General features: G+C 45.2%; 4 long non-coding RNA genes across 5 annotated transcripts, besides 12 other annotated features; 2 read left to right on the top strand and 2 right to left on the bottom strand.

Annotated features, from left to right (window-relative positions):
- Positions 1-6,574: 6,574 nt before the first annotated feature.
- On the bottom strand, positions 6,575-11,947 carry LOC124902208 (uncharacterized). Its single transcript, XR_007061660.1, has 2 exons — positions 11,853-11,947; positions 6,575-11,591 (listed from the first exon to the last, which is right to left on the bottom strand). It is a non-coding gene; the product is annotated as an uncharacterized LOC124902208 (long non-coding RNA).
- Positions 9,008-9,302: an enhancer, noted in NCBI's record as "tiled region #9930; HepG2 Activating DNase matched - State 2:TssF, and K562 Activating non-DNase unmatched - State 6:EnhF". NCBI's record gives its function as "activates a minimal TATA promoter and a strong SV40 promoter by Sharpr-MPRA in HepG2 and K562 cells {active_cell/tissue: HepG2 | K562}" and the evidence as "EXISTENCE:reporter gene assay evidence [ECO:0000049][PMID:27701403]".
- Positions 10,259-11,126: an enhancer, noted in NCBI's record as "H3K27ac-H3K4me1 hESC enhancer chr9:93956125-93956992 (GRCh37/hg19 assembly coordinates)". NCBI's record gives its function as "activates a minimal SCP1, AML or CMV promoter by ChIP-STARR-seq in naive and primed H9 embryonic stem cells {active_cell/tissue: H9 hESC(naive and primed)}" and the evidence as "EXISTENCE:reporter gene assay evidence [ECO:0000049][PMID:30033119]".
- Positions 10,259-11,289: a biological region, named in NCBI's record as "H3K27ac-H3K4me1 hESC enhancer GRCh37_chr9:93956125-93956992".
- Positions 11,030-11,289: an enhancer, noted in NCBI's record as "active region_28585". NCBI's record gives its function as "activates an Ori minimal core promoter by ATAC-STARR-seq in GM12878 lymphoblastoid cells {active_cell/tissue: GM12878}" and the evidence as "EXISTENCE:reporter gene assay evidence [ECO:0000049][PMID:35858748]".
- Positions 11,708-12,002: an enhancer, noted in NCBI's record as "tiled region #6399; K562 Activating DNase unmatched - State 5:Enh, and HepG2 Activating DNase unmatched - State 1:Tss". NCBI's record gives its function as "activates a minimal TATA promoter and a strong SV40 promoter by Sharpr-MPRA in K562 cells, with weak activation in HepG2 cells {active_cell/tissue: HepG2 | K562}" and the evidence as "EXISTENCE:reporter gene assay evidence [ECO:0000049][PMID:27701403]".
- Positions 12,969-13,138: an enhancer, noted in NCBI's record as "experimental_109154 CRE fragment used in MPRA reporter constructs". NCBI's record gives its function as "activates a minimal promoter by MPRAs in K562 erythroleukemia cells, with activity observed for the introgressed 9:93954198 variant allele {active_cell/tissue: K562}" and the evidence as "EXISTENCE:reporter gene assay evidence [ECO:0000049][PMID:34662402]".
- Positions 16,435-16,604: an enhancer, noted in NCBI's record as "experimental_109153 CRE fragment used in MPRA reporter constructs". NCBI's record gives its function as "activates a minimal promoter by MPRAs in K562 erythroleukemia cells, with activity observed for both the introgressed and non-introgressed 9:93950732 variant alleles {active_cell/tissue: K562}" and the evidence as "EXISTENCE:reporter gene assay evidence [ECO:0000049][PMID:34662402]".
- LINC00484 (long intergenic non-protein coding RNA 484) lies at positions 22,207-85,907 on the bottom strand. The gene is made up of 3 exons (NR_135306.1): positions 85,883-85,907; positions 85,607-85,741; positions 22,207-22,500 (listed from the first exon to the last, which is right to left on the bottom strand). It is a non-coding gene; the product is annotated as a long intergenic non-protein coding RNA 484 (long non-coding RNA).
- Positions 39,988-40,282: an enhancer, noted in NCBI's record as "tiled region #1412; K562 Activating DNase unmatched - State 5:Enh". NCBI's record gives its function as "activates a minimal TATA promoter and a strong SV40 promoter by Sharpr-MPRA in K562 cells {active_cell/tissue: K562}" and the evidence as "EXISTENCE:reporter gene assay evidence [ECO:0000049][PMID:27701403]".
- Positions 41,680-41,729: an enhancer, noted in NCBI's record as "active region_28584". NCBI's record gives its function as "activates an Ori minimal core promoter by ATAC-STARR-seq in GM12878 lymphoblastoid cells {active_cell/tissue: GM12878}" and the evidence as "EXISTENCE:reporter gene assay evidence [ECO:0000049][PMID:35858748]".
- LINC02937 (long intergenic non-protein coding RNA 2937) lies at positions 41,689-127,868 on the top strand. Of its 2 annotated transcripts, NR_184105.1 has the most exons (6): positions 41,689-41,964; positions 98,298-98,504; positions 99,587-100,272; positions 102,303-103,300; positions 106,421-106,547; positions 126,405-127,868. It is a non-coding gene; the product is annotated as a long intergenic non-protein coding RNA 2937 (long non-coding RNA). The 2 variants fall into 2 exon arrangements; NR_184106.1 differs by lacking the exons at positions 98,298-98,504; positions 99,587-100,272; positions 102,303-103,300; positions 106,421-106,547; positions 126,405-127,868 and adding an exon at positions 85,409-85,831.
- Positions 57,114-57,233: an enhancer, noted in NCBI's record as "active region_28583". NCBI's record gives its function as "activates an Ori minimal core promoter by ATAC-STARR-seq in GM12878 lymphoblastoid cells {active_cell/tissue: GM12878}" and the evidence as "EXISTENCE:reporter gene assay evidence [ECO:0000049][PMID:35858748]".
- Positions 57,641-58,208: an enhancer, noted in NCBI's record as "NANOG-H3K4me1 hESC enhancer chr9:93909043-93909610 (GRCh37/hg19 assembly coordinates)". NCBI's record gives its function as "activates a minimal SCP1, AML or CMV promoter by ChIP-STARR-seq in primed H9 embryonic stem cells {active_cell/tissue: H9 hESC(primed)}" and the evidence as "EXISTENCE:reporter gene assay evidence [ECO:0000049][PMID:30033119]".
- Positions 127,869-129,836: 1,968 nt separating the features above from the next.
- LOC100129316 (uncharacterized) lies at positions 129,837-141,675 on the top strand. The gene is made up of 4 exons (NR_033912.1): positions 129,837-131,443; positions 135,342-135,512; positions 138,093-138,240; positions 138,353-141,675. It is a non-coding gene; the product is annotated as an uncharacterized LOC100129316 (long non-coding RNA).
- Positions 133,167-134,072: an enhancer, noted in NCBI's record as "H3K4me1 hESC enhancer chr9:93833179-93834084 (GRCh37/hg19 assembly coordinates)". NCBI's record gives its function as "activates a minimal SCP1, AML or CMV promoter by ChIP-STARR-seq in primed H9 embryonic stem cells {active_cell/tissue: H9 hESC(primed)}" and the evidence as "EXISTENCE:reporter gene assay evidence [ECO:0000049][PMID:30033119]".
- Positions 141,676-142,389: the final 714 nt, after the last annotated feature.

Raw genomic sequence — 142,389 nt, 5'->3', positions numbered from 1 at the left:
ACCCTGCAACAGGCCCCAGTGTGTGATGTTCCCCTTCCTGTGTCCCTGTGTTCTCATTGTTCAATTCCCACCTATGAGTGAGAACATGCGGTGTTTGGTTTTTTGTCCTTGCGATAGTTTGCTGAGAATGATGGTTTCCAGCTTCATCCATGTCCCTATGGGATTGTTTTCTTGATTTTATTTTTGGATTGTTCATTGCTAGTTCATAGAATTACAACAGATTTTTATATCTTGATGTCTGGCAGAAGCACAGTTATTTACTCTGAACTGATTTTTTAGTTCTAATCTTCTTTTAGTGGTTTCCTTAGGAGTTTCTATAGGATCCTGTCATTTGCAAAGAGATAGTTTTACTTGTTCCTTTCCAATCTGGACGCCTTTATATTTTTTTCTTGTGTTATTTCCCTGGCTAAAACCTCCAGTGTAATGTTGAATAGAAATGGCAAGAGCAGACATCTTGTCTTATCCCTGACCTTATTCCTGACTATTACTTATAATGTGAACAGTGGATTTTTTTTTTATGGAGGCCCTTCATCAGGTTGAGAAAATTCCTTTCTATTTGTACTTTCTTGAGTGTTTGTTTTTTTTTTTAAATCAAGAATGGGTGTTATGGGTGTTGGATTTTGTAAAAATGCCTTTTCTGCATCTATTGAAAGGAGCATGTTGTGGTGGATTTGTCTTCTATTGATAATTGTTACCACACTGATTAACTTTCAGATATTGCACCAACTTGCATTTCTTGGATAAATCTCTTGGTCATGGTGTATACTCTTTTTTTTATGTTGCTGGATGTGGCTTGCTGGCATTTGGTTCAGAATTTTGGGGTCTGTCTTCATAAAAATATTAGTCTGCAGTTCCCTTGTGATGTCTTTCACTGGTTTGGGTCTCTGGGTAATACTGATTTCATAGAATGATTTAGGAAGCATTTCCTTCTCTATTTTTAGAAGCGTTTGTGTAGGATTGGTGCTAATTCTAATGTAAACAGTTGATAGAGGCCGGGTACAATGGCTCACGCCTGTAATCCTAGTACTTTGGGAGGCCGAGGTGGGCGGATCACGAGGTCAGGAGATCAAGCTCATCCTGGCCAACATGGTGAAACCCCGCCTCTACTAAAAATACAAAACTTAGCTGGGCATGGTGGCAGGCACCTGTAGTCCCAGCTACTTGGGAGGCTGAGTCAGGAGAATCGCTTGAACCAGGGAGGCAGAGGTTGCAATGAGCTGAGATTGCACCACTGCACTCCAGCCTGGTGACAGAGTAAGACTCCGTCTCAAAAAAACAAAAAAATATATATTGGTAGAATTCACCAGCAAAATCATGTGGATCATATCTTTTCTTTGTTGGAAGTGCTTTGATTGCTAACTCAGTCTCTTTATTTGTTACAGCTTTCTACTTATTTTTTATTTCTTTTTGAAGAACTTTCACTAGTTTGTACCTTTTTAAGAATTTTTCTATTTGATCTAGGTTATCTAATTTGTTCACATATACTTGTTTGTAGTATTCCGTTATAATTCTTTTTTATTTCTATAAAGTCAATAATAATCCCCCCCACTCCCACTCCCAACTTTTCATTCCTGGTTTTAATATTTCTATCTTTGTTTCTTGGTCAGTCTAGCTAGGTTTATCAGTTTTACTGATCTTTTCAAAAAACCAACTTTTCATGTCATTGATTTTTCTTGATGGTTTTTCTTATTCCATAATTCATTTATTTCCATTCTAAACTTTATTATATCCTTCCTTCTGCTTGCTTTAGGTTTAGTTTGCTTTTATTTTTCTAATTTCTTAACATAGGACATTAAGTTATTGATTTGAGATCTTTATTCCTTTTAATATAGACATTTGCAGCTATGCATTTCCCTCTAAGCACTGCTTTAGCAGCATCCTGTAAGTTTTGGTATGTTGTTTGTAGAAAAGAGTTAACATAGCAGACCTGAATGGCTATCACTGGGAAGGATTGATTGCAGGGCTGGTCCTTGGCTGGCTTTTGGGAGCTTATCAGCATTCCCAGACCTTATAAGAGTTATATCTAAACTGTACAAACCATATGGTTTATACTAAACACATGCTTTCTTTTTAGGAAGATGGAATTTGGGTATTTGCCAGGTGGAATATGCCTACATGGCTAGCCCCCAGCAAAAACTCTGGGCTTTCAGTCTCTAATGAGATGTTGGCAACATTTCACAACATTTCATGTGTTGTTACATTAATAATTTGTTGCTGGGGAATTAAATACATCCTAGGGACTCCACTAGGAGAGGACCCGTGGAAGCTTGCAACTGGTCTCCCCCATCTCTACCCTGCATTTTTTCCCTTTGCTGTTTTTACTTTGTATCCTTTTGCTATAATAAATAATAGCTATGAGTATGACTGAGTCCTTTAAGTCTAACTAGTGATTTACTGAACTTCTGACACGTGGTTTTGTTTTCATTCATCTCAAAGTATTTTTAAATTTCTCTTGTGATATTTTTTCTTTGACTCCCCTTTTTTTAGGATTGTGTTCTTTAATCCACATACTGGTGAATTTCCAAATTTCCTTTTTTTACTGATTTCAAATTTCATTCCATTATAGTTGGCAAACATACTTTGTATAAACTTCAGTCTTTTTCATTTTATTGAGACTTGTTTTATGGCATACCATATGGTCTATCCTGGAGAAGGTTCCATGTGCACTTGGGAAGAATGCATATTCTGCTATTGTTGGAGTGTTCAATAGATGTCTGTTAGGTCTTCTTGGTTTTGTTGTTTCATTCTTTTATTCCTTGTTGATCTTTTGTCTAGTTGTTCTATCCATTTTTTAAAGTGAGATACTGAAGTAGGCATATTATTGTTGACTTGTTTATTATTCAACCATAATAGTTTATTATTATTCCTGTAATTCTATTAGTATTTACTTCATGTATTTTGGGGCTTTGCTGTTAGATGCATATATGATTATAATTATGTCTTCTTGATGGATTAACCCTTTTATCATGATAAAATATGCTTTTTCTCTAGTAACCATTTTATCCATTTTAACCATTTTATCCTTAAGTCTATTTTGTCTAATATTAGTATAGACACTTCAGCTCTCTTTTGGTCACTTTTTGCATAGTATATTTTACCCCGTTTTTACTTTCAGCCTATTTGAGTCTTGGAATCTAAAGTGATCTCCTGTAGACAGCATAATGTCAAGTCATGTTTTTAAATGTAAAGGCTCATTCTGCCTTTTAATTATAGTGTTTAACCATTTACATTTAATATAATTATTGATGAGGTAGGGTTTATATCTGGCATTTTGCTATTTGTTTTCTACATGCCATGCCTTTTTGTTTCTTTCTCCATTACTACCTTCTTTGTGCTTAATGGATATTTTCCTGTGTACTCAACTACCATTTTAATTCCTTTGTCATTTCTTTTGCTATATGTTTTTGACTTGTTAATAGCTTTTCTGGAAATTACAATTACCATCTTGACTTACACAATCTTATGGAGTAATACCAACTTAATTTCAACAGTATACAAATTCTTTGCTCCTATGTAGCATTGTATCTTCCCCCATCCTCTGTGCTTTTATTGTCATACACATTAAATCTTTATGCACTGTAAGTTCATCAGAACAGTTTATAATTATTGCTTTATGAAGTTGTCTTTTAATTGGAGAAAAAGAAGTTACAAATGAAATGAAAGTTACAAATGAAAAATATACTTACACTGTCTCTTATATACATAGTTACCTTTACCAACACTCTTTTTTTTAAAAACTGTGGATTTGAGTAACTTTCTAGTATCTTTTCATTTCAATCTGAAGCACTCCCTTTAGTATTTCCTGTTGGGCAGGTCCGCTAGGGACAAATTCTCAATTTTTATTTATCTTGGAATGTCTCAATTTTTCTTTCATTTTTGAAGGATGATTTTGTTAGTCATAGGGTTCTTGATTGAAGCCTTTTTCCTTCAGCACTTTCAATATGTCATCCCACTGCCTTTTGGCCTGCATGGTTTCTGATGAAAAGCTATCTTAATTTTATTGTGAATCTCTTGTGCATGATGGGTCACCTCTCTTGATGCTTTCAAGATTCTCTTTTTGTCTTTGTCTTTTGACAATTTGAGCATAATATGTCTCAGTGCGGATCTCTTTGAGTTGACTCTGTTTTGTTGGGCTCTTGGTTGTGTAGACTCATGTCTTTGTCACATTTGGGAACCTTTTGGCCATTATCTTCTCAAATACTTTTTCTACCCCTTTCTCTCTTTCCTTTCTCTCTGGAACTCCCATTATGCATATGTTGGTATACTTGATGGCATCCCATAGGTCTCTTGACCTTTGAACAAGACCTTTGATTATTTTCCTTTAATCTTATTTCTCTCTACTCTTCAGATTTAGTAATTTCTATTGATAAGCCTTTGGGTTTACTCCTTCTTTCCTCTGCCATCTCAAATCTGCTTTTGAGACCATCTAGTGGGTTTTGCATTACAGTTATTGTCATTTCAATTTTAGAATTATTCTTTGGTCCTCTTTAAAATGTTTTGTCTTTATTGATATTCCAAGTTGGTGAGGCATCATTCTCATACTTTTCATTAGTTCTTTGAATATATTTAAAATAGCTGATTTAAAATATTTTCTAATACATTTAACATCTGAGCTTTCTCAGGAACAGTTTCCATTGAATGTTTCAGTTCCTTGTATGAGTCATACTTTATTTCTTTAGATTTCTTACAATGTTTTATTGAGTAATGAACATTTTAAATAATATAACATGGCAACTCTAGAAATCAGATGATCCTCTGTCCCATCCTAGGTTCACAGTTGTTTGTTATTGTTGCTATTTGTGTATGGACTTTCCTGAACTAATTCTGTGTGTTTTGTTGTGTGTGGTTCCTGAAGTCTCTGCTTGGTTATTTTAGTGTTCAGCTCTTGACTGGACTCAGATTTCCTTAAATGCCTTGAACCAGTAAATCTCCAGCTCTTGCTGAAGGGCTCTCTATGTTGGGGCATGCCTTCAATACACTGACAGGCAATTGGCAACTCGGCCTTAGCCTTCACTTCCTCCTTGTGCAGAGCCTTAAGGTCAGCCAGAGGTGAGAGCTAGGGCCTTCTCAAGTCTTCCCTGAGCTTGCATACAGCCCTCACATGCACATGGCCTTCTAGATTTCTAGGAATATGTCAGAGCTTTTCATAGCCCTCTATGGACATCTCATTCCCCAGTTTCTGTTTTTATGTTTTTTGGTCAGCTTCTTATTTGCCCCAACTCAGGCAGCTTTGATGCTAAACAATCATCACTGATTTTTTTCCTTAAACACCCTGCAGGAAAAAGCTCTCTACAATGAATGAGGTCCTAAGTTAGGTCAAATAAAGACAAGCCGTGTGAATGGGGGTTTTCCCCATTATTAAAACACCAGAGAACTGCTGGACATATCAGATAATGACAAGTTTCTGGGAATAGGGCTTTGGGGATGCCACAAAGACATTCATTCTCCTATGGTGGCTGCTGGTTTTCATGGCTGCCGTAAGTGTGAGACTATTAGTTTTCAAGGTGTGTGTGGCTCTGGGAAGAGGGAGTGGAATAGGGCAAGTTAAAATTCCACAAAGTGGCTCGGTGTGGTGGCTTAGGCCTATAATCCCAGTACTTTGGGATGCCGAGGCAGGCGGATCACCTGAGGTCAGGAGTTTGAGACCAGCCTGGCCAACATGGTGAAACCCCATTTCTACTAAAAATACCAGAAATTAGCTGGGTGTAGTGGTGGGCGCCTGTAATCACAGCTACTCAGGAGGCTGAGACAGGAGAATTGCTTGAACCCAGGAGGCGGAGGTTGCAGTGAGCCGAGATCATGCCATTGCACTCCAGCCTGGGCAACAAAAATGAAACTCCACCTCAAAAAACAACAACAATAACAAAACAAATAAAATGCCACAAAGCTTGTTCTTACTGAGATTCAGCCACTTTTCGTGAATGAATGCTTCTCAGGTTGTTGCAAGCTTTTGGCTAATTTCTGGGGTTCTGAAAAAGTTTTGACAATTTTTTTTTTACAATCTTTGGCGATGTTCTCATTGTTTATATGGAGGAGCAGATTTTCTGGAGGTTCTCACTGCACTATTCCCACTGACATCCCTTCCCCCTCCCCAGCTGATTCTAATGCAACCAGGTATACCATGGGCTGTTACTGGCAAGGTGTACAAGGTAGCTTTCTGACTTCTGGTACATCAAAACTGATATTTATTGAATTATTATTACAGCCCAAACTATTGACTATACCTCACTTCCCAAATGTCAGGTTTAGTTGTAGTCAAGGTAGGAGAGGATTTACTGCTGTATTGTCTTTTAAATGTCTGCTCTGAGTCTAGACCCAGGAAACAGAAATAGGCTGCTCCAGCTGAGGCTCCCCTTGCCTGGTCATGAGGTTGGATGATCTGTGAGGGATCTGTTCATTCAGCCCTTAGTTGCTAAACTAACAGCCATAAACCAAAGCAAAGCAATGCATAAATGCAGCATTCAAGTAGTAAAAATAAAAAGTATTGAAATCCCAGCACATATAGATGTCTTATGTTTTAGGACAACTTTTCTTCCACACTGTTAAATTCATGTTCCACTGTTAGACATTTAGATTATGATGACAAAATCATTTATTAATTTGAGCTTTCAGACCTTGAACAGGATTTCATGTACAGTAAGAGTTTGCTAGTAATCAAATCGAAGAGTCCTTTCCTTAAAAAAAAAAAGTAAAATGAAGATGAAATTTAATTTCCAATATATGTTAGGGAACCAGATATATTCTAGTTGGTACTAGAATGTATAATTAGCCCTTGGTGAAATTTCAGAAGACTTTCTAGGTTAAGATATTATTGAAAACAGTCCCTCTACACCAAGGCTACTTTGAGGGTAGAAGATAACGCGTGAGTCATCTCACCTCCGGCAGCACTGTTACCTCTCAGAGCTTCTCAAACACAGTGGCCATTGTTGTTACCACGGCTAATTATTAGCCTGCTCCAACAGAATTTGTGTTGATGTTACAAAAACAGTTTATGCTACACAAGCTCTTTATTCATGTAATAATTACAGCATGTTTGTCTTAAGTATTTCGCAAGTGTTCTCTTTGGATAATACTAGCAAGATTAAGTAATAGTTTCTCGCTAACAGTATTGCTCAAGAACATCAAACGTGATGGATTGGGATTTGATATATGTATGTCTTTGGCTTCTAGCGTCTTTGACTTTTTGCGTTGCTTACATATAAAATACTCTTCTTGTGGGGGTATGTCTATTGTTTCTAATGCAAATGCCAGGAACCACTTGAGCAAAATATTTGATATCAGTTTTAATGGAGAGTTTTTATAATGATCAAGAGTAATATAACCAAGCCAGCAACAACACTGTGCCAGAAGCCAGGGACTTCAAAGAGTCTTCCTTTTAGAACTCCAAAAAAAAAAAAGAAAGAAAGAAATTTATGTTTCTCCATATCATCCAACTTAATCATTGGCAATAAGTGACTTGGCAAGAAGCATGCATCACATGGTTCGAGTTCTGCATTGGAAAAGGTCAGCAGGAGGCACAGACACTGGCCTGCATTATGCAGCTGTGTACTCTGATCCCATGACACGTGCTTTGGAGCACGTTATGCAATGTTACACTGCTGATTAATGGCCGCTTGCACAAGAAGTTTTTCATTACCCCTACTGCAAGCATCCTGGGAATGATTAACTTTGTGACATAACTTTCATCATACAAATATGGAAGATTTAAACAGAATTTCAAAATAATGTGCTTCAGAAATAACAATGAGTTTTGGCTTCTTAATGCATACATGATTAAGAACTATTTTAAAGCCACTGGGTGAAATCAAGACACCTATTTGGGAGTTGCCTTTTTTTTAGGACTAGGGTTTCATGTGAGATTGGATCATGCATGAACACTCTTCTACCCTATTTTAATTTTACCTTTATTCTAGTTTGATGTTGAAGATGTCAGACGTATTTTACAGTGCTTAGCTCTTATGAGCTAAATATTGAATATACTAGTTGCTTTTTTAAACATTTTTGGAGCCACAAAGATATGACTCTTATATTGTCACACACAGTGGAAAGTTATGGTGATGCTTGTTTTTGAGTCCATGTAACTAAAAAGGTAAACAACTAAAATTCTGCATTTTGTTGAAGTTTGAATCTTAGCAGTTGAGTGCAGTCTGAAATACTGGGTGCACGAAGACTGTATTGTGATGGCAGAAAGTCAACCAAAGTAGCTTAGACGAAAGGAAACTTCATTGGCTCTCAGCCCCAAACTGTGGAAAGACAGGGGAGCCGGAGTCACAGGGCTGCCAGGACACTCCACTCCCCACCATGTGTTTGTAGTCTCTGGTATGTGGCTCCATCCTTTGGGCCTGTCCCTGTAGACCAGCTCCACCTGATGACAGCTCCCAACTGCATGGCCCCCCAGCAGGAAAGAGGGGTCATGCTCTTCACTCACTTTGAACTCAGAAACTCCCAGGAAAGGCCTCTGATAGGCCTAGCTCAGATCATATGGCCTCCCTGTGGCCAGGGTGGTGGGGTACTATGATTGGAGGAGGGAGATCTCTTCAGGAGAAGAGAGGGCTGCTGTCATGGACCCAAAAACAAAGCAGCCACCCAGGCCAACCTTGACTCAGTCAGCCGTCCTTTCCCCCAGATGACCCCTACATGCCTTAAGGCCTCTCATAGACACAGTCACAAACCTGGGCATCCTGCTCAGTAAGCATCACCCCAGGGTTCTGCCCAGCTCTGAGTCCAGATCTCTAGGTCACATCCATTCCTCTAGAGGCCAGGCGTGGCTCTGCAGAACAAAGCGGCCTATGGCCTCAGTGCCCAGTGAGGGAGGCAACCGCCTACTGGGGGCAAAGCATACAAGGGCTCCAGCCCACACCGCATTTCACATCACGGGAAGGGACTAGAGAGTTGATTGATCCCTTGGCCAATCTCGTGACCAATGTTCTTGCTGCTAGGACTCTTTCCTAGAGGAATATTGGAGAAAATTTTTCCGCTGGGGTCTTATCACCTCATTGGTCCATGCACTACTTCATTTTTGTTCGTGCAGTCTTAGAGAGTCCTGGAGGTTGTCAGGGGCTGAGAACAGACCTCTTAAACCTTATTTGGCCTTTCATAGATTTCATGTGGGGAGGGAGTCCATAGTCCACCCTCTCTCCAGATGTCAGCCACATGGCATCTAAGAACCACAGGAAGTAGGGCTTCCAAGAAGGGACTTCTGGTCTACCCTAGCACGTGGCGTCCCCCAGCAAGGGCCTGGACCAGCCCAGATCAGGGGAGGAGCTCAAGGCACTGTCAGGGAAGTGGGTCAACCATGGAGACAGGGCATTGAGAAGGTGCCAACACCTGTATCAAAACTCTTCTGGAGGCAAGTAACAGACCCAGCTTGAACTGAACGAGTCAGGAAAAGGGACTCCCTGTGCCCAGCCAGGGAGCCACTGGACTGCTGTCTCAGGACTCTGGGAACTCAGTCTTTCTTCTCCCATCTCCCCATCTCCTCTGCTATCCAGCTTCCCCTGTGGTAGGAGGATATGGCCCCTGGCAGCTCCCAGGCTCCCAGCCACAGAGCAGGGTGCTCTTAATTGCCACTCTGCTCAGAGATGTTTGGGGAGGATGAGGGCCCTAGGCCAGGGGGGAGGTGTGGTAATTGGTAGTTGGTAGCCCTCATTAGGACGTCGTGATTGGGGTGGGGTAGAAGCCCACCATACCTGGCTTTCAATTCTAGCAGACGGCTACATGGGTATTACTGGGCTTGTTCTTGTCCCTGTGTCTCTAGGTTATTAGTGCATTTCTTTGTTCACCTTTGGACATGCAGGATGGCCAGACACCCGATGTGTGGCTTGTGGACCCCAGCAAACCACAATGCAAGATTCTCCAAACCCCTATTGCCACCAACTGAGTAAATACGCTTGGCACAAAATGGGCTACTGTCTTCCTGGTGCTGTAAGAGTTGTGTTTAATGAAATACCAAGTCATCATTTGATTCATGTTGGTTGTTTGTCATTTTGTTTTCTCAGAGGAAGACAATTGTCCAGTTACTCTCATGTTGGGCTCCTCAAACTATTTTGAAGTTCATATTCAGAAAAATGGGAGCCCGGCTGGGCACAGTGGCTCACACCTGTAATCCCAGCACTTTGGGAGGCCGAGGCAGGCGGATCACGCAGTTAGGAGATCGAGACCATCCTGGCCAACATAGTGAAACCCCATCTCTACTAACATACAAAAAATTAGCTGGGCGTGGTGGTGCGCACCTGTAGTCCCAGCTACTCGGGAGGCTAAGGCAGGGGAATCGCTTGAACCCGGGAGGCGGAGGTTGCAGTGAGCTGAGATCGTGCTACTGCACTGCAGCTGGGCGACAGAGCAAGCCTCCATCAGAAAGAAAGAAAGAGAGAGAGAGGAAGGAGGGAGGGAGGGAAGGAGAGAGAGAGAAAGAAAAAGAAAAGAAAGAAAGATGGAAATGGGAGCCCCTACTTTTTGTTGCTTGAGGAGCAGTTCTAAGATTTTCTGCTGCAAGTGATCAGGCAACACAAGTGAACTTGTCCTAAACAACAGAGCCTGTTTCTAAATACAACTTCTACAGAAGAGAATACTTGTTTTTCTTTCTTCTGAACAGTTGACACGGCCCCGAAGTTATGTAAGATGAGTTAACCTGCAGCGCTGCCACATGTTCTTGTGAGAAGTTAAACAAGGAGAGGAAAACAGGAGGGAGGAAGCGGTAACTTACCAACTTCCTCCCGTCCGAAGTCCTTGATTCCAACTCTTTCCTTCGAAGAACAGACTTTGTGATAACCTTTACTCTTGATTGCTACGTGACAGCAGTGGCGGGGTGGGGGGTTGTAAATGGCACAGCGGCGGGTGCGGCGAAATTCGGGGTGCGGCCCTAAGCCACACGACTTTCCGCTGCATCGAGAGGGTTGTGCATGTGCTCAGCTGAGCCTCGGTGCTTGGAGCAAGCGTGTGCAACCCCAAGGCCCCCGACCGCGACTCGCTGCTAACATTCTGGCTTCACCGAAAGCCAGTGAGTGGTTAAACACTGACTTCTGACCCCTGCTCCTCCGGCGATCTGTCTTGCCCCTCGCATTCCTGCGGGTCCCGGGCTGGGGGACGCTGCCTACGTGCGGCGGCTGCCCTTGCGCGGCCGAAACGCCGGCTGCTTCCTGGAACGCGGTGCAGATAAGAAGCCGCTGCCGGGCTCGGGTTTCAGAAGCGCGCCACCGCGGGTTACAAAACCCTGTGTCATAATTTCACTTCGGATTTTTTTTTTTTTCTTTCCTAGTGCTGGCTTCCCGCAGAAGGACGTTTTGTGTGTTAGGTCCATGTGTGCGTGTGTATTTCCTTTTGGTAATTATTTTGGAAAACGTTCAGAGGCTAAAAATAGAGAAGCCAGAAGCCTCCTTGCTGCGCGACTCGCGGCCCCAAGCTCTCCAGCGCACAGGGTCCTGCTGAGACACAGCGACGACCACCGTGTGTCCCCGAGTGCCCGAGCCCCGTGCCGGGCCTGGCCGCTGAGGACGCGCTCCCCGCCACCGGCTCATTTTCTCGGTTCTAAAACCTTCAATGCCCGTCGCTAGCAACTTAATCTGCGCTCTAACTCGCAGAATTCTTTTGACCTGTTGGAGAAAAATAGCATTTTAAGATGTGGGTTATTCAAGAGGGTGGAGTCGGCTAAGTTTAGTGGACGCTAAAAATAGCCCAGCGGTGCGGGCGGGTCAGGCCTGGGGGCGCCAGGACCTCCGCCCTCACCCTGCCCCCTACGGGCCTACGAGCCGCAGCCCTCCCAGGGCCTGTGCGTAATTCTAGCCAAGGCCCAGTGTCATTTCCAAGAGGTGCCTCTCGGCCGGGTTACTCATATGTCAGATTCCCATTCTCACGTTGTGTTTCACGCAGCAACTGCATTTCCAAAGAAAAGCGTGAGTCACTACCAAGTGGCTGCAGAGGGAGGGGAGGGCCACCATACACCGGAAGAAAGGGGGGGGGGGAAGGGGCCTTTTTATAGCGTTCTGAGCTGGCTTTCTTTTCCATAGGTTAATTTTTATCTTAACTACCAAACTTAGGCTGGATCGCCTTTTTATAAGAAATCTATTTAAATACAAGGGATTATTTGAACTTCTTTTTAAAAAGCCAAGGGCATTTTTTGTGTGGTTCTCAGCTTATAAATAAAATATATTAATAGTTGTTTAATGGGCATTTAAAATGCCAACTGCCTGTGACTGTTTTTAGTGCATTCTTCAAACACCACTTGGAGACCTGAAACTGCCCCCTCGGTTCAGTCCACAAGGGGACTGCCACCTTGCCATGGGCCAGGTATACCCAGCCCAGCGAGGCCAAGCTCATTGCTCTGAACAGATGGTGATTTTCAAACTGAATGCTATTCTGGTGTACTTATTTAGGAACAAGATCTAAAAATAGACTTGAATGAGCATAACCTGCAAAAATAAGTTGTCAGCTTCTTTTTACTCCTGGAGGGTTGAAAACAAAGCTGTCAGCAATTTCTGCGAGCTGAGGAATCTGTATACTTTCTTATTTTAGAGAGAGCTTTTTCAGTGGGACTGTAATTGAGTCCCCTTAAATCTTTGTGTCAACAAATTACCATCTGTTGTTCTAGAGACTCTCAAATTGGTGAGACTCGCTGCTGCTTACTGCCGGGGTGGAGGGGGATGCTATCGTTTGCCCTTGTGGACATGAGCTTTGGAGAGGGAATGGGTGCCGCTGGTATCCGACGTCATTGCAGGAATGAGTCCAGGCTCTGCCAGCCCCCATTACCCAGACCCTGGGGTCTTGTAGAGGTAGTGATTGAGAGATGCCTGGGAGTATGGGCTTGGAGACAGGGGTGGCACTGAGGTGGAGAGGAAACCCCAGCCAGTTTTGGCGGGGCCTCAGGGGAGTCTCAACACCTGTTGGTGGCTGGGGTCATAGTAGCCCAGAGCGCTGGGTTTTGAGTAAATCCATGAAGCGCTCAGCCCTTCTTTATAAGGTACTTGGTGTAGCCTTTGTGGCAGGAAACCACAGGTAATGGGGACAACAGAGGGCCTTTGTCCCCAGTCTGGCACATCCACACCATTTTTCTGTGAAGTGACCGCACGTGCTGACCTAGAGAGAAGTCAGAAATGGAACTGAGCCCTTGTTTCTTCTTGGAGAGGAGTTCCCCTGAATATGGGAAACCGAATGAGGATGGAAATGGCCCCTCTCTCTGGATGGAGGATGGTGTGCAGAGTGGTCCCCAGACTCCGTACCCTTTGGAGGTCAAAAGTCTAGGCCCCAGCAAGCCCTAGACTTGGGATGGCTGGCCCTGGGGCTGCCCATCCCGTCCAGAGAGCTTGCCTGGCTCCCAGCAAGGTTCTGTGCCTTCAAGCAGGGGAAACGGGCTCTGGCCAACAGAAAGTGAAATGAGTGGCATTAAACTCAGCAAAATCAAGTCCTGCAGATCCGCCCCCAGAAAGCCTTTCTCACCCTGGTGTGTTTAATTTTGCAGGTGCGCCTCAACTCCAAACAGCTCTTTTAAAACAATTTGCCCACCAATAGGATTTGCGATTCTGGGGATTAGAAACTTTCTCCATTCAGCATTTACTGTATTTTAACCTCCATGGGAATGCTGTCTCAAAAGAATGGAAACAAATCCTGGTTCCTACTTCCTATGCTCCCAGGAAGCACAGATGTGCACGCATGCGCGCGTACACACACACACACACACACACACACACACACACACACACACAATGTGGAGAAGAGTGATTTCTCCTGGGTTGGGGATGGTGACATATCTGAGGACAGAAAGGAGGAAGAGAGCTGCCCAGGGGCTGGGAGGGGCTCCAGAGCCAGGCAGTGTCTCAGAGGGTTACCTCCACCTTGGGCTCTAGGAACCACCAACTCTCTGCAGTCATCAAAAAGGACAAGGCCGAGGTGCCTGCGAGGTCTGGGCAGATGTCACTGGGGCACTGAGGGGCCTAGAGAAAGTGTTGGCAGCTCCTGCCTTTTCAGTCCCATGGGAAACTGCCCGGCCATCAAATGGTCTTGTGTTAGCTGGTAAATTAACTTAATGTGACCTGTTTGTAAAAGGGGCTGGGGGGTGGGGGGAATTATGTTCATTACGTTTCTCAAGGGCTGAGTTGGGACTGAAGCCCCCACCCCTGCCCCGCAACCTATGCCCATGCATATTCTTTTTAAAGGCAGACATCACTAGATATTGCCAAGAAAAGCCCCAGGTTCCCGAGGAAGCTGCAGTGTGGTCTGGACACCCTTGCTTCCAGCGGGTGACACTGAGGAAGACAGTGGGGAAATGCCATGTGTCTTTCTGACCTAGCAGGATGAATCTCACAGCCCCTTCTTCAGACCAAAAGCACATCAGTGAATCAAAGATTTTTGAATATTTCAAAATAATTTTAAAAGATGCCATCAATAAGTCCAGTTCCTAAATGCATCATCTTTAGAGAAAATGAAATTTTTAAAAGGAATAAAAAGCACATACACAGTGACTGGGCATGGTGGCTCATGCCTGCAGTCCTAGCTACTTGGGAGGTTGAGGCGGGAGGATCATTTGAACCCAGGAGGTTGAGACTTCAGTGAGATATGATGGCACCATTGCCTTCCAGTCTGGGTGACACAGCGAGACCTTGTCTCAAAAAAGAAAAAAGGGGGAAAAAGGGACATAATGCTTCACAAATTAAATGGAACAGGCCAATGAAGCTTTGATGGTCTTTGAACTCTTAAAATAATGACTGTCTTGGCATGGACGGGGCAGGCTGATCCTTGGGCTGCTTGCTGTGGTCCAGAGAGCTTACCACCTGTGCTGGGACTGGGGACTGCTACCTGCCTCAGTGATGTGGTTCTGGAGAGAAAGTGCCTGGCAATGGAGAGAGGCGTGGGAAAAGAACCTGCCTCAGAAGATACAATCATGCTGAGATCCGTACAAAGAAATGAATGGGGATGATAATGATGGTGCGTCAGGGAGGATCCCAGGCTGCAGCCCCTGGTCCTATGCAGGAAGGGTTATGTGTCAATTCTGCTATATGTCAAGCGCCATACATTACAAGAAAGTATCTAGGTTTTGACAAAACAATTTAAATTCTAGGAATTTGCCATAACCCAGTATGTACACAGAGAATGTTAATCTTGGAGTTAGGGGAAGCCTTCGTCAATGGGAAAGATGGGATAAATGCATTAAAGTTCATGCACTCTATGCAGCAATTGAGAATCATGTTGTAGGGGTGTCCATATAATTATCATAGGAAAAAGTTTACTATGTGCTGTTATATTGAAAAAGCAGGTTACAGTTCAGTAAGCACAATATAATCATATTTTCATGTAATAAATATAGTACATGCACCTATTCTAATTTTTCTACAATTGTATTCATTTTCTATTGCTGCTGTAACAAATTACTACAAACTTAGTGATTTCAAACAACACAGATGCATGTATCATTGAGAGTTCTGTAGTTTAGAAGTAAGTGGTTCTCACTGATGAATGTGACGGTGTTGGCAGGGCTGTGTTCCTTGCAGAGGCTGTAGGAGAATTCTCCCCTCATCTCTCTGGCTGCCTTCGGCCACCCTGTCTCGTGGTCCTCACCTCCAGCTCAAAGTAGCAGCAGGAGGTCGAGTTCTTCCCACACCACACCAGACACCCCTGCCTCCTCATCCACAGCTGAGGACCCTGTGGTTACACTGAACACACCTGGGTGATCCAGGATTCTCTCCCCACTTCAGGGTCAGCTGATTAGCAACCAGAATTCCATCGGCCACCTTGACTCCCCCGTGCCACGCAACCTAACATTCACAGGGTCCAGGGATTAGGGCATTGCTATGGTGCTGATGTGTGTCCCCTCCACATCCATGTTGAAATGTGATTCCCAAGGTTGGAGGTAGGGCCTCGTGGGAGGTGTTTGGGTCATGGGGGCAGACTCCTCTCAAGGGACTTGGTGCCCTCCCCACAGTAAGAAGTGAGTTCTCGCTCTGTTAGTTCAGGTGAGATGGAGTTGTTTGAAAGAGTCTGGGACATCCCTGCTCTCTCTCTTGTTCTCTCTCTTGCCATATGACACACCCGCCTCCCCTTTGCCTTCCACCATGATTGTAAGCTTCCTGAGGCCTCACCAGAAGTTGAGCAGATGCTGGTGCCATGCTTCCGGTACAGCCTGCAGAACTATGAGCCAAATAACCCTGTTTTCTTTATAAATTACCCAGCCTCAGGTATTTCTTTATAGCAAGCAAAACAGACTAATACAAGCATGGATATATTTGGGGGCCAGTGTTCTGCTTACCACAACAATATACATGTATTCATTTTAATTAGACAAGAAGAGCTAGGAAAGCCAGAAAGCTCTTGTCATTTTGTATCAATTTTCATTTCAGCATTAACATTCCCCTTCATTTCTGTAACCGTAATTCCCATAATTCTCAGTGTTCTAAATTTACATTAATCCAATCTCATTCACTTCATATCATAGCTTTTCCATTTCTATGTTCTTGATTAATTAGGCAATTTTATTTTACTTTTGTTTTCCTAAAATGTTCTGTATTTCTTGAATCCTGGCAATTTTGAAAATACGTGTCTATTGCCTTTGACTAGAGTAATTAATGACTTACCTGGGTGTCAGATTCTTGGGCACGATTTTTTCCTCTCTGATGATCCTGAGGATCTTTTCTCCTGGCATTAAATATTGCTGGTAAGAAGTCTAGGGATAATTGAGCCCTCTCCCCACAACAGTTCTGTGAAGAATTGTTCATTTGAAGCCACTAAGACTGTTGCAGTAGAAAACTAATATGGTCATGCTGCTGAGGACCCTTTCTGGGATTCCTTAAGCCCAACCATATTCCAGACTGGGTTGAGGTTGTCCAGTCATGCTGTCTCAGCGTGAGATGCAGGCCTCTGCCCCAGACCTGCCCAGCCCTGGGTGGATGCCCAGCTTTGTCTACTGCTCCCACTTCCTTCACAGCTTAGGGAGGGAAAGGACAAAACTATATGGATTTTAGCCCAGAAATGGCTCATCTGTGGGAGAAGGGACCCTTAACACAAGACGCTTAGTGTGGCCTTCTTCCTGGGCTGCCCAGGGTTCTGGCATTGCTTTCTTTCCCCTGTGGTAAATTTCTCTGTGCTCAACATAATGAGCTCAGGGTGGCCAACTCCAGCCATGCTTGCCACCAAAGACAGTCAAGCGGGGGTCCTGACGGTTGTTCTGCCCCTGGGGAGAAGGGGCCTTCCACTCTCAGTGGGAGTTGGAGTCTCTCCCTACGTGGCCTCTGTTCCTGGTGGGCAGGGTGTGTCCACCTCCCTGAGGTGCGTGGCCTTCAGGGAGGAGCCCTGGGATCTTCTCACCAGCTGTCTCTAACTTTATGGTGTGGGGCTGATCCTCTTTCTCACTGTGAGTGCAGCTGGCATTTTATTTTTCTGTTGTTGCTCTTCTGTGGATATGTACTTTGTAAGGTTTGGGGCGGAAGGTTTCGTCAGCGCCCATCTTTCCTGGAGGACGACCTGAGTTTGGAAGATCTGGAAAGCTCAGTGCCCTGCACCTCCCCCGGGGGCTTCATTCCTCCCTTCCTGCACCTTCCTAGGGACTCCATCTCTCCAGCCCCCCCGAGAGGCTGTGTTCACTTTTTATCCCTCCCATTTCACCTAGTGAGAGACGACATGCATTTCTAATCCATTGAAAGGAAGATTTTACAACTATTTTCTGACTCCTCTAACTTTTAGAAATGAACTTTACCTCAAATATCTACAACTCTATTCCCCAGTTGACAGCTAAGAAGAGCACATAATCTCTTTACAATCAAATAAGCACCATATAACATGGACTGTGCAGTCGGGCAGGTGGGAATTCAACCTGCCTCTCCCATTTGCCAGTTGATAACTTAGTCTCTTGCCTCTCTGGATTTTGATTTCTTTGTTAAAAATTTAAAAAGGTGGTAATAGAATGACTCATGGCTGCAGTGCATGGGAACTGCCTCACATCCTCCTGGCAGGGTGGGGAGCAGGAGAGGAAGCTGAGGTGCAGTCACAACAGTGGCCTTAGCTGACCCCACAGGGAACACCAAGCTGGATGGCCCTGCAGAGGGTTCCTGAGCTTGGTCAAGGGGCTTTAGGTCCACATGAACTAGTCGCTGGAGGCAAAGGGCCCCCAGGAAGGGCTGAGTCATGGGACAGTTGCCTCTCTCAGTGGAGGCCAACAACCTCCCCACCCTGGGGAAGAAATTCTTTGTCCCCAATGGAGAACCTGGGTGGCTCCCAGTGCCCATGAGTAAGTAGGAAGCTGTTATTCCTTCTGAGAACTCCCCTGCTACCCCAAGTCTTCTGCTGATCCCCTCAGTGACCTGGCTGGAGCCAGAGGGCACGGGACTCCAGGTGATCAGCTTATGGTGGCAGGACAGAAAATGGGTCTGGGCTCAGGGCAGGCAGAAAACAGCACACCCAGCATTGAGGGCCACCTGGCTTCTCCCCCGGGCCCGTGCCTGGTCTTCAGGCTGCTCACCTGGAGCAGATACTGCTGCCTCCCTCGTGGACACATCACTGGAGGCAGCCGAAGGGCTTGTCATCTAAAGGGCTTCATGAAATGAAGCTCAGAGTTTGGCTCTACCGAGTGCCTCTGTGGGAGCTGGGACATTGACAGTGTGCCCGGGTCATCTTTGCAGCCAAAGCCATGTCCTCCCATTTCTCACTTCATTAGCAGAACACTATTCCCAAATGTTTGATTTCCCCGGGAGCAGGGTTGCAAGACTGCTCCTAAACTCATTTCCAACTCTTAATAATAGAAAGCCATCTCTCTACAGGGAAGAAATGACTTTTCTTGGAGATACTCTGGGCTTTGCAAACATTAAACAACTATTAATAAATATGAAGTTGGCCTTCGGTGGCTCACGCCTGAAATCCCAGGACTTTGGGAGGCCGAGGCTGGTGGATTGCCTGAGCTCAGGAGTTCGCGACCAGCCTAGGGTACACGGTGAAACCCCGTCTCCACTAAAATACAAAAAATTAGCCGGGCATTGTGGCATGCACCTGTAGTCCCAGCTACTTGGGAGGCTGAGGCAGAAGAATGGCATGAACCTGGCAGGTGGAGGTTGCAGTGAGCTGAGATCACGCCACTGCGCTCCAGCCTGGGTGACAGAGTAAGACTCTGTCTCAATAAATACGTACATACATACATACATACATACATACATACATACATACATAAAATGAAGTTGCTGGACCAGATGAGGGCTTTAGGCAAAGAAGCAGGAAGGCTTTTTCTATCTGGCTTGCTGGGCATGTGGCCATTTCTCTCAGTTGTGGAGAAGCCCAAACCTGTGTTTGCTCTGTGAGGGGCCTGAGGGGCCTCATCTCTGGGCCATCACTTTGTTCTTGGTAGAAGGCTTTTGCCGGCATCTGTGACCTGAACCTTCAGCACTTGCATGATGCAGGTAATAAGCAAAGTGGCTTCTAGGGCATCTATGATGTCTGGCAGAAGAGCTAGGGAGCTGTGGGCTTTGGCAAGTGTGAGGACTCCTGAGACTGAGGAACCAGCCACTCGTCAGGCACAGGGGCTTGCATATAACCAAGGCTGCTCTGTGTAGCAGTGAAGAGAGCAGGTGATTTTTTTTTTTTTTTTGAGACAAAGTCTTGCACTGTCGCCCGGGCTAGAGTGGCGCAATCTTGGCTCACTGTAACCTTTGCCTCCCGGGTTCACGCGATTCTCCTGCCTCAGCCTCTGAAGTAGCTGGGATTACAGGTGCACACCACCACACCTGGCTAATTTTTTGTATTTTTAGTAGAGATGGAGTTTCACTATGTTGGCCAGACTGGTCTTGAACTCCTGACCTTGTGATCCGCCCACCTCGGCCTCCCAAAATGCTGGGATTACAGGTGTGAGCCACCACACTCGGCCAGTGTTTGTGTTTTTAAAGTGGCTTTGTGAATCGTTTTTTGGGGTTTGCTTTTTGTTGAGGAACTTTTGAAATGGTATCTCTAACATTCTGGATTATCTAAATATCTCTGGATTTTTCTCTTTCTACTGAGTTTGAGTTGAACAGAATTGTTTTTGAGCTTCAATGTCCTATTAAGAGGTAGGATTTGTTTTCTGTAATTTAGTCTTGAAGATAAGCAGCCGGCCCCTCTGGAAGTTGTCCCTCAACTGCCATCTTCATGCCCTCATCCCGAGCTCTCTGGGGTATCACCAGGAGCACCTCATTGGTGATGTGAGTGTGCTGTTGTTATCAGAGTGGAAGCCCCTGGAAACACTCCGTTAGGGAAATGTGTGTCTGTTTCTCTGGGTGCCCGGGGTCAGCAGAGCACCTATAGGCACAGGGGAAACAGAGGAACCTTATGGCATTTCAGTTACTGCTGTGTAACACAACATCCCCAAATATCATGTGTCAAGCAATACAACCTTTTCTTTTTTTTTTTTTTGAGATGGAGTCTTACCCAGGCTGGGGTGCAGTGGTGCGATCTGGGCTCGCTGCATCCCCACCTCCTGGGTTCAAGCGATTCTCCTGCCTCAGCCTCCCGAGTAGCTGGGACTACAGGCGCACACCACCATGCCCAGCTAATTTTTGTATTTTTGGTAGAGATGGGGTTTTGCCATGTTGGCCAGGCTGGTCTCGAACTCCTGACCTCAGGTGATTCACCCATCTTGGCCTCCCAAAGTGCTGGGATTACGGGCATGAGCCACCGCACCCAGCCCACAGCTTTTTCTTTCTCGTAATTCTGTGGATGGGAATTTGGACAGGGCTTAGCTGGGCAACTCTTCCACCCTACTTGGTGTGGGCTGTGGCTGATCCTATGGCTGCATTCAGCTGGGAGCTTGAACTGGCTGGGACATCCAAGCTGGCCTCCATCCTCCAGGGCCTCCTCCAGATGGCCTTGGCTTGTCCATGGATCTAGCTTGGCTTCCTTGCAGCATGGTGGTCAGGCTCTAATCGGGAGAACATAGAGCTCAAAGCATCTGAAGAATTGGACTTGAAAGGCCCAGAAGTTCACATTCTATTGGCCAAAGAGGAAAGGAAGGAGAGTCTCGGCCTCACAGACCAGAATAGGGATTAAATGAGTTGTTGTGTGGATGTGTCTGGCATTAGTAAATATCCTGTACACCATAGCTGTTTGCATTGTTATGCCCCTTTAGTCATTAAGTCATTAGATAATACTCATGGTGCAGGGGTGGAGGAAACAGCCTGTCAGAGGCAGTTTCGAGGGTCAGGAGGTTTGCTCAAGGAACTCCATGTGCAGAAGGACTCAACCCTGATTGCATATTACAATCACCTGAAAATCGCCCGGCCAGAGCCCCACCCAGGTGACTTCAACCAGTCCTGGGGTAGGATCCAGGTGTGGGTATTTTTTAAACTCCCCAAGTTAAGTTATTGTCATGATACAGCTATTGACCATGACTGGTAAGAGTTGTTGATTCAGTGAATGAAAGTGTGTTTAATTTTTTTTTTTTTCTGAGACGGAGTTTTGCTCTTGTTGCCCAGGCTGGAGTGCAATGGTGTGATCTCGGCTCACCGCAATCTCCGCCTCCCGAGTTCAAGCGATTCTTGTGCCTCAGCCTCCCAAGTAGCTGGAATCACAGGCATGCACCACTATGCCCGGTTAATTTTGTACTTTTAGTAGAGATGGGGGTTTCTCCATATTGGTCAGGTTGGTCTCGAATTCCCTACCTCAGGTGATCCGCCTGCCTTGGCCTCCCAAAGTGCTGGGATTACAGGCGTGAGCCACGGCGCCCAGCCTTAAATTGTAATCAAATAGCACTTTTCAAAAAGCTAACTATAGACAAGAAGGTGCTGGGTCCCAGAATGTGAAAGTACAGGAGGCTTAAGTTAAACATCGACGGCCCCTGAGCCCTGCCTTTCCACCAACAAACCAGCCAGGCTCCCAAGAAAAAAAGATGCCCCTTTGTTACATGAGATGAACATCTTAGACTGATCTATTAATGAAATAAATGTACAATTTGAGACTAAACAGCTGGACAGGAAGATGGGATGGGTCTGACTTCAGACACTATTGGCTGGTGCAGGAGCAGGAGGGAGGCAGAGTGGCGGTCTGTGCCCACTCGTGCGTTCATTTGTGACTATTATACAAGTAGTAGCACTCCAACATTTATAGTGTAGCCTCGGAATTATGCAGAATATATTTGCAATCTATTTTTGGTGGCAGAACTGGAAATAGAAATTTAAAAACCTGAGAGAGAGAGAGAGAAGAAAAGGAGGTGGGAAGAGCAGGAGCTTCATATTCCAGGTGGAAAGTTGAAGTCATGAAACCAGACAAATCTCTCTTTCTTTCCTCTAATTAATTAAAGGTTGTAAAGTCAGGGTGTGGGCTGGGTGTATTCCCTTTATTTTTTAAAACCATGTTTGACAGCTCCAGGCTCCCAGGATTTCATCAGGATCTCAGGTGCGCTGCAATTCATGTGTCATGCACCGGGTTGCGTAACTGCATTGTTACACGGGCAGCGTTTCTCTATGGAGTCCATTTGCATCATCTCATCAGGAGAGAGGAAAGCCCACAGCACCATCTTGCCCTTAAGGAAAAGGTGCAATTTCTTTCATGTTTTAAAGTAATCGCCTGAAAGATAAAAATACAAAAAGAAAAAAGTAAAAAACACCCATAGTGCCCACCAGTTAACAATGTTTAACAGCACGCTTCACCTTGCCTTTCCTATTTTGAGCATGGCGGCAAAACAGAAAGATTCTGGTCATGGACTTTGGACACAAGTTGCCTGACTTCAGAATTCAACTTAGGTTGGTCGCTTGCCTCAGTTTCCTGATCTGTGAATTGGAGATAACAGTGGTAACCCAGTTGAGGATTAAGTGCATGACTACAGTATCTGAAAGGTGCCGTGTCTGGCCCTGATAGGACACAGTACTGCTATCCTCACTACCATGACGACTCCTGACTTCTTCCTGTACTTACAAAAGACACATGCACACACACACATGCATAGACACAAACAGGAACACACGCACCATGCACCCACATTCCAACAAGTCAATGCTTGTGCTCATTTGCACACACACACAAACATGTACATACCTGTGAACACACACATACTTTTTTCCACAAACAATAACGTACTTACTCTACGTAGAGGTCTGCAGCTGCACACACATCACAACATGTCATGGATATTTCTTCCAGTCAGCAACCATACACTTTCCAGCAAGGGTGCCATTCTTATTAGCTGTTCCTCCCTGGATGGTTGGGGTTGTCCTGAGCCTTCACTGTGACCCAGACTTACCGCTGCAGGGCTTGCTGTGTGTTGGGGATGCAGAGTTTTAACTTTCTCAGATACTGTCAAATCGCTGTCCCAAATCCACGCCACTTTGCACACCTCCTGGAGGGCCTCTCTCTACGTCCTGGTCAGGAGTGCACGTGGATGCTGGACTCTACCAATCGGATCATTGAGAAATGCTCTCTCATTAATTTGGATTTCTGTAATTATTATTTATGCAAAGACTTCTAATACATCTTGCGCAGCCTGTAAGCACCATCGTGAACAATGTCAATCTATTCTTGGCCTGCACAGTTTGTTTTATAGCTTTGCTACAAACAAAAACTGTACAGACAACCCACAGCTCACTCAGACCAGTAATGTGCCAAATTAGCTCATGAGGCGAAGAGGAGTTCTAAACGTGGAACACTGTTTCCAGTTGCAATATGTTGGAAATGCCCATCCTCATCCTACCAAGCAAATAATTCAGCATCTAGTCATTCATTCAAAAATTGTTTCCTGAGCACCTGTCTGTGTCAGGCTTATACTGATTATAGGCTTTTGAGTGGCATCAGTAAACACAAATTTTTAAAAATCCCTGTCCTTGTGGAATTTATGGTCTATCCCAAATCTTATCTGAATGTGGGCACCTGAGATGAGGACCCCACAGCATATGGTGGCCGCTGCGTGTGGGAGTCCATAATGGCTATGGACCCACTTGGTGTCCCACTGCAGCTGTGACCAAGGCCACTCAGGGTGGGTGGGCAGACAGTGCCCCTAGGACCATGGGACAGGATCAGCAGAGAGTGTCTCATGGCCCTAGAGCAGTTCCTTACACAGATGGGAAAAAGGAAGCCCAAGGGTGCCTGCCTGCCCACGGCTCCTGGGAAGCCCACCTTCCTGCCTTCCTCCACGGGAAGGTCTGAGGAGCCCTGTCAGGCCCCCACTGTTCCCCGGCACCCATGCACTGAGGTCCCGCTCTGGGGCTGGTCTCCAGGCCGGTCCCTGCTGAGCCCGGGCTGGGGCAGAGCAGCGAGCAGAGGTGCAGGAAGGGCCCAGGCAGTGGGACCCACTCTGTGCCGGCTGGTGTCTGCCTCTTACTCAAGTTAATGGGACTGGCCCTTGGTTCCCAGTTCCTATTTGAAATATACCAGGAAAGGACTGTGATGCCTTGTCCTTGGCCGAGACTCTTGCCTCTGGACCAAGCAGCCGGCCAAGGGGGGTGGCAGCAGTCACTGGGCCAGCGTGTTTGGGGGGGCTCAGCCTGGACAGGTCACCAGTGGGGTCGCTGAATAGCGTGGCTGAGGGAGGAAAGCATTCCCCAAGTCCTCAGGGGCTTTTCCCTGAAATGGAACCAAGCCATGGATGTCCACAGCACCAGCATGCAGTGGCCATTTGCAGGCCTGTGGCGAGGGCTGACTGAGTGATGGAGCCACTCACAGTGGCACCCCAGCCTCATGGAGCTGGCACCAGGCCTGTGCAGCTAGGGAGTTTCAGACACAGGCCCAACACGGGTGCAGGGCTGTCCTGGAGAGAGGGCTGCTCATTCGGACAGCCAGGCGCACTTCCCCAGGGTGCTGATGGGTGATGTTTGAGTAACAAGTGACCACTGACTCGGTGGCTTAGAACAGCACAGCTTTGTTCTCTTACTGTTCTGGATGCTAGAAGTCTAAAACCAATCTGACTGGGTTAAAGTCAAAGGTGGGCAGGGCTGGTTCTTTCTGGAGGCTCTAGGGGAGAATCCATTTCTTTGCTGTCTTTCTGCTTCTGGGGGCCACCTGCATTCCTTGGCTCTTGTCTCCTTCCTCTGTCTTCAAAGCGCATCGCTGCAGTCTGTGTTCATCAGTGAGTCACCTCCTGCTCTCTTCTGCTCGGACTGTCTCAGGAGGACCCTTGTGACTACATTGCCCTCCTCCCCCAAATAATTCTGGTCTTCATCACATCTGCAGAGTCCTGTTTGCCATGTAAGGTCACACCCACGGGTTCTGGGGATTAGGATATGAACATATTTGGGGGCCGCTGTCATCCTGGTACGTGGAGAGACACAGAATGTTTCTCTGGGCAGGGGTGTAAAAGATAGGATTTGCAGGCAGAGAGAGCAGTGCCCAGCACCTGTGGCCCACTCTGGGCCAGTGAGTCAGCCCCGACCTGTTTCCAGCCTGGCCCGGCTCTGCACTGGGCAGGTCCGAGTGTGGCTACTCTCTCCAGGAAGTGTGGGTCCCTGTGGGGAATTGCAAACCCACCAGGTTGGCAGGAGCCAGGGACACAGGGCAGGCAGCAATGGTGGGATGGGAAGGCCGACCTTGTGCGTTGCAAGGGTGTCCCCACCTAACCGTGCAGAGCTTGGGCACACAGCATGGGGGTGCTGTGGGGCACTGGCGGCATAGAAGGTAAGGGAGGATGCCCTGATGGGATGCACATGATCTCGGTGGAAGTAGAATGAACAGACCGGGGCGAATGGAGCCGATGTTGGGATCGTAAGAGCCACCAGCCTAAGCCTGGATCCCTCGGAAACGTGTGTGTTGGCTCCTCAGCCAGCTGCGGGTTCAGCTCACGCCTTCCGGTCCTCTTTCTTGCCTGCTCATTGTATGGTCATCTGCAGGGAAGTCTTTCCCTTCTCGGCTCCATGAGGCCCACATCTGCACAAGTGCACCTCTTTGTCCACCCTGATGACTCCCTGCAGCCCCACAGCCCTCTCCTCTGAAGGCCTGTGACACCTCCAGGTGGCAGACAAAGGGGCTGGCTGCTCTGAGGCAGGGGAGGCGGGGTCTCCCCACTGCAGGTGAATACACTTGTTTCCAGATGGCACCAGGTGGTATGAGATGCCCGGGAACCACAGAGTGACCTCCTGTCCTCCACTCTGCGGCTTACTCCATGCTGTGCAACTTGACAAACCTCAGTAACTTTACCTACAAGATGTTGGTTTCAGGGCAACTCTGACACAACCCTACCTTGCTCTCCGTAGGCCTTGGGCTGTGCCCAACAATTCGTCTTCTGTCATAAATGAGGTATCCTCTGTCACAGATGAGGTCCCCTGGGACTGGCCCCTGGGAGCAGCAGGAACTCACCTGCCTCTCCTAAAATGTCCCCAGAGCGGGACTGAGCCCCAGACAGGAGTCCCAGCAAGGCCTGCTGGGGATGAGGGAGGCTCACGGGCAAGTCCTGGTGTCAGGCGGGGCATGTCCACACGTGGGGCCCCACCAACACAGGCCCACATAGGCAGGCTGCCTGTGCGCCTCTGCTCACTCCACACCCTGGACAGCCCAGCCATTTCCATCCTGGGGGTGTTTAGCCCACAGCTGAGAAGGATGGGGGGGTTCTGTGGGCAGGGCCAGGCAGCAGGGCTTGGCACTGTGGGCCGTGTGGGTGGTGTCCGAAGTTTCCAGCCACACCCCAGTGCTGCCCACACCCCTGCTGGCTGCTGAGTTCTGGCGCTGGGGCGTTGTCTCTCTGAGCTGTGCAATACCTGGGACCCCTCCTCTGTTTTCCTGTTCATCCAGACTTCTCATGGCCTGAGCTATGTTTCCCCTGGTTCCCAAATCCATCCAGCTCAGAGTTTCCCTTGCCAAACCACAGAAATAATACACAGCTTGTTTCCTGGCAAACACACCTTCCAGAGCCAGACTCAACTTGCCACAAGATGGGCTTATCATGAAATCAAATCTTAACACTGCCGTTCTCTGGGTTTTTGATCGTCCTCACAAAGGTGGGGAAACTGGAGTTGGCGTGTTTCAGAGCAATGGAAGCAGGCCACAGTCTGTTAACTCTGTAAAATAAAACCTTCTGGGAAACAGAAAATTTACCTGACCACCAGTGGGTGTGTGACCACAGGACTCTGGCTGGGGCTCCTGCCTGCTCACCGTAGAGATTGCAAGGGAACAAACAGTGCATCGTTTCCAGTTTGCATCTGTAGGTAACCACGTTTGAGTGAAGCTGGGAGCTGTCTCAGAAAAACGAAGCTTCTGAGCCAAGCGCGATGAATCCCTGTGCCCTCAGCAGGCCTGCCAGGCACAGCCACGGTGCCCGGCCAGCACCGCCACCACATTCACCGCTGCAAGGAGCTTCCTGGCTCTGCAGCAAGATCACACCCAGGCCTGTGGGCCGTGGCAGCCCTGTTTCCTCATTGCCGTCCCTGGGAGTCCTCTCTCCACCTTTTCATTGTCCCAGCAGGTCAGGCTACCCAGGGATGCCCTGGATTTTGGATCTCCTGGCACACTGACCGAAAACCCTTCTTTTTCCCTCAGAAAACACATTGGAAATGAGAGGGTATGAATCAGATAAGCTTAGGGACATCTCTGAAGTCATTAACATCTATTTTAAGCATCAACTGTGGGGTCTGAGACCCTAAGTATCATCTGTGGCTAATTGTCTGCAGCTTCCCCCAGAAATGACCGCCAAGCCACACTCCAGAGCTGCTGTCCTGGAACAGCCTGTAGGGAAGGAGCAATTTTTTGTAGTTTTTCCCCAATCTGTCTTGGGCCAGTGCTTTTGTAAAACACAGAGGACATGGATTACTGAAACACAGGCACACACTTTGATGCCACAGTCCTGTCAAATTGCCGTGAGAGTTCTGAACACGTACACTTCCTTGCACTCTGTTATCTCATCATGGGGCAGAAACCAGCAGCTCACAAGTGACCTGGTCCACGGACTCTACTGGGAGAGAGCTGGCAGCCCCATACCCTAGATTCTCTGTGTGTTCCTATTTCAGCCATAAACAACCTTCTTATTGTTCTTTTTGTTTGACAGACAGAGTCTCCCCTCTGTCGCCCAGGCTGGAGTGCAGTGATGGAATCTTGGCTCACTGCAACCTCCACCTCCCAGGTTCAAGCAATTCTCCTGCCTCAGCCTCCCAAGTACCTGGGATTACAGGTGTGCGCCACCACGCCTGGCTGATTTTTGTATTTTTGTAGAGACGGGGTTTCACTATGTTGGCCAGGCTGGTCTCGAACTCCTGACCTCAGGTGATCCATCTGCCTCGGCCTCCCAAAGTGCTGGGATTACAGGTGTGAGGCACCACACCCGGCTGTTATTATTATTATTTTTTTAAATAAACCACAGGTGCTGTCAAACTGCCAGCCAGAAAGTCCTTTGTCAGACCATGCAGCCTGATCTTCAGCCAGAACACTGTCATGGTGGCTCTTCTACAGCCCCTGTGAGCCAGCCTTTTAGGGGCTCCTGATGCAGTTCTTCTGTCCACCGCTCCGCAGTCTTGACTCTTGGGCGTCACGTGAGCTTGCCGATGTTCAGGTGGTCAGAGTCTTTCTTGGGCCTGACTTTTATACACCATGTAACATGCTGATTCCTAATCACTAAATATGTCCTAATCCAACTGTCACAGATATTCTGAGCAGGATGGCCACTTAGCTACAGGGTGGAAACAAAAATGAGGACGTCCGCCAACACAGAAACTGCAGTGCCTTCTTCAAAGATTTCACCTGGACATGCTTGTCAAATTCTGTACAACATGCCACCGAAAATGGCAGAAGCCCATTTTCCTTCTTGTATTTTTCTTTTCTTTTTTTGAGACAAAGCCTCAGTCTGTTGCCCATGCTGGAGTGCAGTGGTGCGATCTTGCCTCACTGCAGCCTCTGCCTCCTGGCTCACTGCAACCTCCACCTCCCGAATTCAAGCGATTCTTATGCCTCAGCCTCCCGAGTAGCTGGGATTACAGGCATGAGTCACCACACCTGGCTAATTTTTGTATTTTTAGTAGAGACAAGAGTTTCACCATGTTGGCCAGGCTGGTCTCAAACTCCCAACCTCAAGTGATCCTCCCGCTTTAGCCTCCCAAAGTGCTGGAATTGCAGGTGTGAGCCACATCACCAGGCTCTTCTTGAATTTTTCTACATCCTTCTTCACCTACAAATCCCTTCCCAACATACATGGTTTTCCCAGGGTCCTAGTTAATATATTTGAATATCTTCCAAACCGATAATTTGGTTTTCTGTGTTTCTTTGTCTAGATTTAGCTTTTCTTTCCTTTTAAAAATTAATTTATTACCAAATTTGGCAAGCTCTTAAAAATACATCGTGGAATGGAGTTTAACATTATTAAGTTGGGAGCTGATTTTGGTTCTCATTGGCTTAAATGAGCCATTTCTTCCACAATGGAGCCTGCATACACTTTGCAACTCTCATAAAAGTATTAATTTGTTAACTTTAGTGTTGTAAAAAAGTTCTTTTTAGTGGAGTGGAGGGGGTTAATGTTTTGTTATCTTTTGATGCGAGGTTATGCTGGTCCCATGAAACATGGATGTGTTCCCTCTTCCTCTATTTCCTGGAAGAGTCTGTGTACATTTGGTGCTATTATGTCTTTGAACGTTTGATGGAATTCACTTGTGAAACAATCTGGGCTGGTTTCCTTGGTGGGAAGGTTAATGATGACAAATTCAATTTCTTTCATGGATACAGGATTATTCATATTTTCCCTTTCATCTTGTGTAAATTTTGGTAGATCGTACTTCTCAGGAAATTTGTTCAGTTCATTAAGTTGCCAAATTGATTGCTATAAAGTTGTTCACAAAATCAGCTTATTATTCTTTTAATATCTGAAGTGGTAACCAGTGTTTCATTTCTGATATTTGTCATTTGTGCTCTATTAATAATTTTTTCTTATTAACTAGTTATGACTTTATTTTGTTGCTTTTAAAGAACTACGATTTAGCTTTGTAATCTTTTTCTTTTTTAAAAAAGATTTTTTTTTTCACTTTGTTTCTTTACAATCCCTTGTGTTGAGGGCGATTTTCAGTAGATCACAGCGAGGGAAGCTGTGTAATCTTTTTCTAACATTTGTTTTCTCTCTTGTTGACTTCTGCTCCTTCCGTCTTCTTTGGGTTTACTTTGCTCTTCTTTTTTTAGCTTTTTGAGGTGAACTGTTCCGTCTCTGAGGTCACATGTTTCCTCTTTTCTGACATAAGCCTTTAAAAGTGTAAATTTTCCTCCTCACACTGCTTTAACGCATCCCATACATTTTGATATATTTATTGTATTTTTACATATCTGTCAATTAGAAATATTTTTAAAATTCTTTGGGATTTTTTTTTGAAATGTGCATTGTTTAGAAGTGTGCAGGTTAATTTCCAAATATTGGGGTATTTCCTTGATCTGTTATTATTTCTAATTTAATTCTGCTGTAGTCAGTGAACCTACTTTGTGCTATTTCAAATATTTTTAAATTTTGGGGACTTGTATTATGGCCCAGCATATAGTTTGTCTTAGTGAACTTTCTATGTGTACTTGAAAAGAATGTGTAGTGATACAGAAATAGCAATTAGGTAAAGGTAACTGATGATAATGTTCACTTCCTCCAAATGTTTACTGATATTTTTGTAACTGATCAATAAGCTGATGAAAGAGAAGTGTTAAATCTCTTAATATGAGTGTGGAATTGTTTCTTTCTCCAACAAACTAAGCAGAGAAAGGGACTTCTTCCACCTGATAAAGGGCATCTGTGAAAAACCTGGAGCTAACCCAATACAATACTTATTGTTGAAATATTGAATACTTTCTCTCTAGGATCAGAAGGATAAGGAAGTAAGTGCATGCATTCTCTCTCTCTCTCTCTCTCTCTCTCTCTCTCTCTTCTTCTGGTTAATTGTACTGAGAACCTAGCTATGGCAATGAAGCAAGAAAAACATGTAAAGGCATAAATATTGGTGGGAAAGAAGTAAAATTGTCTCTATTTGAACATAACATGATTGTTTACATAGAAAACCTCAAGGAAACTACAGAACCACTAGTATAAGTCTGCAGGATACAAAAATCAATAGCATACATACATATATACTAGCAGCAAACAATTGGAAAATGAAATTTTAAAAAATTTATTTACAACAGTACCAAATAAAATATTTTTAAATATTTAACAAAAGATGCAGAAGTCCTTTTCACAGAAAACTGCAGAATATTATTAAGGGAGACATTTTAAAAGACCTGTACAGGCCGGGCATGCTGGTTCACGCCTGTAATCCTAGCACTTTGGGAGGCCAAGGCAGGCGGATCACCTGAGGTCAGGAGTTCGAGACCAGCTTGGCCAACATGATGAAACTCCATCTCTACTAAAAATACAAAAATTAGCGGGGCATGGTGGCACACACCTGTAATGCCAAATACTCGGGAGGCTGAGGCAGGAGAATCTCTTGAACCTGCGAGACAGAGGTTGCAGTGAACTGAGATCGCACCACTGCACTCCAGCCTAGGTTACAGAGTAAAACTTTGTCAAAAAAAACCAAAACAAAAAAAAAACCTGAATACATGGAGAGGCATTGTTCCAAATCTCAATTGGATAAGAAGACTCAATAGTGCTATCAGTTCTCCTTATTACTACCTTTTGTATAAATTTATGGGGTGCAAGTGTAATTTTGTTACAGGCATAGATTGTGTAGTGGTGAAATCAAGGCTTCTAGGATATCTGTCACCTAAATAACATACATTATACCCATTAAATAATTTTTTGGCATCCATCCCCTCACACATCCTCACCCTTCCAAGTGTTTGTTGTCTATCATTCCACATTCTGTGTCCATGTGTACACATTATTTAGCTTCCACTTATAAGTGTGAACATGTGATACTTGTCTGTGTCTGACTTATTTAATTTAAGGTAATGGCCTCTAGCTCCATCCATGTTGGTGGAAAAGATATGATTTCATTATTTTATGGCTGAATAGTATTCAATTATATATATGTGTGTGTGTGTGTGTGTGTGTGTGTGCATATATATATATATATATATATATATATATATATATATATGACATTTTCTTTATCCAGTCATCTACTGATGGATACTTAGGTTGATTCCACATCTTTGCTATTGTGAATAGTGCTGAGAGAAACAAGAGTGCAGGTGTCTTTTTGATACAATGATTTATTGTCCTTTGAGTAGATCCCAGTAGTGAGATTACTGAATTGAATGGTAGTTCTATTTTCAGTTCTTTGAGAAATCTCCATGCTGTTTTCCATAGAGCACTTACTAATTTACATTCCCACCAATAGTATATAAGTTCCCTTTTCTCTGCATCCTTGCTAACATCTGTTATTTTTTGTCTTTTTAATAATAGCCATTCTGTCTGGTGTAAGATGATATTTCATTGTGTTTTTAATTTGCGTTTCTCTGATGATTAATGATTTTGAGCATTCTTTCTTATGTTTGTTGGCCATTTGTATGTCTTCTTTTGAAAAATGTCTATTCATGTTCTTTGCCCACTTTTTAATGGGATTATTTGAGGTTTTTTTGTTGAGTTGTTTGAGTTTCTTATAAATTCTGACTGTCAGTCCCTGTCAAAATGCATAGTTTGCAAATATTTTCTCCCATTTCACTAGTTGTTTGTTCACTCAGCTGATTATTTCCTTTGCTGTGCAGAAGCTTTTTAGTTTAATTAAATCCCATTTGTCTGTTTTTGTTTCTGTTGCCTGTGCTTTTGAGGTCTTGGTGATGAATTTTTTGCCTAGACCAATGTTGAGAAGTTTTCCCTAGGTTTTCTTTTAGTACTTTTATAGTTTCAGATCTTACATTTAATTCATCTTGAGTTGACTTTTTTTATCTGGTGAGAGAATACGATCCACTTTCATTCTTCTGCAAATGACAATCCAGTTTTTCTAGCACAATTTACTAAAAAGAGTGTCCTTCCCCCAGTATATGTTCTTGTTGACTTTATCAAAGATCAGTTGGCTATAAATATGTGATTTTATTCCTGTGTTATCTACTCTGCTCCATTGATTTGTGTGTTTATACCAGTTCCATGCTGTTTTGGTTACTGTAGCCTGGTGGTATAATTTGAAATCAGATAATATGATGGCTCCAGCTTTGTTCTTTTTGCTTGGGATTGCTTTGGCTATTTGGGCTCTTTTTCAGTTCCATATGAATTTTAGGACTATTTTTTTCTAAATCTGTGAAAAATGATGTTGGTATTTTGGTAGGGATTGCATTAAATTTGTAGATTGTTTTTGACAGTATGGACACTTTAATAATATTAACTCTGATCAATTAGCATGGGATGTTTTTCCATTTGGGTTATCTACAATTTCTTTCATCAGTGTTTTGTAGCTTTCTTGGTAGAGGTCTTTCATCTTCCTGGTTAAAAATATTCCTAGATGTTTTAATTTTTTGGTAGGTATTGCAGATGGAATTGCCTTCTTGATTTGGTTCTCAACTAGATCATTATTGATATGTAGAAATGCTACTAATTTTAGTAGATTGATTTTGTATCCTAAAATTTTCCTGAATTTATTTATTGAATTGAAGAGTTTTTGATGGAATGTTTAGGGTTTTCTAGATGTAAGAATGCATCATCAGTGAACAGGGATAATTTGACTTACTTTTTTCCAGTTTGGATGCCTTTTATTTCTTTCACTTGATTGCTCTAGCTAGGACTTCCAGTACTATGTTGAATATGGGTGGTGAAAGTGGGCATCCTTGCCTTGTTCCAGTTCTTGGAGGGAATGCTTTAGACTTTTCCCCATTTAGTATGGTGCTGGCTGTGGGTTTGATGTATATGGGCTTTATTATTTTGAGGTATTTTCCTTCTGTGCCTAGTTTGTTGAGGTTATCAATTTATCATGTAAGGGATGCTGAATTTTATAAAATGCTTTTTCTGCATCTGTTGAGATGATCATATAGTTTTTGTTCTCAATTCTGTTAAGTGATGTTTCACATCTATTGCTTTATGTATGTTGAACCATCCTTGCATTCCTCATGTAAAATCCACTTGATCAGTTCTCAAATTGATCCATGGATTCAATGCAATCCTAATCAAAATTTTAGCAAAGAATTTTTTGTAGAAGTTGAGAAACTGATTCTAAAATTTACTTGAAAATATAAAGGACCTACATTAGTCAAAGACATTTTTAAGAAGTTGGAGGGCTGACACCACTTGATTTTAAGACTTCCTACAAAACTACAGTAACCAAGTAGTATGGTAATACTGAAATGTTAGATACATAGAGCCCTTGAACATAAGAGGGATAGTCATAGACAGGCAAAGATAGCCATAGATAATCAATTTTTAACAAAGATACCCACTCAAATTAATGAAGAAAGAAATGTTTTTTTCAACAACTGAGTATATGCATAAGGAAAAAATGAACATCAACTCTTACCTTGCTCTGTATACAAAATTCACTTGAAATGACCATACACATAAAAATCCTAGAAGAAAACATAGGAGACAATCCTTGCAACCTTGAGTGGCATATGTTTTTTACATAGGATACATAAAGCACAATCCATAAAAAATTGATAAACTGGACTTATCAAAATTTACAGCTTTTGCTTTTCAAAGGCACTACTAAGAAATGAAGGCAAGTCACAGAATAGGAGGAAATATTAGCAATACCTATATCTGATGATAACTTGTAATCACAAAACATAAATTGTGCTTAAATCTTAATATTATGGCTGGGTATAGTGGCTCACATCTGTAATCCCAGTGTTCTGGGAAGCCAGAGTGGGAAAATAGCTTGAGCCCAGGGGTTTGAGACCAACCCAGGCAACATAGTGAGACCCCATCTCTACAAAAAAATTAAAGATATAGTCAGGAGTGGTGGTGCATGCCTGTAGTCTCAGCTACTCAGGAGGCTAAGGTAGGAGGATCACTGAAGCCCAGGAGCTCAAGGCTGCAGTGAGCTATGATCATGCCATTGTATTCCAGCTTGGGCAACAGAGTGAGACCATGTCTCCAGAAAAGAAAAAGAAAAAAACCTCAAAATAGTAAAAGGACAGGCTTTTTTTGCAGATGCTGCCACCACCCAGGGCCCCCTGCCACCAACCATGATGGACATCACCGATAATGGTGAGCCCTTGGGTTGTGTCTCCTTCTAGCTGTTTGCAGACCAAGTTCCAAAGACAGCAAGAAACTTTTGCACTCTGAGCATTAGAGAGAAAATATTTGGTTATAAGGATTCCTGCTTTCACAGAATTATTCCAGGGTTTATGTGTCAGGATGGCGACTTCACAGGCCATAATGGCACTGGTGGAAAGTCCATTCATGGAGAGAAATTTGATGAAAACTTCATCCCAAAGCATACAGGTCCTGTCATCTTTCCATGGCAAATGCTAGACCCAACACAAACGGTTTCCAGTTTTTCATCTGCTCTGCCAAGACTGAGTGGTTAGAAGGCAAACATGTGGTCTTTGGGAAGGTGAAAGAAGGCATGAATATCTCAGAGGCCATGGAGCACTTTGGGTTCAGGAATAAGAAGACCAGCAAGAAGATCACCATTGCTGACTCTGGACAGTCTAATACATTTGACTCGTCCTTTATCTTAACCACCAGACTACTTTTTCTGTAACCTGGAGACCACCCCTCCACCCCATTTGCTCACAGTAGCCTATCATCTTTTGCTATCGATGCATTTTTTTTTTTTTTTGAGATGGAGTCCCCTCTATTGCCCAGGCTGGAGTGCAGTGGCACGATCTCAGCTCACGGCAACCTCTGCCTCCTGGGTTCAAGCGATTCTCCTGCCTCAGCCTCCTGAGTAGCTGGGACTACAGGCAAGCGCCACCATGCCCAGCTAGTATTTGTATTTTTAGCAGAGACAGTGTTTCATCATGTTGGCCAGGCTGGTCTCCAACTCCTGACCTCATGATTTGCCCGCCTCAGCCTCCCAAAGTGCTGAGATTACAGGCCTGAGCCACCGCGCCCAGCTGATGCATTCTTTAGGTTCCATATTTTCCTTATTCCCCTCCAGTTCTAGCTGGATTGCAGAGTTAAGTTTAAGATTATAAAATAAATATTAAATAACAACAAAAATAGTAAAAGGACAAAGAATACAATGTATACATGGGCAAATTATTTGAACAGACACTTCACCAAAGAAGATATAGAAATGACCAACAAATATAACATATATAAATGGCCAAAAAAACCATGAAAAGATGTTCAACATCATCAGTTGTCTGTGAATTGCAAACAAAACTGCAATGAGAGATCACTACACGTCCACTAGGATGGCTAAAATTACAGACCGACAATACCAAATCAGTCTTGGTGGGAGTGTAAATGATGCAAACACTTTAGCAAACTATTGGGCAATTTCTTAAAGTTAAGCATATACTTTTCATATGACCTAGTTTTGCCACTTTTGGGTATTTTCCCAGAATAAATAAAACATATGTTCACACAAATACCTGTGGGTGAATGCTCATACCAGCTTTATTCACAGTAGCCCCAAACTGGAAAAACCCCACACGTCTATTAACAGGTGAATGGAGAATCACTGTTGTATATCCATACAATGGAATACTATTCAGCAATGAAAGAGAATGAACTCTTTATACTCCCCACAGCATCAAGGAATCTCCAGATCACTATGCCGGGTGAGAGAGGCTAGCCAGAAAAGAGTATATCCTTCATGATTTCTCTTACACACAAATTAAACAACTCAAACTAATCTATAGTGATTTAAAAAACAGATGTGTGGTGTCCTGGTGTCCAGGGTGGTGGGAGATGAGGCAAAGGTGACCAAGGTGTGTCCCTTGTGGGTGATGAAGGTGTGTTGCCTCCTGATTGTGACCTTGGTTTGTGACCTGAGTGTGCACATAGTCAAACTCACTGGACTGGAAGCTTGAAGTGGACACAATTTACTGGACAGAAATCATACCCTCAATAAAGTTTCTAAAACGCTGCCTTGCCTCTGGTTGGGGGTAATTATAGACTGGGATGGATAGCAAGGAAATCTGGGGAAGCTGAGTGGTGCTCACGTGAACGTATACATGAGCAGATTCAGTGAGTGGCACACTTCAGATCAGTCATTTCACCCACTGTGCTACTATGCGTGTACATTTCAAACCTCAATTAATAGAAACTGTATACAACTCACTGTTTTAGGCTGAGAATAATTCCTAGAAATTTTACAAAACGATTTACTCTTTTTTTTTTTGAGACGGAGTCTCGCTCTGTTGCCCAGGCTGGAGTGCAGTGGCGTGATCTCCGCTCACTGCAAGCTCCACCTCCCGGGTTCACGCCATTCTCCTGCCTCAGCCTCCCGAGTAGCTGGGACTACAGGCACCCACCACCATGCCTGGCTAATTTTTTTTAGTATTTTTAGTAGAGACGGGGTTTCACCGTGTTAGCCACGGCGGTCTTGATCTCCTGACCTCGTGATCCACCCGCCTCGGCCTCCCAAAGTGCTGGGATTACAGGCGTGAGCCACCGCTCCCAGCCAAAAAGGTTTACACTTTTGGTAAAGTAAAAACTCATTTTCTTTTGAATTAGAGTTTTATGCATCAAATTTGCTCTAAATGGCACAAAACAATTAATAAGGGAAGGAGAGGAAATCCACATCTCTTCATGTTCTCACTGGGTGCATCAGGGAATGTTGGCATTAAGCCCCTTCTAGCTTTGCAGGTAAACTTTTCCCTCTAGGAAATTGGTGTGAGAGATGCCCTCCAGGAAACTGGCATGAGAGAAAGAAAATAATGCTAAATATAAACAGTTCGTTTTCTAAGAAACATCACCTGTTTGTTTATGAAATTTTGCCTTGGAGGTGCAAAATACTAAATAATTGAAGTTGCTGCCGCGATGAAGTGTTTTCAGTGAACATAAAATAAATGTTTCTAAAGGTTTTTGTTTGTTTGTTGTTATTTTGCTTGACCCAGTGTGTTCTAGGAATCTCCCGGCCGAGCCCGGGCAGTCTAATGATAGAGACACCTGGGCCACCCCAGGCATTCTAATGGGAGAGACTCCCGGCTGACCCCAAGCATTCTAAAGAATGCAAATTAGACTTGGCTTTTAGTTCAGTTTGCTAAATCGAGGCCTTACTTTTTGTTGGCCTCTCTCCATAAATCCTGTTGAGTGAGAAACTGATCTCAGGTTCTTTTCTGATTATGTCATTGAAGATCACCCACTTTAGTTGTGTAATGGTTGTTGCATTCTTATCGGGCAGTTTTTGCCTAAGGCACCCATTTCCCACTTATGGAGGGCAGAAATCTAAGGTGGCCCTGGAACCAGAACCAAGCCCCCTGGCGTTATTCGCATGATTATGTTATCTTGTATGGCAAAAGACTCTTTCAGATATAATTAAGGTCACTAATTGTCTGATCTAAAAATTGGAAGATTATCTGGGGTGGGGCCTAATATGAGTTCTTATTTATTTATTTATTTATTTTTGAGACAGAGTCTCGCTCTATCGCCCAGGCTGGGCAATGGGGCAATCTCGGCTCACTGCAACCTCTGCCTCCAGGTTGAAGCTATTCTCCTGCCTCAGCTTCCTGAGTAGTTGGGATTACAGGCACCTGCCACTGTGCCTGGCTAATTTTTGTATTTTTTAGTAGAGACGGGGTTTCATCATGTTGGCCGGGCTGGTCTCAAAGTGCTGACCTCAGGTGATCCGCCTGCCTCTGCCTCCCAAAGTGCTGGGATTACAGGTGTGAGCCACGGCACCCGGCCAAGTTCTTTAAAAGCAGAGTTTTCTCTGGCTGGTAACAGAGCCGGAGTTAGATTTGACACCAGGGTGGAGTCTCTGTTGCTGGCTTTGAGATGGAGGAGGCCCTGGGAGGTCCCTGTTACCGAGAGCAACCCCTGGCTGACAGCCAGCAAGAAAATGAGGATTTCAGGGGACTGCAAGGAAGTGAATTTGCCCAACAACCAGATTAAACTTGGAGGTAGATTTTTTTCCCCAAACCTCCAGATAGGAGACCTTGACATTGGCCTTGTGAGACTCCAAGCAGAAAACCCCATTAAACCCGCCTGGACTTCTGACCTGCAGAATTATGAGACCATAAATGGGTGTTGTTTTAAGCTATTAAGTCTGTTATACAGTAATAGGAATTTATTATTTGTTACACAGTTATAGAAAATGAATATACAGGTGGGTGGGGTGGGGGGGTATAGCTCACACCTGTAATCCCAGCACTTTGAAAGCCTGAGGTGGGCGAATCACTTGAGCCCAGGAGTTTGAGACCAGCCTGGGCAACATGGCAAGACCTCATCTCTACTAAAAGTACAAAAAATTAGCTGGATGTGGTGGTGCATGCCTGTAGTCCCAGCTACTCGGGAGGCTGAGGTGGGAGGATCACCTGAGCCCGAAAACTCGAGGCTGCAGTGAGCAGTGACCATGCCACTGCACTCCAGCCTGGGTGACAGAGTGAGACCCTGTCTCAAAAAAGGAAAAAAGAAAGAAAGAAAAAAAAATTAATATATAGCTCTGATAATACAATCTCAGTAATAAACCATTTGATTTATTTCCAATGTTATTGCTGTTTCCTGGAACAATGAGTGTGGTTCGATTTTATTTTTATTTTTTAGTTGTGGACAAGGTCTCCATTGTCTAAGCCACTGTGAGAATTCAGGTAAATCATGGCCCATCCTGGGACAGTTCCTCCACATTCTTGCTACTCAAAGTGTGCTTCATGGACTAGTGGCTTCAGCCTCACCCAGGAACGTGTTAGAAACACAGAATCGTGTCACCGCCCCAGACCTCCTGATGCAGAATCTTCATTTTAGTAAGCGACCCACTGCCCCCGCGCCCCCTGATGATTTGGGTGCTCATTAAAGTTTGAGAAGCACTGTTGGAGCTTGCCCTGAAGTTGTAGTGCGCTCTTACGGATTTCAAACCAAAAAGCATTACCTCTGTGAAGCCAGTCTGGAGCCTGGCTAGACCTTCTCCACCACCTCGGGGGCTTCTTATGTTCCAGAGTCTAACACTCTGGCCAGATACCAGGGACCTTTCACCCTCAGAACCTGTGCTCACATGTGGCAGTGAGCAGTGCCTGCACCTCAAGGCACCGCATCTTCCCAGCTACAGTGGGCCTGGCTGCTCCAGCTGCGCCCAACATGTGTTAGTAGGGGAATTAAATACCCCTCTCACTCCCAGTTTTGTGTATTTAAAAAATCCTCGGAAGAGAGTGGTATATGAGGTTTGAGGCTTATCAGCAGCTGCAGCAGCACAGGCCACGTCGTAGCTGTGAGTCATAGACAAGCATGCACACTGTGGCTGCCTGAGGCCTCTGAGCTGCCTTCCTCAGTCCTTCCCTCTGCAGGGCTTGGGCGTGGCGAGGCGGCTTCTTCAGCAAGTGCTGCGGTCAGCGTAGCGGGATTCAGAGTGCAGCTTGTCTGAGTGTCCTCTGCTTCAAGTTCACCTCGGCTGTCATCCCCCAGCAGACCACACATGCCCAGGGGAATGACCCTTTCTTACCACTGCGTCTTCAGACTGGGGTTGCTTTCTCTCCATCTCACCTTCTCCTGTACCACCTGAGGTACTAAATCTTCCAGGAAACCTTCCTTGAATGTCTTCTGACATCCCAGTGAGGGGCTCCTGATATTCACTTCCATAGTGCTTTGGTCACCTACTGCAGCATAAAACCACTCCAAATTGAATTGCTTTGCTCACAATTGCACAGGCCAGGGATTTGGGCAGGGCTTGGCTAGGCGCTTTTCACAAGGTGGGTCTCCTTTGTGGATGCTGTTTGATGCTGTCCTCTGAAGCCTCCACTGGAGGCTGGAGCTGCCTGTCCAAGCTGGTGGCCTGACACTGCTGCGGGGAGGCACAGGTGGCACTTTGATGAAAGCACCTACACGTAGCCTGTCTCTGTGGCTGGGGCTCTCTCACGGCGTGGTGCCTGGGCTCTGAGAGAGGGGGTCCTGAGAGCAAGTGCTCCAGGAGACACAGCCGAAGCCACGGAGCTCGCTGTGGCCTGGTCTGGAACTTTCACACACCACAAATGCTGCATTTCTGTTGGGTCAAATGTGTCACATAAGTCTGCACAGACTCGGAAGGAGGAGACTTACAGCACCATGCTGTGGCAGGGACAGCAAAGACTGTGTGGCCACGCTTCCTCTATCATGCGTGGCCAGGGTCTTCCCCACCACGACTCCTCCCCTAGGCTGTGCCATCTCACAGGGCTGCCTCCAAGCACATGCCTTCCCCAGCACCACACTCAGTGCTGGCCCTGTGAACACATCTGTGGGACTGATGGAGTAGAAACCTGCTTCAGCAAAAGTCGGGGAGTGGCAAACCTGGGAATGTAGAGAAGCACTCTGTGTGCAACACGTATTTCTTACGTACGCAATGATGGCTGAAGTCCATGCGGAGTTTATCACTACTGGTCAGTTTCAGAGTGTAGGTCAGAACCCGTGAGCCTTCCTTGCCAGAACAGTTTGGAGTGTCACACGAGGACTTCAGCCTGGACACCAGAACCAGGTGGGCAGTGGGGCCCATCACGTGCCACTGTAGTGTGAAGGGACAGGGTCTGCCTGCTGGTCTGCCCAGGGAGAAGATACTCCTAGCTCTTCAGGCTCCTACTCAATCCCCTGACAGCACCCCTTAGCGAAAAGGCACCACCCTCGGCGTCAAGCGCATCTCTGAATGAGGGTCATGGTGAGCTTGTGTTAGGAAAATAGCTCTCTTGCCAATACGCAGGCAAAGTAAGCTTCTGCAATTCTCAAAGTCCCGAGTTTGCAGAATTTTATTTACAGCAAAATGTTGGTTTACCCACAAACATCCTGCTTGGCTAAATATATCTCCTGCTCCTAGAACAGGACCTGTGGTTTTCAAGCATGGGTTTTGGCCTCCCTTCAGCATGCTGGCATGCATGTGCCCTGCTCTTTCTCCTGTGATCATCGGCATGATAGGAGGCGAGTGAGGAACTCAGTGTCTTCTGACACAGGCATCTCACAACACCAGTGCAGCCGGACCGTTGTCTGGTAGGTCTCTGTGCACCCAGGAGGACCTGGGCCTGCGAGAAGTCTGGGGCCCACTGCTGGGTATGCTCGTTTCTTGAGCATCCGAGTCACCTTTACAGTCTGCGATGATTGACGAGGTCAAACAGGACTCACTTGCATTGCCGGGTCTCTGTGGCGACAGGGAGGACTTGGAGGTAGGTGTTCAGGTCAGAAGGGACAGTCCTGACTTCCTCCACCGCTGTCTGCAGAAGCAGAGGCTGAAGCCACAGGCTGCGGGGGTGGGGAGCATGCTCCAGGAAGTGGCTCTCGGTGCTCCTGTCCACAGCCTCTGCAAGGAGAGGCACAGGCCCAGGCAAAGAACACAGTATGGCAAGTGAGGAGAAGGGGAAAAAATCAAATTACACGCTGTTTCTCCTTTGATAGTAGGAAGGCAGGAGGGAAGGGAGCTATGTAGACACAGGAGACGCTCCCAGTTCTGCTGGAGCTTAGGCTGGCCCTGGAGCTAAGCTTTAGCAATCTCCAAGGGAAAAGGATTGTTTAACAGAAAAATGGGGCCGAGGAAATACTGGACTTCAAATGAGAAGAAACTTTTTCAGAATCTTCGTGGCCTTGGGGCTGGTTGTCCTTCCCAGAACCATACTTTGTGGCAGTGGGGAAGTCATCTCTGATCTGAATCCTCCCCGGCCAGGATGTCAAATGGTCATTTACAGAGAATTAGTAACTGACAGGGAGAGGAGAGAACACCCTTCTTTGCCTGTGAGTGATGGCTGAGTCACACGCAGTGTGCGGTGATGGGCAACCATTATTTTTTGTTTGCTGAAATAATTTCATGGTGCAGATTGGTAGGGAGAGTTCATTTTTGAGAAAAGTCAGTTTCCTGTATTTGAGCAAAGAAACCACAAATCATTCTTTAACATTAGTAAATTTCTGTAAAGCACGAGTTGTCCTAAGTGAGGTGCGAGTGACACGAATCTTTTCCTCAGGCACAGAACTGTCATTCCTGCACTCTTGCGAGCCAAGGGTTAAATATTCAGGAATGTTCTGCCACCTGTTCTCAGGCAGCAATTTGAGCCTGGGAGGCCGCCCAGACAAGGACATGACAGCCCCCTCATGCCCCTTGCAGTTCTGAATGCCTCTCATCAATCCCGGGGTCTTGGGGGAATGGCAGAAGGATCCCCATCACAGTGGGGTCTCCCTTTTCACTTATAAATGCGGCGGGGCTGTGCTGTGCCTTCCGAGTGAGGAAGGGCTCTCTTCAGCCCACTTCACAGAAGCCTCCCTGGCAATCCAAGACCCCTAGTCCAGCTGCAGATGGCAAAGGAGACCCAAAGCACAGGAAAAAAACGCTATGGATAACCCTCAACAGCACTGCAGTGGTCTGAGGCTACTTGAGGCTAAGGGTGCAGAAGACCAGCCCAGGCACAGGTGTCAGGGAAGGCCCTGTCCTCAAGCGTTGGGAAGGAGGTGCTCTTCCAATCAGCCTCTGTCCCCCAACTGAGGGAAAGAGTCCGGCCAGGGGCCACCTGGGACCACCCAAGCCCACTGCATCTTCTCCTCCTTTTCCATCTGGTGACAGCTGCATTTCCGTGGGTGGCCAGGAGGAGAGTTTTTGATTCCCTTGCTGCCATGAAGACATGTGTGAAGAAAAGAAGCTGAGCTCACTCTGAGCCAGGTGTTAGAGGGCTATGGAATGAGGGGCTTTGGTGCTGGTGCTGCCTGGGGATGTTGAGTGTGTGATGGCTCCTAGGATCTGAGCAGGGCCAGGAGGACGCACAGGAGGGCCGGGGCGCCACCAAAGGCAGGGAGAAGCCCACGTGGACGTCATCAGATCCCCTCTTTGTTATTTAACTGAGACTCTAGTCCAAGAAGGACACCGTGTTGCGGGCCTTGAGAGACCCCTGGCATTGGCGCTCCAGCCAGGCCCCTCTGTCCTGTTGCTGTGTCTGCACTGCCCTGGCTTCCGTATGTTTTTGCTGTATGGCCAGGACCTGTGGCTCCCGTGGCCTGCCCTTGAGCTGCCCTTGAGCTGCCCTTGGACTCATGGAGCTGTTTTGCTGGCAGGCGCAGAGGCAGGAAGGACCCAGGGGTTTTGATCCTCATCGCCGTCCTCCCGGCCTCATGCCTTTGGCCAAGAGGACCAGAGTGGGAGTAAGAAGCCCGGGCAGACGGGCAGACTTGAGGGTGTCATTAGGATCCGAGTTCCCCTAGGGGTTGGGCTCCACCCACCCTGCCCCGGAACTGGCCCGAAATTGTGCCCTGCCTGCTGCTCCCCTCTGGGCCCTGCTCTGACTCGCCCTCCCCAGTATCCCCTGGAGCCCCCTTCGTCACTCCCTGGGTGCTCATCTCACGGCGTGCTCCTGAGGAACCAACAGCCCCTGCCCAGACAGCAGGGAAGCCTCAGCAGAGCCCTGGGGGCAGTTTGGGTGGTGGGGGGGAAGGGGAGGAAGGATGGAAGCCCACAGAGGGGATGTGCAGTGCGGGGGCGGGGGCTGAGCTGGGTAGAGCCGAGGCGCCTCTGCTCAGGCGTCTTCTGAGTGGGGCTCCAGGGCCTGCATGTTCCCCCCCGGCCCGCCCCCTCCACCCCGTGCAGTAGTAGGAGGATTCCCCCGCAGTGCGGGGGCTCCTGCCCTGGACAGGTCCCCAGGCCTCTCGCCCCGACCAGCAGCTTGGGCTGGAGCTGGAGCCGGTCAGATATTTTTCTTTACTAGTGAACCTTGCCTAGCACTGCTAGGTTCTCCAGGCAGGACGACGGCCTTTGGGGGCTGGTGGACGGGATTGGATGCCTCCCTCTCTGCTGCAACCGCTTTGGGTCCGTCTTGATTGTTCCCCCCACCGTTTGCCACGTGCTCCCTGCGCTTCTGGCGCTGGGTTGGCCGCGGGGACCCCCGCACGGTCCGCGCACCCCTGGGGACCCCCGTGAACAGGCCAGGAGGTGGGAGCTATGTTAGTCACTGCGGGGTTACAAATCAGGATGTAAAGTGGGGGCCAGGGGCCAGGAAGGAGAACCAAGGGGCGCCGCGGGGTGGGGGTGGGGGTAGGCCTCGCGGGAGGGGCCGCGGAAGCGAGGCCAGCAGCACCCTGGAGAGGGGCGGGGAGGGTGCTTGGCCCATTCTGGGCGCTGCCAACGGGTGACAGACTCAGGGTCTAGCCGTGAGGGACGTGGGCTGGGGCAGCAATGGAGCAGGAGCCCGGCAGGGCGGGTGCGGGCCGGGCTTACGCAGGCCAGGCCGAGAGTACGCGCGTTTGGGTGGGGGTGGGAAGGCGGGGCGAGGCCCAGGACAGCGTCTGGTGTCAGAAACTGGCTGGGCGGGGACCATTCCAGAGGCCAGGAGAGCAGGAGGACGGACGCAGTGGGGAGGAGGGCCCTAAAATTGACTTTGGAGCGGGTTACCTGTGAGATGTATCAGGGAGGAATGTCCAGCAGACAATTGGCTACGGAAATCCGGAGCTCAGCGAAGAGAATGGGGCCGCGTGACCATGACATTTACCCAAATGATCCTCAGCAGGCCTCGCCAATTCCTGGGGACACCAGTCTCTCATAGAGGATCTTTCTGTCTTCTCAGAGTCACTTTTACAAATGTTGCCACAGGGTTATATTGCTTAGCTTCCTTCCTTCCTTCCTTCCTCCCTCCCTCCTTCCCTCCCTCCTTCCTTCCCTCTTTCCCTCCTTCCGTTCCTCCCCTCTTTCCTCTCTTTCCTTCCTTCCCTCCCTTCCTCCCTCCTTCCCTCCTCTTTCTCTTTCCTCTCTCTCCTTCCTTCCTTCCTCCCTCCTTCGCTCCTCTTTCTCTCTTTCCTCTCTCCTCCCTCCCTCCCTCCTTCCCTCCTCTCTTTCTTTCCTTCCTTCCTTTTTTCCTTCTTTCCTCCCTCCCTCCCTTCTTCTTTCCCTCTCTTTCTCCCTTTTCTTTCTCTCCTTCCTTTCTTCCTCTCCCTTCCCCTGCCCCACCCCTTCCCCTTCCCTTTTATAGACAGGGTCTCATGCTGGTGCCCAGGCTGGAGTGCAGTGGGGCAATCATAGCTCACTGCAGCCTTGACCTCCTAGGCTCAAAGCGATTCCCCCCACCTAACACCCCCCACCAGGCCTCCCAAAGTGCTGGGATTACAAGCATGGGCCACCAACCATGCCCAGCCCACTTAACCATTTCTTACATATAACTTGTAACTGACCTAAGATAAATTACGTGAATGCTACTCTGGAGGGAGGAGAGGGTGTCAGTGGAAGTCGTATGACTTTTGCATATCTGTGCCATCAAATATAGGTAAAAGTATCAATGGTGCAATTCTGCTGTTAAAATAGCATCCTTGGCTCTAAATAAAAGGGCTGATATTTTAAGTTGATTCATATATTGTAAATTAATCCAACCTAATTTTTAAAAAATTGGGGGAATGTTTTTCTTGTTAAGTCATGTTATAGAAATAAAAACTGGAAATTCTTGGCTTAAAAAATAAATAAAATTGAAACAGATTCTTAAAATAATCCTCAGCTTAAGGTAAGCAATTTTGTCTGTGACATATCACGAGTTTGATAAACTGGAGATGTTCTATTAAAAATATTGAAATAGAAATGTCTGTGACTCATGCCTGGCGGCATCTTGTATGCTGCACTCCTTGGATTATGAGCCTAGCCTTTTGGAAATGGATGGACTTGGGCCTCAGGCACAGGGTTGCTCATTTCTAGCTGCAGCTTCTTAAGCTTGGAGATTGGTTCCTCCTCCGTAAAATGGGAATTCCTAAGCCTCGCTCATGGAACTGTGAACTTCTTGGAGAGGCCAGTGTAAAGGCCGTGGATGGCGCCAGCACACACTTGTCCTGTCATTCCTTATCCACACATGTCATTTCCTTTGTGTGATATGGAGGAGACAGGGCCCCCATTTACTGGGCTTTGTGTAAAATACCTGGTGAGAGTGTTTGAGAAAGATTACTTGATAATCACGCACAAGGATGGTATCAATGAGCTGGATGTTCCCTAAGATGTGACTTCAAGCATTCCTATCTTAGGATACATATTCAGTTTGCCAAGTGTCCTGTAGAAAATTGTGTGGAAGCTCCACAGCTGTCTCACCAGCCCAGGTAGAAGATAGCATTCTTTGGGCCCTTCCTACAAAGTGAGGTCCCTGGACTGGCAGCATTCTTGTCACCTGGGAGCTTGTCTGAAATGCAGGCTTTCAGGCTTGATCCTGTGTAACCATGACTATGGCCACTGGAAATGTGGTTAGTGCCACATGATGAAAGCATACTCTTTTGGGTATATTCGATTAAATAAAGTATCTTATTAATATTAATTTCACTTTTTTTTTAACTTAAAGTCTCTACCAGGAAATTTTAAACTTCATATGTGACTCCCATTATATTTCTTTATTTTTTGAGACAGGGTCTTGCTCTGTCACCCAGGCTGGAGTGCAGTGGTGCAATCTTAGCTCACTGCAGCCTTGACCTCCTGGGCTCCAGTGATCCTCCCACCTCACCCTCCCAAGTAGCTGGGACTTCAGGCGTGTGGTACCACACTCAGCTAATTTTTTTTTTTTTGCGATGGAGTCTCGCTCAGCTGCCCAGGCTGGAGTGCAGTGGTGTGATCTTGGCTCACTGCAACCACCGTCTCCCAGGTTCAAGCGATTCTCCTGCCTCAGCCTCCCATGTAGTTGGGATTACAGGCACCTATCATCATGCCTGGCAAATTTTTTTATTTTAGTAGAGACGTGGTTTCACCATGTTGGCCAGTCTGGTCTTGAACTCCTGATTTCAGGTGATCTGCCCTGATCGGTCAATTTTTTTAACTTTTATTTTTTTAATAGAGACAGGGTCTCACTATATTGCTTCAAGTGGTCTTGAACTCCTGGGCTCAAGTGATCCTCCTGCCTCAGCTTCCCAAAGTGTTGGGAGTACAGGAATGAGCCACCTTGCCTGGCCCCATCATATTTCTGTTGGACAGTGCTGCACTCAAATCCATGTTCTCAGAATCTGTATTTTAACTAGATCCCTGAGTGATCTCTGTGCTATTAAAGTTTGAGAAGCACTGCTCTCCGGTAACTACAGCCTGTGGGCCAAATCCGGCCCAACGCTTGTTTTTGTGAAGTGAATATTACTGGAACGCAGTCACACCCTTTGTTCACACACCATCTGTGGCTCTTTGTGCTTCAGGGGTGGAGCCGAATAGTGGTGAGCTCACAGCAGAGCCTGAGAGGCCATCTAGCCCTTATAGATAGTTTCCTCAACCCTTGGCCTAGGCCTTGTTCCTGCCAGCATCTTATGGTGTGGTCACCAACCCTGATGTGCCTGTTCATGTCCTTGTCAGGAAAGTCCCTAGGCACAAGTGCCTGTGGTAGAAAATGCTTTTGGAGGCCTGCTTCTTTCCTGGAAGTCACAGAGGAGGCCGAGGATCCATGGGATGGAAAAGATTAAAAGATGATTTAAGATCAAAAGTCCCTAGTGATATTGGAAAGGCCCTTCGAGGCCACCTGACATTATCTTGCTTGTTGATGGGTGAAGCAAGACCCCAATAGGGGGTGGGTGGTGAGTCCTTTAGGTGCCGGGTGAAGGAGCCGGTGGAAACCTGGGTGAAGCCGGATGGGTGCCACCTCCAGTTGTTTTTGCAACAGGGTGTTTTCCCAGATTGTAGGTGTTGGTGGGATGGGAAGGCCCAGAAGTGAGTTGTGCAAACAATGCAGAATTTTGTCCCCTCAAATTAACACTTGGTTTTAGTTGCAATATTTAATTTACTGTGCAGTTTTCAAATAATATTAAAAGAAGGCATGGGATTTGTACATTAATCAGTGGGAAGCATAGAGTTAAAAAGACAAGACAAGACTAAGAAATGCTGCTCTATTTTTCTGCTACTCAAAGCGTGGTCCACAGACCAGAGGCATGAACATTGCCAGGAGATTGCTAGCAATGCAGAATTTCAGCCGGCCCCACTGAGTGAGAGTCTGTATCTTAACAAGGTCCCCAAGTGACTCGCAAGCACAGGAGCGTCGGAAACCCATCATTTCAGTTACTTTTAGGCTTTGGTGTGTCTTGAAATCGCTTGGGAGGTTTCAGAATTCTGAAGCCCAGGTCCCACTTCAGAGCTCTGCCTGGGGAGAGGCCAGGTGTGGAGCCATCTGAGGGTCTCCAGATGGTTTGAACGTGCAGTGGAGGGTGAGAGCCTCAGTCAACACTGGCCTTGTTTTTGCTCTGAGTTTCACAGCCCTGAGCCCCAGTGTGCCATGTTCCAGGTAGAGTCATCTAGGAATTTGCTCCTGAGTCAGGCTGCTGAAGCCCACTGTTTGTTCCCTCTCCCTGGAAGGGTGGAGATCCAGCCCTCTCTGGATTCTCTGAACCTCTGGTGAAACTTTTGGAAGGTGTGACAAGGATTCTGACTCCAACTTCCATGGCCAGGCACTTGCATGGCAGTGAAAGAGCAACAGGATTTGGTGCTTCCCCCACTGGGTGATGCAGGAATGTTCTGGATATCAAACAGGGAGTTAGCTTACTGAGACATGATTTTCAAATCCATGAGCAGTATGCTTTCTTTAAGAAACACTTGTATAAATTGCATTACTGTGAGGAATGGTTCTCAGCACTTTACAGATATTAGCTCATAAATAACATGACAGTCCTGTGAGGTGGCTTTACAGCTCCACCCACCGAGAAGTGGAGTCAGTGTTGGTCCCCTTGATTCTGGGCCTGACTTAGTGGCCTGTCCACCAAAGTTACGGTGGAGTGATGCTACGTAACTTTCAAGGCCAGGTCATGAAGAGGTGACAGCTTCCTGCTGGCTCTCTGGAATACTCCTGGGCCACCGTGGAAGCAGTCTGACTGCCCTGATCGAGCATGGCCACCATGCTGCAAGGAAGCCCAACCAGCCCACAAGTGGAGAAGTGCTGAGGTACTGAGGTGCTAAGTGACTGTGATGGGCAGAGCCCCTGAGATTGGCAGGCCACTTGTTCCTGCATCAGATCTGGTTCGTCCTGACCAATGGGCCTTGTTTGTCATGGGAGGGGGCCACAGAAATTGGGGCCCCAGTGTAGCTGGTGTTATTCAAAGTCTGACTGGCTGAGGCCCCCTGAAGTCAGGGTAGACCCTGGGCTCTGTGCTCTCCCAGCTGCCATTCATGCTACACTTTTTCACCCATCCTTGGCCTCAGGTAGGGTCAGAGGCCTTCAGGGTGTCCACCTTCCCTTCTCCCCAAACACCTGCTGAGCATCCCACTCAGCCACACCACAGAGCTGCAGTAGGCTTAGGGGACTTTTCTGCCTGGGTTCCTTGTGGTCAGCCAAACACCAACTCTGACTCCTCATAGTGGGAAGGGTGGGATGGAAGCCAGGGGATGTCTGTTGGCAGGCACACAGCTCTGCAGGCATCTGCCAAACAGACCTTATCTGACAGCCACTATTGGGCAAAATGGTTCTCTAGACCTCAAAATATGCCCAAGAGGGGATGCCGGGAGTCACCAGCACCCAAGAGAGCACCCCGGGGACAGGGCTTCAGTTGTCGGTGAACTCCTGTCCCTTCTGCCACTGAGTCCTCCTCAACTAGGGCAACCATAGCCCCCGGAGACAGGGTGTAAGCATCTTAGCAGTGCGTTGCAGTGGAGCAGTGATGTAAATATATAAGGGAATATCTTAGAGACAATAGCATTAGAACAAGGCCGAGCCTTCAGTTTGAGACAAGGACTGGATGCACAATGGGCCCTTTAACAACATAGGTTTGAACTGTGTGGGCCACTTATATGCAGATTTTCTTCCACCTCTGCCATTCCTGGGACAGTGAGACCAATCCCTCTTCTTCCTCCTCCTCGACCTACTCCACTTGAAGACAGGGATGAAGACCTCTATGATGATCCGCCCCCACTTGGTGAATAGTAAATATATTTTCTCTTTAATGATTTTCTTAATTATATTTTCTTCTTTCTAGCTTACTTTACTTTAAGAATACAGTATATGACATATATAACATATGAAATATGTGTTAATTGGCTATTTATGTTATCAGTAAGGCCTCTGGTCAACAGCAAGCTATTACTGTAAAGTTTTGGGGGGAGTCGAAATGTATACGAGGATTTTTGACTGCATGAGAGTTGGTGCTCCTAACCCCTGCATTGTTCAAGGGTCAACTGTACTTCGAGGTACTACAATTTTAGTGATTAATTTGTCTTTCTTGTTGGTGCTTTATTGTGTGGGTTGATTTGTTTTCATGAATATGTATTGGTAAATAAAATAAAAGAGTTTTAAAAAAGGAAAGCCTAGGCTGGGTGCACTGGCGCACGCCTGTAATCCCAGCACTTTGGGAGGCCCAGGCGGGTGGATCATGAGGTCAGGAGTTCAAGACCAGCCTGCCAAGATGATGAAACCCCATCTTTACTAAAAATACAAAAATTAGCTGTGTGTGGTGGTGGGCACTACTCAGGAGGCTGAGGCAGAGAATTGCTTGAACCCGGGAGGCAGCGGTTGCAGTGAGCCGAGATCGCACCACTGCACTCCAGTCTGGGTGACAGAGCAAGACTTCGTCTCAACAAAAGCCTGTGTTAACTGCACCCATTAGCTGTGTGCTCTTCAGCAAATAACTTACAAGGGGCCCTCCACCTTTCCCTACTCATTCCCTCTGAAACTGCATTTGCAAAATTTATGACAGTGAGAGAAATCTGACTTAGTTGATTGCATCTTGCTTCTGACCTCCAAGCTGTCCTTGGTCAAGGCAGCATGGGCCAAGGTAACTTTAGGAGGAATATAGTTTATAGTTTAACTTAAAAGCAAGGGTAAAAGTAAATCCCTCCATAAAACTAACCCCCTCCTTGCTCAGGGACCAAAAACCGCCTTTGTAAGACTAATGAAGGATGACAAGATTAGAATTGTGGGAGAGGCCTGAACTCTGCCTAAATGATGGCATAATTTCTATAATCCCTTACTGCTCAGGGGTCATGTGGCCAGAGGTCACAAGATTTGTGACGTTCCCCAATTGCTCCTGTGGATACATCACTATTGTAGAACCTAAGATTGGTTTTATCTGATTTTTTTCAGACTGACTTCACCTGGACCCCTGACTCATAACTCAGCTGGTCCTGTGGTTCCACCCAGAGGTGGACTCAGTGCACAAGGATTGTTTTCCACCCCTTTATGATTTCCTCCCCAGCTAATCAGCAGCACCCATTCCCTAGTCCCCCAGCCCACCGAATACTTGAGTAATAACTTCATTTCTCCTGCATGGGCCAGCCTTACGTCAGTTAAACTCTTTCTCTGTTGCAATGCCCTGGTCTCAGTGGATGGATTTCGTGCAGTGGGCAGGAAGAACCCATCAAGTGGTTACACTTTTACCTCAGTTCCCTCCAGGACTCAGGAACTCCTCTCTGGGCCATTGTAAAGATGAGAAATAATACACATACAGCCTGGAGCTCAGTGTTATTTGGGCAAGGTTGTGGGTAAATGTTTGTAGGTAAAAGATGGGAATCAGATCTACCCAGACAGCTCTTCATGCATGCACGTTGGGGAGACAGAAAACTCACCATCCAGGGAAGGCTTTCACCCATGTGATGACTTATTTTATGAGTCAATTTGAGTGGACCGTAGGTGCTCAGATTAAACATTATTTGGGTGTGTCTGTGACAGTTTTCTGATGGGATTAGCATTTGAACCAGAAGACTTAGTGAAGCGGATGCCCTTCTCAATGTAGGTGGGCCTCATCCAACCCCTTGAGGGTCTGCACAAAACAAAAGACAGAGAACAGAGGAATTTGCTCTCTTCCCCCCTTTCCTCCATGCTTGAGCTGGGACATCTCATTTCTTCTTCTTCTGCCCTGGGATTGGGATTTACATCATCTGTTCCCCTGGTTCTCAGGCTGTTGGAACAGGAGTGAATTGTAACACTGGCTTTCTTGGGTCTCCAGTTTGCAGATGGCAGATCTCAGGGCTTGTCAGCCTCCATAACTGTGTGAGCCAATTCCTCAGATAAATTTCTTCCTGTGTACATACCCTGTTGGCTCTGTCTCTGGAGAAGCCTGTCTAATTCACATGTGGTGGGCAGGGATGGTTAGCTGGCTGAGCTCCTCCCTTTCCTCACTCCATGTTGTCCTGTGCTCTCCCTGGGCCATTGGGGTGACAGAGGGGAGGAAGGGAGGGAGGAGACGCAGTGGAGAGGATGGAGGAGGTTTGCTGGGGAGTGCAAGGGGCAGTAAAGGGCAGCAAAGGGCAGCAAAAGGCAGCTGAGCTGTGTGGGAGGCAGGGAGTGGGAAAGCAAGATGGCGGCGGGAGGTTGAGGGATGTGGTGGGAGCTCAGTCCCCTTGTGTGGTTGGAGACTTGCAGAGCTGGCTTGATTATCCTCAAGTCCCCTTTGGTCCCTGGGCAGCAACACCCACGAAAAAGTGCTGATTTCCCCAGACCATGGTGCAGCTACCACCCACTGAACCAGGGTTGAAGCTTTTATACTCAAGGGAGAGTGGAAACTTCTAGAATAGGGAACAGCTTGGTGAGCAGGTAAATATGGGCAGGCAACATTTCCGAGAGTGGGTGTGCAGATGGTGGGCAGTGGGGGGGAGGCACACTATTTTTTTTTCCCCAAAAGAACTAACTCATTCCTTAACTCATTCCTTAGAGAAAACTTCATGAAAACAGAAACAACGATGCTCCCAGAATCACAATCATATGTTGGATTTACTCACTTGAAGCTTCTCTCCAGATGTGGTTAAGGAAATATGACAAATAGACCTTGTTCTGATTTTTACTTTCTCTAAAGAACTAATATAGCTGATGGATTTATGATGAGAAAGCCATTAACACCATGAGCTGGATTCATAGTGCTCCTTGTCTCTCAAAAAATTGAGATACTTTGAAATAATAGGTATGTTTCTTTAAGAACACATTCTAGAAATTCAGGGCAAGAAGACCCTGCATCTGAAAGAACACACAAGTGGACATTCTGTGTTCAGAGAGACGAGAAGTTCCTGCCCTGGGGGACTATTTGGGTACTCAGTGTTCATAATGATAAGATTCATTTAAAAGGCAAAAACCCACAAACTAAAATGCGGTCAAACTGTTGCAGAGAGTAGGGGTGACGTACAAGGTGAAGGAAACAGAAGTTTTGTGGTTTAATAGCTGGTTTCATGATGAGTTATGGTATTTCTTCAGAAAAACTCTGCAAGCAGTTACGTGGTGCTATTAGACAGCTTTGGGAACTAATTCAGTCATGGTTTTGTAACTCATCTTCAATGGTGCTTGTTTTTTTGTTTGTTTGTTTTTGGTTCGTCTTCACAGTCACAGCCCAATATTTTTGTTTGGAGGTGGGGAGGGAGTGGGTTCCAATTATCTGCTGCTGTGTAATAAACCATCCAAAATGCAGCAGCATAGAGCTACCATTTTATTATTCCAGTTCTTCAGATTGCCTGGGGTCAGCAGGATGGTTCTTCTGCTGACCTCCTTTGGGGTCTCTCCTATTGGCAATGACTGGTAATAGGGCTGAATCACCTGGCCCTGGGACTAGGAAATGGAACATGGACAGCTGAGCCTCTCTCTTTCTCCTTGTGGCCTCAGGACTTCTCCATGTAGTCTCTCCAGCAGGTCGATGGTCTTTTAAAATCAGGGGTCAGCAAACTTTTCAGTACAAGACCAAATATTTTAGACTCTTTGACCATATAGTCTATGTCACAAGTACTCAACTCTACCATTGTAATGCAAAGGTAGCCATAAATGCCCATAAACAGATGGACATTGCTCTGCTGCAATAAAGCTTTATTTACAAAAATAGACAGTGGGCTGGATTTGGCCCATGGGCCATAGTTTGCCAACCCCTGTCTTACATGGTGGTTCAGGACTCCCAAGAGCACAAGAACAAACATTGCCAAGCTCTACAAGTTAGGCCCAGAACAGGCACAGAGTCACCTGATACACTGTTGACTAAAGTGGGTCTCAGGCTTAGTCCAGACACAATGTTGGAAAGCAGGGAAGAAAGAATGTTTCTTCCGCCCTTTTAGGTTTAGTGACTGTGGCCTGCAAATTAAACTAACAAAGGACAGATTAACAGGAGAAAAAGTATACAAATTGTATTTGATGTTAATATCTTAATTTTTGGGCTGGGCATGGTGGCTCATGCCTGTAATCCCAGCACTTTGGGAGACTGAGGCAGGCAGATCACTTGAGGCCAGTAGTTTGAGATCAACCTGGCCAACATGGCGAAACCCCGTCTCTACTAAAAATACAAAATTAGCTGGGCATGGTGGTGCACACCTGTAATCCTAGCTACTCAGCAGGCTGAGGCAGGAGAATCGCTTGAAGCCCTGAGGTAGGAGAATCGCTTGAAGCCAGGAGGCGAAGGTTGCAGTGAGCTGAGATCGCACCCACTGCACTCCAAGCCTGGGCAAAAGAGCGAGAGTCAGCCAGGCATGGTGGCTCATGCCTGTAATCCCAGCAGTTTGGGAGGCCAAGGTGGGCAGATGACCTGAGGTCAGGAGTTCGAGACTAGCCTGACCAACATGGAGAAACCTCGTCTGTACTTAAAAAAATAATAATAATAATACAAAATTAGCCAGGCGTGGTGGCACATGCCTGTAATCCCAACTCCTTGGGAGGCTGAGGCAGGTGAATCGCTTGAACCCAGGAGGCGGAGGTTGCACTGAGCCAAGATTGCACCACTGCACTCCAGCCTGGGCAATAGAGGGAGATTCCATCTCAAAGAGTGAGAGTCTGTCTCAAAAACATTTTTTAAAAAATTTTTACATGTAAACAAGTATCTTACAGAAAGTGAAAACCCAAAGAAAGAGTTATGACTGAGAACTCATATACCATTTTAACAAAGACTGTAAACTTGTGGCAAAATGACAAGGCAAAGACAAAGGATTTGAAATTCTAGTGGTGATAAACCGTGGAATGTCAAATATGTGGGGGAAAACTAATGGAAGATAAGGTTTATTTAGTAAGTTTGTTTATGCAGATTGAAGCCAGTATCATGTCAAGGGATAAGCATTGTCTCCTTTTCCTGGCAGAGGGGGACCCCTTCACAAAGGGAAATTTATGCCCTCCTTTACACAGGTGGGAAATAATAGAGAGATTTTCCTGCTTCTGCTATTTCTCATTTGCCTTCAGCTCAAAATAATCCTTATGCCAAAGTGGTATATTCTGGGGTGGCATGCTCTGACTCCCTTCAGGGATGACTGCAGAAGGGCAGTTACAAGGATTTGGGGTTCTTGGGGCCATCTTTGGAGACACATGGCACAGGGGAGTGAGAGATGTAAGGTCACTCTTTGGTGTTTGATTTTAAGGAAACATTAGTGTATGCAAACTTTGTGTTTAAACCAAAGAGCAGAATTTATCATTTGAAATGAAAATTTTATAGCTACTAAAGTAAAAATAGGTGAGTTTAGTTATTTTCTGTTGAGTGCTACTCCACCAAGGTTAACAAAAGGACTGAAGTGCAAGGATTTCGTGGTGGGAACGCTTGTCTCCTTTGCCTGCTTCCCCTCATTCATTATTTTTGTATCCGGATACAGGAAACAGAAATGCTACATGACAATTACTCTCAGATGCAACGGTCTTTCGGACATCATGTTTTGCTGGGGTCAGATGGGGACCTTATTTTCTGTGTGTTCTGGTTCTCCTCTCTGGTAAAGGGGTGTCCCTAGGGGCAGCTTTTAAAGGGCTGAGTGGCTTCAGGCACAGGCAGGGGCCCTCCTGCTGGGGTGATCCCCTGGTGAGACAGAGCCCCTTTACTCTGGTCTGCACTGTTTTACAAACCTTGACTTCCCAAACTCAGGTTCTCCCACCTTAGTTCCAGCCACGAACCTGTTTCTATAATACAATGGATCATGTTACTGCCTTTTGGGAAAACCCCCGACTGCTCCTCCTGATCCTCCTGACTGACTGCAGTGGAAGCATCATCTATATTCCAGCTGAACCATCTTCCTGCCCACCCAGCACACACTGCGCAAGACCCTACTCTATAATCCCCTGGACTCTTCAGTCTTCCCAAAGGAGTCCCGAACCTTCCTATCTTCTCATGTTTACTCAAAGCCTGAAATGCTTCCCCCATTTGAAGATGATTCTCCAAATCTCAACCTAAGTGCCCCTTTCTCCAGGAAGCCCTCCTTAGTTTCTTTTTAGTTGGATCAGTTGTTCCTTCCTGAATGAACCCGAGAAGGAGAGAGAGAGAGGGAGAGAGAGAAAGCAGATTTTTACTATTTTACTGAAACATATCCTAGAAGCCCCATGAATACTTTCACATGTAAACTTAGAACACATTTACCTTTGCAGAGTGCAGAGAGTGCAAGAAAGTTTAACTGAAAACTGTGATAGTTTCTGCTTCTTGATGATTCATCTCTTGCATGATGAGCAATTCTGTACCTGGAAGAAGAGTTGCTGAAATATGTTCCCCAATTGCTTGTTCTCATTTCCACATAATGTGTGTGTGTGTGTGTGTGTGTGTGTGTGTGTGTGTGTGAATGCATTAACAAGTTAGCCAGTATATAAGTTTACATGCTGCTCTTCAATTTCTCCAAAACTTTCTTACGGATCATTTAAAAGCTCAATGATGTCCCTTCAATAGCTCAGCTGGTAGAGCAGAGGACTGTAGCTAATTCCTCATAAAATCTCAATGAGATTAAAAACAAGCAAGCAAGCAAGCAAGCAAGCAAACAAACAAACAAACAAACAAACAGCCCAGAAAGGCAGATGCAAAGAAGCAGCTAAGCCTTCCCTGTGGCTATATGAATGGATGCTCAGGAGGGGCCTTTGCCTGGGGTTAGGGAGTACACAGGCTTCTTTTGTTAGTTTTTGTTTTTTCTGTAGTGAGGTTGGCAAAGCTGCCTCCTCTCCCAGCCTTGAGCTGGTGCCTGGGCCTAGGTGGGTGCTACCGAGGTGTAAAAGAAGTCGGGGCTCTTGTGGACAGAGGGACCACCCACCCCAGGATTTGAAGTTAGGACAGGCTCTCCAGGTGAATTTGGGGGGCCTCATGGCAGCAAAGTGCTATGAGCTCAGGCACACTTGAGGGGCACTGGTGCAGGTGAAACAGAACAACCTGAGGATCTCAGCAGGAGGGACAACACGGAGCTGTCCCTGCACTTAGGGGCACAGCCTGCATGCAGGTCACTGTTCCTACACGGCTGCTGCCCCTGTGGGCATGTCACAGTAAGCCGATCACTGTGACTTATGGATTTTGCAAAAGAGTAGGAGTTTATTCACGAGGCAGTCAAGAGAGGAGGCGGGAGGACAGGTCTCAAATTTGCCTCTCTAAAAATAGGACGTGAGGGTACTTATGGGCTAGAAACCCAAGTGGTCTTGAGGTGAAGGGGGAGGTAATGGGAGTTCATGCAAGCCTGGTGGGGCTGCACGGTTCTTCACCGGACACATGCAGAAAAGGGTGGCACTAACCTGATCTAAGGGTGGAGATTTTAGCCCTCTGACGTCAAAAGGTCACTCTTTGGACACCCACACAGGTTCAGCTGAAGGGCTGGTGGACTCAATGAGCTTGAACTGGACAAGTACTGCCCATAGTTCCTGAAAAACAACTCTAAGTGCTGGTTACTATAGTGACCTATAGTCAGAGCCAGTGTAAGGAAGTCAGTGGGAGTTTAGTGAGTACTGCTCAGCTACGTGGCGTTTAGCTATGCGGATTTTTAGATCAACTAGAAGTATGAGATGAAAAGTAAGCAACTTAATCAAGTGAGCCCTCAGCTTCAGGCACATCCTCTTTCTGCCTCTCATCTCTGCATCTTCCCTTCTTTTGCCCAATTGGGCCCAGCCAGAGAACTCTGCCCCATCTGCTGTTTCACACTGTGAGGGCAGTGCACCAGGGTGCGAGGCCCTTGGTATGCGCAGGCTGAGCTGGTGGTTTGAGCACAGGCCGGGGCATTTTCCACAGTGTGGATTGGGACCCCTTAATGGTCATGGACTTAATTTAATAAGATGTGACTGACATTTTAAAAAATGAAATAAAAATAAATTTTAATGAAAGAGTGCATAATGCTAAGGTTTTTTTGTTTGTTTGTTTTGTTTTTTGTTTTTGTTTTTTTTGAGATGGAGTCTCACTCTGTCCCTGAGGCTGGAGTGCAGTGGCGCTATCTCAGCTCACTGCAACCTCCTCCTGGTTCAAGCGATTCTCCTGCCTCAGCCTCCTGAGTAGCTGGGATTACAGGCATGTGCCACCATGCCCAGCTAAGTTTTGTATTTTTAGTAGAGACAGGGTTTCGCCATGTTGGCCAGGCTAATGCTAAGGTTTTTTTGTCCTTGCTTTTTTTCCTGCTTTCTCCATCATTGTACTTATCAATGTTCATACTATGCAGTGCGTGCATACTGTATCCAAATGCATATTTCATCATGCACCTTGAGATGCTCTTTTCTTTCACTTTCTCCGATGTCACTATCTCTTGGGTTTCTTCTTCCTAGTTCATACAATCAGTAAGTTTTTATTTCTCATTTACTCCTGAAATGCTGGGTTCTCAGGGCTCCTTGCTTTGCCTCGTGATCCTGGTGATGAGAGCTGATGATCTCCATCTTCCTCCTGCCCCAGGCCTGCCTTTCTCAGGAGGGCTAGACCTGCAGGTCCAGCAGCCACATGGTGTCCCTTGGATGCCCCCCGGGGCTGACCCTGGGCCCCATCTCCGTTCTGCCATCCTGCTTCCCTCCTGGGTTCTCCGTCAAGTTGCCTAAGCCTAAATCTAGGCTCTTCCATCTCCATTAATGTGCCACATCCAACTATTCACCAGATGTCATCATTGCTACTGCCTTGGTAGCAACCACCTCTCTTGTCAACCCCAACCCCACCCCAGCTTGGGCCAACATCATGTCTTAAGAGATGCCAGTGGTGGCCACACTAATGTCTGTCCTCCAGCCTCTTTTCCCCCCACCACACTGCGGAATGCTGAGAGGTTCAGAGTGTGCTGCCCCAAAATATGCTACTCTGGCTTAAGGATTATTTTGAGCTGAAAGCAATGTAAAACAACAACGCAGGACAAACCCTCTTTCCTCCTTTTCTCTACCAAGAAGAGCAGGGAGATTCTTAATCATGGGAGACAACTCTAGACTCATCAGGCTGGGATGACACCAAAGGAATCTATATCACAAATCTTTCAAACTAGTCCTTATCATCCCCTAGCTTCCCCCTATGTTTGTCTTCCTACAATTTGCTGTCCTTAGAAGCTCAAAGTCCTTTTCTTTGGTCTTATCACTTCTCTACAAATTTATTATTCTTTGTTAAGATGCTATGTAATGCTGAATTGTAACCACCCATTTGAGTTACTCATGGCTAAGTGATCCCACATGTGAGCAAAATGCACATTAACAAACTATTTTCCCTTGCTAATCCAACGGCTCCAGCCAATGAAACTAAGATGAGTAGAAAATAAATCTTTTTTTTCCTGCTCTAACCAAATGTGACTCTGATCAGGATTGTAAGTGGGTGCTAGAACCATTTGCGTAAGTGATGCAGAACTGACGGTCCCTTGGTGCCAAAGAATCACACCCTCAGTATTGCACTTGCAAAGGGGGTGTTCCTTCATGGTGCATGGATCTTGGGGTCCCCATATTGTCCACATGATCAAGTTAGCATCACTAAGAATGGAGCAGCCTACATTCTGTGCCCCCTGAGGTGAAGAGACACAGAGGCTATAGCGTCATCTATGAAGTGGTCTGGACAAAAATGCTTAATCTGAATTGCATGAAGACTCCAGGGTTCCTTTCAGTTTACAAGCAATACAGGGGCTAAAGAAAATAACCAAAGGGCACTGCAAGAAACAGTCAGACAAATCCAGAATATGGGGCATTCTTAAGACAACTGACCCAAACTGTTCAGAAAGCCAATGTCGTGGAGAAAAAAGCTTGGTTCTAAACTACAAGGGACTCAAGAGACCTGATATCCACATGTAATGGGTGAACATAGATGGCATCCTACCAACACACACACCTCCCAACTCTAAAGGACATTCTGGGAACAACTGGGGAGACTTGGACATGGACTGGGTATTGAATGTTGTTAGTAGGGAATTGTCGTCAGTTTCTTTAGTTGTAATAGGCTGTGTGGGAGAGTGCTCTTCAGCAATGCATGTTGAGTGTGTAGGAGTAAATTATAATGATGCCTGCTCCTTACTTCAAATGATTCAGTAAACAAACAAACGAAAATGCTCACAGAAACAAATGCAGCACAATTAAAGAGTTGTAGAATCTAGGTTGGAGTGTCTTTGGGTATTGATTGTATTATTTTTCCAAATTTTTTCTGTATATTTGGAGTTTTATAATGACAAAATGATAGGGAAAAAATAAAATGCAAAACTAAGCCTGCTACTCCTGGGACTGAAAACCTTCAAAAGCCTCGGGGTAAGTCCAGAGTCTCAGCCTGCCTGGCTGGCCCTGCTGCCTGGCTCTCCCTGGCCCCTTCCTGCCTCTCATGGCTCACCATGGCCACCTCTGCCTGGGGCCGTGGGTGTGGTGGGTGCTCCACCTCTTCTGGACTTTTGCCTTCATCATTTCTCTGCTTGGAAGGCCAGCCTGCATTCACACTTCGGCCCTGAATGAGGAGCCCCTTGTATATACTCCCACAGCTTGTACTCATCACAACCCATTAGGCATTTCATTCAGTAGACTGCAAACTGTTGAGGGGAAAATATTGTGTCCCCAGTTCCTAATACATATTTGGTGTATAGTAGGTGTCAATGCATGTACCTCAAGAGTGGGCCACTTTTGTGCACTTTGCTGTAGTCTGGGAAAATATGGAACTCAAAGTCTATATTTCTGGACACTGTAAAGAGTTGAGCAGGCCATGACATCAGTTGGGTGCTGCCAAAGCTTCTGGAGCCGGGAGAGCTGAGCAACTGGCATCCTCTGGAAGTTATTTAGGCTCCTGGTCTTCCTTTGGTTTAGACAGAACAAGTCTGAATGGGGAAGGATGACTGAATACTTTCAGATGCCTCTGACCCGTCTGAGATTGAGGGTGGGGCCCGCGTCCAGGCTTAGTGCAACTCTGGGATGTTACTTGTATTGCTGAGTAGAAGACAGTTACAGACAATTTTTTTTTTTTTTTGAGATGGAGTCTCACTCTGTTGCCCAGGCTGGAGTGGTATGATCTTGGCTCACTGCAACCTCCACCTCCCGGGTTCAAGCAATTCTCCTGCCTCAGCCTCCAGAGTAGCTGGGACTACAGGAGCATGCCACCACACCTGGCTAATGTTTTTGTATTTTTAGTGGAGATGGGGTTTCACCATGTTGACCAGGCTGGTCTTGAACTCCTGACCTCAAGTGATCCGCCATCTTTGGCCTCCCAAAGTGCTGGGATTACAGGGATCAGCCACTGCACCTGGGCTGCAGACAATTTTTATTTGGCATGCTGGATGGATGGACAGACGGATGGATGGATGGATGGATGGATGGATACAGGTATAGACATGCTGCTGAGTATATTAATGCTGGATATTTTGCTTCCTATAAAATGAAATAATGTCTTACTTACTAATTTATGTCCCAGCCCTCCAAATGCCTGAAAATTAACTCTGAGTTCCTTTGCCAGAAATAGCCACCCTGTGATGGATTCAGGGTTCAGGCATAACGGGGCGAGTCTCATCTTGAGGCAAGCTCACAAACGAAGTTTTCCAGAGAAAATTATTTTGCTCAGATACCATTTCATCATGACATAGGCTTGGGCATCTCCCAAGAGTTTAGGATTTATGTGGCTCAAGAATGAAGTCATTGTATTTGGGGCTGTGTTTACTGTTGCTTTTTGTTCAGAATCCTTTCTTCTGAGGTGTGAATGGTCAGACTTGTAGGGATAGTGAAGTTGGAGATTCTCGGATATCTTAGATAACCATCTGAGGCTTAGTGAATATATGTGCACTGAGAGATATCTGATGGAAAGCATCCAGCCATCAGCCCAGGAATAACAATGTAAGAAGCACTGATTCCACAGTCTCCCTAGTTGTAGTAGATGGAGCTATAAGACAGGCAACTAACTATGGGCCAGACAAGTCTTCATCTGGGGTCCCTTGACCGGCACCACTTTGACCCATCTCAGAATAATGACAAGAGTAGGGATAGAGAGGAAAGTGAGGAGTCAGGAGCTTAAATCTTTCTCCTTGTTACTGTGGACAGCAAGGAGGAGAGACAGAGGGAGGTTCCCAGCAGGTGGCAGGGATTTCAAAGGAGCTACGGCGGGTTGGTGGGGGCAGGTTAGGTAGGAAGAAGGAGAAATACTGGAAAGTGCGGTGGTTAGACTATAGTAACCCGCCATTTAATCAAACATGAATTTGGGCATTTTGTAGATGATAGATATGGCTAACCTCTATAATCGGTTGAGTTTAAGTAAATGAGCTTGCCTGCAATAATATGGGTAGGCCTCATCCAGTCTGGAGAATGGCCTTAAGAGCCAAAATCTGAGGTTTCCTGAAGATGGAGAAATTCTGTCTCAACACACCAGAATGAACTCCTGCCTGAGTCTCCAACCTGCTGGCCTGTAATGAAGATCAGAATATGCCATGCCAAAATATGACATTTGGCATAGGAATTATTTTTAGCTGAATGCAGCTGAGAAAAAGCAGACACAGAAAGAGCTCTCTGCCTTCCTCCTTTCTGCCTAAAAGCAGGGGATAAATCTCCCTTGTGAAAGTGCCCTACCCTGACCTCCTGTCTTCAGTCCCCTATCAGAAAGAGGAGAACAACCCTTATCAGCAGAGATGGGGAAGGCGATGACATGAGGTAGCATAAGCAAACCTTACAAAATCATCCTTATGCACCATTAGTTTCCCGCATATATTTTCTCTCTCTCTCTCTCTTTTTTTTTTTTTGAGACTAAGTCTCACTCTGTCGCCCAGGCTGGAGTGCAATGGCATGATCTGGGCTCACTGCAACCTCTGCCTCCCGGGTTCAAGCATTTCTCCTGCCTCAGCCTCCTGAGTAGCTGGGATTACAGGCGCATGCCATCACGCCTGGCTAATTTTTGTATTTTTAGTAGAGAAGGGGTTTCACCATATTGGTCAGGCTGGTCTCAAACTCCTGACCTCGTGATCCACCTGCCTTGGCCTCCCAAAGTGCTGGGATTACAGGCGTGAGCCACTGAGCCTGGCCGGTTCCCCCATATATCTATCTTCCCATAATTTACTGCCCCTCAAAGCCCTAAACACCTTTTCCTTTAGCTAGTCACTTCACAATTTATCATATTTTGTTTAAATGGTATATAAACCCTGAGACAAACCACTTCTTTGGGGTTTCACTTCTTTTCTGTGGAGCCCTCCCATGCACATAACATTGAAAATAAAATTTGTGTGTCTTTTCTCCTGGTAGTCTGTCTTTTGTCAGTTTAATTCACAGGCTCTCAGCACAGACCCTAAGTGCGTAGAGGAAAAGTTTTTTTTTTGCTCTCCTATACCTGCCCTACAGATTTTATACTTGCCAGCTCTCATAATCATGTGAGCCAATTCCATGAAGTATGTATTTTAATATATATCTAGGATATATTCACGTGTGTGTGCGTGCGTGTGTCTCAAAATATTTTCTCAGCATCTTTCAAGACAGCTTTGCTAGGCATCTGGTCAGAGGCTGGAAAAGTGACCGTAACAGGGCATTGAATTGTTCAAGAAGAGCATTGCATGTATTTTCTCATTTGCGTTTTAAACCTGTCAGCATGTGCCCTCCTAATAAACATCTTGAAACTGTCCGTCCATGTCCTCTGTGTGTGTGTGTGTGTGTGTGTGTGTGTTTGCATGTGTGTTTCCATCTGCGTCTGAGTAGACATGCAAGATGTTACACAGTAACTGCTCAATGAAATGCTTGCAAGTTTTCTGATCTATCTAGGCTACATTGCTGAGGAAGTCATCCTACTGTCTATAAGCTCTTTTATTTATTTATTTATTTATTTACTTTTTTGAGACTGAGTCTCACTCTGTCGCCCAGGCGGGAGTGCAGTGGTCTCGGCTCACTGCAACCTCCACCTCCTGGGTTGAAGCAATTCTTCTGCGTCAGCCTCCCAAGTAGCTGGAATTATAGGTGCCCGCCACCATGCCTGGGTAATTTTTGTATTTTTAGAGTAATATTTTGTATTTGTACAGATGGGGTTTCACCATGTTGGCCAGGCTGGTCTTGAGCTCCTGACCTCAAGTGATCCACCTGCCTTAGCCTCTCAAAATGCTAGGATTACAGGTGTGAGCCACTATACCTAGCCTATAAACTCTTATTCATTATTATTATTATTATTATTGTGATTATTTTTGCAGGGAAGTGTGACATTTAAAAATATTTATTTTGTTGCTTTCTTGTTACATACAGAACAACTCATGCAAAGAAAACCTAGTTGAATAAATTGCTTTTGTTTAGTAGCTGGTGAAAAAGAGCTTCTTCAATTTCTGAAAAGTATTGAGTAAATGAAATTAACTAGGTGCCATATGAATCTTATTCATTTATTTATTTTTTGAGATGGAGTCTTGCTGTGTTGCCCAGGCTGGAGTGCAGTGGTGAGATCTCGGCTTGCTGCAACCTCCACCTCTTGGGTTCAAATGATTCTCCTGCCTTAGCCTCCCCAGTAGCTGGGATCACAGGCATGCATCACCATGCCCAGCTAACTTTTTTTTTTTTTTTGTATTTTTAGTAGGAACATTTCAATATGCTGGCCAGGCTGGTCTCAAACTCCTGATCTCAGGTGATTCACCTGCCTCGGCTTCCCAGAGTGCTGGGATTACAGGCATGAGCCACGGTGCCCAGCTATGAATCTTTTCTTTTGGGGAAAAGTTATTCATTAAATTCCCTAATAGCCTGACATAAATGAAGCTATGAACATTGTAGAGGAGTGTTGCAAAAGCAAATGCCATATATTACACACCGCAGAAAGCAAAATTAGGGCAGACCTTGGGAGCTATGAATGTAGCAAGTTTTTATAACTTAAAAAATATAGATAACCACTGTTCATTAAAAAATTAAAACTCTAGAAAGATCCAGAAATAAAAATAGAAATCAATCATCAATGTGATCAACATATTGATGTTTTTTCTTTCTACCCCCAGGTGATTTTTCCAGTGCTTGATAATTTTAAAGTAAAAACTATGTAAATATGTAGGAAAAAAACAACTCCTTGAAAAAAGTATCTGGGACCTGCTAACAATCAAGAGCAACAGAGTGCTCCAGCTGGAGGGCCTGGGGGGCGGGGGTCAGAAGTAGTATGCTCACACACACACACACACACACACGCACACACACATGCATGTATGACATGGACAGACAGTTTCAAGATGTTTATTAGAAGGGCACATGATGACAGGTTTAAAAGGCAAATGAGTAAATGCTAGCCTTAAAAGCAAGTGCAGAACTTCATGTCTACAATGGGACCATTCACCAGTACTGTTTACGCAAACGCATGATTCACCTACCCAGGATCGACTCAGGAATAAAAATTAATTATACCAAAGTGAGTAGGCATCCAAAAAGGCTTTTTGAGCCACTGAGTCATTGTCACTAAAAGTCCATGTTCTGCCCTTTGCCATACTGAGAACATGGCAGTAGGGGACAGAGATAAAGATGGCAAAAAAAAAAAAAGGAAACCTCTCAAGGATGAATAACAAAGGGTGGTGCAGGGGCGAGAAGACCCCATCAAGGGCCTGAGCACCTCTTCACAAAAAGAGAAAGGAAGGGGAGGCAGGAGGGGGATATTCAGTTGGGAGTATCCTCTCTGAGAATGTAGAAACGGTTGGGCGCAGTGGCTCACACCTGTAATCCCAGCACTTTGGGAGGTTGAGGCAGGTAGATCATCTGAGGTCAGGAGTTTGAGACTAGCCTGACCAACATGGAAAAATCCTATCTCTACTAAAAATACAAAATTAGCCGGGCGTGGTGGCGCATGCCTGTAATCCCAGCTACTCGGGAGGCTGAGTCAGGAGAATCGCTTGAACCCAGGAGGCGGAGGTTGCGGTGAGCCGAGATTGCGCCACTGCACTCCAGCCTGGGCAACAAGAGCAAAATTCCGTCTCAAAGAAAAGAAAAAAAGCGTAGAAACTATGTGAAACATTTTGAAGAATTTACATCTCAAAATTTTATTTGTTTTCTTCTATTATGTGTCTTATTCTACACAACTTTTTACCTGCTTAAAGTGTACAATTCATTGTTTTTTTTTAGTATATTTACAAGCTTGTGCAACCATTACTGCAATCTAATCTTAGATTTTTGTCCCTTCAAAAAGAAACTTCGTATCTGTTGCATTAGCATTTTCCATCTCACCCCAAGCCCTTTGCAACTGCTAGTGTGGTTTTGGCTTTATAGATTTGCCTATTCTGGACAGTTCATATAAATAAACCATACAGCGTGTGCCCTTTGGGTCTGACTTTTTCATTTAGTGTATGTTTTCAGGTATATTCATGTTTAGTATGTGACAATATTTCATTTCATTTCATTATCAAGTAATGCCCACTGAATGGATATATCACATCTTAAAAATCTGTCAGTTGATGGAGATTTGAATTGTTCCTACTTTTTGGCTATTATGAATAACACTGCCATGGACATTTGCTTATAAGTTTCTGTGTGGATATATATTTTCTTTTCTCTTGAGTAGATGCCTAGGAGTAAAATTTCTAGGTCATATAGCAACTCTACATTTAACATTTGAAGGAACTGCCAAATTGTTTTCCAATATATCTGCACCATTTTACATTCCTCCAAGCAATATATGAAGATTCCAACTTCTCCACATCCTTGCCAACACTTGTTATTTTTGTTACAGCCATCCCAGTTGGTGTGAAGTGGTATTTCATTGTGTTTTTGAATTGCATTTCCCCAATGTCTAACGATGTTAAACATCTTTTCATGAGCATATTGGATGTTTATATATCTTCTTTGGACAAAAACCTACCAAATCCTTTGCTCATTTTTAAATTGGATTTTTTGTTTATTGTTGAGTTATAGGTTTCTTTAAATATATTCTAGATACACATCATATGTGTTTCTCAAATACAGGATCACGTCCCATTCTGTGGGTTGTGGGTTGTCTTTTTATTTCCTTGTTGGTATTGCTTGCAGCACAAAAGTTGTTAATAGATCAAGTCCAATTTATCTTTTACTTGTGGTGTTGCATCTAAGAAAATACTGCCTAACCCAAGGTCCTGAAGACTTACTCCTATATTTTCTTCAGTGTTGTGGTTTAGCTCTTACATTTGTGCCCATGATCCATTTTGAGTTAATTTTTGTAAGTGTTGTGAAGTCGGAAGTCCAACTTCATTCTTTTCAGAGGGGTTATCTAGTTGTGCCAGCACCATTTGTTGAAAAGACTGTGCTTTCCCCCACTGAGTTGTCTTGATGCCCTTGTTGAAAACCAATTGACCATAAATGTAGGGTTCATTTCTGGACTCTTAATTCTGTTCTGTTAAACAATATCACTATCTTTCTGCCAGTACATGCTTTCTTGGTTACCATAGCTTTTTACTAAGTTATGAAATATTAAAGATTGTTTTGGTGATTGAAGTTTTGGCTGTAGTTTAAGAAACAGATATAGAACAATCAAATGAGCATGTTTCTCACAATTAGAGAATTAAGCAGCAATATTTCCCAAGGATATGAGATTCAGGTGATATGGTTTGGCTGTATCTCCATCCAACTCTCATCTTGAATTCCCACATGTTGTGGGAGGGACCTGGTGGGAGGTAATTGAATCATGAGGGCAAGTCTTTCCCATGCTGTTCTCATGATAGAGAATATGTCTCATGAGATCCGATGGTTTTTAAAAAGGAGCTCCCCTGCATAAGTTCTCTCTCTGTCTGCCACCATCCATGTAAGATGTGACTTGCTCCTCCTTGCCTTCGCCATGTTTGTGAGGCTTCCCCAGCCACGTGGAACTGTAAGTCCAATTAAACCTCTTTCTTTCATAAACTGCCCAGTCTTGGGCATGTCTTTATCAAGAGTGTGAAAATGGACTAATACAAGTGGGTTACTGTCTGTGTTTTCACACCAGCAGCCTCCATGGGGCAGGCTCTGTGCTGGGCATTGGAGATAAACCTGATGTATAAATTCCACATAATCACCCAGGGCTCAGGGTGTGGTGACTGCCCTCAGGTCCCACAGCTGAGACCCCGCAGAGCCAGACGTGGAAGTCCGTCTGTCTGACTCCATGCTCTATGCTGTTATTACTTATTTTCCAATAAACTAATACCCACCTGCAGGCAGCATGGGGAGAGGAAAAGCACACTGCTCCCACTCAAACAGTTAAACACTTTTTCTTGTGGTAAAACATACATAACAGGACACCTATGATTTTAATCATTTTAAGTGTACTAATCAGTGGCATTAAGTACATTCACACTGTTGTGTAACTATCCACCATCATCCATCTCTACAACTTTTCATTTCTCAAACTGAAACTCTGTTCCCATTAAACACTAACTCCTCACTCTCCCCTAGCCCCTGGCAACCCCCACTCTACTTTCTGTCTCTGTGAGTCTGACTACTCTAGGGACCTTATATAAGTGGAATCATACAGCACTTGTCCTATTGCGACTGGCTTATTTCTTTTCTCTTCTTTGTTTTTTAGATGGAGTCTCGCTCTGTTGCCCAGGCTGGAGTGCAGTGGCACGATCTCAGCTCACCACAACTTCTGCCTCCTGAGTTCAAGCGATTCTCCTGCCTCAGCCTCCCAGGTAGCTGGGACTACAGGTGTGCGCCACCATGCCTGGCTAATTTTTGTATTTTTAGTACAGACCGGGTTTCACTATGTTGGCCAGGCTTGTCTTGAACTCCTGACTTCAGGTGATCTGCCCGCCTCGGCCTTCCAACATGCTGGGATTACAGGCATGAGCCACTGCGCCCAGCCTTCAACTGGCTTATTTCAGTTAGCATAATGTCCTCAGGGTTCATCCATGTTATAGCATGTGTCAGCACTTCTTTCCTTTCCAAGGCTGAGTACGATTCAACAGTACATAAATATAAATATATATACACTATATATATATGTACACACACACACACACACACACACACACACCACATTTTGTTTGTCCACGTGTCCACTGATGAACTCTTGGGTTCTTTCCACCTTCTGCTTCTTGCAAATAATGCTGCTACGAACATGGGTGTACAAATATCAGTTCAAGTCCTGTTTTCAATTTTTGGGAAATATACCCAGAAGTCGAATTGCTGGATCATGTGAGAATTCTATGTTTAATTTTTTGACAAATGTTCACACAGCTTTAAAATGCTACTTTAAGAAACATGTTCGGAGCAGGCAATATTTTCTTTTGACTATGCACAAGAGGGGAAATTTTTGTCATCCAGAGATTGACATTTTTTCTTTTTAAAACAATAAAATTGTCATTCAAAAGCAAACCTGGTGAATAAGGTAGAGGGTGACTTTGAGAGTTGATTTGTGGCAAACATTTAGATGTGAGATTTACTTTTTGTGAAGTGCCTTCTAGTTAAGTGAGCAATATTTACTCTGTAGGGACTGATCATTCCAATACAAATATTCACCAGAGGCAAGAGTAAGAAATACTTAAGAACCAGAATAATATCTCCCTCAGGGGCTTTTAGGAGACTAGAATGAGAGGTTCATAAAATTCACCTAGCACAGCACTTGGCACAGAGCAGGCACTCTGCAAACGCTAGCTCCTTTTCTATCTTATTCCGGAGTAGAAGAGATGCAGGCCTGGGAACTGGCAGGTAGAAACCTGTTTTGTTAAAGGAAACAGGCCCAGATGCCACAGGCAATCATGAGGCTCTTTAATCCAGGTTAGATGTCAAAGGTCATGCAGCAGAGACGGTTCCATGATAAATTGCCTATATGTGTAAGACAATTTGTTAAAACCCAATAGCAATGATTACATTTGGCAACAAAATACTGTTTCCCTCCTTAAAACCCAACAGCAGGCCGGGCGCGGTGGCTCACGCTTGTAATCCCAGCACTTTGGGAGGCCGAGGCAGGCGGATCATGAGGTCAGGAGATCGAGACCACGGTGAAACCCAGTCTCTACTAAAAATACAAAAATTAGCCGGGTGTGGTGGCGGGTGCCTGTAGTCCCAGCTACTCGGAGAGGCTGAGGCAGGAGAATGGCGTGAACCTGGGAGGCGGAGCTTGCAGTGAGCCGAGATTGCGCCACTGCACTCCAGCCTGGGTGACAGAGCGAGACTCCGTCCCAAAAAAAAAAAAAAAAACAACCAATAGCAAGTATTACATTTGGCAACAAAATCCTCCTTCCCCCTCTTCCTTCCTTCCTTCCTCCTTTATGAATAATACTTATTATTATAGATACTTACTGAAAGTTTACTATGTGTATTAGTCTGTCTTCATGCTGCTGATAACGACATAACAGAGACTGAGTAATTTATAAAGAAAAAGAGGTTTAATGGACTCTCAGTTCCACGTGGCTGGGGAGGCCTCAGAATCATGGCGGAAGGCAAAAGACACGCCTTACCTGGTGGCAGGCAAGAGGGAATGAGAGCCAAGTGAAAAAAGGAAACCCCTTATAAGACCATCAGATCTTGTGAGACTTATTCACTACCAGGAGAACAGTATGAGGGAAAACTGCCCCCATGATTCAATCATCTCCCACCAGGTCCCTCCCACATTATATGGGAATTATGGGAGCTACAATGCAAGATGAGATTTGGGTGGGGACACAGCCAATCCATATCACTATGTGCCAAGCTTAGGATACAATATTGAAAAACCAAACAAAAATTTTCGCCTTTATGGAGCCTTATGTGTAGTGAACTAAACATCAGAAATAACAGAAAATTTGATTTTCTATTTGCAGATGATGTGATTACATATTTAGAAAACCTCAGGGCTTTTGCCAAAATAAATAATAGAATTAGAATATTTTAAGAGGTAGCTGGAAACAAAATCAACAGTATCTTCTCTTTTTTAGTAGCAGCTAGTTTTCTCATGGGAGTGAGATTAAAACATCTCCCCAAACCTAAAATCCCTAGAAAATAAATTTTACCAAAAAGTTCAAGACATACTCAGAGAAAGGTATAAATCTCTGTGTAGGATGTAGATCAATTCTTGAGTAAATAGAGAGCAATTCCATACTTCTGGAGGGGAATATTTAAATCTTAAAAATGTGAATAGTTGAAAAAATATATATATATTATACAAAACTGAAGTTTGTGCTTATACATTTTGAAGATATTTAACATACTGAAAACATTAATAAATTGTATATCTTTATTTTACACATGTGATGCAATATGAAATATAATGCCAATAAAATGTATTTGAGTTGAGCGGAAATTATTTTAAATTTCCTAAAGAAAAATAAATGAGTAAGAATTGCCAAGAAAACTTTAGAAAAGAAACATGGTATTGGGCAGCCTGCTCTACTTAATAGTAAAACTTATTATACTCTAAAGCTACTGTAATCAGAGTAGAATGGGTAGGAAAAAAATGAAAGAGGCCCATAGACCAGAAATAGGTCCAAATATATATGGGATTTTAATATATTTTCTTTTCTTTCTCTTTCTTCCTTTTTTCTTTCTTTCCTTTTTCTTTTCTTTCTTCCTTTCTTTCCTTCCTTCCTTTCTTCGTTCCTTCCTTGCATCCTTCCTTCCTTCCTTTTTCTTTCTTTTTCTTTCTTTTTCTTTCTCTTTCTTTCCCTTCCTTCTCCCTTCGCTCCCTTTCCTTCCTTCTCCCTTTCCCTCCCCTCCCCCCCTCCCCTCCCCTCCCTTCCCCTTCCTTTCCCTTCCCTTCCTTCTACACAGTTTTGCTCTATCACCTAAGCTGGAGTGCAGTGGTATAATCCTGGCACACTGCAACCTCCGCCTCTTGGGTTCAAGTGATTCTCGTGCCTCAGCTTCCTGAGTAGCTGGAATTACAGGTGCACACCACCACGCCTGCCTAATTTTTGTATTTTCAGTAGAGATGGGGTTTCGCCATGTTGGCCAGGCTGGTCTTGAACTCCTGGCCTCAAGTGATCCACCTGCCTCAGCTTCCCAAAGTGCTGGGATTACAAGCATGAGTTACCTTACCCGGCTGGGAATTTAATATATGTTAAAGCAACATTTTAATTGAGTGAGACACAGTCGGCCCTGCAAAAAATCCTTGCCGAATGAATGAAGGCTTGTGAGAGTTTGAGGGAAGAAAAAGGCTCTCCATGCATTGCTAGTGGGAATGCGATTGTTAAAATAGTTATGGAAAGTAATACAAGAGTATTTATTAAAATAAGAATGTTTCATCATAACAATCCTTCCTTTTAGAGACTGTTCTTCAGGAACAAAAATGCCAATAGATAAAGATATATTTATTGCTTATAATGGCAAAAAGTGGAAATGATACAAATATTCATCAAAAAAAGATTGGTCGACTAAACCAGAATACAATCATACTATAGAATATCGGAATAGAATGCAGCTCTCTAAACGTTAGGTAGAATTCTATATCTCTGTATCCAAGAAATACCCATGATGAATTGTTAAATGAAAAAGCAAGTTTCAGAATATGATAATATTTGTGATCTGAGTCCATTTCTCTGTGCGTGTAGGAGAGAGAACCACAGGCCTCTGTGGTCCGTATGTGCACGGTGAGCGTGCAGGAGGCTGCATGCCAATGCTGTCAATGGGGTGGGGATGAACTGTGGCAGGATGAGTCATTTATTGCTGTTTCCTTTATACATGTTCTTTCTTTGACTTATTACAATGAGCACGTACTACTTTCGTCATTTCATAAAATCCAGTAACAGCTTCTCTGCAAAGCCCTCCAAATAAATAAAAAGTCTGTGTCCTTCCAAGAGCGGTACTGAAGTGGTTTAAAGCTCCCCAACTCTGGCTGGCACTGGACAGGAGCCTGGGGGTTGACCGGGGGAATGGGGAGAAGGAAGATTCAGGCTCTATCCTGGTGACAAGGGAGCATACCTGAGCTTGCCTGACCCAGATGTCTTTTTCTGTAGTAACTTTTAATTTTGATATACTTTTAGACTTACAGAAAGGTTGCAAAAAAAAAAAAATCAGAGTGACTATATAACCTTCATCTATAAAAAATCAGGGGCCAACACTGGTGTAATGCTATTAACTACAGACTTCATTTAGGTTTTCCCATGTTCCTGTAACATCATTTAGCTGTCCCAGGATCCAATCCAGATCCCACAGTGCACTGAGCTCTTGCTCCTTAATATACTCCAATCTGGGATAGCTTCTCAGTCTTTCCTTGTTTCTCTTGATCTTGACACTTTTGAAGGGCACTGGTCAGTTATTTTGAAGAACGTCTTTCAATTTGGGTTTGTCTGATGTTTTCTTATGATTTGATGGAGAGTATGAGTTTTAGGCAAGAAGACCTCAGAAGTGCCTTTGTCAGTGCAGTGCAGCAGGGGCACGTGATGTAATATGTGTCATTGTTGGTTTTGTTAGCCTTGATCATTGGGTTAAGGTAGTGTCTGCTTCATTGCTTAGTGCACAAGTAGTAAATATCAATAAAAAATGTAAGACATAAGAAATACAATAAGAAATTATAAAGTAAACATAAATAAGAACTAGTTTTCCTTTTCTATTAATTTTTCCCTTTGTATGAATAGACATCTATATTTTTCACTCTGATTAATAGACATTTTGTGGGGAGATACTTTGGCACTAGGCAAATATCCCTTTTATCCACAAACATTTGGCAGACTTTGCCTGCAACCACCATTACTGTGGTGTTCACCAAATGATGATTTTGTATTTTCCTTATTCTTTCTGCATTTGTTAGTAGAATTCTTCCATATGACCTCTCTCTCCTCCCCCATTTACTTACCCATTTTATTCTGTTATTTATTCTACTCGTATGGACTCAAGATATTTATTTTATTCTATGTGACAAAGACATCTTATGACCAGTTTAAGTAAGGGACTTATGGACTATCTTCAATTGTCTCTCTGTGTGTGTATGAGTGTGTGTATAAGAGAGAGAATATGTAAATGGCATTTATGCAAGGTTTTATAGGGACACATCTCATTGTGATGAAAATACAGAACTTGCTTTCAAAATCAAAAGAATAGCTTTAAAATTGTGAAAAACTCTATCATAATAGGGGGTATTTTGACATATATGATTATATCCCATTAACCTAAGAGATCTGAGGTTACAGGAAAATAAATGTGTAACTGGACTCGATGCTGAAGGGCTTAGGAAAGCCCTGAAAGGAACAAATTGGTTTAGAAGGCACTTCCTGAGCAGAAAACAACCAGGAACATAGAAAAAGTGAAGAGCGAGCTTGATCCTGCTCATAGCCCCGTGCTGTGCTATGGTCCTGGGGCCTAGTTCACAGGGTAAATTCTGGGGTCAGGCTGGTGAGTGCCTCTCCTCTGGTGCCTTAACCTCCTCCTCTGTAAGATGGCAAGCATAGTATGATCTACTGCATGGGGTGTTGTGAGACCGGATGGGAATTATTGCCTACAAGGTACTTACAAGAGCTCCTGGCACATGGCCGGTGCCCAGTGCCAGTAGCTGCTAGTTTTTTTTTTTTTTTTTGAGATGGAGTCTCACTCTGTTGCCCAGGCTGGAGTGCAGTGGCTCTATTTCGGCTCGCTTCAACCTCCGCCTCCCGGGTTCAAGTGATTCTCCTGCCTCAGACTCCTGAGTAGTTGGGATTACAGGTGTGCACAACCACCCCCACTAAAATTTTTGTATTTTTAGTAGAGATGGGGTTTCACCATTTGGCCAGGCTGGTCTCGAACTCCTTTTAATACCCTGCCATACATCCTTGCTCACTTGAAGTGGCTTGAGTGAGTTCTGTTCTTTGCAAGTGAGCACAGACAGGTCATGATAGACTTGGAAACTTCTCTTGGCATTAGCTACATATCTGCATACCAGCTGTACAGTTTCATTAAAATACTGACAAGACGATGGCATTGCATGTAGACCTGCTTATTTTGTATGATGATCTTGGTTCCACTTACAATGAAAATATGCCTCCTTTGTGGCTGGGTGTGGTGGCTCACTTCTGTAATCCCAGCACTTTGGGAGGCTGAGGCAGGCAGATCACGAGGTCAAGAGATCAAGACCATCCTGGCCAACATGGTGAAACCCGTCTCTATTAAAAATATAAAAATTAGCTGGGCGTGGTGGCGGGCGCCTGTAGTCCCAGCTACTCGGGAGGCTGAGGCAGGAGAATCGCTTGAACCCAGGAGGTGGAGGTTGCAGTGAGTCGAGATCGTGCCATTGCACTCCAGCCTGGGCAACAGAGCGAGACACTGTCTCCAAAAAAAAAGAAAAGAAAAGAAAAAAGAAAATATGCCTCCTTTGCTGATAAACAGATAATAAATGTAGTACTCAAATTTCTGTCTAACTTTCTATAGGCAGCTTCTCCAATTCCAGAGAGTACTGAATATTAGGCCATAATTGGATTTTACAATAATTGGATTTTACAATAATTTTGGAGGAAAGAAGAGCTCAGGGAAGAGCCCATAACTCATGCCAACTTGGAAAATGGATGAAATAGATGGAAAGAAAGTTGATTATAACTTTAAAAGGACATTAATATTATGCAAGATGTTTAAAGGGCAATTGCCTCTATAGATTATGAAGCAATTTAGGAAACAGATCCACAAGTATTTTAGAAATACATTTTTTCTTTAAGAAGAAATTATTAACTATGCCTCGCTCCCCCTCTGGTTGTCAGTCACTTAACTGAGTTGTCTCAATATTTTATTTAAATGTGATCCCCATTTGTCAGACTTGAGTGTTTCAAGAATTGTGTTGTGGAGTCTCTTGAGAGAGAAGCCCATTCTAAATGGTCCCACTAATGTAATATTTATGCTAATGCAAATGCTATAAAGACAGTTGGAACATCCCTTTGGACACTGTGTGAATGAGTATCAGCATAGCTGTACCTGACAGTGATTTTTGTAAACTGAGAAACTCTGTGAGACCTAGGTAGGGCTGAAGGAATGAGATGCATAGATTTACACTCTGACATCATGTGTTATCCCCCAAAACATATATAAACACACACAATTATGCACATTTGCATACACCCTTACACACTTACATCCACAAAGATATATACCATTCATGTATACATACACACACAAGCACGTATACATGGAAAAACACGAACATACACATGTATATACATTCACATTTATATACATCCACATACATACCCACAAACATGTACATGCACACACTCATATAAGCATATATAGTCATGCATTGCTTAACGATGTGGATCTGCCTAAGAAATGCATCATTAGGTGATTGTGTCCTTGTGCGAACATCATAGTGTACTCACACAAACCTAGCTGCATACACACTTAGGCTGTCTAATATAGCCTATTGCTCCTAGACTATAAACCTGTTCGGCATGTTACTTTATTGAAAATTGTAGGCAACTGTAATACAATAGCAAGTATTTGTATATTGAAACAATATAAACATAGAAAAGGTACAGTAAAAATACAGTCTAAAAAATAAAAAATGGTACACCTGTATAGGACACTCACCATGAATGGAGCTGGCAGGGTTGCAAGTTGCTCTGGGTGAGTCAGTGAGTGGGGGTGAATGTGAAGGCCTAGGACATTACTGTATACTCAAGCAGACATTATAAATACTGTACACTTAGACTACACTAAGTTTATTAAAAATTTTCTTTCTTTAATAATTAATTAACCTTAGCCTACCATAACATTTTTACTGTCTAAACTTAAATTTTTTTAAAAAACATTTTTACTCTTTTATAATAATTCTTTGCTTAAGACACAAACACATTGTATAGCTGGACAAAAATATTTTCTTTCTATCCCTATTCTATAAGCTTTTTTCTATTTTAAAATGTTTAATTTTTTAAACCGTTTGAATTGTTTTGTGAAAAAAAAAAAAAAAACCAAGACACAAACACATACATTAGCCGAGGCCTCCACAGGGTCAGTATCATCCATATCACTGTCTTCCACCTCCACTTCTTGTCCCACTGGAAGGTCTTCAGGGACAGTAACACGCATGGAGCTGTCATCTGTGCGCATGGAGCTGTCATCTGTGATAACAATGCCTTTTTCTGGAGTCCCTCCTGCAGGACCTGCCTGAGGCTCTTCTTGAGGAGATGTCACTCTTTTCAGAAACACGATCATGATGGTTTGCTTGGTTTGTTTCTTCTTTTCATCACAGATTTGCGTCAGCAATGCGTTGGTCACTAGATGATAGGAATTTTTCAGCTGCACTGTAACCTAAGGGACCACCGGACCCTATGTGGTCCAGTGTTGACCCAGACGTCACTATGCGGCACTTGACTGCACACACATAAAGCATGAACACACACATCGCATTGCCTAGTTTGACCTGGGTGCCTGTATTTTTTGTATCTGTAGACAGCAGCATTTTAAGATTTATGTTTACATCAGTACTTAGGCTGTTCCTGGTGACTCCTGATGATGCAAGCATCCAAACTTCATCCTGGAATGTGCAGCTGGTGGTGAGGACAGGCACCTCAGGGGTTGCAGTGAGAGCAGCGGTTGCAGCCTACAGAGTGCTCATAGGGTGCCAACCCTGGCCTTGAGCACCATGCATGTGATTTACTTGTTACAATGGAACCATGAAGCAGACATGGCTATTTCACCATCTCATGGTTAAGGACATGCAGTCTGCAGAGTCTCAATAGTTTGCCCTGGGTCACACATGGAGAGTGGACATTGGCTCCAAACCCCTAATCCACTTATCCAGGCCACCTTGGCACCCTGACCCCTTAGAACCTGGGGCTTTCTGCTTAAAGCCCATAAACAGATCGCAGTTCCCATGGGGCCTGAGCCACAGGTACAAGGGCCCCTGGTTCTATCACTTACTTTTGGTAAATTCTCCACTTTAAACAAGAGCTGCCTGGTATGTACCTAGGAGACCACATTTTTATTTGAGGAAAATATTACTGGAAATTGGGGCAAGGTTGCTCAATGGAATAAAGGGTGCCCACTTTGTGTGTGTTTTGTGGTGGTGTTTTGTTTTGTTTTGTTTTTGAGACAGAGTCTCACTCTGTCGCCCAGGCTGTAGTGCAGTGGCACCATCTAGGCTAATTGCAACTTCCACCTCCCAGTTCAAGTGATTCTCCTGCCTCTTTTTGTATTTTTAGTAGAGACAGGGTTTTACCATGTTGGCGAGTCTTGTCTCAAACTCCTGGCCTCAAGTGATCTGCCCACCTCACCTCCCAAAGTGTTGGAATTACAGGCGTGAGCCACCGCGCCAAGCCTTAAGTATGCCCTCTTTGGGTGGCAGGGCAAACCTAAATTGAAGAGCTACTGGATGCCAAGCCTGGCCTGTCTCCAGTGTGATGTATATTTGTGCTTTGCTCTCTGTTTAGGCTGGGGATCTGCTTAGAAGAAAGTGCATATTTTAAATGGTACCAGAAACAGAGAACATAAAACATAGCCAGGGGAGGAAAAAAACCCACAGAACAGGAATCAGCCTATTCCTAAGCCCAAATGGAATCACTTGAAAACTGTTACTGCTCTATACATTTCTAAAGAGTGAATTATTGATTTTTCTGTTAAAAAAGTTGTATATGGAATTATGATGACTGACTGAACTCATGTATCTACCATCATTTCAACCCCAATTCCCACAAAATGACAAGAAAAGAAAATTTTAAAATAAAATCCTTAGTGATGCAGGAAAATAAAAGAGTGCCATGGGGTAAGAGAGATCTTGAACAGTTTCTGAAAGACAGAACGCAAACAGGATGAACTCCCATGAAAAATAAAGCCAGAGCAAAATGAATACTGGAGAAAACAATGTGAGGCAGGAGGGTTTGGGGAGATCAGGCCCAAGGTCAGTGAAATGCAAAACTATAGCAGACAAACAACAGACATTGTTAGGCACCAAGAACTCAGAAAATGTACCACTGATGGACCGTCTATGATGGATTTTTTTTTAAAGAAATGTGCGTGAGCAAAACAAAAATAAATACAAAGGAAACATGAAGACTACACCAGAAGCGGTGAGCAAATAAACTTGAAAACGAGTAAACATGCCTAATGATCACAAGATGGCTGCCATAGCTCTAGATCTTATGCTCTTACATCAGTGTCCTATGCAGGAGCAAAATGTCAGCAAGGCCTCTGTTAAGAAATGCTGGCTTAGATTTAATCATCATTTGTCTCCTAGCATGGGCATATTGCTACCCCTGAAAAAAATATCAGGGTGTATGGGCAAATAAAGTGGAGTGGAATAACTGCTGGGTGGGCAGTTTGACAAGGGAGACAAAAAAAAAAAAAAAAGGATGTAGAAGAGTAGAATAGCATAATTAACAAGCTTAACTATAAATGTATATAAATCTATACATACAGACACATTTCTCTTATGCCAACAAAGACCATACCCTCTTCTCAAACACAAACAGAATATCCACAAAAATTGTTGCTAAGGTAGAACACAGAGAACATCTTAAGAAATTCCAAAATCAAAAAATCAGATAAGCCACCTTTTCTGAACAGACTGCAGAAAAAGTAAGCATTAATATCAAAAGGCTGGCAAAATGGTTCTATTTCAATATTTTAAAACACCCCTTAAGATAAAAAAGAAAATAAAAACTAAATAACTGCAGTTAGTTATGGATTGAAAAATGAATGTCCATGAGAGTACCACGTCATGAAAGACATGGACAAAGCAGTCATCAGAGGAAAATTTGTAGCTCTCAATCCTGGTGCTAGAAAACAAGAGAGGCAGAAAAAAATAATAAAATAAGTGCAAAGATAGCAAAAGTAAGAAAATAATAAAAATAAAAGTAAACATCAGTGAAAGAGAGTATAAACAAGCAGAATGGTAGTGCTTTGAAAATAAAAAATAATTTAAATAAATTTCTGGCCATTCTGAACAAGTAAAAAACAAAAACAGTAAGCAGACCCAGGCATAAATGAAAGCATTTGAAGTGAAAAGGTGTCCAAAATTGAAGTTATAAAAAGATTAGAACTGAATACAGCTCTATGTCAATATTTTTGAGACTTTAGATGAAAGTAATGCTAATCCAGGAAAATATAAATTACAGTAGAATCCCTCTTATCCAACACAGTCCAGGCCAATAATCAGTTGGTTAAGTGAAAAAAGTGTTTAAAGTGAAGAATTATAAAGAAAGTCATTATGGATCTCAAACTTTTACTTTAATTGAAACCATAAAAACATATATTCACTCACCAATGTTTTATGCAGGGTTAATGCCTTCTCTTTAAAATTGGACTTCTGATTGGATTTCTACCTCATTTTTCTTATGTAAACACTTATAGTTCACTTTTGATATTTATGGGTTTTGATTTTTGAAACAAAGGGAAAATGTTAAAACATATACTGTTCAGTAATGCCACCTAATCCATGCGGGATATGTCCCAGGACCCCTAGTGGATGCTTGAAACCACAGATACCAAACATGATTACTGTCAGTCGGAACATTTTTTTTTTTTTTGGAGACAGAGTCTTGCTCTGTTGCCCAGGCTGGAGTGCAGTGGCGCCATCTCGGCTCACTGCCAGCTCCGCCTCCTGGGTTCACGCCATTCTCCTGCCTCAGCCTCCCAAGAAGCTGGGACTACAGGCGCCCGCCACCAAGTCCAGCTAATTTTTTGTATTTTTAGTAGAGACGGGGTTTCACCATGTTAGCCAGGATGGTCTCGATCTCCTGACCTCCTGATCTGCCCACCTTGGCCTAGTCAGAACACATTTTTGTTTAAGTCTTCCATCCACAGATGTAATGCCTTTCCCACCTTAACTAAATACTTATCAACACTGCGGCCATAACTTTTGCAGCTGGAGGTATGACAGCAAAAGTAGCACAAATTTCTTTTTCCCTCTTTACAATTTTACAGATAGCAGGTTCATTCTTACCGCAGATCTTAGCAACATAAGCATAGTATTTGTTAACCTTATTAAGTTGAGAACTTTCACCTTTTCACTTAAAGGAAGCACTTTATGGCTTCTCTTTGGCATATTTGAGTTGTCAGCATCACTACTCTTGCCCTCTGGGGTCACTATTAACCAAAATAAGAGTAACTTGAACACAGGGCACTGTGATGCTGATACCATGACAGTCAATCTGCTAAACAAGATGGCTACTAGGTGACCAACAGGTGGGGAGTATCTACAGCTGGATAAAAGATTATTTAAATCCTGGGCCGGATGGAGTGGGACAGCAAGAGAATTCATCATGCCACTTAGAACAGTCTGCAACTTAGAATTTATAAATTGTTTACTTCTGGAATTTTCCACTTAATATTCTTGGACCATGGTTGACTTTGGGTAATGGAAACTGAGGAAAGGGAAACGTCAGATAAAGGGGGCACAATTGTACTCCAATTGTGGAATTCTTGTAAATCAGAGCTTCTCAAACTTCAATGTGCAAACAAGTGTCTTGGGGATCTTGTTAAAATGCAGAGTCTGACTCAGTAGGTGTGGGTGGGGTTCTGAGATTTGGCATTTCTAACAGGCTTCCAGGTGATACTGGTGCATGGGCCACACTTTGAGTAATAAGGATATAAATTCCTGCATCCACCCATTGTTTCCAGTTGTATTAGAACATTTAAGTACCAATCATTTATCTAAGTGACTCAATTATATCTAGTCCTCCTAAAGTATTCAACTTAGTCTTCATGAAAATGAAAACTCTTTTTTTTGGCAACTATTCCATTGGTCTATATAATGTTAAATTAAATAAAATAATTATACAGGTATACTTGTAAATAAATTTGAGAGCAAACACAGCTGAAAGCTGTAAGCATTCATCTTAAATCATGGAAGCAGAGGGTAGAATTATAACAGAAAGTAACCTATAGGCCTACCAAAGTATCCAGCTTGTTGTGAGAATCCTCCCTTCAAAAACACTTTACCCTGTCCCTGAAAAAGTCCCAGACCCAGAGGTTATAGGTAGGTTTTACCAAATTTGCAAGGAATAAGTATTCCCTATCTTACATATGTTTTTTTCAGTAAGTAAAAAATGAGACATATGTTCTGCTTTGATTTGAATGCTTGAGCCCTTTGAAACTCATGCTGAAATTTCATTGCCACTGTAATAGTATTAAGAAGAGGGGCCTTTGAGAATTATGTCATGGGGGCACCATAAGTGGGTCAATGCTGTTATCTCGGGAGTGGAATGACCCTTGCCAGAGGCCATCAACATGCTATTGGACTTACCAGCCTTCAGAACCATGAGCCAAAAAACTTATTTTCTTTATAAATTATCCAGTCTGTGGTATTCTGTTACAGCAACAGGAAATGGACAAGACATGTGTATTAGTCTGCTCTCATGCTGCTAATAAAGACATACCCAAGACTGGGTAATTTATAAAGGAAAGAGGTTTAATTGACTCACAGTTCCACATGGCTGGAGAGGCCTCATAATCAGGGTGGAAGACAAAGGAAGAGCAAAGGAACTTCTTACATGGCAGCAGACAAGAGGATGTGTGCAGGGGAACTGCCCTTTATACAACTATCAGATCTTGTGAGACTTATTCACTATCATGAGAACAGCATGGGAAAGACCCCCCCCCCCCATGATTCAATTACCTCCCACCGTGTCCCTTCCATGACACCTGGGAATTATGAGAGCTACAATTTAAGATGAGATTGGGCTGGGGACACAGCCAAACCATATCAACATGTCCCAACTCATTGTATAAAGTTCATATAATCCTTATCCCAAACTAGGTAAGAGTACAAGAAAAAAAAATCATATAATTATGGTTTATATAATTATGAACATAAATATGAAAATTCCAAGTAAATTTTAGCTCACTGATTTTAATTTTATAATAAAGAAGTAAAATATTATGAAGAATCAGGACTAATATCTCGAATGTAAGAATGGTTCAATATCAGAAAATCTACTGACATAGTTTATCCCCTTCATGGACAAAGGAGAAAAACTATGTATTCTCTCAATGGATATAAAATTATTTTAAAATATTCAATATTTTTTCCTAATTAAGGAAAAATCCTTGCTCACTTATTAATAGAAAATATTCCGGCCGGGCGCGGTGGCTCACGCCTGTAATCCCAGCACTTTGGGAGGCCGAGGCGGGCGGATCACGAGGTCAGGAGATCGAGACCATCCTGGCTAACACGGTGAAACCCCGTCTCTACTAAAAATACAAAAAAAAAATTAGCCGGGCGAGGTGGCGGGCGCCTGTAGTCCCAGCTACTTGGGAGGCTGAGGCAGGAGAATGGCGTGAACCCCAGGGGGCGGAGACTGCAGTGAGCCGAGATTGCGCCACTGCAGTCCAGCCTGGGCGACAGCGAGACTCTGTCTCAAAAAAAAAAAAAAAAAAAAAAAAAAAGAAAATATTCCCTCAACCTAATAGAGGCTATCTATTGGAAATCTACAGTTGAACCTTAAAGAACACAAATCATTTTGAATAAATAGAAAGACCTATCATTTTCCTGAAAGGATGCCTGAATATTATAAAGATTGCAATTCTTCCCAAATAATATAAACTCATTTCAATCACAATAAAAATTCAAAGATTTCTCTTTTTAGTTGGAATTGTCAAATTGATTCTCAAGTTTATATGCAAAAGAAAATGCACAAGAATAGCTGTTCGGAAACATTTGGAGAAGACAAGTAACAGACAGGGAGATTTTATCAAACAAATAAATAGTATCCGGAATGTATAATGAGCATCCACAAAACCATAAGAACAATGCAAACAACGAAACAGAAAAATTGACAAAATAAATAGGCTATTTACAGAAAACGAAATACAGGTAGCTAATAAACATATATAAAAATGTCCAGTCTCAGGAAATTGCAAATTCAAATCAGGGCTCGTTTGTTTGGGTGTTTAGCCATTGGATTAGAAACAACAGGAAGAATTGTTAAATACATTATATTCCATCCACTTAAGGAAAAAGATATGTTAAATAATTGTATTCCATCCATTTAAGAAAAAAGATAGCTCTCTATCAAATATAGCAAACACACAAAGAAGAACATGTACCTGTAAACTCTAAGTGTGTGTACATAAGAAAAAAGTCAGTGCATCTAGACATGCCAGTGCCCAGCCTAGACACACTGGGCTGTTAACCCAGGCCCAGTGGGGCAGAAGGGTGGGCCAGGCACAGTGCCTTGTACAATTTGCTCAGGACACTAGTATGTTATTGAATCTCTGGCATGAGGATCTATTAATAGATTTTTTTAAGTGCCCTAGCCAAATTCTATGTCTTCTAGAAAAATATTCTGCTTCTGTTGTTCCTTTAGAGAGCTGTTCAGCATAGAATCTAGACGTTTCCTTCTGAAACAAATCCAGTAACTATTCAACTATCAAATTTAGCATTCTGGCTGTATAGAAAAATAACAATGCTATATTAAGTTACCACTGTGAAGTAGGTGGCCAAACTGTATATGTGACATTCTTAGTTTTTCAACAAACTGAATATGCCTGAGGCACGTTTCCTGAATGCTTCTTCTTCCAACAGCCAAAGCATGATATTATCATCTACACAATTTACATTCCCAGAATGGAAGTTTGCATTCCGACAAGGGAAAAGGCTCTGAGGCCCAGGCCCCTGCCCCGCTGCATGCCATATATTTTGGGAGAGTCATCCTTTCTCAGGAACATGGTTTGCAACTATGTTCAGAGGGAATAGTATGAGTCACCTCCTCCCAGGGCTTTTCAAGAATCAATAAAATGAATTTGAAACAAACAAAGATTTGATCCAACATGAATACTGATTTTAACAACTTGTTTTGATTCCCTTGACTTTTTCCATTTCTAATTTTAGAACGGAATGAAATTATTTTTGAATGCATGTTTATGAATTTTCTGGCCACTTTCAAGCCTTTAACTATTTCACACTTTCTCTCTAAAGATCAAAGAAACTCTAGTAACGTGGAAATTCATGCTCCGAGTAGTGACAAGCCAGTGACTTTTTCTATAGAAAGGGTACAAGACTCCAATTTGAAAATCTCAAGCAGCTTTATATTCAAGCAAGTTCAATCCAATCTCTTCCTGACTCACTGTCTCATCAACATGCAAAGCTCTCGAAGAGAAATCATCTCTTACTTGCCTGAGGGAGTTCTGGCAGACGTTTTGAATGTGGATGTGGAAGTTCTTTCCTCGTCTCCATCCTGTCAAGAGCCGTGGAGCAAACAGCAGGATGAGGAAGACATGGAAGACAAAACTGATAACGCACGTCACCTCGCTGCAGCGGGAGACAGAATGTAACTTCAATTCAGCCTCTTTGGGGTTTGGGTTCTGACCAAGTAAATCGGGAATGTTGTTAACATATCAAGCCAGCCTTTATTGTTTGTCTTAACCCAAGAAAACACAAAATGACACTTACTTTGTTGCTCATTTAGGTTTTAACTTGTTGATGTCCTCCCCACAAAAATCAAACTTGAAAATGCCTGGCAGGGACCCCTGAGATCTAGGGTTTGAAATGCTCTTTTGACAAGTTAAGAGGTTAAAAAGAATTCAGGAACATACTGTAGAGTCTCATGGGGGATTTTAGAAAAAAAATATGCAAAGCATCTTTAAATATGTGGAAAATCCTTAGGAGTGAAATTGCACTGAAGTCAGATTGTTTTCCTATTGAGGTTGCATTGCTCGGCTGCAAGAGGTGGGGTGGGCACATCGTGGGGGGAGAGCAGAAGTGCCTGTTAGGGTGCTGCCAGACCTCAGTGTGGAATTCTGCTTCTCACAGTTGGCCATAATCAATCAATCAGACTCTCTCTTTCTCCTCCCTTCTCCCTCTCCCTTTCTTTCCGTGGTTGAAGGGCCCCTCTTAAATCGCTCTTGAGCCTGCATTCTAATTTGCTCTCTCTCCCACGTGAAATCCACTTCTCCCAGCTAAGCTGCGTTTTGCAGCTTTATGACGGTACTGAAAGCACTTTATTTCCACTTAAAGAGCTGCCTGTTCTATTTACCATCACTCTCGGGGTACTTAACCTCATTTAAAAGGCTAACTTTTCTCCTGCATTATAAAGTTGCTCGGGAGTCTCAAAGCCTCTTTCTCTGCCCAGCCCGCAGCCAGCCCTCTCCAGCCACCCCAGCCTCGCCCTCACCCCTCCCAGCCTCTGTTCCAAGGCCCAGGCGCGCCCGCGTGGGGCACGTGTCCCTGAACGCCCCGCCTCCGGCCAGCCTGACCGCTCAGTGCTCGGTGTCACTTCTGGCACGTCTCCACATTCCTCAAATCCCAGAGAGGACCTCGAAATAGGATAGAAAACAAGAATTTAAATAAGAAGCAACAGGGCTGCCCGCTCTGGCTGGGGAGGGCCTCGGCCCCCGCCTGCACCTGCGGCCCTTGTTTCTTGCGCGGTTTTGCAACGTCAGAGCCGTCCACACTCGCAGGCCATTTTTAGCGGCCTGTTGGAAAGGGAAGACGATGAAGTCGGGCTAAGCAGGGCAACGCCTTGCCCTCTGAGAGGCGTGGAGGGCCCTTGGGAAGCTCAGAGAGCTACGATAAAATGGCTAAACGACCTTCCTCTCCTCCAAGTCACCAAATACGAGGCAGGTGGGCACCAGATGGGCAAACTGAGCTTGGTAGAAGCTTGCGCCTTCCCCTTCGTGTCTTTGGTTGGGGGTGTTTCACTGGGGACTGGGCCCGTTAGACAGACGACAGATGCACCGCATCAGAGAGGAAAGTCACCTGTCTCGCAGGGAGGATGGCAGGATGGCTGCTGGGGCAGGCGGAGCCCACGAGGGTGGGGCCGGGAGATCCTGCTCGTTTTGCCGGGTTGGCCTCTGCCGAGCCCGGCACCCGCAGTGCAGAGAGCACCCCGGCTGGACTTCCCTGACCGCGTCCCCGGAAGGCAGGAGCCCCTTCCCACGGCGGCCCAGGCCCCGGCTCCCTTGTGCTCGCGGGATAAGCCTCTTGGATGGATGAGCGCGCCTCCTTCCTGCTCACACTCCCAGCGCAGGCCACGGCCGGAGCTGTTTGCCCTGCACACACGGGGAGGGGCGGCCAGCTCACGGTGCAGACCAGCGGGATGGGGCTTCACTGCTTGCTACCGTCTCAGTGTCCCCTCAAATCATACCTTGAAACTTACTCGCAAATGGAATGGTATTAAGACCCAGCACTTTGGGAGGCCAGGGCAGGAGGATCACTTGACCTCAGGAGTTTGAGACCAGCCTGGACAACATAGTGAGACCCCGTCTTAAAAAAAATACAAAAATTGGCCAGGCATGGTGTCGGTACCTATAGTCCCAGCTACTTGGGGGGCTGAGGTGGGAGGATCACTTGAGCCCAGGAGGTCGAGGCTGCAGTGAGTTGTGTTGGCACCACTGCATTTCGGCCTGGGGACAAAATGAAACCCTGTCTCAAAAAAAAAAAAAAAGAAAAAGAAAAAAAAAGTGGGTCCTTAGGGGTTGACTGAGTCCTAAGTGCAAGCCCTGGTGAATGGGAGGAAGGGCTTCATAGAGGCTTCCCATGGTGTTCACCCCATTGCCTGCAAGGACACAGGTTGGAGGCCCCCTGGAAGCAGACTTGCAGACAGGGAGCCTGCAGCGCCTGGGTCTTGGACTTCCCAGCCTCCAGAACTGTAAGAAAGAGACTTGTCTTTTTCATACATTACCCATCTCAGGTATTTTATTACAGCAGCACAGACGGACTAAGACACCTCTCTTCCCTCGTCTTCCAGTTTTCTGTGTGTAAATCCTCAATGGGTGTGAAGCGCAGAATGGGAAGGCAAGGTGCGCAGAATGAGCTCACTAGAGAAATCACACTTTTCTTCTCCCTTGTGGTTTCACCTGCAGTCCCTAGTCTCCTACTGATGAAGAAGGGGCCTGGCCATAAGGTGTCCTTCCACCCCTTGGTTCCCTCCATACTGTCTCCCTCTTCGACCCCTCTCCTAAATATGTTTCCAATGACACAGGAGGTTAATGCTGGCTGCCCCAGGACTGAGTGAGAGACAGATTCCTTCCATGCCCAGAGGAGCCTGGCTTCAGGGTGAAGGGTGAGCAAAGTTCCTGTTGAACTCGTGGCTTCTTGGAGCAGGATTTCCAAGAATTGATACTCCAAACCAGTATCCCAGGACCTGGTCTGCCAGGCACACAGCCAATGTGTGTTTCTTTGCCAGCTGAAAAACAGCAGGCAGCAGCCACAGCTAATGTTTTTGAGCATTTCCTTCTTGTCTGTCTCTCTCCTCAAAGCCTAACAGACAGTGTCAGGGGCACGTTGTACAAAATCATGAACTGAAGCATTTTCTCAAAAGCTCCTCTCATCTAATGCATTTAGATATTGCACAAGGGAAAAGATGCAGACACCAGCCTCACACTCCCTGCTTTCTCTAACTGGGGACATCTCCTACAGGTGACATTTGAAATTCAGTCTCTCTTGGTGCCACCTCAGGATTTAACCCCAGCCTGAGTCCCCCTCCCCATCGTCTCCTTTCAAAACCTGGATCACCTAGGAGATGAACTTTCAGTTTTCTGGAATGGATCAGGGAGGTGAGCCACTGCATCAGGGGAGGGTGTTGACATGACTATGTGCCTTCTCTTTTCTGGTGGAGCCCTTTGTAGCAGAAAATAATATTTACTATGGAAACAACATAAATGAGTCTTGGATGAGGACTCTAGGTTTGCATTGTTAAGATAATAGGCTGAAATTTTTGCACTATTTTTTGATAGTTCTAAATAGTCCAGGCATTTAATATGCATTGAAGTAAGCAGGTCACAGCCTGTGGCTTAGAAATAATAGAGCCAATTTGTACTCCTACCAGCAGTGTAAAAGCGTTCCTATTTCTCCACATCCTCTCCAGCATCTGTTGTTTCCTGACTTTCTAATGATCACCATTCTAATTGGTGTGAGATGGTATCTCATTGTGGTTTTGATTTGCATTTCTCTAATGACCAGTGATGATGAGCTTTTTTTCATATGTTTGTTGGCTGCATAAATGTCTTCTTTTGAGATGTGTCTGTTCATATCCTTTGCCCACTTTTTGATGGGGTTGTTCATTTTTCTCTTGTAAATTTAAGTTCCTTGTAGATTCTGGATATTAGCCCTTTGTCAGATGGGTAGATTGCAAAACATTTTTTCCCATTCTGTAGGTTGCCTGTTCACTCTGATGATAGTTTCTTTTGCTGTGCAGAAGCTCTTTAGTTTAATTAGATCCCATTTGTCAAACCTGCATGTTCTGCACATGTATCCCAGAACTTAAAGTATAATTAAAAAAAAAAAAGAAATAATAGCACCATTCCATGACTCGTGTTGCATGGGGCCATCATCGCTTCGGCCTCTCTGTGCAGCACTTCAGACTTTGGGAATGTGTGTCTAGCATTGATGCTGAGCGTGGATTCAATCAGAAAGACCTATGTTCAAACACTGGCGTTTGTTTGTGTGACCCAGGCAGGTTAACGCTCTTAGCCCTAATTTCCTCAGCTGTAAACCAGGCAATAATGACAGTCCCTATTGTATAGAGTTCTGAAAATTAAATATGCTCAGTGCCTGACAAAAAGTAAATCTTCAACAAATGTCAGTTCTTATTATTAAGGTTTTTACCGCATCCTTGCTCAATGATTTGGAGCTTCTGTGTTATTCTCTGCAGAGGAAAATTGGCTTTGTGCTTGATTAAAACCTATCTTGGTTACCCCAATGTCCTGATGCTGTTCAGATGGTAAATAGTCTTCCCAGGAACAGGTAGCTCTTTAATTCTAGAGAGAAGAAAAGGAGGCTGGAGGGTTCTGAGTTTCTCCAGGGGTGTGCGGGGTTGACTGGGTGTAGGAATCATCATTGACCACTTTGTTTTCCAAGAAGGCCCACAAAGGGCTCTACAGTTAATGTTTTATCAGAGATCAATAGGGAGTCTCCTCCATTGTACATTCAGTGAACACTTGCAAAGGAAATGGATGAATGAAAGAATGAACAAATGAATAATTTCCTTCTTGGTTTTCTCTTGAAAGGAAATATATAGTCATCCCTCTGTATCCAAACAGGATTGTTTCTAGGACCTCCCACTCTCAACCCCATGGATACCAAAATCCACAGATGTTCAAGTCCCCGTTTGCATACACCCTATGCACATACTCCGTTATACTTTAAATCATCTCTGGACTACGTATAATACCTAACGCTATGTAAATAGTTGTTGTGTTACATTGTTTAGGGAATAATGATGAGAAAAAAGCCTGTACATGTTCAGTACAGATGCAACCATCTTTTTTTTTTTTTTGTAATATTTCTTATTCACAGTTGGTTGAATCCAGGGATGCTGATTCCAGATTTGGAGGGCCAACTGCACTCCATGGTTAGCACATATGCAGAGAGCTGCATGAAGCTGGGTCTAGATCTCAGCCCTATCATTGACCTTGGGCATATTGCATGGCCCCTTTGTACCTTCCCACCTTCATTTGTCCACCTGGCGTCACACCCAACTCACAAGGATGGTGGGGTTAAATGAACCATTAATGCCAGGCACTCAGCACAGGGCTTGGTGTGTTCATAACAAGCATTACCAGCAGCAGCTGTGTCATCATGATCAGTTTTCTCTGCCTCACCTCTCTCCACCTGAAGCAGCTCTTGGATGGGAAAGGTAGAGATGGTGGTCAGAGCCAGCCTTGGTGCCATTGTGAGTTTCAAATAGTGGTGCCCCATAATTCCACATATGTCTGTTGGCCGAATGTATTTAAATGAAGTATCTATTTATGCTGAAGTCTATATTTGAGTATCTGTGTGTATCTGCCCTACAGAACCCTCATCCCTTCTGTACGGAGTCGTATGTATTTAGATCCGTTTTCTTCCTTACCATGCCCCTTACTGTTGAGTACTTTTCATGCTGGTGGAGATGGTTTAAATTCTTGAAGATTTTGAGTGAGTGAAGGGCATCCAATTGTTTTTCTCCTCTATCGCATTTCCCACTGGGGAAAGAAAGGCTGAATGAATACCTTTTTAAGCTTTCCCCAAATAAGTCATTTCTAGGCTCTAAGATAGCAGGAGAAATGTCAGCACAAATGCTAATTAAGAAATAAGTAACATCGCAGACCAAAAAAAGAAACAGAAAACTAATCCTCCCTATTGGTGGTGGAAGTGTAGGTTCTCCCCATCAGACACCAGTCCAAGAAAAGAAATAGGGTAGAAATGATGTGTTTATATTGTAAGGAAGCTGTGGGTCAGGCTTTTACACATCTGATATCTGTGCGCTGGTATCATAAGTTGTGGGAACGAGAGACATAACCTGTGTTCTTTCTGGTAACCAGTTGTTGTGGTCTCTGGGAGGGGGCTCTGAGGGTGCTCTGGGAACCATCTTCCTGTCATTTTCAGAGGCTTTGAAATGGGAAATGCACTGTGTGATGTGATGCTGTTTTAACATTGCCCAGGGTTTGAATGATGAATGTTTACAAGTGCAGGAGGCTCTGCAGAAGCCACCAAGCTGTGTACCTATCAGTTGCCTGGTTTATCATTGCACAGAATCTGGGTTCTTTGGAGGAAGAGGCCAATGGAAGCCAAGGTTCTTAACTTCATTTTGGCCGATTCAATGATGTTATAAACCTGAGGCAGGGTCACATCTAGGAGATATACGTCGGTCCCCAGACTTGAGTGAGTTATCAGAGAACAAAGCTTGGCAGGACTCAATTTGGCTTGAATGGAGAAGACTGGGCTGGACTTTTGGGAAGCTGCAGGATTGGCTGTGCCAGAGAGTAAAGAGGAGGATGTACCAGTGGGAAATAGCTCATGAAACACACAGGGAGGGGAGGGGAGAGAGCTTGGCACCTGGCAAGTCTGCCGCAAGAGCGGCGCTATCCAAGGGAAATGTAACGTGAGCCACATATATACCTTATTCTCCCGTGTTGTTTTTATTCCTTGTTTTCTAAGTGGAGCTTTTCTGATGTGCAGACATCCTTGGTCTAGTTTGTGTTTGACCAGCTCTTGGGGACACCTTGACCAGCTCTTGGGGACACCTTGACCAGCTGTCATGTGTGATTTTAGGGCTTTCACCTTTGCAAAGGGCTATACCAGCTGCCCAGTCTTCCTGGAGCTCCAGAGTTATTTTAACTGATGACTTTTCAGAAATGCAGGAAGGATGTAGGTCACCTGATACTCAGGAAGCCATGTGAGGCTTGGCAATTGGATGCTTGGAGCCAATCCTTTGTCACTCACGGAGCTTTTGTGGGAATGTGGCATTATTTAATTGAGCTAACAAAGCTCATTACCAGAAAGATCTGGGGAAGGACTGGCCAAGGACAGGTAAGATGAAGCCTCACCAGGAAAGAGAAGCAAGGAAATCATAACAGAATAAAACCAAAATGAAACACAGTACCTGCCTTCATTCTGAACTAACTCGTTCCTGACCTGCAGCCTAACCTGGAGCCCTGGTCCCTGTGCTCTGCCAGAGGAAGCCTGTGAGCTAGGACAGAGCAGATGCTGCCTCTGATTCCAATGCCAACACCCGTGACAAGCATGGACACTGAGCAGCCTGCACACGCATGAATCCAAAATCTGGCTCTGGCCCGACGGACAGTCAAGGAAAGAAAGAAGTCACAACATAATTTAATACTCGATAAGTACAGGGATACCCTGCTTTATTGCACTTTGTAGATATTGCATGTTTTATGAAGGCTGGTTTTGTGGCAACCCTGCATCAAGCAAGTCTATTGATGAGCACCATTTTTCCAACAGCATATGCTCATTTTGCACCACACTTGGCACTTGGTAATTCTCACAGTATTTCAAGCCTTTTCATTATTATATCTGTTATGGTGATCTGTAATCAGTGATCTTTGAAGTCACTGTTATAATTGTTTTGGAGGCACCACAAACTGCACCCGTATAAGATGGCGAACTTAATATACGTAGTGTGTGTTCTGATTGTTCCACACACTGGCCATTCCCCCATCTCTTTCCTTCTCCTCAGACCTCCTTATTTCCTGAGACAAAGGAATAGTAAAACTAGGCCAATTAATAACCCTACAATGGTCTCTAAATGCTCAAATAAAAGGAAGAGTCCCCCATTTCTCACTTTAAATCAAAGCTAGAAATGATTAAGCTTAGTGAGTAAGGCATGTCTAAAACTGAGATAGGCTGAAAGTGAGGCCTCTTGCACCAAATGGTTAGCTAAATTGTAAATGCAAAAAAAAAGTTGTTGAAGGAAATTTAAAGTGCTACTTCAGTGAACACATAAATGATAAGAAAATGAAAGAGCCTTATTGCTGATGTGGAGAAAGGTTTAGTGACCTGGATAGAAGATCAAACAAGGCAAAATATTCCCTTAAGCCAAAGCCTAATCCAGAGGAAGGCCCCAATTCTCTTTAATTCTAGAGTTAGAAGCCTGAAGGAGGTAAGGAAGCTGCAGAAGAAAAGTTGGAGGCTAGCAAATGTTGGTTCTTGAGGATTAAGGAAAGAAGCCATCTTCATAACATAAAAGTGCAAGGTGAGGTAGCAAGTGCTGATGTAGAAGCTGCAGCAAATTATCCAAAAGATCTAGCTAGGATTATTGATGAAGGTGGCAGTTCTAGACAACAGATTTTCAGTGTAGACAAAACAGCCTTCCATTGTAAGAAGATGCCATCTAGGACCTTCTTAGCTAGAGAGGAGAAGTCAATGCCCGGCTTCAAAGCTTCAAAGGACAGGCTGACTCTCTTGTTAGGAACTAATGCAGGTGGTGACTTTAAGTTGAAGCCAACACTCATTTACTATTTCCAAAGTCCCAGGGCAGTTAAGAACTCTGCTAAATCAACTCTGCCTGTGCTCTGTAAATGGAACAACGACACCTGGACGGCTGCATATCTGGTTTACACCATGGTTAACTGAATATTTTAAACCCACTGTTGAGACCTACTGCTTAGAAAAAAAAAAAGTTCTTTCAAAATATTACCACTCATTGACAGTGAACCCAGTCACCCAAGAGCTCTCATAGGGAGTAACAAGGAGATTAATGTTTTCATGCCTGCTAATACAACCATCATTCTTTTTTCTTCTTTCCAGCTTTTAGGTTCAAGGGGTACATGTGCAGGTTTATTACATGGGTAAATTGCATGTCACAGGGGTTTGGTGTACAGATAATTTTGTCACCCAGGTAATCATCAGAATAGCCAATAGGTAGTTTTTTAATCCTTACCCTCCTCCCACCCTCTTCCTTCAAGTAGGCCCTGGTATCTATTGTTCCCTTCTTTGTGTCAATGTGTGCTCAATGTTTAGCTCCCACTTATAAGTGAGAACATGCAGTATTTGGTTTTCTGTTCCTGAATTAAATTGCTTAGGATGATGGCCTCTAGCTACATCCATGTTGCTGCTAAAGACATGATTTCATTCTTTTTTATGGCTGCATAGTATTCCATGGTGTAAATGTACCACATTTTGTTTATCCATTCTACCACTGATGGGCACCTGGGTTAGTGCCATGTCTTTGCTATTGTGAACAGTGCTATGATGAATGTATGTGTGCATGTGTCTTTATGGTAGAATGATTTATATTCCTTTGGGTATATACTCAGTAATGGGATTGCTGGGTTGAATGATAATTCTAAGTTATTTGAGAAATCTCCACACTGCTTTCCACAGTGGCTGAACTAATTTACATTCCCACCAACAGTGTATGTATTCCCTTTTTTCTACAACCTTGCCAGTATCTGTTATTGTTTGACTTTTAAGAACAGCCATTCTGACTGCTATGAGATGGTATCTCATTGTGGTTTTGATTTGCATTTCCCTAATGATTATTGATATTGGGCATTTTTTTTCATATGCTTGTTAGCCATGTGTATTCTTCTTTTGAGAAGTGTCTGTTCATATCCTTTGCCCACTTTTTTTGCTTATTAATTTGTTTAAGTACCTTATAGATTCTGGTTATTAGATATTTGTTGGATGCATAGTTTGCAAATATTTTTTCCCCATTCTGTAGGTTGCCTGTTTTCCCTGTTGATGGTTTCCTTTGCTGTGCAGAAACTCTTTAGTTTAATTAGGTCCTACTTGTTAATTTTTTGTTGTTGTTGTTGCAATTGCTTTTAGAATCTTCATCATGAAGTTTTTATCAGGGTTGATGACCAGAATTGTATTTAATAGGTTTTCTTGTAGGGTTTTTATAGTTTTCAATTTTACATTTAAGTCTTTAATCCATCATGAGTTGATTTTGATATATAGTGAAAGGTAGGACTCTAGTTTCAATCTTCTGCATATGACTAACCAGTTATCCCAGCATCATTTATTGAATAAGGAGTCCTTTCCCCAGTGCTTGTTGTTATCAACTTTGTTGAAGATCAGATGGTTATAAGTGTGGGGCTTTATTTCTGGGCGGTCTAACCTGTTTCATTGGTCTATGTATCTGTTTCTTTACTAGTAGCATGCTGCTTTAGTTACTGCAGCCTTGTAGTATAGTTTGAAGTTGAGTAGTGTGATGCCTCCAGCTTTGTTCTTTTTGCTTAGGATCGGTCTGGCTATTTGGGCTCTTTTTTGGTTCCAAATGAATTTTAGAATAGTTTTTTCCTAATTCTGTGAAAAAAGCATCGTTGGTAGTGTGATAGGAATAGAATTGAGTCAGTAAATTGCTTTAGGCAGAATGGCCGTTTTAACAATATTGATTGTTTCTATCGATGAGCATGGAATGCTTTTCCATTTGTTTGTGTCATCTTTGATTTCTTTCAGCAGTGTTTTGTGATGCTCATTGTAGAAATCTTTCACCTCTCTGATTGGCTAGGTATCAGAAATAAAATACATAGGTATTTTATTCTTTTTATGGCCATTGTAAATGGGATTGTGTCCTCGATTTAGCTCTCAGCTTGGATGTTATTGGCGTATATAAATGCTACTGGCTTTTGGACATTGCTTTTGTATCCTGAAACTTTGCTGAAGTTTTAAAATCAGATTTAGGAGCCTTTGGGCAGAGACTATGGGGTTTTCTGGGTATAGAATTATATTGTCTCCAAAGAGAGATAGTTTGACTTTCTCTCTTCCTATTTGGATGCCTTTTATTTCTTTCTCTTGTCTGATTGCTCTGGCCAGAAGTTCCAGCACTATGTTGAATAGGAGTGGTGAAAGTGGACATCTTTGTCTTGTTCCAATTCTTGATAAGAATGTTTCCAGCTTTTGCCCATTCAGTACAATGTTGGCTGTTATTATTTTTTATTCCATTTTGTATGTCGTCTGTTTACTCTGTTGATAGTTTCTTTTGCTACAACATCATTCTTTCTTATAATGTTTGCCCATGTTATTTTGAGGTATGTTCCTTCAATGCCTAGTTTGCAAAACCACCATTCTGCAGCCCACGGATCAAGAAATAATTTCAACTTTCAAGTCTTATTGTTTAAGAAATGCATTAGGCTGGCCGGGTGTGGTGGCTCTCGCCTGTAATCCCAGCACTTTGAGAGGCTCAGGTGGGTGGATCACGAGGTCAGGAGATCGAGACCATCCTGGCCAACATGCTGAAACCCCGTCTCTACTAAATATACAAAAAATTAGCCGGGCATGGTGGCGGGTGACTGTAGTCCCAGCTACTTGGGAGACTGGGGCAAGAGAATGGCGTGAACCTGGGAGGCAGAGCTTTCAGTGAGCCGAGATGGTGCCACTGCACTCCAGCCTGGGCAACAGAGTGAGACTCCGTCTCAAAAAAAAAAAAAAAAAAAGAAAAAAAGAAAAGCATTAGGTAAGGCCACAGCTGTCATAGATAGTGATTCCTCTGATGTATCTGGGCCAAGTAAATTGAAAACCTTCTGGAAGGGATTAACCATTTTAGATGCCATTAAGAACATTTGCGATTCATGAAAGGTGGTCAAGATATTGATATTCTCAGAAGTTTGGAAGAAGTTGGTTCCAACCCTCACAAATGACTTTGAAAGGTTTAACACTTCAGTGGAAGAAGTCACCGCACATGTGGTGGAAACAGCAAGAGAACTAGAATTAGAAGTGGTGCCTCAAGATGTGACTGAATTGCCGCAATCTCATGATCAAACTTGAATGGATGAGGAGTTGCTTCTTATGGATGAGCAAAGAAAATGGCTTCTTGAAATGGATTCTACTCCTGGTGAAGATGCTGTGAACGTTGTTGAAGTGACAACAAAGGACTTAGAATATTACATAAATGTAGTTGATAAAGCAGCAGCAGGGTTTGAGAGGACTGACTCCAATTTGAAAGAAGTTCTACTGTGGGTATAATGCTGTCAAACAGCATCACATTCTATGGAGAAGTCTTTTGTGAAAGGAAAAGTCAATCAATATGACAAAGTTCACTGTTGTCTTATTTTGAGAAATTGCCACAGCCACCCCAGCCTTCAGCAATCATCAACATCAAAGCAAGACCCTCCATTAGCAACAAGATTATGGCTCGCTGAAGGCTCAGATGATCATTAGCATTTTTTAGAAATAAAGTATTTTTAAATTAAGGTATGTACATTTTTTTAAGACATAATGCTATTGCATGCTTAATAGACTATAGAACACTATAAACATAATGTTTGTATGCATTGGAAAACCAAAATATTAGTGTAACTAGCCATATTCTGATATTTGCTTTATTGCGGTTATCTAGAACCAAACCTGAAATATTTCTGAGGTATGTTTGCAACATTCTCAAAAAATGCAAACCTTAAACCCTGAATTTGAGTTACAGAAAGCCAGAGACACATATATACTTACATATGTACATTTATTCAGATTTATCGAAGACCGAGTTATTCTGCATAAAGTTCCAAGTGGCATTAAATTTCATTTAGAAATAAGAATTTTTGAAACAAATGTTTATAAGCCATATCATAATTTTCCTTCTCTTTTTAAAAAACATTTTCTGAAAACAACTTGACCTTTTGCTTAGTGACTTAGCATTTTTTTTTCCCAGGAGAGGTGCCCGATGAGCTCCCAGTCATGTGGTTCAGGGCGGGCTCTGGAAGACTCACAGAGGAGACTCCTCCGAGAAACCAAGAAGGTTTCTGTCCAAGTCGGGATCTGCTCTGCTCAGGATGCTCCTCCAACACACACAGTGAAAAACTGAGCACCTAGAGAGCAACACCAAAAACCCATGGCCAATAATGGAGAGCCAAATCAGGTGACAAGTTACCCCCAGACCCTAAAATGCACGCGGTGGTGATAGGGCACCAACAACCACAGAGTCCCTGGAATTGACATCCATGAGGGAGGAGATGGGGGGAAGTAATGAGGCAGAGCCCAGCCACCTAAGGCAGGAGACCCCAAATCGGCTAACCAGAGAGGGCGGCTGGTGGATTGAGAACAGCAACTGTAATATGCTGAGTGAGTCCATGACCCTGCCTGAGATGAACCCAGGCTACGCATGGTTCCTACCATCAGGTCACATCATACTGGGTGACATGCAGGCACTTTGACCATCCTAATAGTCCAAGGGGCAGTGGAGCCATTAGAATCAGCTCGGCCTCCAGGCATGCCTTCATCCCTGGGTCAGTGTGAAGGTGCGGAAGCTGTGGTTTTGCAGAGGAGATCACTTAAGAAGGCCCGGGCCTCACCTAAACTCTTTAATTGAGGGCCTCTGGGGCGGAGTCCCAGGCCTGCTGATTTCTTCATGCTCCCAGGCTAAGTCCAGAAGTAGTTAAAGTTGAGGACCACTTCGGTGAGGGAGAAAAAAAAGCATACTTTTTGAGGACTCTTCCCAAATAAGATTCCTTTTTCCTCTGGTTTGTTACTATTTGTTAGCATCTGTGAGTGAAAGGGATGTGAGGGTTTGATTTGGCCTAAATTCCCCTCTAGAAAATTCCCTTTGGGAAGAAAAAAGGCTCTGATCACCAACCAAAGGCCATATATTCTAGTCTCGGCCCCCACCACTTGCTGGGGTCCTCTGGGGAGCTGTGGAAAGTTCTGGCATCCTGCCGCACCTCAAGGCTCTGCTGTGGTCATCTTGGGTTCTAGATGCCCCCGAGGGTGGTAATGTACAGTTAGGGCACCCTGGACTCCACGCAGCCTCAGTAAGCCTTTGCAGGGCAGGACACTCTTGTCCCTGTGTGCAAGTCATTGCTTCATGTAATTTGCGTAAATACAGGCTCTTTTCTACCCAAGATTAATCTTTTTAATTAGTTAAGCTGCTATGTTATAGGAAACAAACATTGACCCTTAAGTACATAATTGGCACAATTGAAACAATTAAATTATTTTCCCCAGGAGAGCATTCAGCAAAGCAATTCTTGCTGTAGAAGGAACAGCACAAAAAGCTGGAAGGAAACTGAGGCATGCGTGAAAGATAACTTGTCAGTGTTTGCAGTCTACTGAGATCCCCGCTGCAAGAAAAGGCAGGATTTCCACTTGCTTCTTGGCCCGCCTCTGTTGTCCAGAATCCAGGACAGGTGACAAGAGAAGCAGATGTGATCTGCACAAGCTGGCTCAGCTGGGTTGGGAGTTGCTCTTCCTGGACAGGCCGGGAAGGGTGCTGGAGGGGAGGGAGGAGGAGAGAGGTTTTAGGGGAGGGGTGCTGAGCAGTCAGGGACCTGTAAGGTCACATTTCTTTCAGGTATTCTTTCTAGGTGTACTGAATGGGAACATTGTCTGTCATCCCTAGACTGCATTAAAGACCTAAACTGCTTCCATTTATCTTTGGTTGTTGGACTGAAGTTTCTAATGTACCTGGTGACACAGAGCACAGCTCTGTGTTTTTATGGGTTGCTTAGTTCAAGATCTGGATGAAAGAAGCCTGAACCCATTTTTGTGCAAAAGCCTAAGGGTGTACAGCAGGGATGCTCAAACTTTTGTTTTTATAAGAACCCACTTTTATATTAAGTAGGTTTTCTGTGTGTGAGAAGAAATGCTTGAACATGGAAATGAAAAGTTCTAACTGTAGGATGGAGTTTACAGTGAGTATGAACCTCCCTCCCCACCTCCAATCCCAGGGCCCCTTCCATCTGTACTCACACCTGTAATCCCAGCCCTTTGGGAGGCCGAGGCGGGTGGATCACTTGAGGTCAGGAGTTCATGACCAGCCTGGCCAGCATGGTGAAACCCTATCTCTACCAAAAACACAAAAATTAGCCAGGTGTGGTGGCACATGCCTGTAATCCCAGCTACCTGGGAGGCTGAGGCAGGGGAATCGCTTGAACCTGGGAGGTAGAGGTTACAGTGAGCCGAGATTGCACCACTGCACTCCAACCTGGGCGACAGAGAGAGACTCCGTCGCAAAACAAACAAACAAACAAACAAACAAACAAACTTGTGAAAGAATGAAAAGCTTTTCCAATTATCAGAAAGGAAAGACACCTACAACCCATAATATTGTCGACTCTCTACTGAAGCAGGCATTCACAGAGGCTATGAGTGGAGTATAAATTATTGCCATCTCTTTGGGGGAAGATGAGACACTATCTAAAAAAAATTTAAAAGAAATATGTCACTTCCTGGAACTTATCCAACAGATCTACTTACATAGTTCTTAGGAGAAAAGGCTCATGGCATGTGGGCTCATAGTTGCATAGGCAAGGGGGCTTTCCCCAAGGCCATCTTTGTGCCCCCAGTGGCTTAGTGTGTTACCTTCCTTGTAATTTGCATTTCATAATTATTCATTCTAGCAAAATTCCTTTCATTTTGCCACTTTCTAGTTGTTTGGCCTTGGAAGATCATTGAGTTTTTCTTCATCTCAGTTTTCTCATTGGAAAATTGAAGTGTGCACTATTTGCTGTCTAAGACTACTCTGGTTACCATGACTCCATGATAAATTACCCCAAAATATGGTGGCATGCAACAATTGTTTTTTATGTGCATGAATTCAGTGGGTTGGGAATTCAGACGGGAATTCAACTGAAAGACACTGAGGCTGGGGGCTTGCATACCCTCTAGCCTTACTCATGTTATGTGTCTGGTGATTGGAGCTGGCTGTTGGCTTGGGGGCCTCAGTTCTTCCCCGTGCTGTCACTCGATGTCAGCTAGCTGGGGTTCCAGCAAGCATCCATGAGAGACAGAAAACCAGGTGTAAACTCTATGGCTTTTCCACAACTCCCCATTTAGCTTTGGAAGTTATACAGTATCATCCCCACTGCATTCTGTTAGTTAAGATACTTATAAAGTTCTGCCCAGGCTCGAGGGAGAGGTACAGCAGTGTACTAGGGCTGCCATGACAAAGTACTATAGACTGGATGGCTTAAACAACAGAAATTAATTTTCTTACAGTTTTGAGAGTAGAAGTCTGAGATAAAGGTGTCAACAGGGTTGGTTTCTCCTGAAGCCTGTCTCCTTGGCTTGTGGATGCTGTCTTCTCCCTGTGTCTTCATGTGGTCATCCCTCTGTGTCTGTCTGTGTTCTAATCTCCTCTTGTAATAAGGACACTGTCATATTGGGTTAGGGCCTACCTTAAGGACCATATTTAGCCTTACTTATCTCTTTAGAGACCCTGTCTCCAAAGGCAGTCACATTCTGAGATACTGGGGGTTAGGGCTTCAACATATGAATTTTGGGGGAATACAATTCAGCTCATAACAGGAGGGAACATAGATCCCACCTCTTGAGAGAAGGTTAGCATCACACGATACAGAGAGCTTGTGGGATGGCTCATACCAACATCATTGTCTTTGGAAAATAAAATCAGCCAACATGACCTACAACACCATCCTGATACAATTTAAATGACATAGATGAAGGTGATTAATAATGACAGCATCATACTGGTGTAATGTACGTGCAGTAACTTACTGGCCTCAAGGATAGGCCTCTGGTTGAAGTGCCCACATGCCCGGGATACATCTCATCACCTAGGTGGATGATCTGAGCATCTACTGTGTGTAAAGATACACATGGCTGGGATTTTGAACATGAATAGACGTGACCCTTTGAATTAACCTTGAAAACAACTTGTGACTCTAATGAGGTTTTTTTGTTCCTATCTCCCATGACATAGGGCTCAACTCTAAGCTTTCAGAAAGCATCTCTTGAAAATAAAATCTTGGATGTTGTAGCAAGTGCTGTGTACATGCTCTTCAGCTCCTAGCCCCATCCTACTACTGTGAAAGTGCATGCCTGTAAACTGCCACCCTCCAGCATCTTTTTCTGGCCATTAGAGCCTGATTTTCCTGAAGATTCAGCAGGTTGGAATGCCAGAGAAGTAATGCCCTACCTGCACCCAGCAGTGTTCCACCAGTGGCTATGGGAGTGGCTCACACACTCCAGCTACCTTCCTTCATGGGACTGGAACCTGGAGTTCCCAAGAGGGATTAGGCTCTAGTTGTCCATGGGGCAGCTGTTTTACTGTCACCTTCCCTGTCCTGTCTCTCTTCCTGTCTCCACTCCCTACAGTGCTCCCAGAGATAACTTCCCAAATTTGCTGCCTGCCCTTGGATGTTATTTTAGGGTTGGCTTCTGAAGGAACATAAACGAAGACAGACAGATGTGCTGGGTAGCTATGTGTAAGATCACACTGAAACATAGCCAAGAACAAGGCACTCAGCCACTCCCAGGTTTAAAATCAAGTTTCCTACTTTGTCTCTCTGGTCTGAATCTGAGTGAAAGCCCAGGCTCCTGCGTCACCTGGGCCACCTAAGGATCTCCCTCCAGCCTCTGGGTGCTGAAGCTCCACCTGCCCTCACCACATCACAGGAAACCGCGAGCACATCCTCCTGCCTTCTCCAGCAGTCTCTTCAGTGAGCGCCTGCAGAACTGCATCTAGAGCACCGGGCCAATATTGTCACCTTCCCTGTCATGGCTTCCTTCCTGTCTCCACTCCCTACAGTACTCCTGAGAGCCGGGAGCACTCCCTGGAGCACTCCCTGATTCGTTTTATCTTCTGCACAACTGTTTGGCTGGAATAGGAAGCAAATGGCATGGAATTTGCATATGAAAAGCCATTCCCACCTGTGTCCTTGTGTCTGTAAGGATAGGAGGATCCAATCTTCTTATCTGGTAATTGGTCAACTGGGACTGAGGGTTAGTGGGAAACCTGTGTGCCCCTACAGGCAGGAGGGGGACGGGGTGACCCTCTCCGGTGGCTCTCAGTCTGCCAGTGTCCCTGGACTGTTTCCAAGCCCAGGGTTCATCTGGGACAACTGGGCAGGGGGCTATCGCTGCAGCCAGCCCCTTCCTGGGTGTACTGATGAATCAGGCTTCCCTGGGGCTCTGGGGAGGGTGATACCCCTTGCCCTCCCCTTCCAGAGCCTTGTGCACTCCAGGTGCTCACCCTGGAGCTGCCTCCCTCCAGTCTTCCAGACTCAGGCTTAGCTGCCTCTCAGCAGCATTTCCCTTTGCCCACAGAGGCCTCCTCTCCTCTCCCAGCTGAGTGTTCACCACTCTTTATTTTATTTTAAACTTTGTTTGGGTTAAAGTGTTTTCTTTCCTCCCTGACCGTTTTTCTCATCTTCTGCTGCCTTTTCCTTCCAGTTGCGGGTTCTTAGGTTCTGAGCCTGGGAAGCTCAACAGTCCATCTGGTGTTTGTAGATGGCCTCAGGGGACCTGACGCATGTCCACATGCCCTTTGGAGCTGAGGGGTGGATAGGACACCTGGGGGCACACAGTCCCCCACCCCGTGCTGCTGGGACAGGACACACTGACCCGAGGCCCCTTCCGGCTTCCTGTGTGGCTCCTGGCCTGGCCATGGGAGTTATGAAATCAGAACTGGTGACTGCCACATGCCTGGGGCCTCAGCCACAGCCAAAACCTAAACCAAATGAAGTCAAATCCCCACCTTAACCCATCTGGAAACAAAAACAGTCCCAAAGAAGAGAGAGACGTGAGCCATTTTGGACAGGTGTGTGATTCTGAAATTGAGGGAATGAGCAAGAAACAGAAATGCGCTCACCAGACCAGTTGCTGCATCCACTGGGCAGTCTGGAGCCGTGTGTGTGTGTGTGTGTGTGTGTGTGTGTGTGTGTGTGTGACGCTGACGAAGAGTTTTGAAACACTGAACTGACAGGGACTTAGAGGTGGAACTGTGTGACCAAATGCTTTTAAAAACGATTAAACTAACTTTACAGAATTCATCCTGAGGAGGGAGAAATGGGCCCTGTTGTAAGGCTCTGGATGTGGGAATTAAAATGCAGGTACTGGCTTGGCCCAAGAGCTGAATGCACTCTTAAGGAAACTGAATCTTTGCCACAGTCGGCAAGCTCAACAGCGATGATTAAACATTTAATCAGACACATGATACTTTGTTGTGTGTTCATTGTGGCTACAGGAAAGGGTGCTGTAACAGATCTTTAAATAGCAAACCCGCGGCTAAATTTCACTTCATCCATCAAAGGCTGCTGCTATGCAATGACCTAATTTTAGCAGCTTATCAATCCCCCAGTGCTTGTTAGTTGATGTAACTTTGATCCTCTGATGCTAGATGACTTTTGTGCTGAATATAGCTAGAATTTAATATGAATCACTTGGATGGCTGCCCAGCTGAGCTCAACTGTATGAGAGAGAGAGAGAGAGAGAGAGAGAGAGAGAGAGAGAGAGAAATAGAGGATTCGGGCTACCGAGGTGAATAATAATATACACATAGGCTTCCTTTTTTTTCTGGGGCAATCAACTCCATATCTCTAGGCATGTATTTCAAGCACAATACCCTTGGACTTTTGCTTTATTTCTCCCTCCTAAACAATGAGACTCTTCTCCCGGCAAACATACATAGGAGGTAATAATAAGCTGCTACTGCCAAGATCTGATGACAGTGTCAATAATTGCAAGACATTTTAAATGAATTTTTTCTAAGCAAATCATTGCCTTTTGCAGTGAGCGTTTATTTCTACATAGGAAGAGAGGAGCTGAGATGTTACGAAGGAGCAGAGAATATCTTTAACAGCCCTCCTCCTCTTTCATTTTCTAAATTATTAGATTGTGCTTTTTTGGCTTTCCTACTGTCTGGCTTCTCATCTGAATTTTGAGATTTCCTTCCATCCTTCTGGCTCTTTGGCAGAACCACCTGTGTCCCAGGCATCCTTCCTGGACGGATGTGGCTGTTGCCTCACTCTTCTCCATTTGCCCTCATTGACATTATTTCTACCCATAAAATAGGGTCCTGTGGTTTATGTTCTTCATTTTCTGAACCTGGCAGGAAAGCTTCCTAGACAGGAGGCCTGGGCAGACACTGAAACACACCGGACTCCTGGATGGGCCTGGCCCCGGACAGCTTGCTGGGGTCTTGCCCACCCTGTCACTCCACCACTTTCTCATCCAAGTTGGGAGAGTCTTTTCATTTCCTCTAATTTCTCCTTCCAGGATTTAACCACTGCCTGCTTAAAACCTCCTCCACTGCAGATTGGGGGTGGGGGGGTTGGGAGGAAATACAGCTTAATCTGACTTGGCCACTGGTTAGCAGCTTGGTAGAGGAGGAAACAGGACTCCCCATCTCAGGGAAGTCTGTGGATCTCAGGGTATTTCATCTCCCTGGGATTCCTGTGCTATTATCTAGGGTGTCCTTTGAAGAAGCTGTCATGGTACAGGAGGCCTTTTCAATGGATATAAGATGCCTTAAGATCCTGAGAAGAAAGATTCCTTTAAAAAGAGATAATAAGCTTCTGTAATAAAATGTCCCAAATGAAATTTACTTTAAATACACACACTGTTCAAACTAGCTTCTAGGTAGCTTGAGAAATGGCAGTGCCACAGCAGCGGTCCCCAACCTTTTTGGCGCCTGGGACCGGTTTTGTGGAAAACAGTTTTTCCATGGATGGGGGTAGGGGAAATGGTTTTGGGATGAAACTGTTCCACCTCAGATCATCAGGCATTAGTTAGATGATTCTCATAAGGAGTGCACAACCTAGATCCCGCTCATGCTCAGTTCACAGTAGGGTTTGTGCTCCTATGAAAATCTAATGCCACCACTGATCTGACAGGAGGCAGAGCTCATGCGGTAATGCTCACTCACCCGCCACTCACCTCTTGCTGTGTGGCCCAGCCCCCAACAAACCATGGGCCGATAGTGGTTCATGGTCCAGGGACTGGGGACCCCTAATCAATGGGACATTGTGGCTAGAGAGGAACAGAACATTCTATTTTACACTCTAACATTTCAGTAATAACAAAATACTATTTCTACAGACCAGCCCTGTCAACACCTTCATCTTGTTTCACATTTGTGAAGGTCGGGGAGGCATCTGGAGCTTCTTGATGTGTCAGCTCGGAATGCTGCCTGTGGGCTGGGTCGGCTTCAGGCCTGCAGGTCAAGGTAAGGGTGCATCTGTGAGTGCCTGTAGAGCCAGCTCATTCTGAGATTCTGTCCTGGGAAAATCCCGCAGTGGGAGAGTTGGGGAGGGGCAAGGAGGGTCACTTGAGATTCACAGGAGAGGATCTCCGATGTTCATGCCATCCAATGCTCAGACTCATTGGTCATGGTTCAGCTATAACTGTAACGGGGCCAGGTGCTTTGCCTTCTACCCACCAGAACAGATAAGGTGGAACACAGTTTGAGAGGCAGATGAGAAACTCCCTACAGTGAGTATGAAATAATGATGCAAGCACCATAATAATTCAAAGAAACACTTATAGAATGCTTACTGTACCCTCAGGTGCTCTCTAAGTGCTGTCTATAGATAATCTCATTTAATCCAATTCCCTTAGAAGGTAAGTACAGTCATCTCTCAGTATCCATGGGAGACTGGTTCTGGTACCCACTGCAGATACCAAAATCCACGGACGCTCAAATCTCATATAAAGTGGTGTGATATTTGCATATGACCTATGCATAGCCTCCTGTATATGTTAAATCATCTCTAGATTACTTATGACATCTAATACAGTGTAAATGCAATGTGTGTTGTACTGTATTGTTTACATACATTACATACAGTGGCAAAAAAAAAAGTCTGTACATGTTCAGTGCAGACTCAATCATTTATTTTTTTCCCCCAAATATCTTCTATCTGAGGTTGGTTGAATTCATGGATGCGGAACCTGTAGATATGGAGGGCCAACTGTATTATTGTTTCTACTTTATAGAAGAGTAATTGGAGGCCCAGTGAGGTCAGGTAATGTACCCTAGGTCACACAGCTAGGAACTAGAAGAGTCAGGATTCAAACTTAGGCAAAGTCCAGAATTTGTGCTTTGGGACCACTAGGCTATACGGTCTCTAATTGACTAGCAATCTCCAACAAATGTTTTTTGACTCCTCCAAAAATGACCTGCTACACCTCAGTGAAAGCAGCCAATGGCAGGCTCTGTGTTAAAGCCCTGGTCAGTAGTTGCTGTTGGCTATGAGGGTGGCATTGTGCTCTGGTGCCTGATGGCCCCAGATGTGTTGAAATCCAGGCTGAATCGTGGCCCTGGTACGAATCAGAGGTTTCAGTCTGAAGGTAGTTTTAGTCCATGGGTTTGAGCTGAGAGTCTGTGTCTGGGCAGTGCCAGCACTGATATTGACAATACTGTTGTATCTGGCTTAAGTTGGTCATCCCAGTGACATTCCTCAGGATTGGCTTGGATTTGTGGGGGAAAAGGGCACCAGTGGGGGAGAGGTTTTCTGCTACGTTGAAGGGACCACAGCCTGGAATCATGTGGGAGACACTGGAGTAATCCATCTCCAAAGCAGGATAGGCAGACCCCAGCACCACAGAGCTCAGCTCACAGAGCAGCCCAAGGCAGGGGAAGGCTCTCCAGGTTGCAGACTTCACTTTTTGGTGGTTAGCAAAGGATAATAGGACCCTTAAAAGATCCTAAAACATAGAACAGAGACGAAGAGTTCATGAACGGAAAATGATCAAATGCCTGGAATGAAGCCTATAAAAGGAAGGAGTATTGAGAACATCTCAGAGGAAGCCAAAGCAGGTGAATGCAAATTGGAAGAGAGGTCAAGGGGTGAGAGCAGAGGGAGGGAACTGCCTGTGATGTACTGAACTGTGTCCCCCCTAAAATTCATATGGTGGACCCCCAACTCCCAGTACCTCAGAATGTGACTGTGTTTGGAGATAGGGCCTTGAAAGAGGTGATTAAAGTGAAATGAGGTCATAGGGTGGCCCTAGCTCAATCTGACTGGTCTCCTTCTAAGAAGAGGAGATGAGGACACAGGCACAGAAGAAAGGCCATGTGTGGACATAGGGAGAAGATGCTATCTACAAGGCAAGGAGAGACCAACCCTGATGACAACTTGATCTCAGACTTCCAGCTTCCAGAACTATGAAACGTTATATTTCTGTTGTTGAAGCCACACAGTCTGTGGCACCACAGCCACGCAGCTCCAGCTGATGAATATACCGCCCTTCTCACCTCTCCAGGGCCAGTTGGTGTCTTATGGAGCTGCCTTTAGGACTCACAGGTGTAAGCTGTGCTCCTAGAAAACTGCTATCGCCTTTTAAGAAGAGGGGCATTTGGCCCATTTCCACTCAAATGCATAAACACTGCAATCTCAAAGTGCTTGTTCATTGGTTCACTTGTTCACCAAGTTCCTCTAATGGCAACCCCAGTCCACACAATTTTCTGCCCCTTGCCAGCCCTGTTCTTACGACTCAAAGGTGTGTGCTGGTGGAGTACTGGCACAGGAGGCGAGGGGCGTGTGGCATCCTTTGGGATACCAGGAGGGAAACATCAGTAGCATCTGGGTAGAGTGGGCTTTTCCAGGGGTAAAGGAAGCCTGAGTGTGGTTCAGCCGGATGCAGGCTGTTTCTGAATGTTGGAGGAGAAGGTTTGTGGTCACTGCTGAAAAGGAGCAGGAAACGGCCATGCCGGTCCAGCATGAGCAACCGAGCTCCCCGTTCCGACTGGACATTGATCTTGTCCCTGTGGGCCATGCATGTGACTCGGGGGCAGGGCTGTGGGGCCTGGGCTCTGCAGGCATGCATGGGCACGTGGTCATAGAGACTAGACTCCACCTCTCTGTCTCTCATTCCACATGGGACTGAGGGTGGTAGAGGGGTCAGAATTGCCATTCTGAGTCGGGGACAGAGAGCCCACAGTTCCAGAGAGAGGGACACCGAGTATCAGCCAGCAAGCTGCAGCCATGACCCAGGGGCTCATATCTCACTGGCAGGAGTCTCAGCCCTGCAGCTGGCATAGCCAGGTGTGAAGTGGGGGGCTCCAGACAGGGCTCCCTGCCCTCTGGATTCAGGGCTGTTCCCAGCTACCTGAGCATGTCAGTTCTTCGGGCAGCCATTGCTGCCTGGAACCCAGAACTTCCTCCACAGTGAGCTGGGACCTATCCCCACCTGCTCCCCACTTGTGCGACACTCTTGAAGCTCACGAAGCAAGCATTTAAGGCAGTTTGGGTTAGAAAGGCTTACATCTCAAAAAATAATAGCTTCTCTGACACCTCACATGGGCCCAACTATTCAGAATTCCTTTTTTTTTTTTTTTTTCCATTTGGCTGGTTCTGTGTAGTTCTTCAAACCTTGGCATGCTTATTTCACTTGTTGGGATAGACAGACCAATAAGCTTGCTGATCCCACCACTGGGGACAGCAGCATCCACCAGGGACTGGCATATTCAGGTGAGCTCTCTTGATGGATTGATATCCACTGTATGTTTTTTGGTTTGAGGTTACCATGAGGCTTGCAAATACTATCTTATAATCCATTATTTTAACCTGATAACAACTTAACACTATTTGTATAAACAAACAAACAATCAAAAAGAAAACTAATAAAAACTCTACATCTTAACTTCATTCTCTCCACCATCCCCCCACTTTTTAAATTTTTATTGTTTCAATTTTACTAACTATGTCTTGAAAAGCTGTTGCAGTTATTTTTGGTTGGTTCATCTTTTAGTGGTTCCACTTAGGATATGAGTAGTTTATGCACCACAGTTACAGTGGTATAATATTTTGTGTTTTTCTGTGTATCTATTATGACCAGTGAGTTTTGTACCTTCAGGTGATTATTTATTGCTCATTAATGTTCTTTTCTTTCTGATTGAAGTACTCCCTGTAGCATTTCTTGTAGGACAGGTCTGGTGTTGATGAAATCCCTCAGCTTTTGTTTGTCTAGTAATGTCTTTATTTTTCCTTCATGTTTGAAGGATACTTTTTGCTGGATATACTATTATAGGGTAAAAGTTTTTTCCTTCTGCACTTTAAATAATGTCATGGCACTATCTCCTGGCCTGTAAGCTTTCCACTGAAAAGTCTGCTGCCAGGCCTATTGGAGCTCCATTGTATGTTATTTGTTTCTTTCCTCTTGCTGCTTTTAGGGTCCTTTCTTTATCCTTGAATTTTGGGAGTTTGATTATTAAATGCCTTGAGATAGTCTTCTTTGAAATCTGCTTGGTGTTAAATCTGCTTGGTGTTGTTCTACAGCCTTCTTGTACTTGGATATCGATATCTTTCTCTAGATTTGGGAAGTTCTCAGTTATTATCACTTTGAATAAACTTTCTATCCGTATCTCTTTCTCTCTCCTCTGCAAGGCCAATAACCTTAGATTTTCCCTTTTCAGGCTGTTTTCTGGATCCTGTAGGTGCGCTTCATTGTTTGTTATTCTGTTTTTGTTTTGTCTCCTCTGACTGTGTATTTTCAAATGGCCTGTCTTCAAGCTCTCTAGTTCTTTCTTCTGTTTGATCAGTTCTGCTATTAAAGGACTCTGAAGCATTCTTCAGTATGCCAGTTGCATTTTTCAGCTCCCAAATTTCTGTTTGATTCTTTTTAATTGTTTCAATCTCTTTGTTAAATTTATCTGATAGGATTCTGAATTCCTCCTCTGTTATCTTGAATTTCTTTGAGTTTTCCTCAACACAGCTATTTTGAATTCTCTGTCTGAAATATCACATATCTCTGTTTCTCCGGGATTGGTCCTTGGTGCTTTATTTAGTTCATTTAGCGAGGGCATGTTTTCCCGGATAGTGTTGATGCTAGCAGAGGTTCTTCAGTGTCTGGGCATTGAAGAGTTAGGTATTTATTGTAATCTTCACTGTCTGGGTTTATTTGTAGCTGTCCTTCTTGGGAAGGCTTTCCAGATACTTGAAAGGACTTGGGTATTGTGATCTAAGCTGTATCTGTTTTGGCGGATGCTCCAAGCCCAGTAGCACTGTGGTTCTTCCAAACCTGTAGAGGTACTGCCTTTATGGTTTTGGACAATATCCAGGATAATTCTCTGGATTACCAGGTAATCCTTCCCTTAATTTCTTCCAAACACACCATTTCTCTCTGTGTTGGGAGCCACCTGAAGCTGGGGCAGGGAATGACACAAGCATCTCTGTGGCCACCACTACTATGACTGTGCTGGGTCAGATCTGAGGCCAGGAAAGCACTGAGTCTCTCCCAAAGCCTGCTGTAACCACTCCCTGGCTACTGCCTATGTTCGCTCAAGGCCCTGTAGCTCTAAAATCAGCAGGTGGCAAAGCCAGCTAGGCATGTGTCCTTCCCTGTAGGGCAGCGAGGTCCCTCAGGCCCTGAGTGGGTCCAGAGGTGCTGTCTGGGAGTCAGGAAGTAGAGTCAAAAATCTTAGAAGTCTATCTAGTGTTCTGTTGTATTGCGGCCGATCTGGCACTCAAACCACCAGATGCAATCCTTCCCACTCCTCCCTCTTGTATTAGTCTGTTCTCCCACTGCTAATAAAGACATATCTGAGACTGGGTAATTGTTAAAGGAAAGAGTTTTAATGGACTCACAGTTCCACATGGCTGGGTAGGCCTCACAATCATGGTGGAAGGCAAAGGAGAAAAAAATATGTCTTATGTGGTGGGAGGCAAGAGAGCATGTGCAGAGGAATGGCCTTTTTATAAAACCATCAGATCTCATGAGACTTATTCACTATCACCAGCACAGCATGGGAAAAGACCTGCCCCCATGATTCAATGATCTCCCACCGGGTCCCTCCCACGACATGTGGGAATTATGGGAGCTACAATTCAAGATGAGATTTGAATAGGGACACAGCCAAACCATATCACCTCCCCTTTACAAAGTCAGAGGAGCTGTAGCTTGCTTAATGTTCCACAGAGCTGCCAATGACTGGCCAGATAGCTAGGGAGCCCCTCGCCCTACAGCCCCTGCCACTCCAGGCCACAAGAAATACTGCCAGATTGTCTCCAATGTTCCCTTAAGGTCCAAGGGCTCTTAAGTCAGCTTGTGGTGAATGTTGCCTGGCCTGGGACTCACCTTTTAGGGCAGTGGGCTCCCTTCTGGCCCAGGGCAGGTCCAGAAATGCCATCTAAGAGTCAAGGCCTGGAATCAAGGACTCTAAGAGCCTAATTGGTGCTCTACACCCCTGTGGCTGTGCGGTTACCTAAGGTGCAAGAAAGACAAAGTCCCCTTTACTTTTTCTTCTGCTTTTTTCAAGCAGGAGTTTTGCCCTGTAGCCACCACAGTTGGTAATGTGCTGAGTCTCACCTGAAGCCAGCAAATATCAGAGGCTCACCAAGGTGCTCAATGTAGTGCCTGGGTATTATTGCTGGTTATTCAGGGCCCAGGGTCTCTTCAGTTAGCAAGTGATGAATGCTGCCAGGACTTTTTTTTTTCTTCTTCTTCAAGGCAGTGGGCTCCCTTCTGGCCCAGGGTGTGTCTAGAAATGTCGTCTGGGAGCTAGGGCCCGGAACAGGGGCCTCACAACTCTGACTGGTGCCCTATCTTGATGTGGCTGGGATGGTATCCAAGATGCAAGGCAAAGTCCCCCCTACTTTCCCTCTCCTCTCCTCAAGTGGAAGGAAGGGGTCTCTTTTGGAGCCATGAGCTGTGTATCCCGGGGCTAAGGGTTGGGTGATGCTAGTACTCCCTTGGCTGCCCCAGCTGGTATCTCAGTATGTCTCGTCCCCAACATCCCTGTCCACTGTCCCTGGGTCTAGTTCAACACTAGGACCCACCTAAGAGTTGCAGTCCTTATGTCCTAGACTTCCTTTCAAATTTACTTGGAGACACAGAGCACTGTAGCCCTTGGTGGCAGTGGCGAGGTTTGCAGGCACTTAAGTTGGTACCATTCCCCTCTGGCTAGGGCTGGTTTAAACACTCCCTCAATGGGTGGGCATCAGCTGAGTTTGATTGGGTTTTCCTTTCTCCTCTAACAGGATTGCACTGCGTTCAATGTCTCACAATTGCTGTGTTCTCTCTCCCACGGCATCTAGAGACACTCTCTGCACCAGGCCACTGCTGCCCAGAGTAAGGGAGGGGTGGTGTCTGTGATCCAGGACTGTTTCTCTCTTTTTTTTTTCTTTTGAGATGGAATCTCAAGCGATTCTCCTGCCTCAGCCTGCCGAGTAGCTGGGACTACAGGCACGTGCCACCATGCCTGGCCAATTTTTGTATTTTTAGCAGAGATGGAGTTTCATCATTTGGCCAGGCTGGTCTCGAACTCCTGACCTCGTGATCTGCCCACCTCGGCCTCCCAAAGTGCTGGGATTACAGATGTGAGCCACTGCTCCTGGCCTTTTGTTTTGTTTTGTTTTGTTTTTGAGACGAAGTCTCACTCTGTCATCCAGGCTGGAGTGCAGTGGCATGATCTCAGCTCACTGCAACCTTTGCCTCCTGGGCTCAAGTGATTCTCATGCCTCGTCAGGCTCCGGAGCAACTAAAATTACAGGTGTTTGCCACCATGCCCGACTACTTTTTGTATTTTTAGTAGAGATGGGGTTTCGCCATGTTGGCCAGGGTGGTCTCGAACTCCTGACCTCAAGTGTTCTGTCTGCCTCAGCCTCCTAAAGTGCTGGGATTACAGGAGTGAGCCACCGTGACTGGCCCCTCATGGTGAGTTTTGGAACAGTAACCTCAGGATTCACCTGTCTACCTGTGTGCATGGAGGAAGGTGTGTTCAGGGCCAGCCGGCATGGCAGGGCATGTGTTTTTTGACCTCACCTCCTCTCCAGGTGGGAACTGCGGTGTGGTTGGTGTCACTGCTGTGCTGCCTTTTCTGTGTTCGCATGAAAGAGAAGGAAGGAGGAAGAGACAGGAGGTGGCTTACCTGGGCATTCTGCTCAGGGGATGGGGTCACCAGGACTTTTTCAGCAGAACTTCCTCCACCAGTTCCTCTCTCAGTGACAATCCTCACCCTACATGGGGTTTCTGATCTGGGTAGTAAGCCTGCACTCTGCAGCTGCCCAGAGGTCCATCTAAGAACATGCACCTTGTGATCAGCTTCTTGAAGGCCCCAGTGGGGCTTCTAAGTGGCCACCACCTTCTCGATACCCATCAGCTTTCAGTGCCACCCTGTAACTTGCTTGATGTTCTGCAGAGCTGCCAATGACTGGCCAGACAGCTAGGGAGCCCTGCAGAGTACCATGACCCAGGTCACCAGGTCACCCCTCTGTCCTGGCTGATCATCCTTGTGATGGTCATCTAACCTGGCAATAGGTTATATGACCTGGCAACAGGGGTTATAGAAAAAATGCTCCCCACTCAGTTGATGGCATGTTTTATACCCAGTGATGCCTGTGTTTACAAGAGCAGAGTTGATGAATAAGCCTGTGCTGACCTCCATGGGGAGACGGCCGGTTTTTGAGGCTCAGGACACCTTCTATTTGTTGTGGACACCTGGCCCCGCGTGCCTCCCTGCTCTGCATTTTGTAGTAGCAGCCCAGTGTCGGCTGAGACATTAGCCCTTAAAGCATGCCCTCTTTTGGGAAATGAACTGCTAGTTGGCTTGAAGGTAGGAGGCTGGAGCAGCTGCTGATTTAAATGTCATCAAAGTCTCAGGACACTCATGTAGCAGGCTAACATTTATGTAGGAGTAACAACCGGATGGATATAGTCAGGGCAATATCTTCAGGAGGGAATGTGCAGTTTTCTTCTGGTTAAGCTCTAGAATTACTGCCACTTTATTTGTTTAGGAAGCATCAGAAAAAGGGCGACTGAAACATCGTTGGTCATCCTGTGGAGTGAGAGCTTGATGCCACTGCCTGCTGAAGTGCACCCTCTCTTGGCGAAGGCACACTCTGAAGCCAAATGCACTCTCATCTCTTTGAAGAGTCCCCTTCTCTTCTTACTAAATGTGAGCTTGGGAGGACCTCTCCCTCCTGCAGAGTGCTGGAGACAGGTTTCCCAGAAGAGCCATCTTCTTCAGCAACATTTTCTTTTCCTGTGTAATCAGAGCCCTGCAGGAGCTTAATGCAAAGGAGAGAGAATTACACTTTACAGCAGTAGTTCATGCATGGTTTCTGTAGCTGGGGGCTGTGCAGGCCGTTTGCTCCCAAGCTGTAGTATTCTGGGGAAAGGTGTCAAAGTGAGGCTCGTGGGCTTGTGCTGTCAAGGGGCTAAATTGATCAAATCCCTCCAAATACTGATACATTGAAGAGGAGAAATCTTGCCTCTCTGCAAAGCTGGCCCCAAATGTCACTGTCCATTGCTGTGACAGGGGACCTGGTAGATGCAGGGCATCCACTTAGAGGAAGGTGGCACCCCTGAGGTCCTTCAGGGGGACATTTGAATAGGGTGGTCCTGAACTTTGGCAAAAGGACTTAGGTGTGAGCTGAAGTGTGCTGCTGGGAGGACTGTCCTTGCATCTGCAAAGGCCTGTCTACTCTCAGTCGCTGCCTAGCCCTGTCTGCCTCCTGCAACAGCAGGAAGATGCCATGAAAGAGGCATGGTGCCTTCATTCACCCACCTGAGTGAGCTGGGTCTCCCAAGAGTCTCCTCTGTAGGCACATGACTACTTTGAGAGGGCAAAGGGAATTGTCCTGGCTTTAGGGGGATTCAGGACTGAGGGAGGATGATCAGAGAGAGCGATGAAGACATATGGCTTCTCTTGAGGCAGAGCTCATGGGCTGAGAGCTTCAGTAAGAAGAGCAAGAGGCCCTGTAAAGAGATGAGATTACATCACAAAAGGACATGATGAGAACGAACGCATGAATTCTGATTTCCAAGACATTGGCAGATAAATAAAAAAGAGAATCACCTTTATTGAAACTAGAATTTCTGGTTTGAAAGATGGAACAGTACAAGCCTCTCATAAAACAGAGCCAAGACAGCAAGTCAGTGGGAAATTCTGAGCAAGAAGATGAGAGATGCCAGGACCAGAATGCCAGACAAAGATATCAGGAATCTGGTATGGAGAAGGGAACAGATGGACAAGCAATAATTAAGGCACCAGCACAAGAAGACCACCCCGTGGGGGAGAAAGACTTGACTTCTCACTCTGAGAAGTCTCACTGAGACTAGAAGACTCAACATGAAAAAATGTTGATTGTCCCCAAACTGATCTATAGATTGAATTGTAATTCCAATCAAAATGCTGATAGGATTGTTTGTAGATATGAACAAGCTTCTTCTAAAACGTATGTGGAAAAACAAAGGAACCAGAATAGCTAAAACTGTTTTGAAAACAAATAAAGATGGAGGAATCACACTACTCAATTTTAAGATATTATTTAGCCCTAATAATTAAGACAGTGGAACATTGGAAAAGGGGCAGACATACCAATGGAACAGAAGTCAGAAAGTCCAGAAGACCCACAAATAAGATTGATTGACTTTTTACCTACCTCATGTCAGGCTTAGTTTGCAAAATGTCCCAATAGGGATTCAGGGCTTCTATTGTCACCAACTGGAGAGGAAAGCAGCTTAAAATCTTAGACATGCATGTCCAACATGTATTATATGGTAAGAAAACTAAAAACTGTATGATACCCCTAAATAGAAGAAATATTAAAAATACGGATATTGGACCTTCAAACAAACAAATGGATCATGGGAATTCAGTATTTCTCTCTCTCTCTCTCTCTCTCTCTCTCTCACACACACACACACACACACACACACACACACACACATTTATATGTTACATATTTTACCAATCAAGACCCAATACATGGCTGAACATGTTAGCTGGCACCTATAATCCCAGTGTTTTAGGAGGCTGAAGTGGGAGGATTGCTTGAGCCCAGGAGTTCAAGACTGGCCTGGGCAACATAGTAAGATCTTGTCTCTACTAAAACAAAACAGAACAAAACAAAACAAAACAAAACAACTGATAACACGGAGATACTATGCTAGTCCATATTTATGAGTAGCAATTTCAGTAACCTCTGTAAGTAAACAAGAATGGCCCAAATGATGCCTATTAATATTGAAGATAAAACCTGTCAGTTCCATGGCATTGCAGCCAGTCTCCAAGATGGCACCAGATCATTACAACTTCCTGGTATTCACTCCCTTGTGAAGTGTTCTCCCACACTGCAGCATGCCTGGACTGTGTATGTAACAGAGTGTGGCAATTATAAAAGGCATTACAGTTTCCAGCCTGGTCTCTCTCCTGGGTCACTTGCTCTTGTCAAAGCCACTGCCATGTTGTGAGGACACTCAAGCTGCCCTGTGCAGAGGTTCTCATGGTGAGGAGCTGAGGCCTCTTGCCAACAGCCAGCATCAACTGGTTAGCTATGACACTGTTTCATCTTGGAAGCAGATTGTTCACTTCCAGTCAAGCTTTCAGATAACTGCAGCCTGACTAACTCAACTCTCTTTTTCTCTCTTAAACAAGTTTACTGAGATATAATTTACTTATCATTAAATTCACTGATTTCAAATGCATAATTTTACACTTCCAGTACATTTACAGAGTTGCACAACTATCACCACTATCTAATTTTAGAATATTTTCATCATGCCCTAAAGAAACTCCCTACTCATTGCAGTCATTCTCTCTCCCTACCTTCCTTATCAGGCAAGGCAGAATTGTCTTTTCTGAAAACTTAATATGAGTGGAATCATACAGTCTGTATGCATTTGAGAAAGGAAAAAATAAACCAAAGTGTTTTTCCTACTCTCATACATTCAATACAACACAGAACTCTTCTAAGGCCAGAGGTATGGTAGGTTTTTCCTCACAGAGCTAGCAATTCTCCTGCAGACACAGCTGGGCATCCTATAATTCAATTCTGATATGAACTGCCTGGAGATAGCATCAGATCCCACAGATCTGGTGGCTCAGACCCACAAGACTGCCCCTCTTCAGACACCAATCACAGGTAGTAGGTTGTCACCTATATATATGGCTGATTGGCTATAAATTGGAGTTCCCATGACCCTCTCTTTGGGTTTGATTAATTGGTGAGGATGAGTCACAGAAACACTAACTTGTGTTTACTCATTTATTATAAAGAATTTACTCATTTATTATAAAGAATATTACAAAGAATATATATGAACGGCTAGATAAAGAGATGCACAGGTATATTAGTTAGGGTTCTCTAGAGGGACAGAACTAATGGAATATATATATAATGGAATATATATATATATATATATATGAGTTTATTAAGTATAGGCCATCTGCAGGCTGAGGAGCAAGGAGAGCCAGTCTGAGTTCCAAAACTGAGAAACTTGGAGTCCAATGTTTGAGGGCAGGAAGCATCCAGCATGGGAGGAAGATGTAGGCTGGGAGGCTAGGCCAGTCTCTCTTTTCACACTGTTCTGCCTACTTATATTCAAGCTGCTCTGGCAGCTGATTAGATGGTGCCCACTCAGATTAAGGGTGGGTCTGCCTTTCCCAGCCCACTAACTCAAATGTTAACCTCCTTTGGCAATGCCCTCACAGACACACTCAGGATCAATACTTTGTATCCTTCAATCCAATCAAGTTGACACTCAATATTAACCATCACAAGAGGATGAGGTATATAGGAAGGGGTGCATAGCTTCCATGCCCCCTCTGAGTGTGCCACTGAAACTGTCTTTGCAGAATTATAAGTAATGTGAGAAATTGAATGTGACTAATTCCATCTTGCTTCTAACCTCACAGGCTAAATTGTTTTGTTTTGTTTTTGTTTTTTGCTTTTTCTAGCCCAGGGACCAAGATAACTATGAGAAGGATTTAGTTTATAGTTAAACTTTGAGTCAAGGAAAACTGATCCCCACCCCACCTTATTCAGAGATTGAAGCTGCATTCCAAAAAAAGACTTACAATAGGGGCTTGAACTTTGCTAAAGAATAGGCATAGTTAAACAATATCCTGTCATCCTGTAGTGTGCTCTTCTGTAGTGCCAACTGTCTGGGAGTCGAGTAACTTGAGGTTACAAGATTTGTAACTTCCCCAACTGCTCCTATAGATTACATCACAATTGTGAAACCTAAAGAACTGGTCTTTGAGATATTTTTCAGACAGTATTTTGGCAGACCAAATGACGCCACCTGGACCTGTGACCTTATCCCAGGAACTCAGCTGCACAAAGACAGTTCTGACAGCCCTGTGATTTCATCCTCAATGCAACCAATCAGTATTTCCCATTCTCTAGACCCTTGTCTACCAAAGTGCCCTTAAAAACCGTAGCCTCTGAATTCTTAGGGAGACTGATTTGAGAATTATCTTCTGTCCTCCTCACTTGCCTGGCCCTGTGATTATTAAACTCTTTCTTTGCTGCAACGCCTGCTGTTTTCAGTGCACTGACTTTTCTGGGCTGTGTGCAAGAAGAATCTGGTTGGGTGATTGCACCATCCTTCAGGAACCTTCATGGGTTCATCTATACAGAAGCTCTCCAAAACCTGTCCTTTATAGAGTCCTCATTGCATAGGCATGATTGACTCAATCATTGGCCATTTGTGATCAACTCAACTTTCAACCCCTCTCCCCTCCCTGGAGGCTGGGGATGGGGCTGAAAGTCCAGATGCTCTAATCACAAGGTTGGTTCCCCCTGGAAACCAGCCCCTAACCTGAGGCTGTCCAGAAGCCTCCAGTCACCAGTCATCTCCTTAGCATACAAAAGGCACTTATCAGTTGGGAGGTTCCAAGTGTTTTAGGAGCCATATGTCAGGAAAGAGAGGTAGTTGAAAACCAAATATATGTATTGCTTATTATAAGTCACATTATCCCAGTGTGTTTTTGTGTTTGGCTTCTTTTTTTTTTTTTTTTTTTTTTGAGACGGAGTTTCGCTCTTGTTGCCCAGGCTGGAGTGCAATGGTGCAATCTCAGCTCACCGCAACCTCCGCCTCCCGGGTTCAAGCGATTCTCCTTCCTTAGCCTCTCGAGTAGCTGGGATTACAGGCATGGGCCACCATGCCTGGTTAATTTTGTATTGTTAGTAGAGATGGGGTTTCTCCATGTTGGTCAGGTTGGCTGGGACTCCTGACCTCAGGTGATCTGCCCGCCTTGGCCTCTCAAAGTGCTGGGATCACAGGCGTGAGCCACCGTGCCCAGCCTGGCTTCTTTTTTTTTTAGCATTCACTTGACATTTAGGCCGCAAGCACATGTAAGAACCTGACAAGAGCCCCCCAGGTAAGCCATACCTGCATTCCTTATTGACAAAGGCTGTGAGATAATAAACATTTACTGTTGCTTTCAGCCAATAAATTGTGGGATAATTTTTTAGACAGCAATAGATGTAAACCAAACATAAAATCCTAAGCCTTCCCCTGACTGTCTGAATGGACTCGCTGTAGGCCAAGGGGACCCCAGAGAAACCTATAAAACAGAATTCCCGACAGGAAGGGGGGTCAGACATGCCTCATTATACACCCTCTATTCTGGAGTTCAGGCAGAACTGATCAGCATTAACATCAAAATAGAGATTAAGAGTCTGACACCTTTTGAGGTCTGAAAAGAGACATTTACCCTCTATCCTTGGCTCTTGAAACCCCCTTATCTTAACTCAGGCATTTTTTTTTGCTGCTGGGTTCAAGTTCTTAGACAAAGCTGAACTCTTTCAATCAATTGCAAATCAGAAAATCTTTGAACCCAACTATGACCTGTAAGCACCCCTACTCTGCCCTGACCCTCTCCACAACTTTACAGGCTGAGCCAATGTAAACCTTACATGTATTGATGCCTGTAACTTCTGTCTGCCTAAAATGTATAAAACCAAACTATAACCCAACTGCTTGGGACACACTTTCTTAGGACCTCTAGAGACTATTCCCTTGGGCCATGGTTATTCATATTGGTTCAGAATAAACCTCTTTAAATATTTGACAGAATTTGTTTTTTCCATTAATGTAGAGAACGAATACATATGAGCATGTGAATACTGTGAGGCAACTAAGTCCCTTTGATATTCAATGTACCATCAAGTCCAACTCCAAAGGTGCAAAATTTGTTAAATTGTCCACTATTAAAACTTGGGGACATGAGAAATATATTACCAGTTGTATTAGCATGTTTCGTTAATGGGATGAAATTTGTCCCTTTTTCTAATTTTTTAAAGAAAGCTGTATCCAGATCAAAAGACAGAATCCCCAATTTATTTTTAGGTCCATGTAACAGGTTGGATGAATAAGAAAGAAATTACATTGTGGACACTGTGTCCCAGCGGGTGACCAAAGTAACTTGCCCTGTCAGTCTGGGACAAGCCTTCGTTGGTCAGACAGGACAGTTGTAATCCCTGGGAGACTCAGTCGGCCAGCCCCGACTTTGAGATACACTGTCAAGAAGCCATTGAAAGGACCCGCAAGGGGCTGGGCACAGTGGCTCACACCTGTAATCCCAGCACTTTGGGAGGCCACGGCGGGCAGATCACCTGAGGTAAGAGTTTGAGACCAACCTGGCCAAAGTGGTGAAACCCCGTCTCTACTAAAAATACAAAAAAATTAGCTGGGCGTGGTGGCTGGCATCTATAACCCCAGCTACTCAGGAGGCTGAGGCAGGAAAATCGCTTGAATCTGGGAGGCGGAGGTTGCAGTGAGTGGAGGTTACAGTGAGCCGAGATTGTGCCATTGCACTCCAGCCTGGGCGACAGAGTGAGACTGTGTCTCAAAAAAAAAAAAAAAAAAAAAGGAAAGATCTACAAGGGAAAAGGGAAGGGAAAGAGGCAGATGCAGACCTCACACTCCAAAAGGAAGAAGGAGGAGGCTCACACGTCACAAGTGTGTGAATATGTCAACACATCATGGAAGGCTGTAAAACAAGAGCTCTTGGTGAAATGGTTTAAATAACGTGGGACTGGTAATGCTCTTGGCAACCTGAGTATGATTTGTTGTCTGCAGATGGTTTTGGCCTGTGTTCTCCTGTAGTGAAGGCTAACAATTAAGAGATCCATCTAGAGTCCACTAACAACAATGGTTTCAGGCTTTGAAAATATTTCTGGCAGGGCACGGTGGCTTACGCCTGTAATACCAGCACTTTGGGAGGCAGAGGTGGGCGGATCACGAGGTTAGGAGATCGAGACCATCCTGGCTAACACGGTGAAACCCCGTCTCTACTAAAAATACAAAAAATTAGTCGGGCGTAGTGGCGGGCGCCTGTAGTCCCAGCTACTCGGGAGGCTGAGGCAGGAGAATGGAGTGAACCGGGGGAGGCGGAGCTTGCAGTGAGCTGAGATCACGCCACTGCACTCCAACCTGGGAGACAGAGCCAGACTCCGTCTCAAAAAAAAAAAAAAAAAAAAAAAAGAAAATATTGCTATAAGTTTTCAGGGTAAATATTAGAACCTTTATGACACTTAAAAACAATGTTTGTGACTATGAAGTAGTCATTATTCATGAAATCTTTGGATTCTGAAATCATTTCCCCAAGTTTTCTCCTGCGACTTGCTGTGCATTATTATTCAGTAAAAGATTTGCCTTTATGCATGAACATGATGTTGGCATTCCTTCAAATTTATTGTTTTTTCTGTTTGCTTTGTCCCATTTTTTAAAATTAGATGTTTTTATTTTGAGATAATTGTAGATTCACATGCAGTTGTAAGAAATAATACACAGGGATCCTGTTGTACCCTTTTCCCTAGTTTCCTCCAATGGGTAGGATTTTTCAACGCTAAAATAAAGTATCTCAACCAGTGTATGCACATTGATAGTCAGGATCAGAACATTTCCAATACCACAGGGTCCCTCCAGTCACCCTTTAATAGCCACACATGGTCCCCCACTCCACTGTCCTTAACCTCTGGCAACAACCAATCTATTCTCTATTTCTATGATTGTGTCGTTTCAAGAATGCTATATAGAAATCACGTAGTGTGTAACCTTTTGCAGTTTGCTGGTGAAGACCCAGCACCATTTCCTGGAGATTCATCCAAGTTCAGTAGTTTATTCCTTTAGATTGCTGATTGATACACCTTGTGTAAATCAAAAATAAAATTCTAAGCTCTCCTACCAACTGAATGGACCCCTCGTCTCGGCCAAGGGCAGTTGAAAGTAAACCTGCAACATTAGTTCGGCCGTGATGGAACTAGGTGGTTGGACATGTCTCATTATACCTTCCTCCCTTTGGAATTCAGGCATAGCTGACTGGCATTAACATTAAAACAGAGACCTTAAGACTAACAGAGCGGACTCTTTATAGCGGCAAGGTACCAACATGACAGTGGGCCTTGAAAGAAATTGAAGTATTTTTCCCAAAAATAGATTTCTTTGACATATTTTGAGATGGTCCTGCAAAGCTGTCTCTTGTGGGGAAAATCTACATTCTGTAGAGAATCCCCTTCCCTTTCCCAGGTCATTTTTCTGATCCAGGAGAGAATTTAAGAATTTGGCAACTTTTAAAGTCTGATTAGAAACATTTACAATCTATTTTCTCCGAAGCCTGCTACCTGGAGCTTTCCTATGCGTAATAAGAACCTTGGCCTCCACAACCCCTAATCTTTACTCAGACCCTCCTTTCTATTGATTCCAAGTCTTTAGATAAACTCAACCAATTGCCAGTAAGAAAATCTTTGAATCCACCCGGAAGCCCCTTACTTCGAGTTTTCCTGCCTTTCCGGACCCAACCAGTGTACATCTTATATGTATCAATCGATGTCTTATGTCTCCCTAAAATGTATAAAACCAAGCTGTAGCCCAGCCACCTTGGGCATATTCTCAGGATCTCCAGGGGCTGTGTCATGGGCCATTGGTCACTCATATTTAGCTCAGAATAAATCTTCTGAAATATTTTACAGTTTGACTCTTTTCATTGACACTTTGTATAAATATACCATGGTTTGTTTAACTATTCACTGTTGATGGATATTTGGGTTTTTCTAGTTTTAATTACTATAAATAAACTGCTATAAACATTTCTGTGCAAAGTTTTGTGTGGACCTCAGTTTTCATATCTCTGGAGAAAATGCCCAAGAGTGCAATGGCTGGTTTGTATGGGTAATTGGATGTTTAGTTTCCCAAGCCACTGTCAAACTGTTTTCCAGGGTGCCTGTACCATTTTCTACTCCAACCAGCAGTGTAGGAGTGACCCAGCTTCTCTGCATCCTCTCCAGAATTTGGTATTGCCAATGTTTAATTTTAGCCTTTCTGATAGGTGTGTACTGATTGCAGTTTTAATTTGCATGCCCATGAAGGCTGATAATATTGAACACCAATTTTCAAATGCTTATTTTCCATCTGCTCTGTCTGCTGGGCACCCCCTGATGATCCCTGCTGATGGTGCCTCAGGATTACCCCAGTGAAGGACAGGTAAGCTGGGTCTTCATCCTTTGGCCCTCATCACTCTCTGTCTGAGCAATCCTAGCGTGTGGACGGAGCAAGCTTCGGTGTGCAGCAGGAGGCTCTGGTTGCCCAAGAATACGGGGCAGAACACCAATGATGTTGGCTGTGGCTCACCTCAGTGCCAGCTATGGTTGAGGTTGGAAGTGTTCTAGCACGTAAGCCCCACATGCTCACTTGCCAGGGAGCACGAAGGACACACTTCCTCTCGCAATCCTCTTTCCATTTCTAATCTGAGTTATTACTAAGATTGCAACAAATGCTCTAAGGTCCTGTATTCTGACCTTTATGAAACTCTTTGATCTCCCTTGCACTGTCTCTAAATTTATCACCCATTTCATAAATCATATAATTTCACGGAGAACCCAGGAAGGCCCACCTGACATTGCTCCTGTATTGCGCCTTGTCATCTGTTGGTAGGATCTAGAACAAAGGGAGAGAACTGGCTGGAATGGGTCCCAATGCTACAAAGGGCCACACAGATTCCAGAGCCTTCAGGGAACAGAAATGGAAGAGCCTGGAACTGTTCACTAGTTCTCATCCCTGATTACCCAGTGATCCTTACAGCCTACTGAGCAGGGCAATTCCAGCTCTCTGTTGGGTTGTGTTTCTCCAACTGTAGTTGGAGGCCCATCCAGTTGGAATCAACTGGCACATTTCTGGTTCTCACTTTTAGAACCCCTGATTCAGCAGATCTAGGGGGGTACCCGCAACTTAGCAAAGAACCCAGGTGGTTCTCATGCACACTGGATATTTTGAACCACACTTCTAGGGCTGCAGCATGCTGATGTGTGGGACATTTATACCGTACTGTGTTTGTCTCTTACCTTTGTCAATGAAAAGAGTCAAATTCTGTAAAATATTTAAAGAGATTTATTCTGAGCCATATATGAGTGACCATGGCCCATGACACAGCCCCTCAGGAGGTTCTGAGAACATGTGTCCAAAGTGACCAGGATGTAGTTTGGTTTTATACATTTTAGGGAGGCATGTGACTTCAATCAAATACATTTAAGAAATACATTGGTTTGGCTGGGTATGGTGGCTCACGCCTGTAATCCCAGTACTTTGGGAGGATGAGGTGGGAGGATCATTTGAGGTCAAGAGTTTGAGACCAGCCTGGCCAACATGATGAAACCCCATTTCTGCTGAAAATACACAAATTAGCCGGGCATGGTGGTGTGTGCCTGTAATCCCAGCTACTCAGGAGGCTGAGGCAGGAACCCAGGAGGCGGAGGTTGCAGTGAAACAGAGCAAGACTCCTCAAGGAAAAAAAAAATACACTGGTTTGGTTCAGAAAGATGGGACACCTTGAAGCAAGGGGGTTGGGGATGCTTCCAGCTTATAGATAGATTTTAAAATTTTCTGGTTGACAATTGGTTGAGTTTATTCAAAGACCTGGGATCCATAGAAAGGAATGTCTGGGTTGCCATAAGAGGTGGTGGAGAGCAGAGTTTTATCATGCAGATGAAACTTCCAGGTAGCAGGCTTCAGAGAGAATAGGCTGTAAAATGTTTCTTATCAGACTTAAAGTCGGTGTTGATGTTAATGTAGAGAGGTGTAATGAGGCATGTCTGATTCCCATTTCCCTTTGGGCCCTGACCCAGTCTTTCAGGTTAAATTTTAAGAGCACTGGCTGAGAAGAAAGTTCATTCAGATGGTTGGGAGGCCTTAGAATTTTATTTTTGGTTTGCACCTTGCACCCCAAATCTGGTAGGACCACAGAAACATCCTGTGGTACATTGTGAATAACTCTAGCATCTCTGGCTATGGCTATAAGTTATTCACTCCCACCAGTAAAATTGGAAGCTAACTGAATATATTCCTTTTGCTATAGAGAGAAGCACAGACAAAGGCACCACAGAGATGCACAGTGACACTCAAAGAGGCAGCGAGACAGAGATGAAGGCGTCGTGCTGTGAGAGCCATCGCCCGGCAGCATCCCCTCTCCTGGGTGTGAATTATGTCCTCCAAGGGCCTCAGCCACTGCAGCTTGAAAGTTACTTTTATGCTATTTCCTTAAAACCAACAAGAACACTTGACATTTCTAGGAGGCTTTGAGTAGAGAACACTGGTGGTTCTCGTTGGTTGTGTAACTCTGCCAGGAATTTAGAATATTGTTAGAATCTTTATTACATTTCAGCCTGATAAGGAGATGAAATAGCTAATGAATCCACTAAAAAAACTGCCAAGTAGCAAAGCTGGAAACTTTGGCCTTTGGTTGTCGTATAATAACACACCCCAGGCACAGAAGGTTTAGCACATTTTTCCTTACTAAAACACAAAACAACAACACCAATAACCCAATGAGGAGTCTTCAACTCCTCCCACCCCATAGCCCTGGGCTGTTCATCTGCAAGTCATTGTGTTAATAGTTTTTGTTTGTTTGTTTTTTAGCATTTGGTCTTCTAGATTTGCTTAGAAATCCATGGATTGGGGCAAGCCACGGGGAGCAGTGCCGTGCCTTTGCCTTTGTTGTGTGGAGTGACAGTCCCCGTGGCTGCAAGTCCTCACAAACCAGAATGGGCATGTTCCGGTGGAAAGGGAAGCATTGTCTGCCTGGAAGAACCAGTCACCTCCAGTGGCTGGGAATGTTTGTGCTTACCCACAGGGCATGGGAATGTATGTGCTTACCTAGCCCAGAAGAGCTAGAGAGAAGAGCCTAGGTATAAGACAAGGAGGCTTGTGGCAACTCCAAAGGGTCCCCTCTGGTTCTGGAGTGGAACTTACTAGAAATGAAAGGGAAGTTAATAGCTCCCTCATCAGGGATCTCAATGTGTGTTTAGGTCCAGAAAATCAAGGTTCTGGGTGCTCTGATGGCAACTGTGCTGAGTGTGGCTGTCTGAACGCACCAGGGCTCATTTGCTGAGCTTTTGTTCCACCTTCCGTGTCAGTTTGGAGGTTTGTTTCTTCATGCAATTATGTCAGGTTCATTATTTTTCTTGGGCATAGAACACACTTCCAACCCACATGTTGTGGTTTGAATATGTCCTCCAAAAAGCATGTGTGGGAAACTTAGGCCCCATGCAACAGTGTTGGGAGGTGGGGCCTAATGGGAAGTGCTCAGGCCATGAGGACTCTGCTTTCATGAATGGAGTAATGCTGCTATTCCAAGGGAGTGAGTTCCTTATAAAAGGACAAGTTTGGCCCCCTTTTCCCACTTTCTTGTCCTCTCTTGCCCTTCCACCTTCTGCCATGGAGTAATGCAGCAAGAAGGCCTCGCCAGATGCTGGTCCCTCGATCTTGGACTTTCCAGTCTCCAGAACCACAAGCCAATAAATTCCTGTTGATTATAAAATTACTCAGTCTGTGATATTCTATTAGAGCAGCACAAAGCAGACTAAGACACTATATCGTCCCTGGCTTTGAAAGGTTGCAGCTGATGTGGCTTTGCTGACAAACACAAAGGCCCTCTTCTGAGTTAACTCATCTCTTGCAGCATCTGAGCCCACTCTTTAGTGGACTCCTGGATAACACGCCCTCCTGTTTTCCTCCTGCTTTGGTCTCTCCCCACAACCCCTTCTCTCTGTTTCATCCTTACAGGCTGTGGAGCCCTGAGGGGCTTAGGTCTTGGCTTCTCCAGAGACTCCTGTCCAGTTCCTTGTCCTTAAATGTCATCTTAGTGCCAATAGCTCCAGGTATGTGTCTGCATACTGGCCTCTCCTTGAGCACCAAGCACATGACTAACTGCCTTCCTTTTTTTTTTTTTTTTTCTTTAGAGACAGGGTCTCACTTTGTTACCCAGGCTGGAGTGTAGTGGCATGATCACAGCTCCCTGCAGCCTTGACCTCGTGGACTCCAGGAATCCTCCCAAGTAGCTGTGACCACAGGCTTACGCCACCATGCCTGGCTAATTTTAAAATTTTTTGTAGAGATGGAGTCTCACTATGTTGCCCAGGCTGGTCTCAAACTGCTGGACTTAAGTGATCTTCCTGCCTTGGCCTACCAATGCATTAAAATTACAGGCATGAGACCCTGCACTTGGCCCCAACTGCCATCTTGACACTGCTATTTGAAAATCCAATCAGGATCTCATATTTAATGTGGCCAAAAAGAGACTTAATTTACCCCCAAGCTTCCAAACTTGCTCCTTCCTAGACTTTTCCATCTCAGTAAATGACTCAAGCCCAACAGGCAGCCCTTGCCCTTGATTCTGCTCTTTTCCTTGCCTTCCACATACAATAAACCCTCACATTGTCCTGCAGTCTTCACCTTCTCATTTCAAAATACATTTTGCATCCATCCACCAACTCAGTGAGAGGCCACTGGAGGTTCTTCATGACCTTGACCAGCCATTCCAGAGGGTGGAGGGGGCAGTATGGGGATGGGGGATGGCCGTGCAGGAGCTGGAAGCAGAGATAGCACAGATAGCATCTGCAGACAGCACTGTTTGGTGCATAACAGGTAATGGCAAAATAGGGCTATTGGTGGGGGAAAATGCGGGGTCAATACAAAATGAAAATTTAAAAGACCAACATAAAGCATGTTTTCTTGCTATTGGAATGGTCTGGTAGAGAGGGGACACAATGGTGCAGGAAAAGAGGCATCTCTGAGAAGATGGTGGTGGGGGATGCAGAGTTCAGCACCTGGAGAAAGGGCTGCTCTGCTTCACTGTGTCCAGAGGTGCCTGGTGCATGGAAGCCCAGAAGTCAGGGGTTGGGGGCCGATGATGGACAAGACAGCCACTGCCTGCTGGCTTTGGTTTTCTCCCTGAAGGGCAGCTTGTGGGTGGTGGTGGGGGGGGCGCTGTGAGGCTGAGGACAGAGGCTTTGTGCAATGGTTGCTCCGGAGAGTGGGAGAGCAAACTCTTTAGGAGAAGAGAGTAACCCTCCTGGGCAAGGAGAGCGCTTGTTTTGGGTTTTGCAGTCTTCCGTAAGACACCAGGCACAGCATACTTGTCATTCCCAACTTGCCTGATCATCTTAGCGGTGGTGGCCACTGGGTAGGGCCCAGAGGGTACTGCAGGCAGGGTGCACTCGACAGGGTTGGGCGGTCCCAGGGCAGGCCCAGGACACAGTAGCAGTGGGCATGGGGGGAGGAGGAGCCACCACGCTGGGCAGCAGCCAGAGGGGCTCATTAGGAAAAGAGGGAGAGAAGAAAGGAGGCCAGGATTAAGTAGAAAAGGGAGTAGATGTTCCTGCAGAAAAGAATGTTCCAAGTATTTTATTTATTTTTATTTTTAACATAGGCTCCCTGGTGAGACCTTCTGGTTTTAGCTGTTGTTTTCTTTGCTTCTGTCAATACGGTCTGGAGTTGAAATCGCAGACTGAACTGTTGTGCTCTGCGGGTGGCGATATGGAAGCACGAGGCTGTCTCTGACAACCACGTCACGCAGGCCGCTGTCCCTCCTACCCGGATGGGCTCTGTGCTGGGCCGGGAATTCTGCCCCCAGGGCTGATGTGAGGACGAAGTTCTTCACTTATCTGTTATGAGTTTTCACCGTCAACTACCCCTGCTCTTCTTTTGGGGTGAGAGATGGGACTTGTCTTGGAAAGAAGGCTTTGCTTTGCCCTTGGGAAGGTGGAGAGTTGCGAAAAAGAATGTGAATGGCTGGGCTTAATGGTGCGAGTTGGTTTTGTGTGCTCTAGGGTTAGAAGTCTGTTTTTCCCATGGGAGAAGGGTTTTGTCTTTCTGGTCCAAGAACTCGAGGACCTTGCTAGAAGAGCGTTCCAGCCACATTCTCTTTTCACCTGCTTCTGGAGTTTGGGGTTGAGCAGCCTGGAGTGCACAGAACCTTGGCATCCCTGGTTCGGGGTTCCGCAAATGGGCCAAGCCCACTCTCAGAGCTGTGCGGGTGAATCCAACAGTGCCTGTACCCTGCCTGCTCTGGAAATGAGGCCCCTGGAGAAAGGAGGCCTGGACTCTGGAGAGGGGACACCAGTCCTGGGGCCTGGCCAATAGACAAGGACACAGGGATCTTTGATAAACAGGGTTTGGCTTTCTCCTCAGAGTTGTGATTTCTTGCCTGGTTCCCAGGAGCCCCTGGGAAGCTGGACCTGGAACACTGGAGCCTGATATTCTCTGTTGTGGGGAATCCAAGGTGAAGTGTGGCCACGCCTTGGGCTGTTCTGGAGAGCTACAGCGGGAGAGAAGTTCATGGAGTTCTGTGACACAGTGACTGGCCAGGAAGCCCAGAGCAAGAGGCGACAAGACACAGCCAGATCAGGGAGAAGGCCTGCCAGCAATCCAGACATCCACGCCGTGAGCTTTCTGCAAGCCCTCAGGCAGGGCTCCGGAAGGCCACCTCTGGGATGGTGGGGTCCTACAGGTGGGCAGAGCTGGGTTTACTTTAGCAAGATCATATGTTCAGAGGTAAAGCCCATGGGGGTGAAGACTTGGCAGGTGCATTCCACCAATCTGGCCATGGGAGGAAGGACACCTGTGCTTTTTCTGAGTGGCCACGTGTTTTTGTGGCTCTAGGAGTCAGGGTTACAGCCAGATTAAGAAAAAACAGAACCCCAAATGCTGTGAATTTCAGGCTTCTTTGGCCATTCGGGTAAAAAATAACCTGTGCCAAGTGGATCAAGCTTGATGTGGGTGCGAGGGAAGCAGCATGGTGCTGTCATTTCAATCAGGGCACAAACACTGGAGAGAAAATAAATACTTTAGAAGGCACTTGACCTTTTAATGTGGAGTTCTAAAAATGGAGATTGAACACAGTGATGCTTAACAGAGGCAAAGAGAGCCAGGCTGCTATCAGATTCTTTCTACCCAAGAGTCTGGCTTTCCTCCCTGGCATTAGCAGGGCATCCCTGTTACCCAGGTGAGCACAAGAACAGCTGTTACCTGGATGAACCTAAGAACAGCCCTATTACCTGGGTGAGCACCAGAACAGCCTGTTACTTGGATGAACCTGAGGTTAGTTCTGTTACCAAGGTAAGCTGGGAACAGCCCTATTATACAGGTGAACCTGAGAACAGCCTGTCACCTGGGTGAATCTTAGAACAGCCCTGTTACCTGGGCGAACCCGTGAACAGCCCGTTACCTGGGTGAACCTTAGAACAGCCCTGTTACCTGAGTGAAACTGAGAAACCTGTTACCTGGGTGAACCTGAGAACAGCCTGTTACCTGGGTGAACCCGAGAACCCTGTTACCTGGGCGAACCCGAGAACAGCCTGTTACCTGGGTGAACCCAAGAACCGGGTTACCTGGGTGGCAGCTCTCCTGTTGGCTAGAGGAGCTGAGGCTGGGCGGGGCACCCTCTTGTTGAGTACAGACGGTTTTGTTTCTCCTCCTTGCTTTGCTTCGTTACTATGTTAATCTCTTCCTCTGTATGTTTTAGCAGCAAGTGTATTCTCCTGGTTAGAAAACAAGAATCTCTTGCCCAGCTGGGCCTTGTCCAAACCCTAACATTTTCTTTAAACTTCTTTCAAAGCGCTGGGTTGCAGTCTGTGGTGTGGGACGTCCCTCATCCCAAAGCACTCTCCTGGCCCAGGGGAAGAGAAGATGGGAAGGGCTGCTCTCCTTCTGGTCCTCCTTTCTCCAAAGTCCCTCTCACCCTGCAGGGAGAGCTGGCCATACATGTCCTGCTGGGCTAGACCTCTGATTTTTTTTTTTTTTTTGAGACGGGGTTTCGCTCTTGTTGCCCAGGCCGGAGTACAATCAGGCAATCTCGGCTCACTGCAACCTCTGCCTCCCAAGTTCAAGTGATTCTCTTGCCTCAGCCTCCCAAGCAGCTGGGATTACAGGCATGCGCCACCATGCCCAGCTAATTTTGTATTTTTAGTAGAGACGGGGTTTCTCCCTGTTGGTCAGGCTGGTCTTGAACTCCCGACCTCAGGTGATCCACCCTGCTTGGCCTCCCAAAGTGCTGGGATTACAGGCGTGAGCCACCACGCCCGGCCGACCCCAGTGCTTTTTGGAGTCACGTGGGGCCTGTGCAATCAGAGGGCCTTTTGTGGGGAGTTATCTGTATACAATGGGCTTTCTCTTCAGGCATAATTTTAGCACATTTTAATAGGAAAATTCTGTCTGAAAGTATGCCAACTAAAAAAATCAGATTGTACAGAGTGGATAAAAATACCCTGGCTACTCAGCCAAATGCCAGCCCTCCTAGTCCTTATGGCTCCAGGGAGAGTCCCATTTGCTGGGCGCTGCCTCCTTTCCAGCACCAGGAGAGTGGGGGGGTCAAAGGCCGTTTGTCCTCTGACTGCCTTTTTCTGCAGGCAAACTAAAAGTGACCTGAGTGCTCGGCCAGGGGCATGTGGAAGGGACTGGGAGTAGCCCTTGGCCACCGAGGTCCAGTGGAAGGGAAGGCTGGCCACGCTGCTGCAAGGTGTCCCAGACTCAGCCTGAGTGTCAGGCCCCTCTCCTCCCTCACTCTCTCCCTCCCTCCCTCTGCTTCTCTTCTCTCCTCCCTGCTGCGAGGGACTTTTCCTCGATAAGGATGCTGGGATTTTGAACTTGGGATAGGGAGGTGAGCCGCTCTCTGAGCTCTGTGGAGTTGATCTCTGCATCTGCCTGTGTTCAAGGCTGTTTTCATTGACTGTCTCTGTGGTACCACGAGCCACAGGATGGGATCAGCTCTTTTGTTTTCATTCAGATTTCATGACTAATTTCTGCACTATCGATCACCCCCCACAAGCTGGTGACTCACTCTCTCATCAAGGAGGCCGGACCCCACATCCCTCTGCCTTTTCTGATCTGTTTACGCAGCACTGACAGAGGAGGTGAGAAATCCAATGAGCATTTTTCTTTCTGAGTCAATTGTCTGATGAAGCAAGAAGCTGGGAAGCAAGTGAACATCCTTTTCTCAAAGTCTGGAAAATGACAGGAGCTTGCCGTGCTGCGTTCCCTGGAAGTGCGAGTAGAGCAGGTGTCCTCCTATCTCATGGTAATCTCAGGCCGCTCTTGTCTGCAGAGGCCCAGGGAACTCTGAGCCAAGTGTCATGTGTCTGCAGACGCATCCGCAGCAAGGGACAGCTCAGATGCCAGCAGCTTCCGGTGTGCTCAAGGGTGCCGGCCAGGGCCAGAGGGGAGGCAGCTTCCCAGTGCTGGCCGTGACTTACAATTTATAACTCTGTGAGCAAGCCATGGGGTGGTGCCCCTGTTGGGGTCCCTGCCTCTCTGTCAGGGAGAGTTTGTCACCCTCATTCCCATAAGAGGGCCTCAGGCCTGACCACAAGATGGGTGTGGCAGTGCAGAGAGCATGTTGGCAACTCGGAAATGGGAGAGGTCAGGGTGAAATGTGACCGCAGAGGTGTAGGCCGCCCCTATTTGCAGCTTACCCTTGACTGAGATTTTTTTTTTTCTTGAGATAATGCCTAGCTCTGTTACCCAGGCTGGAGTGCACTGGCACAATCTCAGCTCACTGCAACCTCCGCCTCCCAGGTTCTAGCCATTCCCCTGCCTCAGCCTCCCGTGTAGCTGGGATTAGAGGCACCCACCACCATGCCCGGCTAATTTTTGTATTTTTAGTAGAAAAAGGGTTTTGCCATATTGACCAGGTTGGTCTTGAACTCCTGACATCAAATGATCCTCCCTCCTTGGCCTCTCAAAGTGCCGGGATTATAGGCGTGAGCCACCGCACCCAGCCTTTACTGAGATTTTTAAAGAGAATGCAGGCCGGGTGCGGTGGCTCACACCTGTAATCCTAGCACTTTGGGAGGCCAAGGTGGGCAGATTGCCTGAGCTCAGGAGTTCGAGACCAGCCTGGGCAACATGGTGAAACTCCGTCTCTACTAAAAAAAAAAAAAAAATAATAATAATAATTAGCTGGGCATGATGGCCTGTGCCTGTAGTCCCAGCTACTCCGGGGGCTGAGACAGGAGAACTTCTTGAACCTGGGAGGCGGAGGTTGCAGTGAGCTGAGACGGTGCCACTGCACTCCAGCCTGGCGACAGAGTGAGACTCTGTCTCAAAAATAAATAAATAAATAAATAAATATAGATAGAATGTGTTTGAAGTCCTTGTGATGAATTTAGGACAGTAAGCATGTTGATAGATCTGCCAGGCTACAGTTCAAATACTGTTGAGTTCCATGCAATAAACAGTTGAGCTGGTTCTCTCCAACCCTCCAGAGGAATAAAGCCATTACTTGATGCTGGGTTCTCACTGCCTGTGCCGTGCACCCCTCTGGCAGCGTGGTGAACCTTATGGATGCCTGATCAGAATGATGTTTCTAATATATGAAATAAATAAAATAAATGATATAGTTTGGATGTGTGCCCCCACCCACCCCTCAAATCTCATGTGGAATTTTCATCCCCAGTGTTGGAGGAGGGGCTTGGTGGAAGGTGATTGGATCATTGAGGTGGATTTCCCTCTTGCTGTTCTCATGATCGTGAGTGAGTTCTCATGAGATCTGGTTGTTTAAAAGCGCATAGCATCTCCTTCTCTCTCTCTTTTCCTCCTGCTCTGGCCATGTGACATGCCTGCTTCTTCTTTGCCTTCTGCCATGGTTATAAGTTTCCTGAGGCCTCCCCAGAAGCAGAAGCCTGTACAGCCTAAAGAACTGTAAGCCTATTAAGCCTCTTTTCTTTGTAAATTACAATCTCAGGTATTTCTTTATAGCAGCGTGAGAACAGACTAATACAATAAAACACATGGGATGGGTGTATTGTACTTTCTAAAGGTAGTGTGATGGTGTCCCCCAGGCCACATGCTTTTCTCTCATCTGAACTTGTCACTCCCCCACCAAGTCCATTTCTCTACCTCCTGGAATTCAGGAAGCCCTGAGAATCCCTGGACCAATAGAATATGGAGGGAGTGATGGTGTAGCAGCTCTGAATGTAGCTCTTGACCGTCCCAGCACCTCTTCCCTCTTTGTGAGAAGCAGGCTTGTGTAAGAAGCATGACCGCCTAAGACCACCACACTGTGGGAAGGCCAAGGCCCGTGTAATGAGGTACCATGTTCAGAGGAAGACCAAGGAGCACCAAGGAGGCAGCAGACTGAGTGGAGAGGAATATGCAGGGGATGCTGTGTAGTCAGAATCAAGCTTCCCAGGTGAGTCTCCCTCAATCTCCTGATCCACAAAACTGTCAGCAAAAGAAAGTGGTTGCTCTAGGCCATTAAATTTGTTTTTATTTTGTTTTCTTTTTGTTTGTTTGTTTGTTTTTGGAGGGGGTGCTGGTGTCACTCAGCAATAGAAAACCAGAGCACAGGATTATCAAGGAAATGAATTCTATTAAATTACAAGAGGTGATGGTTAATTTTATGTGTCAACTTGACTTGGCAATGGGGTGCCCAGATATGTGGTCAAACATTATTTTGGATGAGATTAACATTTGCATCAGTGGACTGAGGAAAGCAGGCTCTTCCTAATGTGGGTGGGCCTCAGCCAATCCATTCAAGGCCTGAATAAAATAAAAAGGCAGCCCTTCCCTTGATGAAAGGAAAATTCTTCCCATCTTATGGCCTTTGGTTTGGGACATTGTTTTTTTGTTTTTTTTTGAGAGGGAGTTTCACTCTTGTTGCCCAGGCTGGAGTGCAATGGCGTAATTTCGGCTCACTGCAACCTCCGCCTCCCAGGTTCATGCAATGGCACAATCTCGGCTCACTGCAACCTCTGCCTCCCAGGTTCAAGCAATTCTCCTGTCTCAGCCTCCTGACTAGCTGGGATTACAGGCATGCACCACCACACCTGGCTAATGTTGTATTTTTAAGTAGAGATGGGGTTTCCCCATGTTGGTCGGGCTGGTCTCAAACTGCTGACCTCAGGTGATCTGCCTGCCTCGGCCTCCCAAAGTGCTGGGATTACAGGCATGAGCCACCGAGCCGGCTGGGACACTGGTTTTTTTGTTGCTTTTGGACATGAATGGAAAACTAGCTCTCCCTGGGTCTCAAGCCCGTGGCCTTCAGACAGTAACTGACACCATTGGCTGCCCCGGGGTCCAGCTTGCCCGTTAGCCCCACCGATCTTGAGGCTTGCCTGACTCTCTCTGTTTTTCGCTCTCACCACTGCCCCTACCCCCACACCCTATTGGTTCTGTTTCCCTGACTAATACACAGGTTAAACCAAGAATGCCAAAGGGACTCTTAGAGTTTATGCACTTGGTTCTCACTTATCAGCAGGCAAGAACAGTAGTCAGAAAATACAGTTGTGCATTGCTTCACAACAGATATACGTCCTGAGAAATGCATTGTTAGGCAATTTTGTCATAGTGCAAGCATCCTGTAATACACTCACACAAACCTTGATGGTAGAACCTGCTATGAACCCAGGCTATAGGGTTCAGCCCATTGCTTTTAGGCCATAAACCTGTACAGCATGGGACTGTACTGAGTACTGCAGGCAACCAGACACAGTGGTATTTGTGTATCTAAATCTATCTAAACGTAGATAAGGCACAGTAAAAATATGGTATAAAAGATAAAACATGGTATCCCTCCATAGGGCAGCTCATTAAAAACGCCTTTGTATATGCAGCCTGTCCTTCGCTGAAATGTTGTTGCATGGTGCTTCACTGTACTTAGCACCTCAAATAGGTAGAGATGTGTGCAGGTCTTGGGACAATAACAGGAACTCTGAGACAAGATTTCTGCCCTTTAGGGAGCTTTACATCTTGCTTAGAAAACCCATAGAAGGAGTTAATGATGCACATAGATGCATAGGAGAGAGCTAAAAGGCCAGCCCCCCAATTCCAAGCTTCAAGAATTTTGAACCCCAGGCCAGGGTTTCAGGGCAGCTGGATCACTTTCCCTGGAAGGATGCACTGTAGCAAGCTGGAGAGGCTCCCACCACCCAGGAGAGTGACTGGTGGTCTTTTAGCAGCAGAGATGGCTTGTCTGCAAACATAGTGAAAGATGCAGGTTGTTTATGTCCCTGGGGCAACCCCTGCCAACAAAGGGACAGGTGCCAGTGGAGAAGGGTCAGCCTCCTCTAGGAGAACTCTGGGAGACTTTCTGTGGGAATCCCAGGAGGCCCTCCAGGGCCATGCCTGTCTGCTCACAGCAGTGACCTTGACCAGGCAGTTCGATAACCTTCTTTCCTGAACACTCCCAAGAAAACTAGCTGATGGCCGAAGAAGCTTTGCTTCCATTCTTCTGTCTGGACTGCATTCCCATGGGCATTCTTGGAGAGGACATCCACATCCACGTTTCAACTTTGCGTGTCTCCAGCTTGCATGTTGCAGAGATTTGTAGACTCCATCTTCTACCACTGCTTTTGCCGCTACTCCTGCGGGCAGCTGCTACTGTAGGCCTGCTAGGCACTGGGTGCTTCACTTACGTGGTCTCTAATCCTCACCGCAGCTCAGCAAGGCAGGTGCGAGAGGTTCCATTTAACAGAGCAGCCAATTATTTAAGGTACCACTGGTGATCCCCGAGTCCCATCTGCCCCAGAGCTGGTGTTCTCTGTAGCCCTCCCTTGCTCAAGTGCTGCCTGCCATGTGCAGAGCATGGGTTCCCAGCTGGATGAGGCATCAGCCTGTACCTTTGGCCCCCCAGACCATGTCCTCCTGGTGTGGGTGCAGTTGGCTACACCCTTGTGCTGACCACTTGCTGTGCCAGAGGGGATTTCTGATACTGCCAAGACTTAGACAGCAACATGCCCTCCCATTATTGAACAGGGATGCTTTCTTCCAGTGTCACTCAAAGAAGCAGCAAGACTCTGTCTTAACGTGGCTTGCTGTTGCTATTATTTCCCTCGAAGCCATGAGACACTGGATGAGAGCAGCGGCTGGGCGTGTGAGTTAACATCGCATGCTTTCCTGACTCCACTGCCCCACTCATGGTAAGTGTCCAGTATGTGTTGTCCAAGGCATGATTGCATTTTTCATATCTTCCGTTTAACCTTCTTGTTGACTGTGGTACATCAATCCAGTTTGATTTTTCATTGCACACAGAGGTCATAGCATAGCTTCTTGAATTTGTCCTTCTCTGAATGGAAGCCACTTGGATCCTCCAGGTATTTCTCCAAGGGGCAGGGCTTTCAGCACAGAATCAACAGGAGAAACCATCTGGAAAGCCCAGAGGCGTGTTCGGCAGCGTGTGGGAGCAGAGCTGCAGTAAACGGTGGCTCCTTGTTCGCCCATCTCAGCTGTTCAGCTGACTTCTTGCCGTCTCCAGCTGTCTTCTCTATCTCATCCTGATGACTCCTTCCCACAACTCTTTCCCTGGCTGCCGCAACGGTCCAGCTGCAGCCTGCATTCACAGTTACTTACCTGTGGGGCTTTCTTGTTTCTGAGATGGCCGAATTGTCTTCTGAAATTTACCTCCATGACTCTGGTTATATATTTTGGTTCCTAGTGGGTGCCGACATCACAGTGGGCTGATTAGATGGTTTGCATTACTTGTTGGCAGGCCTTCGAGCCTCCTGTGCAGTTTCCCGAAAATATTCCATCTGCAGGTGGGAAGCCCAAGCCCCTGGGCAAATTATGCCATGAGTGTGTCTTGGCAGTCATTCTGGGTTCCAATGACTTGGGCCGTGGTTCAAACATTCCCTGGGGATTGTCCGGATCTGAGCTCCTGGTGGTGGGAAGCCAGCCTTTGGTGCCAGCCTGGCCCAGCACCATCTCTTGACTCCTGACCCCACCAGAGGGTGAGGACTTGGTGTGAGCAGGGACACAGCAGGTCCCAGGAAAGTCTGCTGAGTGAACGGGTGAATAAAATAGTCTCAAACCCTGTATGTTATTCCCTCCTTGCCCCTACTCAGAACTCCTCCTCACTTCCAATCGGAACTTGTCTCCTCTCTGCCAGAAGGTCAGCCCTGGTGATTCCTGGAGTTCATGCCTCCTGTCCCGCCATGGTTCTGTGGACTGCTGGCTGTTGTGGGGAGCTATCTTCCTGGTGAGCTTTGCAGGGCAGGGTCCCAGCAGGAGAGCAGAAGCAAGATGCATGGTGCAGATGAGGGATTCTTTCCAGTGGTTAGACCCTGCAGGACCATGGGGGAGCTGGGCAGAAAAGTACAAGGGGTGTTGGAGAATCTGAGAAAAGGCATCAACCAGCCTTCCTGAATCCCTGGCCTGTGGCAAGAAAGGCAAGTCAGAGCATGGGCCATGGGGCACAAAGGGGAGTAGGTGGGGTCTATGGACTGCCACCACCTCTAGCATAAAGTCCAGGCTCAATGTCTGCTGCTGGGCCTGGGGCCTCTTGTGGTCAGTGGGAAGGGTCAGGCCCAGAGGAGGGAGGGCAGCTCTGTGTTTGCTTGTCACTGTAGAGGCCATGACAACCTTCAGGGTACAAGCTGCTGCTTCACTTCCATTTTGCAAATCTCAGGCAGAACCCCTCTTTTGGCCAACTCTCTACATGGAAGAGGGTTCTGGAAAGATAATCCCAGTTACATCATGTGTGACCCAGGTTCATCATGTAATACTAACTGCCGTGGCTGGATCTCAGATTTCTTTGTGTGCCATTGAGTGTTTTACCCAGGGCAGATACAAATGAGTGATGGGGAGGAAACAGGCTAAGGGGGCAAATGCAATGCTTTTGTTGACCCAGCCTTCATTATGGGTTCACTACTGATCACCATACCAGCAAATGCTGCCTCCTGCCCCAAGGCCGTGATAAGGAGCACTTGAAAGCAGTCTGTCCATTTCCAAAATATTGTCACTTCAAGAATGATGTGTAAATGGCATCATACAGTGTGGAACCTTTTGGGATTGGCTTTTTTCACTCAGCATAATTCTCTGGAGATTCATCCAAGTTTTATGTATCAACAGTCCATTCCGTCTAATGGCTGAGTGGTGTTCCACAGTCTGGGTGTGCACACAGTGTTTAACCATTCACCTGTGAGCTGAAGGACATCTGGGTTGACGATTACACATTTTTGACTACTACAAATAAAGCTGCCATGAACATTCATGGTGCAAGTTTTTGTGTGAATGTAAGTTTTCATTTCTCCGGGATAAATGCTCAAGAACACAACTGTACGGGCGTTGCATATTTAGTTTTATGAGAAATGACTAAACTGTTTTTCGGAGTGGCTGTACCAGTTTACAGCTCACCAATACTTTATTATTCCTAAAATAAAATATTACTAAGTTAATTGTCGGGGAGGGCAGTGGTGGATGTGGCCATGAAAGGACAGCAGGAGGGATCCTTTGGGTGATGAAAATGTTCAGTATGTTTGGTATCTTGACTGTGGGGGTGAATACACCAATGTATATGTGAGAAGATCGTATAGAACTAAACACACACACACACACGAACACACACACACAAACACATACACACAGATGAGTCCTTGTGCATATATAACTGGGCAATCTGAACATGACACATGGGTTGCATCAATGTCAATACCTGGCGGTGAAATCGTATTCTAGTTTTGCCAAGATGTTACCACTGGGAAAACTGGGTAAAAGTAACTGCATGTGAATCTACAATTATCTAACAATTTAAAAAATTAATTAACAAGTGTCTAAAATACATGATATTTGTTAAAAGGCAAGCCTATGAAAAACATGATACATTATTAAGAGTTAGGCAAATGTTGTTGTTACTTGCTTTTCTGCTTTTGGGGGCCAAGTACTGGTTACTAAGATTCCTAGCCTCTTCCGAAGGCGGTCCTTCCTCCACACAACTGCAAGAAGAGGCCTTTTCAGTGTAGACCCTTACTTTACCCCTCCACCCCAGGGCCCATTTTAGGGAATAGAAAAGCAATTTGGAAGGATTAGACTGAGGGACCCGTGCCTCCAGCAGATAGGCCAGCGGAAGAGCAGTCAGTGCTGTGGGAGATGCTGCGGGGAGGAGCGTGTCTGCGAGGAAGGACTGCTGGCTTCAGCACTTCCCGATTGGAACTTCATGATGGAATCCTTGGCACACCAATGCTAAAAACCAAGTGTGAAAAAAATCACCCTAGAACCTGCTAGAGTGATACTGTGGAGGATCTGTGGGCTGCACCGCCCACAGGGACTGCCCTGTATCAGCATGGAGAACTGATATCCCATGGCAGGGCCACTGGGTAGCGGCTGCTGCTAAGTGGGGGTGCCGGATGCGTTCCTTGGTTCATCTTCCACTGATGTTTTGGAAATTGGGCTCCGTAAGAGCACCCAGAAGTGCTTATTAAGAACCACCCGTGCTCTGCTGGTTCCTGAGGTGCCAGATTCCCTCCAGGGAAATGTTGACCTTTGTGATAGACTATCTTATGACCAAAAGCTTCGCAGCATTAAAATGTGATCCATCTCATTAGGTTGTCATATGAAGCCTATAAATAACTCCAGAAATGAGATCCTGTGACAGCTATTTATTTTCACTCTTATTATTTAACATAAATATTGGCTATTTATAGCCAGGTCGTCAAGGCAGTCATTGCTTCCCCCATCTTATTATTTCTCTCACTCTGACTTGGGAAGTGGGGACTTGAACCTGGAAGAGGGAGAGAGGTCCAGTGGGGGTGGCCCCCGCTTCTTGGAACCTGGTCTCCTTAGGGACAGAAATTTTCCTACCCCATTTATACTCTGGTTATCTTGCTGAGAAGCTTATTGCGTCTTCTCCATCTTGGTATTCTTATACGTGCATGTTTTCTCTCCCAGTACGTTTGAATTTGAAAGAACCGTGAAGGCTCTGAGATTTTACCCTTCTTGCAAGCTAGCAATCATTTTCACTGGTGCTGGCAGAAGATAGGAGATTCCTGGGTCAGAGACAAAGGACAGTTTTTTACTGACAGCAGTAAGAGTAGCCAAGGTAGCTGCACTTTTGTGCTGGTTCCCTGAGCCCCAGATCCCCCAGGGCAATGTGAAGAGGGTCAGGTGATGCCTGCATGTGCATCGACCGCAGGAGAGGAAGCCTGAACTCAGGGAACCCAAAGTTTCTGTAAGCAGGTGTGAAAGGAAAATAAAAACTTGGGACCCCAATTACTCTGTCAAAGGGAAAAATTAAGCTAAAAGCTGAGTCATGCAAGAAACTGCCTTTCCTTTTGTTCCTAAGCAGACAGCTATAG

This window comes from Homo sapiens, chromosome 9 (genome assembly GCF_000001405.40).
Source record: "Homo sapiens chromosome 9, GRCh38.p14 Primary Assembly".
NCBI classification, from domain to species: Eukaryota; Metazoa; Chordata; class Mammalia; order Primates; family Hominidae; genus Homo; species Homo sapiens.
This window is presented reverse-complemented; position numbering and strand designations above follow the sequence as displayed.